At 45.3% G+C, this 121,896-nt stretch overlaps 6 protein-coding genes across 14 annotated transcripts in view; 3 read left to right on the forward strand and 3 right to left on the reverse strand.

Moving 5' to 3' along the window:
* abca2 (ATP binding cassette subfamily A member 2) overlaps positions 1-2,802 on the forward strand; it is a 110,138-nt gene extending 107,336 nt beyond the window's left edge. For all 3 annotated transcript variants that reach the window (XM_023958878.1, XM_023958876.1, XM_023958877.1), the window contains 3 exons: positions 411-548; positions 628-837; positions 1,791-2,802. In XM_023958878.1, the coding sequence (XP_023814646.1) occupies positions 411-548; positions 628-837; positions 1,791-1,826 (384 nt within the window). In that variant the 3' untranslated portion in view covers positions 1,827-2,802. The remainder of the gene's footprint in view (positions 1-410; positions 549-627; positions 838-1,790) is intronic.
* Positions 2,803-4,815: 2,013 nt separating this feature from the next.
* LOC101159753 (syntaxin-binding protein 1) lies at positions 4,816-25,313 on the forward strand. Its single transcript, XM_004072842.3, has 20 exons — positions 4,816-4,919; positions 9,691-9,740; positions 9,838-9,919; positions 10,969-11,045; positions 11,161-11,239; positions 12,043-12,146; positions 14,252-14,400; positions 14,695-14,779; positions 15,171-15,301; positions 15,379-15,486; positions 15,566-15,626; positions 16,633-16,698; positions 18,336-18,416; positions 18,885-19,023; positions 19,197-19,306; positions 20,973-21,074; positions 21,550-21,635; positions 21,756-21,910; positions 23,579-23,702; positions 24,520-25,313. Exons 1-19 carry the CDS (start codon positions 4,883-4,885, stop codon positions 23,686-23,688), a joined length of 1,812 nt encoding a protein of 603 aa, XP_004072890.1. The 5' UTR covers positions 4,816-4,882; the 3' UTR covers positions 23,689-23,702; positions 24,520-25,313.
* A 1,771-nt stretch (positions 25,314-27,084) lies between these two features.
* On the reverse strand, positions 27,085-69,498 carry LOC101156094 (whirlin). 2 transcript variants are annotated; one of them, XM_011479825.3, is made up of 11 exons: positions 68,323-69,498; positions 47,468-47,632; positions 45,494-45,619; positions 41,892-42,151; positions 40,771-40,807; positions 38,591-38,776; positions 38,348-38,515; positions 34,060-34,753; positions 29,940-30,190; positions 29,550-29,678; positions 27,085-27,593 (listed from the first exon to the last, which is right to left on the reverse strand). In XM_011479825.3, exons 1-11 carry the CDS (start codon positions 69,085-69,087, stop codon positions 27,408-27,410), a joined length of 2,967 nt encoding a protein of 988 aa, XP_011478127.1. In that variant the 5' UTR covers positions 69,088-69,498; the 3' UTR covers positions 27,085-27,407. The 2 variants fall into 2 exon arrangements, with proteins under 2 accessions (XP_011478127.1, XP_020562007.1); XM_020706348.2 differs by having other exon boundaries at positions 30,015-30,190; positions 68,323-69,497.
* Positions 69,499-86,037: 16,539 nt separating this feature from the next.
* Positions 86,038-100,423, reverse strand: LOC101156332 (NADPH oxidase activator 1). 3 transcript variants are annotated; one of them, XM_020706350.1, is made up of 16 exons: positions 100,277-100,384; positions 98,596-98,784; positions 98,279-98,361; positions 97,225-97,333; positions 96,382-96,498; positions 94,709-94,816; positions 94,284-94,343; positions 94,167-94,204; positions 93,935-94,073; positions 91,972-92,040; positions 91,726-91,813; positions 89,396-89,487; positions 88,379-88,530; positions 88,198-88,300; positions 86,558-86,681; positions 86,038-86,483 (listed from the first exon to the last, which is right to left on the reverse strand). In XM_020706350.1, exons 2-16 carry the CDS (start codon positions 98,767-98,769, stop codon positions 86,380-86,382), a joined length of 1,560 nt encoding a protein of 519 aa, XP_020562009.1. In that variant the 5' UTR covers positions 98,770-98,784; positions 100,277-100,384; the 3' UTR covers positions 86,038-86,379. The 3 variants fall into 3 exon arrangements, with proteins under 3 accessions (XP_020562009.1, XP_020562010.1, XP_011478057.2); XM_020706351.1 differs by lacking the exon at positions 96,382-96,498; XM_011479755.3 differs by lacking the exons at positions 98,279-98,361; positions 98,596-98,784 and having other exon boundaries at positions 100,277-100,423.
* A 1,190-nt stretch (positions 100,424-101,613) lies between these two features.
* dpp7 (dipeptidyl peptidase 7) lies at positions 101,614-109,097 on the forward strand. Its single transcript, XM_023958879.1, has 13 exons — positions 101,614-101,758; positions 103,144-103,258; positions 103,328-103,467; positions 103,535-103,698; positions 104,839-104,974; positions 106,548-106,629; positions 106,707-106,873; positions 107,159-107,219; positions 107,805-107,923; positions 108,301-108,457; positions 108,522-108,586; positions 108,656-108,726; positions 108,805-109,097. The coding sequence occupies exons 1-13, from the start codon at positions 101,681-101,683 to the stop codon at positions 108,914-108,916; spliced, it is 1,467 nt and encodes a 488-aa protein (XP_023814647.1). The 5' UTR covers positions 101,614-101,680; the 3' UTR covers positions 108,917-109,097.
* On the reverse strand, positions 108,994-121,315 carry man1b1 (mannosidase alpha class 1B member 1). Of its 4 annotated transcripts, none has more exons than XM_020706349.2 (15): positions 121,081-121,315; positions 120,504-120,626; positions 120,295-120,402; positions 119,614-119,722; positions 118,278-118,372; positions 117,930-118,048; positions 117,707-117,816; positions 117,458-117,634; positions 116,519-116,667; positions 114,694-114,882; positions 114,414-114,604; positions 114,128-114,248; positions 112,035-112,229; positions 111,081-111,212; positions 108,994-110,948 (listed from the first exon to the last, which is right to left on the reverse strand). In XM_020706349.2, the coding sequence occupies exons 2-15, from the start codon at positions 120,606-120,608 to the stop codon at positions 110,736-110,738; spliced, it is 2,013 nt and encodes a 670-aa protein (XP_020562008.1). In that variant the 5' UTR covers positions 120,609-120,626; positions 121,081-121,315; the 3' UTR covers positions 108,994-110,735. The 4 variants fall into 4 exon arrangements, with proteins under 4 accessions (XP_020562008.1, XP_011478059.1, XP_011478060.1 ...); XM_011479757.3 differs by having other exon boundaries at positions 120,504-120,646; XM_011479758.3 differs by having other exon boundaries at positions 120,504-120,711.
* Between the last annotated feature and the right edge of the window lie 581 nt (positions 121,316-121,896).

Below are 121,896 nucleotides of genomic sequence, written 5' to 3' on the forward strand. Positions count from 1 at the left end.
GCTGGGCAAAGACGTCGGCTCGAATGTGTAGAATTATTGATGAAAATGTGTAGTTAAAGTTTCCGTAAACAGTTTTTTGGATTCAGTTCAACTGAACGGCATTAAAAAATCAAACTCCATCAGGATCTGAATGTTGACTAGATCAGATCAGAACTTCCTCTCTTATCCATCGAAGGACCCATCAGATCTACTTTGATTGTCAGATCCACTCCATTAATTTGATCCACTTTGACTATTGGATCCACCTTATTAATTAGATCCACTTTGACTGCCGGATCCACTTTGACTGCCGGATCCACTGCACGCATCAGGACATCTCTAGTGGACAGCTGCCGCGGTCTTTGTGTACCACGGTTTATGAAGGGAGTTTGTGTAGACGTTCCTGCGTAAAGCCTGCCTCACATTTGCAGGAGCGCCACCACACCAAGGTCCAGTACCAGCTGAAGTCTGAACGGATCTCTCTGGCTCAAGTCTTCAGTAAGATGGAGCAGGTGATGGAGGTTTTGGGCATCGAGGACTACTCTGTCAGTCAGACCACTCTGGACAACGTGAGTCGGGTTTCAACTATGGTTCCGTGCAGAACTTCGTCAAAGGAACAGCTGAAACAGCCCACCTTCATCTGCCCAGGTTTTTGTCAACTTTGCCAAGAAACAGAGCGACAACCTGGAGCAGCAGGTGGTGTCGCTGCCTGGTGGGGGGCAGTCTCCCCTGCAGCGCATCCTGAGCCTCCTGAAGTCCAGGCCGGCTAACACGGAGCTCAGCGCGCTGATCAGCGAGGCGCCAGATGAGCTGGAGAGTGACGATGATGAAGGACTCATCAGCTTTGAGGAGGAACGGGTGAGCAGACTCCAGCAGCAGGTTTCCATTTTCAGAAGCTTTCCCTGAACGCAGCAGTGATGTTTTTAGAAGAGAATATGTATTGAAGGGCAGTCGCACTTCAGCCCCATCCTCCAGTTCCCTGGGTTGGTAACTTCCTTATATTGTCATGTTTTCCTTTGAAGTCTCCAAGACACAAAAACTATATTTAACAGAGCATCACAGTGTCTGTAATATCAGGTTTTTACTTTTCATCAACACAAAGTAATTATTCCTGATTAAAGAAATCAAACTTTTAAAATATAAATATTCTTCATTTTCTTTCCAATAGCAGTTTTCCCAGTTTTATTGAGTATATTTGACTATAACTACAGCAAGTACAACATACATTTAGAGCAGGAAGTATATAAACTCAATACTTCTTCAGACTAAACTGGAACATTTTAGGTTTATGATATATAGACAGTAAATGAAAAGTAAACTCCAAGTATTCTGCCTCACTTGTAGTATTGACTAAGTACGTTGGTAGTACACTTAAACTACATTTTGCTTGCGCCAGTGTTTGTGTTTGGGTGAAGATGTGTAAAATATCACAAATATTTAATGATAATAATAATCCATTGAATGTAAAAGCACCTCTTAAGAAACTCAAGGACACTGTACAAGAGCAGAAGTCAATAAAATCACAAGAAAATATACAATAAATAACAGGAAGTGAATGCTGAAATCAGAGAGAAATGCAGATTTAAACAGAGGACTTTACTAGCTAAACATGAGAATGTGTGGTTGAGAGTTTCTCTCACAGAAATGTGCTCTGCTTAAACAGTGTGAGCTTCACTGCTTCCGTCCGCTGGTTCCGCTCACTGCTCGGTTGGTGCCGTCTGTCAGATCCCCTCTGGAGGGCGGATCGAGTAAAAGAGCTTATGGCCCGGCCTCAAACCCGCGGTGTGACCCTGCATGTTTGTGTTTTTCAGGCGCAGCTCTCCTTCAGCACCGACACTCTCTGCTGAGAGCCGCACATGCCTGTCTGAGCTCCCAGGCTCCCAGGTCGACCACGCATGAGGAGGAGCACAGCGCAGAGGTGTCCATGGCGTCCGCTGAGGGTGTGGCGGCGACGCCGTGCTCCTGGACTTTGACATTTGTTTTGAGAATGTGCGAGGGGCCGCCGCAGCCGGTTCTCCGCTGGTCCACAGCTGGCTCTGGGTTTGGACCAGACTCGCCTTTAAGCATGCTGCAGTGATGGGATCTTTGAAGCCTGCCTTTCTGTGGCAACGAGGGCCCGTTCTAACGGAGGCGAGCTGGCGGCCGCTGCAGCAGAGAGCCTTTTAGCTGATGTCAGACGCAGCTTGGTTCCTGTCCTCGGGGTGCCTCCCCAGCCCAACTTTCTGTGATGATGTACTTTTTGGTTTCCTGAATGTTCATTTGTGCTTTTAAGTCATGGTGTAGGTGACCGTGTGTAAATAACTGCTCTGCTGTGCAGTTGACATTCCTGACAGCTCTGTGTCTCTTTTCAAGCGGTTTTTATCTCTGATCACTTCAGACTAACTACTATTGATGGGTGAAATATTTGTTGGCATGTGGTTTGAATGACGGCTTCTATGGTGGCTGAGTTGTTACCGTCCTGTCGACAATAATCCCCTTTTCCCTCCTTTCACAGCAGATTCCACTCCTTCCTTTGGTGATCCTTCATGTATTTGGTTTAAAATAAAACGTTATAGTTTGATCTCAGAATGAAAACCTGCTCAGACGTTGTTTGTGGATTCTAGCTTCAAAGCTCGCGGCAGCAAACGGAAACACTCGCCACTGACGGTGAAGACGAAAGAATCAGGGATTTAGGGAAAAACTCAAACCGACATGAATCTGTTTTTTATTATCACCAGCAGCTAATGCCTTCATGTGCAGTCACGAGTAAATGTAATTTGATTTTGCTCTAAGATTCAGATTGATTTCACTTCACCGATGATTAAATGTTGTTTCAGAGCATCAGACAGTCTGCTGTTGTTTTACTGAGGGACAGGGAGGGTTTGAATCTCTATTTATTATGTGTGTTTTTCTGTGTATCGGATTTTCATCATAGCCACTGATGAAGAATAAAAGGTTCCAGTCCCCCCTCCCTCCCTGCTGCTCCCCCACGATGCAGAAAGCACCAGGGTGGGGTTCAGCTTCCTGGATGGGGCTGAAAGTCTACAGAGGAACCTCTACCGGCAGACGAGCTGCTGAAGTCCTTTAGGCCGCTTCATCCAGCAGAATAACAACCCCCCCCCCACCCCCCCACCCGCCCGCACATTTATTAGGACTATTAATAAGTAAATTCCTCGAAGGTCAAAGTGAGGCAGAGGGCACAGGAGCCTCATCCGCCAGAAGGACCTCTGCAGTTTGGGACATCCTAGCTTCAGCTTCACTGAGGAGTGGGGGGGGGGGGCAGATCGGTCAGAATGCACATGATTCCAGGTAAGATCTCTCATTTTTCCTCTTTTAAAGTTCAAGTTTTCACATAAAAGCATGTTGATTCAACAGTTTGACATTGACAATGATCCGTAATTTTCAAGGTGAGAAAACTCCTGGTGTTGTTTCTTCAGACTTCTCTGATCCTCAGACTCCTGAAGACTCGTCCCCCCTCCCTCTGTCTAACTGTGTCTCCAGCGACCGACGGCTCATAGTTGCTTGAATGCTATAAAGCCTTCAGCTCATTGATTTCCTGTTTCTATTTATTATAATATCTTCCACCATTTTTTTTGCTGCTTAACTCCTTCTACAATTTTTCATCTATTTTAACCATCCAACTATTCAAATGTTCAGCTCTTTCAGTTTTTTCCAGCTTTGACGTTTGGTTCTTCAAATCCTTGAACTTTTCAAGATATTCCAGGATTTCTGCCTCCATTTAAATATATGGGGAATTCTTGGTGCAGAAGGTCGCTGGTTCGATACCCGGCTCAGGCATTTTTCACAAACATATCTTTTTAGTTATTGTGTTGTTTTCACTTATTTTATGGTCAACTTTGATCATTTCTTTCTTTCTTTCTTTTGGTGCCAATTATTACCCTTTAAGTTTCCTTTTCATTCAGCAATAAAGGATTCAACTCCGCAGTTTCTTCTAGAAATGCAGCTCCTTCTGGTTTGGCATTCATTTTCCTTTTCAGGGTGAATTTATGTTGAATGCCTTCAGATGTTAAAGATGTTTGAAGTGGCTCAGTGTCTGTGGACTGATACTTTAGCAGTTTAGTAACATTCTTTTTTTTTAACTTGTCCTGTCCAACAGCTGGGCCTCTTGTGTTGGACATATTTTATTTTACTTTAACAACAGGGGTTATGAATCTTCAGACACACCAGAGGTATTTCTGAGTTTAGTTACATTCTTGGATCACATGGGTCCCTTCACCAGTACAAACAGTGTTCAGTACAAAAGTGTAACAGCAAGCTTTTATGTATATGTTTGGTGAAAAGCTGCTGGTTCTGCAGAGTCTTTTGGAAAAAGGAGCAAATGTTCCAACTTTTTTTTTATTTTGCACTTTCGATTCATTCTCTTTAACAAACAAACCCAACAACCTCCAGAAGCTAATTAGGTTTAATACTTCATATAAAAATGTCTCACCCCCCATTGTTGACTACAGAAAATGCAAGAGTTGAAAGGAAAAACAGAAAGTTAACCAAATATTCAGATGTAAACTTCTGTAAAGATTTCAGGAAAAGAGGTTAAAAAAACCATCAGTTCTTTTCAAGACTGTAGTTTTGTTTACTTGTAAGTATTCTTTATATCTCATATAAAAAGTATAAAATATGAATGAATTGTTAAACTTATCCATTATCAAAAAAGATGAATTCTACTAAATCTTTTGGCGGAACAAAAAATTTGGCATGAAAGTTCAATACCCAAATAAGTTCGCCTCTTTTAAATTAGTTAGATTACTGCAGATTATTTTGCGATGATTTGAGGCTCTGGTGCTGTTTGTTATGTATTCATTTGCCTGAAAAGGCGCGGGCTTTTATTGTGGAGCCTGCTGGACCGGAAGCGCGCTTGTCCTCTTCTGCTCTGCGTGTCTGCGTGTGCATGTAGACGCGCGGCATCATGTCTCCTCTTGGACTGAAAGCCATTGTTGGGGAAAGTAAGTAGTATTTTTATGACAAGTGTCGTGACTTTGACTGTTTGATGGGAAATATGAAATGCGTGTGTGAAGCCTGTGTGCGCGCGCGCGCCGCTGGCCATCAGTATCCGTTTGCGCGCCGCAAAGACGCGCGTGTCTTTGCGTCCAGATAATTTGAGGCAATGTTGGATATAAATGCGCTCATCCACAGCTGTCTGGTCTATGTGTTTCATTTACGGATAAAGACAGAAGTGCGTGCGTCCGGGGGGACCACGCGCTTCTGGCTCTTGAAACAGATAGTAAATACAAGTTTAAATTTAAGTTGAGGAAACAGGACTGAAACGCGTGTTTCCACCGATTTCTAATGTTTTTTTGTTTTGTTTTTGGTCCGGAATAAGTGCAGAGTCCTTCTGCGCGTAAATCCTCTAATCTTTGTCTGCGCGGATTAACGGCTGTGACATCACGAACGCGCAGGAGCACGCGCTGTTTCTCAACAACATATGATCAGGGATGTCATTCACTCATGAAATTGTGGAAGTTGTAATGAAAAAAGTGACCTGTGACCTTCTGGCGCCTGCGCTCTTTGCGCTCACCTGCCTCCAAAGTGTCTGAGCGCAGTGCGAAGAGCGCGAAACACCTGCAGCGCCTCTGGTTTAGTAACTCTCCGTGGAGTTTCCTGTGCGCGGTGTAACTCTGACAGCGGGACGTGGCGGGGATTTAGATCCCTGCTTGTTGCATCTTTTATTTTTGGTGATTTGTTCTTCTGTCTCTCCGGATTTCTTCCAACAGCAGAGCCGAGCTGGAAGCTCTCTGATCTCTCCACGCCGCTATTTCTGTCCAGGTGCTTCGTTGAGCATCTTTAGTATGACACGTGGTGTGACTGTTTTTAAAACACTTTTGACATTTCAACATTTTTGACATTTATTTTTCTGCTGCTCCCTTTAGGGGTCACCACAGCAAACCCCCCACCTCCATACCCCACTCTTCTGCATCCTGCTCTTTCACAGCATCCACCCTCATGTCCTCCTTCTCTACACCCATGAACCTCCTCTTTGGTCTTCCTCTTAAATTCCTGATCCTCCTCATCTTCTTCCCCCCTTAAGAGAATCTCAACACTGTGAATTCGCTTGTGGTGCACTCATGAGGTTTCATCATTTCATAGTGATGATTGTCGTTCAGACGATTCCATTATTATAGTTTTAGTTTTGACTGCTCTGTTTCATGTCAGAAGGACCAAAAGTAGTTTAGTATCAGAAGAATGATGAGTCATATCCAAGTCATAACTGGCCATTCAAAATTTTCCTTTCAGCCAAACGTTTCCACTGACTTTAGCGTGTCCTGCACTGATCAAAGTGAAATCTGCTTCTTTGATCCAACGTCATCACATGAATGTCCACGTTTTGGGCTGTAAGGGGAGCTTTAGTTCCCGCAGAACCTCAGGCTGTGCCGCACAGCGGAGCGACAACGACATGCATGTGTGTGATGCGCCAGGCTGATGAATATGGATTAGAGAGCTCAGCCTGCTTCAGCAGCTGCAGTTCATGGCGTCCGTTAAAGCTGCTTGTTAGGCAGCTTCCTATTGGCTAACGCAATCTTTCACCTAATCCACACACCCAACCAGAAACAAACAACCATCCCACTATCCACTGACTGTGGGGGTATGGGGGGGTCAAATGTGCACCTCATGGAAAGTGACTGTGTGAAAGGGGCCGTTGACCCATGATGTCACATCCGCTGACATAGAAATGGCCCAGAAATAGTGGCGCAGAGCGGTGGAGGGGTAAGAGGATTTGGGGGCAGATTAGAGGCACTGATTGCTGTGCTGTCCCTCCCCCTCAGGCCCTCCTCTCTCTGTCAGATGCACGGGACAGACTCTTAAGCTGCACTGACGGGAAACCAGAACAGTCTGTGACTCACCTGGGGCTCAGGGGGCAGGTGGGGGGTGTACGGGGTTTGACAGCTCTGTGTTTGTCACCAACACAGAAGCAGCAGAGCACCTTGATGTGGTGCATTCCCCGTCACAAGGAAACCCGACTTTTATATTCAACCATTGCATGATGGCAGAGAATTCATGTCCCAAGATGCTCTCAACATCCATCCATCCAATAATAATAATAATTATTATTATTATAGAAATAATAATACATTACATTTGTTGGGCGCCTTCAAGAGACTTGAGGTCACCTTACAGCAGATGATGCATAAAGATGATCAGATTAGTAAAGATGCAACATAAAAATGGAAAAGCAATAAAAGATGAAAGAGCACATTTAAATTACAACATGATTATAATGATTACAATTCAAATCAAGATGAATAAGCCAGTTGAAATAGGTGGGTTTTAAGATTACAGATGAAATTGTGGAGTGAGTCCATATTCAGTTCCAGAGCGGGGGGGGCAGAGCGGCTAAAAACCCTGCTCCCCGTGGTGACAAGACGGCACGGAGGACAACCAGGTGGAGGAGGGAGGAGGATGTGAGGGAGTGGGCAGGAGTTTCAATTTGAAGGAGCTTTGAAAGTCAGGAGAAGGATCTTATAGATGATACGATGTGTGGAGCTGCTGAAGAACCGGTGAGATGTGAGGGAGGAGGGAGCTGCTGAGTTTTGGACCAACTGCAGTTTATGGAGAGTTTTTTGAGGTAGACCAAAGAGAAAGGAGTTCCAGTAATCTAAGCAGGAGGTGACGAGTCTATGGAAAAGGACGGCATCCATCATCATCAACGCCTGCTTCATCCTGACCAGGGTCACAGAGGTCACCAGAATCATAGGGTGGCGGGTGAGGGGGTGGAGGCAGGCCCAGGTCTGTGGTCCATGACAGAGCCACAGACAGTCGGTACACAAAGACCTTTGACATTTTTCAGTTTGTGTCGTTGCAGCCAAAATCAGCTAAGTTTGTTTGGTTTCTCAGTCACAGTCTTGACAGGAAAAACAGAGGTGTAGAAATTTCTGAAAATTTGCACAAAAAAACAAAAAACAGTGTGTGGGACACGTTTGTCCCACCTGGATTTGTGGATCTTTTGCCCAAATCCAGGATGGTAAACGTTGGTGCACAGCCATTCTCAGGTCTCTCCAGAGATGCTCAGTTGGGTTTAGGTCAGGGTTCAGGCCGGCTCAGTCAAGAGCGGCCCCAGAATTGTTCTGAAGTCACTGCTTCCTCATTTTAGGCGTGCTTTGGGTCGTTGTCTTGTTGGAAGTGGAACCTTCAGTCTGAGGTCCCGTTCACTCTGAAGGAGGTTATCTTCTCAGACATCTCTGTACTTATCTGCATTCATCTTTCCTTCTTTTGCATCCAGTCGTTTTGTCCGTTCTGCTGAAGAACACCCCAAACCATGATGCTGCCACCCCCATATTTCACTGTTGGGATTGCAATAGGCAGATGATGAGCAGTGTGTAGCTTTCTCCTCACAGACTGCTTAGAAATAGTTCAGTTTTGGTCTCATCAGACCAGAGAATCTTCTTTCTCATAGTCTGGGTGTCCTTCGTGTGTGTTTTATCAGTCTATGTGGGCTTTGAGATGTCTGGAACTGAGGAGATTGTCATTGGTCTGACCCCCACTGTGAGCTGGAAGGTCTTTTATAGACAGGTGTGTGTCTTTCCAGAGCAAATCCAATCAGTTTCATCAAACACAGCTGGACTCCAATGAAGAAGTAGATTCATCTTAAGGACGATCAGAAGAAATGGACAGCATGTCAATTCAATATGAGTCACAGCAAAGGCTCTGAATACTTAGGATCATGTGATCTTTTAGTTTTTAGTACATTTGCAGAATTGTCTACACTTTTGTTTATTTTTGGCAAGATGCTTCACTGAGTGACCCTGATTGAGAAACATAATGAACTTTCCTGATTTTGGCAAATGGCAGCAATGGCACAAAGAGGGAAAATGTCTGAATACTTTCTGTACCGACTGTGGACTCACTCTGCATCCACATCTAGGAAGGGTCCAGCTGAGTTTCAAACCGTTTTACTCAGAGATGACATTGCTAAACAGTTCATCTCATAACAGCAGATGTCACAGGAAAAAGAGGGGGGGGGGGGGGGGGGAGATGTAATGTGTGAAACACTTATTGCTGGCTCCAGTCGTGGGACCAGGATGGGAGGCTTGTGTGGGAGAGCGTGATCTGTGTGAGACTAAAGCACCTTCTGTTTGAGGGCTGATTGCTGGCTGGCTGTAGCACATGGCTCTACCCCTGTGCTATCTTACATGACCCCCCCCCTTCCATTGACGTGTTCTCCCTACCATGACAAAGGTGGATAAAGGTGGAAAGATTTCATGTAATCCATGGACACCAGTGAAGATCACAAATCATTGAAGAAAAAAGGTTCATAGCTCTGTCTAGTGGGTCTAGATGACCCAACTCCCAATGGTAAAGTGCCTAGGATAGCACAAGGGTTACAGGGACCACATCCAAGGACCCTCAATGAAAGAAGTTTGGATCAAGCAGAATTAAAGACAAAAGTGTTCATAACAGACGTGTCAAAAGTTTCCAGATCTGAATTCATGTCTGAGATTGGACCTCGGGAGGAGGAGGAGGAGGAGGAGGAGGAGGTGGTGGTGGTGTTATGGTCACATGTCAATAAAGCCCTCTCAATGAAAAGATGTGAACCTTTTTTAGACCGAATGTTCATGAAACATTTAACAAACTAAAAGCAAATCAAACCCGAAAGATTCTTCAGCTCACAGTAGGAGCTTCACACCAAAGCTCCTACATTCTCAGGCATCATATGGTTTTCATCCCAATGTTCTCACACTTTTGTATTTCTGACTTTCCTGATGTGCTCTTGACTTTCAGAGATCATGAACAATGTCATCAAGAAAGCCAGGGAGAAAGGAAAATGGAAGGTATCTCCTCTGCTCCTTCTCTGTAAAGTTGAGCGAGCTGTGGATCAGATGGAAACTGACAGAAAGTCTTTCTTCCTGCTGTGGCTGGCTCTTCCAGGTTCTGGTGGTGGACAAGCTGAGCATGAAGATGGTTTCCTCCTGCTGTAAGATGACAGACATCATGTCAGAGGGAATCACCAGTGAGTGTCCGTCACTTTGCATCGACAGGAGCCTGTTTTTTTTTTGTTTTTTTGGGACATTTGCAGTTGAATTGGCAATTTAACCGACAAAGATCACTGGCCTCTAACCTTTTGCAGGCCACAAACCGTTTTCATGTAAAAGAAAATATGTTGCTGGACTGGCCTGTAGCCGAACTGTCACAGAACAGGCAGCCGGCTGGTTCCAAGTGCAGCAGGTTTTATTAGCTCAGCTAAAAGTCCACTAAGCTGAATCAGGGTCAATAACGGTCATGAGAGCATCGGAGAAACAACGACAGAAGTCAGGATCCAGGCGAGATTCAGGGCAGACGGCAGGCAAACGGAGTCCGGGACTAAACAGGGTCAGGAAATCAGAAGATCAGGTCTGGATAAAACGCTCGGGAATGCAGGCAGAGGCACAAACTATACTTCACACTGAGTGAGGCTCAGTACAGTGCTTAAGTACAGTAGTCTGTGTGGTTGCACATGAGAGTTGGTGTGTGGCATCCAGGAAGTGTGCTCTGGGGTTGCTGGGAAATGTAGTGTGTTTAGAACTCTGGGCCGGCAGCCAGGCTTTCTTCAACTACCGCAGGACGTACATCCCCTGCTGCGCCTTTTTGAGCAAAGCATCGCATGTTTTCCTCATATCGTGCAGCCCTACTTCACTAAAACTGTGTTCAAAAACTCAAAAGAAAAACCAAAAAACGGATGAACCCCTTAACCCAGGAGAACCCATTCTGGACTTTTAAAATATTTGTGCTTTTTCCTTTCGTTTGTTAGTTCATTTTGGGCAGCAGCAATTAACGGCGGCCCAAAAGATACAGACAAAAAGTAACGTCTTGACACGAATGTTGGTTTCTTTGTCAACGTTTCAACTTCTTGTCAATGTTTCCTTTGTCAAAAAGAACATAGACGTATTTTTGGCCGTACACACATGAACCTGCCTAAAAAGAAAATGTTTTCTTGGATCTAATGAATTGACTTTTTTTAAGTGAAATGCATTTTGATGATTGGGTTTTTTAAAGCCAGTGCCGTGTACTTCTGCCCCTCAGTTGTGGAGGACATAACGAAGCGGCGTGAGCCTCTGCCCAGCATGGAGGCCATCTACCTGATCACACCGTCAGATGAGGTAAAAAAAAACACAACTTGTTGGAGGCAAATAGAGAAAAAGGCGTGAGCGTAGACGCGTCTGCCTTTGCTGCTGCTGGGTTTGGAAGGTAAAAGCTGCTTCTGCGTTCTCTCAGTCTGTTGAAGGTCTCATCGAGGACTTCAGAGACCCGCAGAATCCCAGGTACCGAGCAGCCCACGTCTTCTTCACTGACAGTGAGTGCTGGCACCAACACGAACGCCACCTTTCCCGCCCTCAGGCTCACCCATGCAGCAGCTGGTTGGAGGGGTCTGAGATGCGCTTCCGTACGGCAAAGCGCCGCGTGAACCCTGCGCTCACGGAAGGGCTGAAGGATCTCACCTGGCCACGCCTTCCAGAACTGTTTTTACCAAGCAAAGCTATTTCAAAGTCAGCTGACCTGATTCGGGGGGGGTCAACCATAGAGGCATCAACAGCATTAACATCACATTTGAAGACCTGCTTCCTTGAAAATGGTGTTTTTGGTGTTTTTAACATGTTTGGTGCCATTTTCCTGGTAACGAAGACATTTATTAAGAAAATTTAGCTTAAAACACCATTTCTGAGTATTTCTTCTTTTCAAATCATCATGAATCAGGAGCAGATGATAAAAAGCTTGTAGTTGTAACGTACAAACACTGTAGGCGGGCTAAAGTCTCCCTGCTCCGCTCCATTCTGATGCATCCAGTCACACAAACAGTTCCATGAACACCTTTGTTTTCTTTGTCTTAGCTGGAATCTAACAGTTATTTTTTTATTTTGGCCATCATCATAATTAAAAAGACACTATGAACGCTTTGAAAATGCATCAAAAGATGATGGGAGTGGGTTTGAAAAGGTCTTCTCTGAGCAACTGTAGATCTGTGGGACTTCAGTCGGATCCCTCCGTTAATAAACAATCTCAACAGTTCTGAAAAGCGACAAACTGCCAACAACACAGCTCTGCTGCCTTTCTCCTCCCAGAGCTTCACGTTCTCCATGTCTTCTGTGCTTCTTGCAGCAATACCAGACTCCTTGTTCGGACTGCTGACCAAATCCCGCGCCTCCAAAGCCATGAAGGCCTTGACTGAGATCCACATAGCCTTCCTACCATACGAGTCTCAGGTAAAAGAGGGTGGGGTCATGTGGTGCATTCATATTGCAGAAACCTCCTTCACCGTGTGTGATTGAGTGTCTTTGTCTCATAAAACCATCCAGGATTTTTGTCAGCCATAAAAGGAAAAGCCCCTGCAGACAAACGGAGTCGACCGGTTTTCTGTTCAGTCTGTTTGGACCCAAAAAATCGAATTTGGTAATCTTTGAATTGAACAAGAATAAAACAGAAGATCTTCTCAGCATGTCAAACCCAAGAACCGATAGAAGCCACAGATTCTCCATTAGCCCAAGCTTTAATAAACTCGAGGTCGTGACACCGACCACAATGTTTAAACCATCTTTACCATAATAACAACAACATGTTTTCCAGTCAAATCTTATTGGGGAGTCTTGGAGGGACATTCACTTCTTACTTTCCCTTTCCTGGAAGGAATGGTCAAAACAAAAATCAATCCTGAAGGTTACTTTGGGTTAGACCATCTAATCTGAACATGGACAGGTGAACCGTCCACAGTGAACCCCACCGTCACCCAGCAGTGGCTGGTAGAGGGCTGCATTGGGATTGGGTCCCGCCGGGTCCCGCGGGACCCAACCCAAATCTCGCGGGATTGGGCGGTTTCAATTGTGCTGCGGGCGGGAGCGGGCGGCGAAAAAAAAACCCCGCGGGATCAGTGCTGCCATGAAAATCTCATGAATATATATTAGCGGTCTACGTTAGGCTGTGCGGCTGTTGGATTCTTATGTACTGAAGCTCCGTGAAGGCACCAGGTAGAGACGCCCAATGGCCTCTGTCATCTAACCTGTTGTTGGGGGTGTGCAGCGCCCCGCCCCGCCTCTAGTGTGTTCTTTAAAGCCTGATACCGCGGTCCCGTGTGGGCGGAGCTACCAGCTAGAGGTCCTGGTCTGATCGCTGCATGGAGCGATGTGTTTATCAATGCATGATAGACACGGAGAATGTGGAGAGATCAGGTTTATAATTTTGAAGAGTTCTACTTGGTAATCATGTTTCCATGTTTGGGTTTATAAAATCATCCCAGAGAAAGTCTCTGCTTCAACTCCCGCAGGGAAAGCTGCGTCTGAATCTGACGCCCGTGTTTCCATCTCTCTGACAGAGTTTGAAGCCAAAGCCCCTCCTCCGCCTCTTTACCTGCTTTTCCTCTCTACCTGTTCACCTGTTCATATACTCTGTAGCTGACAGTTGTTTTTCCCCGCGCTCCCAGTGTATTCTACAGAGAGAGCGCAAAATACGGTCATCATAGGTTAACACGATAGTCAGGGCAGCGCAGCACACGGATGAAAGAGCTGTCAATCTATCCGGCATCACTGCGCGGATAAGGATGGAGCAGGTTACCTGGCAGGGACATGATGTCAGTGGATGAAGCAGAAAAGAACCTCAAACGAGGTTCATCGTGAGTCACGCATGGTTCTCAGATCTGCGAATCAGCAAAACTGGAAAAGGCTGAAGCTAAAAGTATTTTTCTGTCAGGAAAAAATTAATTCATAGATTTTCAGCTCTGTTGAACCATTAATGTTTTTTTCCTCCATAAATTCAAATGACTGACCTGCATCTTTACCGGCTGGTTCAGCGCGCTTCAGGCCGTCTGTCTGCGCGCGGACACACGCACACTTTTAACCGAACATGATTTGTAAAAATATATTTAATAATTAAGTTGAAAATTTCAAAAAAGAGGAATGCATGAAAATATGAGGCTGGAGGAGGGACACGAATCTCTTTAATATCATCAATACAAAATACGTGTTTTTTCCTGCGGGACGGGGGACGATACAAAATCAATGCATCTCTATTACTGTGCGGGACTTAATTCTATGAGTTTTGCGGGTGCGGGCGGGAGTGGACATACATATTGCGGGAGCGGGCGGGAGTGTAACGCATACCTTGCGGGAGCGGGCGGGATTGGTCAGAAATTCAGCGGGCGTGGGCGGGAGCGGGATGAAGAAAATAGTCCCGCGCAGGGCTCTAGTGGCTGGGACAGGCAACCAACATTTCCTACAGGGGATCCAGCCGGGTTAGAAAGTGGATGTTTGGGTGGACGTGTGACTGTCCATCACTGCAGACGGCGGTGTCTGGGCTCCAACCTCTCTTCTGCTGTCAGGTGTTTTCCCTGGACAAAGCTGAGGCCTTCCAGGATTTCTACAGCCCCTTCAAGGCCGACGTGAAGAGCAACATGCTGGAGCGCTGTGCCGAGCAGATCGCTACCATGTGTGCCACGCTGAAAGAGTATCCTGGAGTCCGGTACAGAGGGTGAGAGCGGCTTTGCCCTGCGTTCCTCTTCATCGACTCTAAATGCCTCTGTCAGTTTAACTGAGCGGGATTGTGCTTCTGTTGTGTTTCTGCTGGAAGCACAGTTTGTTTTTGTTTTCTTCCATTCTCAGCTGTTTTTGTCAAAACTTTGCTGGACTTTTGGAATCCTCATTTTGTTCCCTGTGGTCATGCTTCATTCATGTTTTTGACAGCAGCATCTGTTGAACAGTGCTGAGCCAGACACAGACGTTCCAAAGGCATTCTGGGTAAAAACCTGTCTGTGTGTCTGCTTAGGGACTACAAGGACTGTGCAGTTCTGGCCCAGATGCTGCAGGAGAAGCTAGACGGCTACAAGGCTGATGACCCCACCATGGGAGAGGTATGGCGGGGGGCTGAGCTCATGACCACCGAGCATCTGTGGCGGCAGACACGAGCCGGAGCACGCTCAGTGCACACGTTGTGCCCTGAACACAACAGAATGAGTAACATGGCCGACTATGCGTCTTTAGAGCTCGACTCATCTACTGTTGTTGAATCACAACACTTAGTCTCTGCTAATTCCTGAGCGTGGATTGACTTTTCTGGATGGATGGAAAGGGTTTGATTCTAGAACATCCTGGTCTCAGAGCAAACGCTCCACCGCTGATCATGTACACTTTTTTTCCCCACAGAGGTGTAAGAAAGGCTGTGATGCACTTATGTTAAATGGTCATCCATGCTAAGTAGTGTGTTTTCCTCAGTCCTCTATTGTGATGTTGTGACGCCTCCAGGGTCCAGACAAGTGCCGCACTCAGCTGCTCATTGTGGACCGCGGCTTTGACCCGGTGTCCCCCCTCCTGCATGAGCTGACTCTGCAGGCCATGGCCTATGACCTGCTGGGCATCGAAAATGACGTGTACAGGTGATGAGGCTCTGAGCAGTAGTTTCTGTGTTTGGAAAGGAAGCCTCGTCTGACTTTGCTGGTCTGCGTCTCCTCAGCTTTGAGACCAGTGGGATGGGGGAGACCAGGATGAAGGAGGTGGTGCTGGACGAGGACGACGACTTGTGGCTGAGTCTGAGACACAAACACATCGCTGAAGTGTCCACGTGGGTGTTTCTGCATGAACACAGACTGCCAGAGGGCTCTGCTCCTTTCACGTAGCCTCCTCTTCCTCCCTCTTTGCAGGGCTGTAACTCGCTCTCTGAAGGAGTTTTCTGCCAGCAAAAAGATGAACACTGGAGAAAAGGTAACGCCTTCATCACGGGGGTTGCCCCGTAGACCTGCAGCTTTTTGGGTGGTCCGAGCTGTAGAGGGTTGTGGAGAGGAAGGGTGTGTCTTGCAGCTTCCTTGAGGCTTGTGCGTCCACCTCATGAAAATGGAACGTACCATTGTAGTGCGTGTGATAACTTTATATCGGTAGGGAAGTTCTTCGCACTTTTGGCTTATGAGGATGCTGTCACACTGTGCGTTCATGCAGCGCTCCTGTCATGAATAAGGTGTGAATACTGGCTACCTACTGACCGCACGCACAGGGTGTGCACGTGACACGGAAGATTCCAGTAGGAGGCCGCTCCACACAAGTTCTGGTCTGATTGTCTGATTTCCTCATTTCTAACAGCCTGGCTGCATGTCAGGGACGCACAGCGAGTGTGCTCCAACGGGCTTCCTGCTCAGTGCACAGGATTCAGGAGGGTCAAAAAAAAATAAAATCTGGACGACACGCCTCCATCTCTCCCACTTCCCCCTCACTTCTTTACTGTGTTGCTAAAGTGGTCACCACAACCTGACGCCAGCGGCATGTTCGTTGCCCCACCTTCATGCCCCGCACAGGTTTGCCCACCCACAGACAGCCCGTATCCACCCATAAGGGCAGATATGACTCAGGCTTAAGACATGCTGCTCTCCGGTCTGCAAAGACTCCTCATCCCTTCTGAGCCACTCAGACGTTTGACATAAAAACCTCTGGTCTGCTCAGACATGAACTGTGACCAGTGCATGCTTCACAGAGACCCAGCACACATTCTCTATGCAGACTACTCTGAAACATCAGGGTTAGAGATGTTTTTAGCTCAAAACTATTCCTCATGTGTCTTTAGCATCCAGGTCACCAAATGTCTAAAATCAATCAAGGATTCAGATTATTTAAAAAGAGATTTTTTTCCAAGAAAAACAGGTGCAGGAAAAACACTCAGATAGCTTCAACAGTGATTGAGTTCCTAAAGTCTTGAGTAGACCTCGCTGCTGTGTTTCAGACCACCATGAAGGAGTTGTCTCAGATGCTAAAGAAGATGCCTCAGTATCAGAAAGAGCTCAGTAAGGTAAGAACTTTGTCATTTTGTACGTTTTTTCCCCCAACACTGCCTCCACAGGAATGAGATGGCGATCCAAATGCTCGGGGAAATGCGGAGGTTGTGTCAAGACGAAGCATTGCAGCATCTTCAGCTCCTGGTCAGAATGCCACAAAACAAATGCCACAAAAAACGTACGAGGACAGTGGACACTCCTCTGCCCAGAGAAATAAAAGGTTTGAAATGAGTTTGAGAGTTGTGAGGCACAGCAGGAGAGCTGTGATGGTCTGGGCTTCTTTCATTTCCACCGGACAGGAGGAGTCATTTATACAAATGTATGCTGCACCCCAAAGAGGGTTTGAAATGTAGAAATGCCCCCCTGCTGTAAAACAGAAGAGGTTCTGCTGGTGAACTTGTCGAGACTTGATGATAAAAAGTGAATGTGACACATCAGTAAAGATTGCTGAATGATTCTTATCAGAATTATCATCATTGTTGTTCAGAAGAGAGAAGACTGTGAATGTGACTTCTCGTTAAATAAATACGTTTTTGTGTACATAGAATATGTAAAAAATATGACAAACACCTGACTTTAATGTAAAATCTATGCAGTTATAAAAATAAAACCTACAGATTACCCCCCCCCCCCACACACACACACACAAACACTCCCATACTTTGAGTCCTGCATCAATGAAGAAGTTTGTAAACCGTAAAAACTGATCAGTAATGGTTTAGCTGCAGCGCTAGGTTGTATTTTATTTTTTATTTTTTTTTTTTTTTCATACAGATGAATTTATTGGCTCTTTATCCACAACTTCAACAACTCCACCGTCAAACTGACAGAACAAATACATACACATATAAATTGTATAGACATTTCACAGAAATATAAATAATACAAACAAACATACCTCGCTGGCCGCATATATAATGAGGGAGGGATGTCCGTGAAGGAACAACAAAATATTCAAAACACTTTAACAGCTCTTAACTTCACTTGAACTTCTTTTCCTTGCGATTCACACGTCTTTTCCAGCTCTCCTGTGTTCTCATTAGAATTGTCCGTGCACAACACATCACGCCACAAAGGTTCCGCTTTGGTTTTCCTATTTAACTAAACAAAAAAAACAACACAAAAAAAATACAACCTAGCGCTGCAGCTAAAAATGGGATCATGCATGTTTGCTCTGTCATAAAACACACAAAAGTGCCGTCTGTTTGTAGAAAGCTGCAGACACCTGCAGAAGTGTCTTTGGCCAAATCACAATTCCAGAGTCACCTGTGACCTCCGGCGACCCACGCTTCCACCAGGAGCGTGGTCCCAAACACTTTTCACAAGAACGCAAGGAATCCGAGGGACCCGGACCTCTGGTGGTCCTCCGGGATTCATAGAACCGTAGTTAAATATGTAACTTTGGTTCTCCTCCACGCCACAAGTGCGAGGCGGATCACCCTACCGACGGAGGGATACCCAGCCCTAAGTCACTAAGGCTCCCCCTTAAAAAAAACCTTTGGGACACCGCTACAGGTCCAAATGCCCCTACAATTGGAACAATAGGGTGGAGCCACATGGCAATAATTCTGCTTTGGCCTTAGTGTTGTCTCCAGCTCGCAGTTATCTGACTGTCAGCTGCACTAACAGCATCTGTCCTCTCACCTGACAGTATTCAACACACCTCCACCTGGCAGAGGACTGCATGAACCGCTACCAGGGCACCGTGGACAAACTGTGCCGCGTAGAGCAGGTGAATGCCGTCAGTCCCTCTGTGACCTTTCTGCTGCTTCTCATTTGCAGGCTTTACCACATGAAGGAATTCAGAGAGAGATTTGGAATTTGCTTTCATGTCTGTGATCAAACCGAGGGTCAAAGCTGCTGGTTTGAGTCCGGTACACTCAAGATTTTCACAACATTACTCTTGGAATAAAAATCAGTTTTAGTTAAGGTCAAAAATCTTCAAATCTGGAGTGTAAAGGTCTAAAGGAGAAGGTTTCCAACTGAATGGCCTCACTGCTGTGCCCCCACACCATCAGAAACCAGAGAGGATCCAGCTGAAGCCACAGCAGATTCTGAAATCATGAAACTAAAACTGACTAGATGTTTGTCTACGCTTCCTCTCTTCTGGTTCACAAACTTTCAGTCAAGTCTTCCTGGTGTGTGAATTCCTTGTTTAAATGCGAACATGTCTGCTCCTCCGCCCCCCGCTGTATCTCAGGATCTGGCCATGGGCACAGATGCAGAAGGCGAGAAAATTAAGGATCCCATGCGGCTCATCGTCCCCGTTCTGCTGGACGCCAATGTTAGCGTATTTGACAAGATCCGCATCATTTTGCTCTACATCTTCCTAAAAAACGGTAGGATGTCCTTTACGGATTTTCTAAAAAAATCAAAGGAGGACTCTTACCTGAGACCTTTTCGTTTTCGTTTCACTCTCACCTCATTTAATGTTGTGTGTAGTTTTTCTGCTGTTTGTGCACGCTCCCCTGCACGTTTGTGCGTGCGTTTAACTCGCATGTATGTGTGTCAGGTGTGACTGAAGAGAACCTGTGTAAGCTCCTTCAGCATGCCAGCATCCCGCCTGAAGACAGTGACATCATTTCCAACATGGCCCACATGGGTGTTCCCATCATCTCAGAGGTGAGTCGTGGGAAAATGCGACCATTTGAACGACTGTTCCCCAACAGGCTGTCAGACTGTCCTTCATGTTACTGTATGACAGCCAAGCCTTTTTCGGAGGCCATGACCCTTTTTTTCTAGAAACAAACAAAACAATGACTGAGGGGCCGCCTTGATTTGATTTGATTTGATTTGATTTGATTTATTGATTTATCTCAAGCATTGTAGTCAAAGCAATAAAGAATTTACACATATTTATCAAACTCATTACAGAAATGATGAAATGCATAAACAAAAACGTCACTTAAATCACATTTGCTTAATCAAATACAGTGATCATCATCTAAAGTATAAGTAGAGTTTGATTTATTGCCTGAAAAGGAGTGGGAAGAAGCAAGCTTATATGAAAACGCTTGTTCTTTTTATTTGACTGTAAATGTGTTTTTCCTTATCAACTGTATTTGTCTAATTGACACACAATCAGTGTTTTTCTTTACTTTATGTTTCCAAAATGTGTTTCAATGGTTGAAGTTACATCCTGACCAATGACTTATGAAGGCTGGAGACGCTGCACCAACCTGGTACCATTGTCCAATGTAGGCGAAGAGTGACGCCGTATTGGAAAGGGCATCAATGACACACAGCTCAGCAGACACAGTAAAATGACCATAAAATGCTTCATTTTGGTCCAATTTTAAAAAGAAAAAACTCTGATCGTCACAAAAAAAGAAAAAAAAAGACAGATTATGGTATTAATGTTTTTGTACAAGAGGTAACAGATGAACAACATTTCAGACTTTAATATTGGGGACGACAGTGGCACAGGTGGTTGAGCGGGTCGTCCAATGATCGAAGGGTTGGCGGTTCGATCCCCGCTCCCACCAGCCAAAATGTCGTTGTGTCCTTGGGCAAGACACTTCACCCTCCTTGGCTCCAGTGTGGCTCCACTGGCGTGTGAATGTGTATGAATGATCCCGGTGGTGGTCAGAGGGGCCGTAGGCGCAAACTGGCAGCCACGCCTCTGTCAGTCTGCCCCAGGGCAGCTGTGGCTACAACCATAGCTTACCATCACCAAGTATGAATGAGTAGTGAATGAATAATGGACACAATGTAAGCGCTTTGGGTGTCTTGAAAAGCGCAGATAAATCCAATCCATTATTATTATTATTATTATTATTAATATGAATAAAAGCAACATTCTATAGGAAACACAATGCATACCTGATACATGGTTGTGATCATATTCAAATCTACACACAGACTAAGGTTTACACAAACTGCTACACTCCTGCAGAACCCTTGTGCCTGTTGTATGTGGCCTGGGGCAGTGCACGCGATCTGGGGGCCCCCGTCCCTCCTGTGGACAGGAGAGGGAGGGTGAAGTGAGCATTTCAGTCCATGGCCCCAGCTCTCAGCCCAAACGTTCTCTAAGCTGAGGGTAAACTCGGATCTTCCTAACGTGTTTTCTCTAAGGTCCCCTGTACAGGATAGTAGTACTGCACAGTAGCACAGTAGTGAGCCAGTATCTCGCCCTTTAGCATCCAGCTTTGCACATGTCAACTCGCAGCGCAGCGTCTCCATCCTATATAACTCACTGGTCCTGTCCATCCCATAAACTTTTCACAAAGGTTCTGAACTCAGCAGAAATGCGGTAGAGACCCTACTTAACCACAGTGTTTTGTTTTAGGGGACTGTCAAGAAGGCCAAGAAAGCCGATCGTAAGGAGCGTGTCAGTGAACAGACCTACCAGCTCTCCAGATGGACCCCTCTCATCAAAGATCTCATCGAGGTTCTGTTGCCAGATTAAAATGCTTCTTTCTGTCATAAAAATGGGGTTCTAAGCATCTTAGTTCATCAGGATGAATGTTTTGGGAGTCCTCTCTGCACCGTGGGCTCCTCCAAACCATTGGAGTGAATGGAGCGATGTACAGCATTTCCTCGTTTATTGAGGGATACGTTCCAATAATATCCCGCAATGGGTGAAATCCCCCGAAATGACAGATGTCCAAGTTTAAAAAATGAAAACAAAGATCTGATCGAGATCAAACATTTATGTAGCAAACAGCAAAATCTGTACAGGAGACACGGCATGGAGGAGGTCAACAGCCAATCAGGACGCAGACCATAGTGTGCTGTAGAAAGACAGAGAAAAGTATGGTGCAATACTGCACTGAAGAATCTGAAATAGCGTGAACCGCAATAGTGGGGGAACACTGTAAATGTGCTTTTAACTGGGAGCTAATGACCTGCATGGTGTTCTTTAGGATGCAATTGAGGACAAACTTGATCCAAAGCAGTTCCCGTACATTTCCCAGCGACAGGTTTCTGCCAAAGCCAGCGCTCCATCCAGGTGAGTCTTTTTCCCCTTATGAATCCTCCTTCTAGTCGCCTCGGCCTCTGACCCCTCGATGCTCGTCTGACCCTAAACTCTACTCTAAATTTGAGGCTCATCTGACCTTTTGTCCCTCAGTGCTCGATATGGTAACTGGCACAAGAACAGGGGGCCCACAGAGATGAAGACTGGACCCAGGATCATCGTCTTCATCATTGGAGGCGTGACCTACAGCGAGATGCGTTGTGTGTATGAGGTCACACAGGCCAATGGCAAGTGGGAGGCGCTGGTTGGTGAGTTCTCTGAGGGGATGTGTGCTGACTATGGCTGGGTATGGGCAAGAGTCTGGGGAGACGATATGTATCGCCATGTATCCAAAGACTGTACCAGAAACATTATTCACAATTTTCTTTAATGAGTATGACTTAGAAACAGGGGTGGGCACTTCCAGGCCTCGAGGGCCGGTTTATCCCCAGGTTTTCCAGATATTCTTGCCCTACTCATGGCTGATTACCTGGTTCAGGTGTGTCCAGCCAATCAGAACATGCCAGAGCATGTTGGGAAACATGCAGGAATGTGGCTCTCAGTGCCCACCTCTACCTGGAAAACACAGCTGTTGACTCCTTTTTTCTCTCGTGACTTTAATTCTTCTAAACGGAAGTGTTCAGGTGAAACCTCTACACTGACTTTGTTTCTGTCCATAATGTCACAGTCTGGGACAAAGCTTGAAAGAATGATCTTCCTCATGTTGTTATGCATTACCAGCAGCTTCCTCTGCAGGGGGGTATTCCAGAAAGCAGGTTATGCTAGCTCCCACGGTAAGTTTGAGGCTAAGGAAGTTGATAACCTCAGCTTTCGGTTCCAGAAATGGAGGTGTGTTTCAGGGTATGCTTAGTTCCCCTGGCAACCCATGCTCTGAACATAACCTGGTCTGGAGCAGGTTTAGTTGAAGGTTAGTTTGTTTACAGAGAGGTGAAGCAGCATGGCGTGTCCATTTGAAGAGGATTTAGTGGATGAAGAAGCTCAGATAATACTTTTTCCACCATGAGAGGGTGATAAAACCACATATGGATGTTGGAAAGAGAAACTTTTTACTTTGATCTAACTTTTTTTTTGTTAAGTCAGTTTAAAAACAACACGTGGTTTTCAGACAGTTATTTTACTTTCATTCAAATTAATTCAATTAAGTAGGTGTAACTTTGGTAAGAAATTAGGTTGAATAAATTTAACTCAATTACCAATAGAAGTAATTCATTTAAGTTGGCAAAATTGGATACATTATATATATATATATATATATATATATATATATATATATATATATATATATATATATATATATATATATATATATATATGCGTCACATGAAAATAGAAATAAGATCAGAAACTCGTGCGTTTACTTTGTCTGTTCTTCTACTACAAATAGAAACTCTTTTCTTTTGCTGATGATGCAGCCGTGTTACTTTTTTGATGGACGTATAATCTTCATACGCCGTCATTAATCTCAGACTCCGTCTCACTGAAGTATAGCGCTCTCTGTTTTTCTCCATGCGTTTCAATGTTGACTCCAGAATTCGGCGATCCATTGAGAATGTCTTTATGTACTTGACGTGAACGTGCATTAACCCAGGGTTACCAAGTCCAGCGTAATTACACCAACTCATATCCGGTCTTTAGGAACAGACATACCCAGAGTAAACAAGTTCAGGCGGATTTCAGCCAGAGTTCAGGGTTAAAGTCAGGCTAGTTTAAACATGCTTCCTGGAATACCCCCCTGGTCTTTACCTGAAAGGACCAGCTCGCCCTTCTGATACTCCTTCCTGTTTTAGAGCAGGACTCCCCCCTGACACCCCTCAAATTCTCTCTGACAGCACATATGTTATTCCATGCATGCTTGCACAACAATCTCTTAAACAGGCTTAAAACATGGCTGAGCTCTTGGATTTTCTCCTCTCTAGGATCCACCCACATCCTCACACCCACCAAATACCTGAAGGAGCTGCAGCATCCAGACTTCCTGGACCCCAACACCCCACCAGAGGGCAGCGTGGAGCCACCTGCTGAATGACCAGATGCTTGGAGGTAAAGTGAACCCATGTTTCCTGATACCTGATCCAGCCTCGTCCTCCTCGTTTGATCATTCAAGTGTTGGCCTGATGATGCATGAAGTTTCTGCTCCGTGTTCTCACATCATTTCCTGTTGAGACGGCGACGACCGTCTGAACTGTTTACCTCAGAAGACCTGATCCTGACGTCCCAGGAAGTAGTTTTCTCACAAACAGATGAGTTTTTGTCACAAAGCAGATTCAAAGGGAGCAGTGATGGAAAGGTTTCATATTTGATGGGTGAGAGTAATGCTACGTCACGTTCACACCGGGCTCGGAAAACGGACGTTCCAGTGACTGCTTCCAATGAAAAAGTCTATGTAAACACACATATGCGTGTTTCAGGCGTCGCGTTCAAAAATTCAAGCGTTGCTACGCAAGTTTTTAAGTAAGTTTGTGAGCTCTTTGTACAAAATGTGCGGATTTTGAAACTTAAACAAGTCGTACTTTGGCCAAAGCTCAAAAATCTGTCTCCAATACGTTCTGGAAAAAGAAAAGGAAGAAGCTTTATAAATTCTGAAGGGAATTAAAAACTGAACGCACCACTTATGTGTACGTAGCTTCAACCGTTACACATTCCACCAATTTCTGCGCCTTTTAAACATTTCTGTATTCGTGGATTTTGATACTTTGATGTTTAGTGAATGCGTCTTTCCGTCAGATCGTTTTTTTCTTCTGCTGAGCTCTGATAGGTTGTTGGAGGTTGTCACCTGTCTGCAGTAACAGGAAGTTCACCTGAACCCCCAGCGGGACTAAAATGCTGTCCTCTGGTTTCTCTGGCTTCTTTCTTTCAGGACTAACGGGGATCTTGTCTCCTTCTCGCCTTCTGAAAGCCCTCAAAGACTTAGAGAAAGACCAGATAAGACGCTCTTCCCCAACCTTATCTAGCACCCCCCCCACCCCAAGAACCACCCACACTGAGTGTTGCTAAACGTCTTTCTGCTGTAAAACAAGGCTGTTGAACTAAAAATGTTGACTTTGATGAATGTGTTGATGCTTGTAAGAGCTTGTAAAGTTACTGAAGTTGTGTTAAGTTGTTGTTTCTTTGTGAAGTTGATGTGTGTGTCCTTGTTTAGATGAATGGAGGATTTCCAGCCGTTCAATTTGCCTCTTGAATCTCTGTAAAACCCAGCTATTCAAATGGTCTAAATGGAACAAACTCAAATCAGAACTCTTTCTTCTCATACCAAATGACTATAATCTAAACTAACCTAACAGTTATTCGTGTCACTCATGTCCTTGGACAAATGACACTATGTTTATTCTAAAATCTCCCTTTTCCCAATAGGTTTTTGTGTTTTCCATGTTAACAACATACAGTGAGGGGACGATGTTGATCTGATTTCACACAGAGGTGTAGCAGAAGCCTTTGAACATGGATGGACCGCGCCGTCTCCTGTCTGTGTGTCAGCAGTGTTTCTCAATCTTCGTCTTGATTTAGAGTAGTCCTGCTGGATCTTTGTGCTTCACCATGATGCTGTTGTTGTTAGTGATGCTTTCTATAGTTTTATTCAGTCAAAGACCAACAGGGCGTGGTTTAAGTCTTTTTCTGTGTTACGTACCATTAAAGTGGCTTCCAAAAAATCTGGCTGTTAGCTTTTGCTTTTATTTACGACTCCAGACAAAGTGTAGGCGTAGAACCTTTAAGAACCTCATCTGGTTGGGGTGGGTTACTGCAATATTCAGAAACAGAGGAAGAAGTCGAAGTAATCTCTAGGATTGTTGAACCAATCCACTCACAACAATACGGACTGACCAGATGCTTGAATGGTTATTGATCAGCTGCATAGACAAAGCTGTGTCACACATCTGCCTCATTTAGAAAGTTTAGTCCAAACTGGAGCGATCTGGATGAGAACAGTGAGCTTTGGGGATTCCACCTCTGGAAGAACTGAAACATGTTTATTTTTTTGCAAAAAACCTCAAAGTAAAAACGTTAACGCTAGATGACCCAACTCCCAACGTTCAAGTGCCTAGGATAGCACAAGGGTTACCATTGGGAGTTGGGTCATCTAGACCCGCTAGACAGTGCTCTGAACCTTTTTTCTTCAAAGATTTGTGATCTTCACTGGTGTCCATGGATTACATGAAATCTTTCCACCTTTATCCACCTTTGTCATGGTAGGGAGAACACCTCAATGGAAGGGGGGAGGGGGGGGTCATCTAAGATAGCACAAGGGTTAAATAGAGTCAGCGGAGCAGCTTCTTGAGGAAACAGTTGGTCAGATTTGAGCTGCCTCTGGGCTGTGATTGTTTCTGCGTCGCTGTTTTCACATTTCGCTTTAGATTTTAGTTTACAACAAAAAGCAAATCATGCTGTCCGTAAAGATAACCGTCTGGACGTTTCTGTCGGTCTGACTGATGTAACTAGCTGCAGTTTTCTGTCGGTTAAACCGAAGCCTCCATCTGTGAGAGTCGGAGTATAAAGACGAGGCAGATTGAAAACTCATTTTCTGATCAGTCCGTCATCGAGGCTTAAGTGCAGCTCATCCCACCTGCAAACCCTTCTTTTTTAAGCTGAAGTTATTTTAGTTATTCCTGTGTAGAAAGTGGAAATGCGGGTGGGCCGCCTCCTCCCCTGATGACAGCTCCTCTGTGACCCTGAACAGGATGAAGGGGTTCGCTCCGCTTTGTTCTCACAAACGTTTAGAAAGCATAAGTCTTACATTAATTGTTAGTTGATTTACATGAGCTCACTTTAGGAGTTATAGGAGCTACTGAAGGACTCACGACACGCTTTCATGCTGTTATCCAGCCACAGAAATTCAGTCTTATGAACTGTACAACTCTGCACTTTTTACGATTCACAAAGGTTTGTCACTACATTAGCAAACAGTAGTAATCCTTACCTACTTCTCCTAAAGTCTATTGAAGTCGCTGCTAATCAAGTAACAAAGGTGGGGGGAGCAAAGACGTAAAACAGACCTGTCAATCATTTTTGTGTCCTTGTGAGTCAATTAAAAGTCCAAATTATAGTTTGTGATTTTGAACAGCAATCAGTAATTTTCTGAAACCCTAGTGGGTGGGGTTTGGTCCCACACAACCTGAAGACCATTCCTCACAATAATCTGCCTCTCAAATGCACACAGAGGTTGGTGGCCTGAAGAGTTCATCACTTTTCAGAGCCGCTGAATTGAAACGATGTGGTACTCTGTGGTCTTCAGACCTAATGAGGAATGTTTCACCCCTTTCTTTTCTTCTAGTGATGGTTGCAGGAGAGATTACCGTTTGTGAAGCGCTGAAGCTGGTAAGTCATGCAGCTTTGTGCCTGAACTGTCACTGCTTGGCTTTTGATCGGGTCCTCGTTTTGCTTTGACACGTTTTCCATTTGAAGATAAACGACAGACAAAAAAAGCAGCTACAAGATCACAAAGTCTGCGTTTATTTGTATTCATCTCATCTTAAATATCACCTGCTGAATGAACACTGCTGTATTTCACTAACTGACCTCCTGGTTCTTCAGTTCAAAAGGAAAAACTAAAAAATGCAAACAGCAATTGATGCAGATACTGAGGAGGTCTCAGAAAGTATTCCTGGAATAGCCATTTTTAGTTTTCCATTGTGCAAATCTCTGCAGAGTCCAACCAGCAAACCGCCAGCTAATCTTTGGGCGGGGGATCAACCCTACTTGACCACAGACAGTGTTGATGTCGTACATCCCCTCCCGGCTGTGAAATCCACTCTAACCAGTCCAGGACCCTGAATCAACCACCAGGAAGTCAATGTGGTCCTTCTCTTTGGTCTTAAAGGCTTCTGCAATGATCCGCGCTGCATCCTTGTGCTCCCGACCCCTCATGGAAACACCGTTGACCTCCAGGATGACATGGCCCACCTTCAGCTGGCCACAGTTATAAGCGGAGCCTCCCTTCTGTCAACAGAACATTGGGGGAAACAATTAGGTGTATGTGGAGCGACAGGAGGATTCACACAGCAGCACAATGGATGCATTTTTTTCCAGCCGGAACATCAGAGATAGCTGCTGATCAAAATGAAGTTCTTCTGCCACAAATTCTGCTCAGTTCAGTTTATTTACCACCAAAGAGCTGCAACTGAGCTGGATTAACCCTTGTGCTATCCTAGGCACTTTAACGTTGGGAGTGGGGTCATCTAGACCCACTAGACAGTGCTCTGAACCTTTTTTCTTCTATGATTTGTGATCTTCACTGGTGTCCATGGATTACATGAAATCTTTCCACCTTTATCCACCTTTGTCATGGTAGGGAGAACACATTAATGGAAGGGGGGGGGGTCATCTGGACCCCACATGATAGCACAAGGGTTAACTATGGATGCTGGGAAGCGCTCCTTCCAAACATTTCAGATTACTGCAAACCAATTTAGCTCAGAACATTACTATAACAGCCAAACTGCCCTAAAGTCCGTTTTATTCAAGATTTAACTGTGTTTTAGCAAAAACCCATTGAAGACACGAGTAAAGAAGGTCTTTCCAAACCTTTGGTCTGTATTGTACATTTCCTGATGTTTGCTCTGCACTTTCTTAAAGTTGATTCATCAGCCACGACTTACATTTTCTGCATGCATGGATGAAAACTGGTCATACACGAGTATACGTGGAAGAAGTGAGAAAAGTTGAGGTTTTTATGTGAAATTTTCACAGAAGTGAGCTACAGTCCAATAATATTCATGGTCTCTGTATATACTATGTATTCATTATTTTTTTTTCCCATTCATTTTTAGTCCCTTCCAGGGTCACGGGGCTGCTGGAGCCTATCCCGGCTACTTATGGGTGAAGGCAGGGGACACCCTGGACAGGTCACCAGTCTGTCACAGGGCCACAATCACACACACCAATTCACACCTAGGGACAAGTTAGAGTCACCAATTTAGCATGTTTTTAGATGGTGGGAGGAAGCCGGAGTCCCTAGAGAGAACCCACACATGCAAGGGGGGAACATGCAAACTCCACACAGTTCTGGTTCAGGTCCCCCAGCTGGGACTTGAACCAGGGGCCTTCTTGCAGTGAGGCAAGAGCGCTGACCACTGCACCACCGTAAGATACGCATAAACTGTGTAATTCTCAACCGACCAAAAATGCTGAACAGCTAAAAGACAAATTCACACAAAGACCCGTCGGCTGAAACCCTCGACGGACAACTGCGTGCAAGAAACACGTATGAATGACGTTTGTCACGCATGGATCGTGAAAGACGGAAATTTCATACATGAAAATGCACAAAATGTAGGTAGTGGCTGTGGGACACAATTTGAGAGTCCAGTGCTGACAAGCGGACTCAGAGCGTCCCGATGACACCTTTTCCATGACTGCTTCTGAATTCTGGGTTTACTTCCAGACCTGGGGGCCGCTGTGGCCTGAAAAACTGAAAAGCTTGTTCCACAGAGTTACTGCTCAGGCAAACGGCCGACAGCACAGGGAATTCAACTTCTAAGATAAATACACATCTGAAATTCAAATAAGGATGACCTTTCCCTGCCGTTCAAGCAAATATTAGTCTGCATGAGAAGATACACAGATTCATGCAGTAAATATCAGTACTCAGACAAGAAGCCAGGCTGTTTGAATTCACGTGAAAGGGGAACATTTAACATTTTCAGTTAAAATAAAGTGTGATAGCATTAATCATTTGAACATACCATACAGGTACCTGTTATCTTAGCCACAAATCCAATGCTGAGTTTAGTGGTTAAAAGAGAAAAAAGTACAGCTAACATGTTTCTTTTTTTCTTCCTTTTCTCAGAAAGCTGCCCAACTTCAGAGTCATTCAAATGTTGATGAATACTTCATGAGTTTACCAACATAAATGGTCTCAAGCACAATGTCTTTTGGTCAAATTGCATATTTAACCTGAAGGGTGACGATGCGTGGCAATGGCTGACGCGTGTTAGCTCCTCCCTCTATGGCGATGCCCAGAGTGTCAGCGTTTTTCAGCACACGCACCAGGACGGCGGCGGGTCCCAGAACAGGTGAGGCTGTCTGTGAAGACACAGAGGAAAGAGAAAGACCTCAGTCACTGGACCTGCTCGTCGTGTTTGGATGCTAGATGGAACTAGATGGTTGCAGAGCTCTCAGGATCATCAGACTTGACGATTTCTCTCACTCTTTTCCGATTTACTGCCAGTGTTTAGTTAAGTTGAAGGATTCTACTTTGTGTTTGCATACAGATACAAATGAGAAAAAAGGTGAGTGTTGATTATGATTTGGCGTCAAAACAGATGTGTTGACATGGAAAGCCACCTCAGGACAGAACGAGCTGGTAGAGATGAGAGGCGAGCAGCATGGTGAGCAGTGACGGCAGCGGGAAAGCCTCACTTGTCTCGTGGCCCCTGAAAAGGATGCGAAGGTCCCTGACTGTTCCAGCTGGCCCTGCAGGTTCTTGCTGGGTCGAGGGCTCCCGTCCTTACTAAGAGCTCCTGCCTCTGCTATATCCACCCCACTGTCCTCACTCAGAGTCTGCCCGCTGTCTGACAGCTGAGACAAGGTGGCTTCTGGGGGGGGACAGACTCATGTTAGGATTCAGCAAAGCACACAAGGCTCGGATTTTACACATCCACACTGACGGAGATGATTTACTTAGTTGCTGTCATTTATCATCGCAAAGAAAATATTTCAAGATACATAACACAATTACACAATAACCAAATGATGGTAAAAACCGGAGGAGGACAATATTTACAGTGAATTCACAAAATTACTTTTTGAAAAATGAGTCACAGTTTGATGCTTTTGCTATTTCCTTACACCAGTTTCACTTTGCTTTACTACAATCTGCCACTTCCAGCCACATGAAATGATTTAAAAACTATTTCTGTCCGTTGTCATCTACGTGTTCTTCTTTAAAACAATATACAGACCCAAAAAAAACACAACTGCAAATCAGAGAAAGTTTGTGTGCTTTTGCAATACTCAGTTTCATGGTAAGTTTGAACTCAATCTTCTGAGGTCAGTAATATTATCCCTTGTGCTATCTTAGATGACCCCCCCCCCCCTTCCATTGAGGTGTTCTCCCTACCATGACAAAGGTGGATAAAGGTGGAAAGATTTCATGTAATCCATGGAGACCAGTGAAGATCACTAATCATTGAAGAAAAAAGGTTCAGAGCTCTGTCTAGTGGGTCTAGATCAGGGGTCACGACGGTATGAGTGGTTCGAGTGGCATGAAGGGCGCCACTAAAAACCTCCTACCCCCCCCCCCAAAAAAAAAAAAACAACAACAACAAAAACAAAAACAAAAAAACCCCATACAATTTGACGACATCTTTTTGTGTGCCCTATTTTTTTTGCTCATTTTAGACACAAAAACATGCACGAATCTTCTAGACTCGTATTACAGGGGGGGTCAAACTCAGTTGCAGAGGGGGCCTAAATACAAAACACACTTTAGGTTGCAGCCAAACAAGATAAACATTTATTGAACACACTAAAGCTAAACTTTTAAACCTTTAAAACTTTAACTTAACTTTTAAACATAAATGTGAATAAAAACAGACAGGAACATTAATCCAGAATAACTTTTTTTATCTTTTCTGGCCTGCGATCTACACTCATGTCCTTGAAGATCGACCGTAATGAGCACCCCTGATCTACACATTTTCGCAAAATATACGTTATTGAAAAAGGTGAAAAATATATTAACCGTTAGATATTTTAGGGGCCCGAGCGGACAAGTGAAAAATAAAGTCTTGTGGTCCGTACTGCTCGAGCGAGCTGGACCGGGGCCAGCGGACAAATGGACAATTGTCGAGCCCTGAGTGTGTGTCTTTAGTCCTGATTGTCTCTTTGGTCCTATGTGTGTCTCTGGTCCTGTGTGTGTCTTTGTGAAACGTATCAGAGGGATTTGATTATTTAAAAACCTGTTATTGTGAAAATCATGTTTAGGTCTCATAAAACATTAAAAACTAAATTACAGAACTCATCACTGGGATAACTCCTAAAATATTTGGCATTGTAGAACAATTTTGTGCAACACCAACATTAAAAATCCTCCAAAATCCTCTATACTTTTATAAACAAATGATCTATTGTCTATTTATGGTCTAAAAAAAGTGCAGCTGTTTTCCAGCCTGCATTACCTGCTGTCTTTATTTATACGTTACTATCACCAACAAACAACCGTAAAACAAGTGTTGAAAATGTCCGCAATAGTTAGTGAAGAATGACATTATTAGAATGAGCTGAGTACTTTAAGCCACCCATGATCCAGGTGTTGCGCAATGGTCTCCATGCGACGTTTCACCTCGCAACCTGCACCCACTACCCCTCCCCTTCTCCTCCTCTCACACACGTGACTCTTTCTCAAAGGTGGAAGCGCCGATTCGCAAGTTTCAGGCCGTTCCATATACATGCCATATATTTCACGATAGCAGAGCTAAAGTGCATCAATTACAAATGGCAAGCACTGAATCGGCACCCCCTACTATACTATACCGTTGCGCCCAAGTCTTAGTTCCCTGTAGTTCCCTTAGTAGCGGCCACACTTGACATGTCCAAACCTGCTACCCGTGCCCCATGCAAAGCCCCAGTTTGTCGAAAACGACACTCACATAAGTTAGCAGGCAATCATATCTGTCTGTTTATTTGACACCCCCACCAGCAGCCAAACAGCATTAACCTCACTTCTGCTCACAGCTCCCTCACTTATGGTGAGCGATTTAACACATCCGAGATTCCCACTTCCCATGAGTCTTAAAAGCTGAAGGTGGGGCTAACCCCCAGATCACCACAACATATTAATTTGATATATAAGCAGTGCTATTACCCTTCCAATCATTTTTTACATTCTCGCTTTAACTGGGATAGTGATCTTTGTGTCTTTTGTGGAAATGATGTAGAAACTGTGGAACATCTTTTCTTTGAATGTTTTTATGTAAAAAAGTTTTGGTCTTCTTTTCATAAATGGCTTAAACCCAAAAATATCATCATTAACCCTATAAATTGGAATACAATTAAAATTCAATTACAATTAATTGAAAAAAATCTGGACTTTCTGATTAATGCACTGAAAGCATTTTATTCATACTTGTAAATTATTCAAGGTGAAACCTCACATTAATAAATTACTCAACCGTCTTAACCTATTCTCTAAATCGTTACATTACATGAATCATAAGAATGTCCAAACATCGTGTAATTTATTTGATCTATTTAAACTTTTGTAATAGACCCTTATTTTTATTGATTCTTTTTTAAAGTTTTATTTGTTTTCATATTTGTTTTTTTGTCTACCTTTATCTCAGAATTGATATTGTTGTCATTGACAGACATGCCGTGGTTGTTTGTTGCATATTTGCTTCGATTAAAAAAAAGCAACAAAAAAAACATTTTTTTGGGTGCATTCCCTGCGGGCGCCAGGGTTGGTGACCCCTGGTCTAGATGACCCCACTCCCAACATTAAAGTGCCTAGGATAGGACAAGGGTTAAACCACAGTTCAAAGCCCCCCTCATTAGATAATGTACGTGTTCTCAAGGAAAACTGTCCAAAGCATGACTGACCGTTGATGCCATTGTGGGACAGAACAATTCACAGCTCCGTCAAGAGAAGTCAAAGAGCGGTGCCTCTGATCAACAGAGCCACCACATGCAGGTCCAACAGGTAGGTCTTCATCACAATCAATTGTATCATTATAACAATGTTCAAATCACTTCAGACCTGTTGGTCATTCTCATAGCCAGCCTTCCTGTGAGAGAAACAAGACGGACTTGTTTCCAGGTTTGAAAAATAAACTTGTGCCTGCAGGGATCACTTTTTTTTTTTAACTGCCAGGTCTTTTCAGTTATTTCCCCTCTCAGTCTGGTTAACCCTTGTGCTATCCTAGACCCACTAGACAGAGCTCTGAACCTTTTTTCTTGAATGATTTGTGATCTTCACTGGTGTCCATGGATTACATGAAATCTTTCCACCTTTATCCACCTTTGTCATGGTAGGGAGAACACCTCAATGTAAGGGGGGGGGGGGGGGGTCATCTAAGATAGCACAAGGGTTAAGCAAAACGACAGTGCAAAGGGAGGGCTGTAAGGAAGGTTCTGTGAGTGACGTACTGTACATGGGTGGCATAACCCAACAATTAGTATTTAAATCAATTTGTTTCATTTTTTTAATTACTGAAATACCTTTTGATCAAAGTGTTGGAACAACAGACTGGCTTCTGCTGTTCTACAGCAAAGTTTGGGGTGCAACGTCATTTTTGAAAGGCACGTTTTTAAAAGCATGTCATGAAAGAATCCCCCAACATGACATTCCCAAAATTCAAATGTTTATTGAAGGAGCACATCTTTCATGAATACCTGGAAAGCTGGAGGGGTGGATATGTTTGAAAGTTATTGCTTAGAACAGACAGGAGTGCACCGAGGGTTGTACCTCTCTGCTGTGGTCTGGAGTCTGCACACAGCCGGCTCATGCCCGTCACCGTGACCTTGTGGTTGAGGGCAGGAGAGCAGGGCGGCTCAGGACTGCGTGAAGGGGCAGCGGATGTGACAGATGGGCCGGGGGAGGGACATGGAGAAGGATGGGGTGATGGATGGGGGTATGGTACTGGAGATGCCGCTTTAGAAGAAGGAGCAGACTTTGACATACAGGAGGACTTTTCGCAGGAGCTGGATCTAGAGGAGAACTTGACAGATGCGGTTGGTTTAGCAGATGTGGAGGCATCGCGTTGGTGCTGGAAGTCTGAGCAGGTGTGGCGTCCTAAAGTGCGTGGGTTAAAGTAAGCAGCATGATGGTGAGTGTGTTTGGGGGCGTGAGAGTCAGAGAGCTGGGGGGAGCTCTGGCAGGCGTGATGGAGCGCGTTGAAGGAGTGGTGTCTGGTGCCGGAGCAGGTTTGGTGGACGGAGGATGAGGGAGGGTACTGGGTGGTGGGTAGGTGGTTTAGACTCTTGTGGAGGCAGTCCTGCAAAAGTCGTGGGGGGCCTGTGAAGACATGGCCCGGTTCAGGCTGCACCACGCGGGCTGACGGTGTCCGGCTCAGGTCCTGCTCTCTGCTGGGTCTGTTTTGGGCTTGAGGGGAAGCTGCTCTGCATGGTGTAGGACAGCCGCTTGAAGACTTGGATTCATCCTGTAAGCCAGAAAACACCAGTTCATCGTCAGCACAACAGAACACTGAAGATGGAGCGGTCATCTTTACACCATCCACCGTGAGAGGCCCTGCCTCCCATCGACCTATCGAAGTGAGGAAACTGAGGAACACTTCATGTGAAAAAAGAAAGAGGAGGACAGATAATGAACATCTCAGGTAACAACTTTAAAAGGCAACAATGTGTTGCCTTTTAACCATCACATGATGATTTCTGCCCCTCCTACTATGTCCAACCATTCCTGTCACTCTCATATTGTTACAGGCTAGACTTCAACAGATCATGCAGTTTAGTGCAGTTCTGATTGACTTGGAGTTAAAGCAGATTTTAAATAAAGCTGTTCTAAACACTGTTTGAGTTGACCTACTCTTTTAAGGTGAAGAACATGTAAACCAGCTGGATTTCATCCCGTCTGTTGCTCATGACTCTGTTCTTGGATAAACAATCACATCTTGAGTCTTTTGCTTCCTGCTTTGAACAGTATGCAAAGGCTGATCAAATGGTCTGATTGTTCAAATACTAAACAAACATTTGATTTGTCGATACCCCCGCCCCATAAAAATAAAGCTCTTGGTAATATGTGTTAAGGAATAGATATAAAGGTTATGCAACAAAAAGAGTTTTCTGTTGTTGTTATGAAAAAGAATCCTCCAGAAAACTGAGTGAATTCCTGTCTCATAACAAAGAAATGTCTAATTCTAGTGTTTTTGACATTCAGGGTGTTTTCAGACTGGAAAAGTCTGTCGGTCCGGACCGATTCCACCTAATTTGGTCCAGATAGAGTCCCAAACCTTGCAATTGGTCTGTATTCAGACTGCTGTCAACAGAGGATTTCTGTTCTGGACCAAAGCTTGTAAAGAAAACCACGTGACTAAAGACCTCTTCAGTCATTGGTCAGAATTTACGAGGGCGGGGCAAACGGGGGGCAGAAATTATGTTTCGCAGTCCTTGTCGGGATAATTCATCGATTCAAACTTTATATTTGACTGAGTAACCCTTGTTCTATCCTAGGCACTTTAACATTGTGAGTGGGGTCATCTAGACCCACTAGACAGTGCTCTGAACCTTTTTTCTTCAATGATTTGTGATCTTCACTGGTGTCCATGGATTACATGAAATCTTTCCACCTTTATCCACCTTTGTCATGGTAGGGAGAACACCTCAATGGAAGGGGGGGGGGGGGGGGGTCATAGGATAGCACCAGGGTTAATTCTGATTGTCTGTATCAACGTCAGCTAAAACCCTTTTTACTTTGGTACGGTAGTGGCGTGCTGCACAACGGTTACTCAGGAGATGACGGCTAAGAAGACGCGCTGATGAGTGTTTATGACAAACAGTCAGGACCATAAATATTTGGACAGAGACACATTCTCTCTCATTTAGTTTCTTTTTTTTTTTTTTTTTAAATAAGTATGACCTTTTATAAAAAACTTTGTCAGAATACAAACATGAAGATAATTGTATAAAATCTATTTGATTCACTACTGGAACATTGTTACTGTATATGACATACAGTTGCAGTGACCAGTTTTTGTCCAAGCAAATTCAAGGTGATTTTCTTTTAATAAATTCAGAAATATGTTTTCAACAAACAACGTTGTCTGCTTTCTACAAAAAAAGATTTTTCAGTATTTAAAAAAAATAAAGGTTAAATGAACTTTGATCAATAACGTTTTTAAAATATGATCAAGAAAATAAAGTGCTTTGTATTTCCAACACTGCTTAAATGTACTTTACTGGATTAAACAACCAAAACAAACAATGAACAATCTCCAAAACGTCAACCTGAAAATTTCAGCTGAGTCTATGTCACTGAGCTGTTTCTTTTTTTTTTTTTACTTGTTTTGTCCAACAGCTAGGCAGACAGATGAGAGCTGAAGACCTCTTGTGTTGGACATATTATACTTTAACAACAGGGGTTATTAATCTTCAGACAAACCAGAGGTATGACTGAATAAACCCCTTTTGTAATTGAGGCCAAACTTTATTAATTTCAACCATGTTTGAAAGTCTTTGGTGTTGGACCTGACGGAAAATGAATTTAGTTTCTGTACATTACCACAGTGAATGTTAAATAAAACAACTCAGATGCCATTGAAGTGCAGACTTTCAGCTTTTATTCAATGGGTTGAACCAAAAGATTGTATAAAAATGTGAAAAACTAAAGCATTTTTAAACACAATCCCTTCATTTCATGAGCTCCTAAGTAATTGGAACTTCAGACAGAAAGGCCCACAAACAAACAGCAACTGTTTGCCGCTGCAGTAAAGGCCTGGCAGAGCATTCAGAAGGAGAAAACCAGAATCTGGTGATGTCCATGAGTTCAAGACTTCAGGCTGTCATTGCCAACAACCAAATATTAGGAATGACCATTTTGTTTTCACTTATTTCATTTGTCCAATTACTGTCCAAATATTTATGGTCCTGGCTGTATAGATTTAAAATTGTTTCAATAAGCCTGCATTCATCCGACCCCAGTTCAATGAGTTGCTGGGCCTAATTTTTTCTCCGCTACTGTGTTTACATCCCACAAGGCCTGGAGATGGTGACCGTTTTGGTTCAGTTGTTCAGTTGTTCCGCTCAGCCTCTGAGCATGGAGCCTATTCAGACTGAGTAACTCAGAGTGAACCGGGGTTCAGTCCAATTAGAGACAAACCAAGACCACCTCCAAAGATGGGTCAGAGAGCTGTTCCTGGTCCCGGACCAGGGCCCCCTTGGGTGTATTCAGACCTTGTTCCAGATTACTGGAGAAAACGAGCTCTGGTTCACTTTAAGAGAACCAAGTGTGTCCAGTCTGATCACGCGCTCAGATTACGCTGCTAACTGAAGGGAATCCCAATCTGCACAAAAAAATTGTTGAAAGAGACCGCAGAAAGTTTGCCAAATGGTTTTCTTTAAATCATGACCTACAAAGATAAAATCAAAAGCTCTGCCCAGAACCTGTACTCATGTAGAACACAGATGATGTTTCAGCCCCTGTTCTCCTAGAAAACATATACATTTGTATTGGCCGGTGGTAATTACCTACATTTCTTCAGTTAAATGAGTGTTAAATCTGGTGTAATTATGACACCAAACCCTGTTGTGCAAAGAGCTTCAGACTGCAGAGATTGTGTTCCGGCCCTGACAGGAAAACAGGAAAACTACTCTGGGCACAAAGAGTTTGTCAAGCATGGGTCTCACATCCTGAAGCAAAGTGAAATGACCTAAAACCAAAAGAGATGAATTTGCTTTGCTGTCATTAAGGGGCCAGACTACACCCTGGCAGAATGAGGTCTCTGTGGAAGGATGGAGGATAAAGTGGGACATCAATCAAAACACGGCTGACCTGCCATGAAGACCACTGCATCACAGTCTGAAACCAAGATCGAGAGCTTTCTTCATCTTCCAGACTTAACCGTCACATTTCATTCAGTCACTTGTTTACTGTAAAGAGTACTTTTTCTCTGCTTCATTTGGCAAAAAGACTTTATAGCACAAACAAAAGAAAAGATGATGGCGGATCATGAACCCTCATGAACCGTCATGAACCCAGAGCAGCCAGGAGCAGTGAATGTAAGGAACTGTGGTCATACCGGAGCAATGACGGAGCCTGCAGGACTGCCCTGGCCGGAGGGGTGCAGTACCCCCAGGCCCCCCTGCCAGGCTTGGCGAGCCTCCTTCTCGCGGTGCTGCACCAGCCGGTCGTAAATCTCCAGATCATGAGGGGCCACCAGACTCCGAACTTCAGACAGCATTGATAACTGACAGCGGGGCGATCAAAAAACTGCATAAGCATGTGCGGGGGGAGGGGTTATGGTGAGTCGGATGCTGCGTACCTTGGCATGAGTGTTGAAAAGCTCAAACAGAGCCATGGCCAGCGGTTCCACTCGAATGTGCCCCTCCCGGTACTCTTGCAGGTAGTAGACCATGGTCTGCCTCTCCTGCTCTGTGAGCAGCATGAAGGCCTGCTGTTCCAGAGACACCTGAGCGCCAGGTGGACACACACCTCTGCATCCCGCTGACTACCAAGACAAACAACAATACTGATGAAAAGAGGAACACAGAGCCAAGAAAAAGCTCACACACAGTTGTCATAAAAGAACTAAATCTACACATTTCTGCCAATATAGATATACAAATGTGTGCTGGCCTCTTAAACCCCTCCTACTGCGGCACGCGCCACGGCTGAGCTTATCATGAGAAGACAAAGGCGCCTCTTCGGCGCTGCAGGCCTGACCCGCTCCGCAGTTTTATCTTTACAGACAGATTCTCTGCGACGCAGCTCGTCCTGTTCACTGAATGAACTCCACATTCTCCCGGTGACGTGATCGGTGTGGACGTTTAATAAGCTCGAATGCAGAGAACAAGACATTCATATCGGTTTGAGCTCGCAAGGAATGAGCTGTGAACAAAAAGCACAAACAACTCGGTCTATGATGAAATAATCAGCCTCAGACGAACATGCTTTCAGTTTGTTCAAACATGGCGTCACAAATGCTGCTAGAAAAAGCCATTAACGAAAGCGCTGCTATCTGTGCTCAAGGTTAATTTATGCAAAAACACAAGAGGAAGCCGAACAAAGAGGGAGAGAGGTCACAGAGAAACTTTTTGGTTTCTTCTGTGTTTGAAATCGATCAATTCTAAAGTGCACTAGTCCCTGAGTCAACGACAGACAAGCTGTGGAACAGACGTCACGCCTGAGGGCTCAATCTGAGGAAAAGAGAGCTTCCACAAGTTTTAAAAATGCCCCAACGCTGTAGTTCATACTTCCTCATGCAGAATGTGGGGCAACATTGATGTCTTTTGTTATTCAGTGTTTTAACAAAGAGACCCCGATGCAAACATTTAAACCTTTTTTTAAACCAACAGCTTTAAAAAACTCTAAAATATGATCATTTTTGTGTTCAGTCACTGGTGACCAAGTGCAAAAATGTTTGACCCTCAAGCCTAAAGCCACTGACTCTTGAACCAGACCCACATCTCTCCCAACTAAAGCTGGACACACAGAATGTCCTGTACGCTCTGGACACACCTGCACTTACACCTGATGAAGAGTGGGAACTTCCCTCTGTTGTTGCTGAAGCTCTTTCAATTCCAAACACGTTGCAGACAGACTGCAGACGACCTGGAGGCATTCCTGAGGCCCTCAGAATTTAATCACAATGACTTTTGCTGCCAAACTCAATTATTCTGTGACCAGCAGAAATGTTTTTAAAAGGCAAATGTCACAGGTCTGTAAAGAGACTAAAGAAAAGAGGAAGACCATGGCTGTGAGGAAGACTGCAATGCACAAGCTTTTCAGAGAGTCATAGCAAATCCAGCAAAATCCAGACAAACAGTGAGCCTACAAACCAGCAATTCCAAAAACATTCCGTTAAACCTTTCTGATTCCTTTTGGGTATTTTCATTTCAATGTAATACACTCTCTCACTCAGTGCCATCTTTTTTCTGTCTGTGTCTCTCACATGAACTGGAAGGAGTGTTCCTCAAATCAGTCCCTTCTCCACCAAAACAAGCGCTGAGAGTCTGCACAACAGCACTCGTGTTAAATATGGGCTGAAAGACCCACTGAGAGCCACTGTTACAGGAGCCTGATGAAAATAGCACAACAATCCCGTGGGACCTCAAGTTCTGTGCAGAAAAGCAGCTGCTGCTTAACCATCCAAACATGCTGCAGGCTGATGAAGAGCTAAATACAGCAGATGTGAGAGAAGAAGATACCCCTGCTATGAGCCACACCAGGAAAATGAACAGGAGATCTTCAGCAGACTGGAGGAGGGAAAATGGTCCACTTAAACAAGGCAAACCTGTGCTGGTCAGAGATCGCTGATAGGAGAAAGTGCAGTAAAGTTCCATGAAGGAACCTGCTGTCTGTGTCTAAATGTGAGCAGGAGATGTGAAGATCACAACCAGACACTGGAGATAATGCTGTGGAAGTGGGACTTTGCAGGTGGAAGCCCGACAGCCACATTGTGAGAACGCTGGCCTCTGGTCTTTAAGCAGCCGTCATTCTTACCTTTCCCGTCACGGGGGCGGTTCTGGCAGACGACGGCCTGCAACAAAAACAGGTGTTAGTCCATCAGTGTTTTGTTGATGTATTTCCTGGTAGAACACATAAAGAGAAAAAAAAAGGTCCAAAGCTAGAACCCTGTGGAACACCCTGACAAAGTAGATATTTAAGGCATCAATTTGCCAGTTGGTCATGAATTTTAGCCATCTAAAGCATTACATGACATCATCCGGATTAAGTTATGATTTTTTTGAGCTGCACTGTGTTAAGAATAGAACAGAATAGAATAGAATAAAATAGAACAGAACAGAATAGAACAGAATAAAATAGAATAGAATGTTAATTACTCCTGACAGATATTCAAAAGCGAACAGCTGCTTGCATTCACAACCACACCAGCACATCCTAAAAAGGCAATAAAGATTAACAATAACAAAAAATCAAATCATTTGTCATGTGAAGCTTCACTGCATCCATGCACCTCCTATTTGCTCTCCCAGTCCTCCATGCTGATCAACAAACAGACTGAGTCTTGACTGCATTACTTTGCCTCCAAACAGTGCGATACTCATTCCTGCTTGGTGTCTTACCGTCGGTGCTTCTGAAGGTCAGAGCGGCCTTCTTCGCCTTCCCTGTCACTCTGGATGAAACATTTCTGTGACACATTACTCCTGAGACTTTCTTAACCCTCCTCGTTTACATTTTTACTCGTGCTCTGGATGGTCATTCATAGGATTAATGACCTCAAGCCAGCAGCTCCAGCTTCAAATCAATAAGCTCCGGCTTTCTTTACATTTTTGTTTGGTTTGAGGAGTCAAACAGAATTTTACACAAACTATTTATAAAGTTGTTCCTGATGACAATCGATGAAGAATATTTAGCTGAACAGACTCTTGGGTGCTTTTGTTGTGTGTTAGTCATCATCATTTCCTTCCAGCATGATGCTTTTTCTGCTCATTTAACCATTTTTAACTGCTTCTCAAACTGAGCAAACAGTTTCAAACTCTAACTGTATTTTCAACTTAAAGAGCTGTTTCATTCTTTTTACAGTAACAAAGGCTTCCCAGGTTTAGGCAGAATCGTTTTAGCCCTGCCCCTTTCTCTGATGTTGGGGATGTTTGTCTTACCTGCTGCTGCAGCCACTGGCACCGGCGGCGGCGGCGGCGGCGGCGGCGGCGGTGGTGGGATAAGCTGTGGCGATGGTTTCAGCTATGACCGGATTGCAGATCCATTTGGTCTCATCCACAATGGTGCGAGCATGAGGCAGACGACCCACGTCCCTCACTTTCATCTGGAGGCTGAACCCTGACTTGAGGATGTTCACAGCCTCATCGTGCAAAATTGAGAGGAAGCTCTGATCGTTTACTTCCAGTATTTGGTCTCCCACCTGCAGTGAAATGAGACGCCTCTGTGTTTGTTCACTGTGTGAGACACCGACACGACTCAGACCGCCATGTGACGGAGAAAGGTTGGCAACAACAGAGACTAGCTAAACAGAATTCATTGAGCCTGAAAACTTCATAAAAAAACTAAGTCACGTTTTTTAACGTCTTCCATCATTTTTTACATCCAGTCATGCAAATGATTTGCGGTTCTGTTTCCACCGCTGCAGCTGCTGTAAAGGAAGGAACAACCTCCAGACTGTAGTAACGCCGTTTCACTAAAACTAAATCTTCCTCACAGAAGTCCAGGTAAAAACCAGTTTATCTTCTTCACCCATTCGTTGGAACAACTGATAAAAGTAGGCCCAGAGGGAGAAGGTGATCATCTACAGCGATTCCTCTCTTCACTTATAGTTGATCAATGTGTTGTTGTTTTTTTTGCATCCTGCAGATTTTAACCCCCCCCCCCCCCCCCCCCATCAGAAAGCAGCTGTTGCACAGGCGCACGGTGTGTCGCGATGACACACACATAAAAGAACACATCTCATGTTAGGCTCAGGTGGGATCATGGCGAGCTGGGATGCGTGGCGCCCTCACAGATGCAAACAGACGGCTCATCATGACTTTGGGGAATACAGGATGTTCTGACAGCTGGAAAACCACAATGGAGTCTCTGAAATGCTGTGAATCACTGTGCAACAATGCAACCATAGAACTCAGCTGAATCCCATTTCTCTCAATAACCATTTTCTAAATTTAGGACAATCTAGAAACAAACCGATGAGGCAGATGAATGATCCATCAGGTTATGGCACTGGCACGCATTTTCTTCTGCAGCTCACCTTGAAACGTGGAGCCATTACAGATCCCACAGTTTCCCCGCTCAGGAGCATCTGATGAGGTCTATCTGCCATTTCTAGCTTTACGTCCGCAGAAACTTTGCTTAAATTAAAAAACTTCACTCTGAAATCATCTATAATCTCACCACAAAAGAAAAACCATCCCATGTTTAAAGGATTTGAATGTTAAAGTCTTCAGGAACACTTTCATAAAAGCGAAGATGACTTTCTTTGGTGCACCTTTCTTTTTAGCAGCAGTTCTTTTGTTGTCATGTCAGCAATGTTTCAGTGTAAAATGTGAGATCAGCTGTTTTCAGATATTTATCATCAGAAATGCTTCTGGATTTAGAAGCATAGAAGCAGGGTTGGAGGAATCCAGAAAAGTCGGAGCAGTGAAATATTTTATCTAGAGATGAGTTGAGAGTTTCGCTTGGCATCTGCTCTGTTTATTTAATCGTTTTTTTGTTTTTTCTAGAAAACACATTGAAGCTGGGTATTCTTCCCGTCAGGTAAAACAAAGGTCGTCATCTTTCCCTTTTATGCTGACTTTGTATCTGGAGCTATTTCTCACAGCATGTGTTTGGAGTTTTTCATGTGAAGACTCGACTCAATGTTGTATTTTTATCTCTGACTGGAACAAAGTGCAGTGATAAAGAACTGCATTGTTCACAGGTAGGAATGGCTGGCTTCTGTTGCTCTTGCCTCTGGCAGGATGAAAAATAGCACAGAGGAAGAGTGGCCTGCTTGCTGAGGCAGAAGTTGACCTGAGAGCAGCCAGCAGACACTTTCCCGCGCCTTCACTGCATTCCTGCAGGCTGTCATAACAGCAACGTCAGCTCCCTGCTGAGGCCGAGACAGGCAGTGGAGTCACTAACAGGGTGGGCTACCTGACAGAGAATGGGAAGCAGGAATCCTGGCAGGTGCATCAGCCTCTGCAGTGCACAACAGCAATGACGGTTTATATGCAGACAGTAACCCCCCCACACACACACCACCACTAAAGTTTTATGTGACACTGTAAATTTAAGCCCCCTCGCTGTGTGCTGCAGGACGGATCAGCATGACCCCGTTTGGTTTTGAGGGCCAAGGACCATGAAGGGGATTTAGCTCTAACATTCTGGTTCTCCATACTGTGCAGAATCACAGCTTTGGAACTTCAGAGCCCCAATCGAGGATCAATGGAAGGAGAGATGTGACTCATGGAGCAGACTCCCACATGCATGGTCTCACAAATACAAAGCTTCCCACATTTCTGTTCAGTTTTCCACTCTGTCCATCGTTTCTGTGTTCATATGAAGCCGAAAGGACCTCGCAGACAATGTGAGGCCCGACGTCAGGCAGACGGCTTCTTACACGTTTCATGGTTGTGTTCAGGGTCAGCCCCTTTCTCAGATGTCCCAACGGAAGCTCGGTAGACAAATGATTTTTAGTCCGACCAACAAGCCTCCAACTGTAGAAACACAGTGAACAATAAAGCTTTGCTTTGGCAGATGAATTTGTTCTATTTTGCTTAATGCTGTTCACATTTCCTCCCACGACTTGTGAGGCCTGGAGCTCCAGAATGACATCAGGTGTTGCAAACAGTGGTTTGTTGGTGCGGATGACCTCCAAACTGAGCTACCCACAAGCCCACATTATAAATAAAAACACAAGGAAGCTCACTGTCATGTTGCTGCACAGCTAAAAACTCTCATGGAAAAGATTTTGGTGACGAACATCTCTGTTGATGTCAGAGCGTTTCCATTCCACCCACCTGCACGTCTTAAATATAACTGACTAACCTCTAAACTAGTCTGATGTCACGTAGATCAAGTCAATTCAATGGAGATGTTTGAAGCCACGTATTTTTAAATAGTCTGACTGATGAAGAAAAGGCTTTTTATGCTATTTTGTGCTTCTAATACTTTGTGTTTTTACAAAAATATGGAAAAAAATGTTAGAGGTCAAAATGTACATTTGCAATTCTGACTAAAGTGTAGCTACATTGGGTTAGAAAAAATTACAATTTTACGTTCCTACCAATCTGACTGAAGAGGCACACCTGTCCCCAACACCATGTGTCACCATGACAACCCACCTCATTAGCTGTGAAATGACATACACCCACGATCAGCTTATCCAAAAATAAAAACTTCTTTTAAAAATGTTTTGACTGTTCCAACTTTCCTTCTTCTTTCTTCTTTCCTCCTTGGCTTTTGGTTCTTCTGAGATACAAAGCATTTTATGTTGCTTAAGATTGCAGGCGGCGAAGACGAATACAGCTGCTTCCTTGGAGCTTTCTTTTGTCACAAAAACCTTCTGCCAATCAACGGGTTTCAACAGTAGATCCGCCCTAACCTGTACAATCCAATTTTTCTATAGACCAACAACCAACGTTGTGTGAGATTTGGTTCGGCTTAATGGGTCCATTTTATAATGGACGCGGTGAAAATACTGGACTGGACCTGAACGCTCGATGGAAACAAGGCATATGGGTTCATGTCAAAGGTCCTTGTTCACATCAGGTACCTTCAGTGCCCCAACATCAGCAGCAGATCCAGGATCCACCCCAGTGATGTAGATCCCAAGTCCATACTCAGCTCCACCTCTGATCATCAGACCCAGAGACAAACCGTCCTCCATATTAAGGGAGACCTGGGAAAAAAGGGTTAGAGTAGTAGTTAGAGTTTAGAGTAAATACTGACATGTATCTTTATCTCTATGATAGTTGTTCAAACTCAGCTTTATAAGAGGAACAACTTGCAGAATCTGTCACTGACTAAAACTGTTTTGCCCCGTTGTAAATGTAATCTGTTTGTGTCCTGAAATGAGTTATTCCTAAATATAACTTATTTCTGGAAAGAAATAGCTACTGAAGCAAGTATGATGGCACATGTGACATATCTTCATCTGTGTTGACAAATCACCTCTTCCTTTTTCTGTGAAGAGTTTTCTTGTCTCTGTAACGTTTCTCCCTGAAACGGCGGTTTTTGAGAGCAGTTTCCAGGTCAGTCGTTCTACCCGGAATCCAAATTGATGGATGTCTGTTCAGGTTTTGAAAGTCCTGAGTCCTCTCCTTCACTCCCCTCCTATGCTTGCCTCAGCTTCATTAATGATTGCTGAGCAGCTTTCAGACTTCAACAGTTTTGTCGTACTATCTTAGTTCACTGTATCTATTTTAAACATAAAATATTTGTGGTGGTTAACAAAAATAAGGTGTTCGTTTTTCTGATATAGATCTAAAGGCCGTGTCACACTGCTGCAATGTACAAAACTGTAAGAAAAGTTGTGGACTTTACATGACATTTTCACAGATGTATCACGGATGAACCACGTTAAAACCACAGACGATGTAGGCATAAACCATGCAAAGAAGACCTAAACCTCAGCTTCGTTGAATTTCTTCACTTTCACAGCACTGAGCAGAGATGACATCGCGTCAGCACCATGGTCAGCTCCTACTGCGGGTCTTCATCATCCAGTCGTTGACGTGGACCCGTGGTCCAAGCCAGTATTTAGTCCGGTGTTAGGTGCCAACCGAGGCAGCCCACCATACCCGGTCCCCTCCAGCGACCCGCTTTCTGCGTGACGCCGGACGCATGAACGCAAGAAACTAGGGCTGCACGATATGAGGAAAACTCGCGATATGCGATATTGGTGATTAATATTGCAATAACTATATAATTTGCGGTATATAAACAAATTTCAAACCAACCAAAAACATAATGTCCATTTCAATGCAACAGTATAAAAATTATACTCCAAATGACCCTCGTCGACGTAGGAGGCAAACATCAAACATAAAAGGGCTCATTTGATTGATCAACAACGTAAACGGGTCCTTCCGATTGGTTAAATGCATAAAGGGATTTATTTCATTTATTCAATATTTCAAGCTGCCATGAGATTGTTTTAGCACATTTAACCCGTGTGCTATATTAGATGACCCCACCTTCCATTGACGTGTTCTCCCTACCATGACAAAGGTGGATAAAGGTGGAAAGATTTCATGTAATCCATGGACACCAGTGAAGATCACAAATCATTGAAGAAAAAAGGTTCAGAGCACTGTCTAGTGGGTCTAGGTGACCCCACTCCCAACGTTAAAGTGCCTAGGATAGAACAAGAGTCAAGGTAACCATTTATTGCGATTTTCGCCGTCTTTTGCGGTATGTATATTGCACAGCTTGATGTCGCGATAACGATAAATTTGCGGTATATTGCGCAGGCCTACAAGAAACACTCATGAATTATCACGAAAGACCGAAATTTCATAAGTGGACAATGCCCCAATTGTATTTAGCGGCTGTGTGACACGGCCTTTAAAGTTGAACTAAATGTTTAAGCAGAAACAGGCAGAACAGACAGGTGAAGCTCTCAGCATCTTCAAACTCTGAGTTTAAGATCCTCAGAGATCCTAACTTGAACCGAGTCTGACTGATGCTGCATTTAGTGTCTTTATGACCCGTCAGCCCAACGCTCTCATCTGGCCACAGCTCTTACCATCCTCTCTGGCCCTCTCTGGTCGGCGTCCTGGCTGTCGGGTGGCGGGGAGACTCCTCGACCTTGAGGGTCCACCCAGCTGTACACATGGTTGGTGATGTGGTTTCCAGGAATGCGACCCATAGAGCACACAGACATGGTCAGTGTCCTGCATCCCTTCAGCACCTGCATCATAGGATGAGGCTGTGAGTTATTTTGTAACCACCACAGCATCCACAGAGGATGAGCACAGAAAAAGGTTTTGCTTAAAATCCTCTTTAAGAATTAAACCGAAGTCTTTAGAAACGCAACACTACAGCCTTTCCAGGAAAACCGATGAACTGCTGGCTCTGATGCATGATGTCCTGAGCAGCCCTTATCTGGGCATTGTGACGTTCTTTTGGCAGCAGCACCTTTGACGTTTCCCTCGGAGGAAGGTGAGGCATTAAGTAAAGTGAAACTGAATTTATTGCTTATAATTTACACAGAGGGCCGAACATCATGGAAATGAAAGGTATTTATGTGAAGATGGGCAAACATTTTATGAATCCAAGGTGACCGATTGCTGCTTTGGCGCTTCACATGAGGACACTGATTAAGGCTGAGGAGATTAAAGTTAAGCAGACAAAATCACTGCTGCCTCCTTTATTTCTGCCTCTACCACTTTGCTCAGATGAGTTTTGTCTCAAAATGACCCGCAGCCAAAATGACCACAAAAAAAGGCAGATATGTGACTCAAATATGGGGCAGCCTTGTGAGGACAGAGAGTATGTGAAGCTGTCATGTACACTTAAACCTGTGAAAAAAGAACCAAAACATCTGAGTTAAGTCCGTTCAAATGATGCCCGAAGATCCCTTCACAGAAACCGAGTGCCGCCTCAACGGTGCCTGCTGTAGAGACACCAACCAAAAGCCCAACGTTTCTCTTTCTATGACCGTTTCTTATGCAGTTTCACCGGCACATAGCCTGTCTCTGCCCTTTTTTACCGTAACTGAAGGCAGATTCTGCTCCTGCTTTTGTCATTTGTAAGCATTCAAGAGGAGAAAATTGACAAACGAAAAGCCATAACAAGAACCGATGACAAAAAAGCCTAAAGGACAAGATTCAAGCCCTTTCTTGATTGAATGGGTCATCCAAAGGTGACTTGTGTCCACATTTAGAACCCCAGGTGGAAATGTAAATTGATGTGGCCCACAGATATGTTCTCTGAGGATTACTTTGCCGGGTTTGTCATCCGTGTTTTCCTCTTTGCGTCAGTCATGTACGTTGTGTTTGGAGAAGTCCAGTCAGTGGAGATGTTCCTGAGAGCAATGCAGAGATTTGATTTCACACCGGTGTTATTTCCTAATGCAGCACATCACTGTCTTTTTTTACTAGGAGTCAACCCTCACCGTTGGCTGTTCTCCTCTCATGGGTGGGTTCATCTGATCTGGCAAACAGAAGGATCGTTTATTTGGGGTGGGGGGGTAAAAACAGTCCTGGGACTGACGCCAGACTACATTTGTCCCCTAATAGTACAAAGAATTGCTGATTCTTATACTTTTCATTGAAAAGATCATCACTCTCTGGTCTGTTAAACTATGCTAAATGAGGCACCACAGCTTCTCTGCACATTGCACTTAACTCTGAATATTTTATGGATGGCACAAAATGAAATCAGCTCTTTTAATTTTGTGCTTTTAAATCCAAGCCATTCTGAAGACAAATGTAAAGTTTTTAAATGTTTTTCTTCATTGGATGTAATCTCCCACCGAGCCGGTCTTTTAACTGCTTCCATTTGCTGCTGCCTCTTTGCCGGGTCTCCCCTGCTAAAGATGCTCTCGGGTGGCTTTTACTCTGGAAAATTCCTACAGACTCTGTATGAGATGGTAATGCTCATGATTTCAGATGCGTCTGGTTTGCTGCCTGCACAGTGGTGTAGCGGTTAGCACCCTCACCTCAAGGCAAGCAGGCCCAGCTGGGATCTTTCCGTTTGCATGTTCTCCTCATGCATGAGTGGGTTTTCTCCTACTTCCTCCCACAGTCCAAAAAGATGCTTCTTTGGTTCATTGGTTAATCCAAATCGACCCCATAGGTGTGGTTGTGTGGCCTTGTGACCGACTGACGTCTCTCTCAGGGTGAACGCTGCCTTTGTCCAACGGTAGCTGGCAGTGCTCCAGAAACCCCATAACCCCCAGAGGGATTCAGCAGCGTCTGAGGGTGGACGGATGGAAGTTGCTGGTGGAACTGGGTGGGTAGAGCTGTGACGGTGTGGGATTTTTGATCATCACGGCACTTTTCTTTTCTTTTTTAAAGCTTTTTGTTTTTTGAAGTTCAGCATATGGTTTGTGATTGGAACTATAATAAACACATTAAACACATTCATAATAGTAAATAAAAACATAAAACATGAATAAAATGAACAGAAAAGTCTGCAGTTTCTTCTTCCCCTATGAGATGCATCGGTGAACACCTGTGATGTAGAAACGTAAAGGTCAAGAGGCTTAATCAGCAGAGCTGCTGTTTTCTAAATCAGCTGCACACAGAGTCTTGTTTGCTGGTCACATCCACTGGGCTGAACTAACATTTTGGGGAAGATGTCACAGCTGATCCCGCTTTGAGCAGCTGTATAGTTTTTCTTTCTATTACAGCTATTTTTAAATAATAAAATGTCAGATTTAGATTTTCCATCAACAGAACCTAAGCTGATGGTACAGGTCAGCTCTGGTTGTCCAGCTCTGGTTGTCCAGCTCTGGTTGTCCAGCTCTGGTTGTCCAGCTCTGGTTGTCCAGCTCTGGTTGTCCAGCTCTGGTTGTCCAGCTCTGGTTGTCCAGCTCTGGTTGTCCAGCTCTGGTTGTCCAGCTCTGGTTGTCCTCTGTTTTCTGATGGAGTGCATGAGCATCATAGTGATGAAGGCTCTCTTTGAGCAGTGGGCGTGTCCTCTGAAAGTGACAGATAAGCTCAAATGTTCCTCATTAGTCGTCTTTACACCTCAAGTGGGCAGAGAGATTAATTTGAAGGAGAGATGAGCTCCAGACAACGTTGGACTAAAAAGCTGCAGATTAAGTCTGTGACTGAGCCTCTTACATCCCTGACAGCAGGAAGACGTGATAATTACACAAATAAAAGTGATTATCAGCGTCAACGGCAGAACTGAGCAGGATTAACAACGATGTCCAACAATCACAGCGCTGTAGGATTGTGCAGCAGTTTAGTTGCTTCTGCAGGACATTCATAACGTCCGGGTAAACGGCAGGTCACCAATAATCTGGAAGTCCAGATTATTGCTCCATCAGGAGCCGGAGGCGTTGATGTGAACAGAAAGACAAACCACAGCAGGTCGGCCCGTTTTCTCGCTGAGCCAAGAGGGAGAGGGGCTGACAGTCTGAAATTCTGCCCTCTGAGGCCGAATTAGGCAACTTATGAGTCCATAACACTTCCCTTCCCTTTGATTTAGTGACCTAAACCAAGAAACCTGAAAACAAATGAACTTCAAAACTGCTGATGCATGTTTCCATAGAAAAGACTGAAAAAAAGTTTAAACGTTTCCTTAAAAAATCAGAGCCTTGGAGGAATATTAGTTTTAGATCAACGCTGTGTCATTTCTATAATATTATTTAAAGTCAAAAAAGTTCACGATTTCATAGAAGGATTGAATGAATAAAGAATGTGGAGTTCAGGCAGCTTTTCAGACCCTTGAAGTCAAAAATAGTTTGCTACTTCTCAGGGCTGCACGACATGGGAAAAACTTGTGATTTGCGATATGAGTGATCAATTTTGCGATGACAATATAACTTGCGGTAAATGAACGAAGAGCAAAACAACCAAAAACACCATTTCTATTTCACTGCAACAGTTTAAAAGTCGTTCTCCAAATGACCCTGGTCTACATAGGAGGAGAACATCTCAAATAAAAGAGCTCCATCCTATTGGTCAATGATGCACAGCGCTCCATCTGATTGGTCAAATGCCTAAAGGGATGGATTTGATTCAATAAATACTTAGAGCTGCCATAAGATTATTTGAGCACATTTGAGGTAACTATTTATTGCAATTTTTTTGTCTTTTCCGATATTCTTATAGCAAAGCTTGATGTTGCAATAACGATAAATTTGTGATTTATTGTGCCGCCCTACTACTTAGACATTGCTGCACTGCAGTTTTATTCACTGTTTTACCCTAAATACCTCAAAGAATCTGTGTTTAGAGTTTTGTAAAAGCTTTAACCCTTTAAAATTGCATTGTACTGCAAATAGAAGCTCCAGCTGACGATAAAAAGAGCAGATAAATAAAAGTGATGGGTTTAAGCAGCAGATACTTTAAGGTCCATTCAGACGATGTGTGGCTGGAGGAGGAAGTCACGCTTCACAGAGCAAATAGCTTCTCTGAAAAATGATTCTCAGTCAAGTACAGCTTGACAGTCTGTCAAGGACTACAGCTCCATTTTCGCAGGCCTGCTTCTAAAAGAATTGTTTCTGATTTTAAGTCCATAGAACTTTTCCTCACTTATAAAATTAAAAAATCCACTAAGAAGTTCAAATGTGAAGATCATTTGCTGCTGTGACCCGTTTTCTGTCACCGAACTCCACGGATGTGAGCTGCTGCTTTGGTTCCATGAACATGTAAAGCCTCAGTCGTCTGCAGAGACGGAAATGTGTTCTCCAGCCATTCTGGGACTCTTCTGCATTTTGGCCACTCCTGTAAAGCACTTAGGGTGTGTTTTATTTATTACACTCATGCAGCGCTCCCTGAGAGCATGCACATGCACGGTTCCTCTGCTTTACAGTGCATTCAAAGATTAATGGACAAATGGGGCCAAAGGGAAATCAAGGTCTTGCCAAATAATCCATTTCATCAAATCACAGCACTGTGGATTCTGAACAGACACTGATGAAGTGATTTTAGTGGTTCCCATATTAATATTTCAGGAGGTAATATATGGCGCAGACATAAAAATAAGTTTAATCCTCATGGTATTTTTGTACCGCTGTGTTTTTTCTGATGAAAAAAGGATTTATAAAGAAAAGAATATTCATAAATGGACTGTTTTTATCCCTGAAGAAATAAAATCTTTGTGTTAAAGTCGTCAAAGTTCCACTCTGTTCAGCGTCTGATCTGTTTTCAAAGCGTTCCCAGTCATTTTTTAATGATGATGATGCTGTTTTTAGCCAAAATCCAAAAACCTGAGTCGCTTTCTAACACGGGTCCATTTGTCTGCAGGCGGATGACCAGAGTGGGGCGGGGTCTGGAGCTTGTGGCCCCGCCCATTGTAGCTTCTACCTAACAAATACAAGCTTTTGCAAACAGCATTTGTTTGTCTGCTCCTGATTAACAATTTGAATAAACAAATACTCAGAAACTGTGACAGATTGGCGACCTGTCCAGGAGTGGCCTGGATAGGCTCCAGCAGCCTCGTGACCCAGAAAGGAAAAACGGGGTTATTAGATGAAGGAAATACTCCGAGAAGCAATTTTGATCTCATTTTCCTCATAAATGTCCTCCACCATCAGAAAAAATCCACAAGAACGTGTTAAAAACAGCATATCATCTGAGTGGCTCTTTAAAGTGTTAGCAACAAAAAAACAATTCTAAATGGTGAAGAATCAGTGGTATAAGAGCCAAAAGGAGAGGCTGGATGACAGGAACCAGGACTTTAAGGCTTAAACTCAAAACATGACAAAACCCCAGAAAAAGGAGAAGCTAAAAGACTGATAAACACATCACAGAACAAAAATGCACTAAAAGCCAGACTCTTATACCCTGAACTGAAAACAACTGAGGATAATTATCCAGTGAATTTAGGAGAAGCTGGGACAAAAAAACACCAAACAGCACAACCCTCACAAAATTTACATTTTTGTATTTCACTAAAGGGATGTGTAAAGAGTCAGCGGCAGAATATAAAAGAAAATATAAAACATATTTTAGATTTTTTCTTGTTTTTGTTTTTCCTTCTAGAAATTTGAAGCGGACCTTCGTACGGGACTTTAATCAAAAGGTTTTAGTCTCTGATTTTATTCAGATGAAAATGTTTTTTTGTGAATAAAAGCAGTAAATTCTACAGTGAGAGTTGAGAACTCACACAAAAACACAGGAAGAGGACTGCAAACTGAAGACACGTGGACATAAACATGATGCATTCTAACTCATCCATGCATCACAGCACTGGACCTGGAAGAAAAGAATGACCCAAAAAGTGCAACGCTAATCTGGAAGTTGAGCTTCACTAAGGAATCACGGAGGAGAAGAAAGGAAAGCTGCAGGACAAAGGACGACTCCGCAGGCCAGTCCATTCAGCTTCTTCTGACCTGCTTTTTTTTGCAGTGAATTAGAGGCAGAAGTGGTTGTTTTCTATTCCCGGCTCAACGCTTCCACAGCCTCAGAGCCATCCGGATCTTGAGAGGCGTAACGGGCAGAGGCAAGGGACACTCCAGTGTGATTTGGGCTATATATGCTTCCCTGCAGTGCCTGCGCTGGTTGGAGTGGGTGGAAGAGGAGCTCTCAGCAGGTCTTGTGTAGGGCATGATGGGTGGGTGGATGAAGAGGGGGAGGGACGCAAATGTTTCTATAAAAGTGGATGGAAATGTTTTAAAGCTTGAGGAGAGGTAATGTTGAGGACGGGGGCAGAGCAGACGTCAGAGCTGGTCGCTCAGTGTCGGGCCTTTCTCTGCACATGCAGCCTCCTTCTCTTTTCACCGACCAAACAAAACCGCCTTCCTCGCCTCCTGCATTAACGCCCGCCAGAACCCCCCTCCCCAAGGAAACCCTCAATGCCACCAGCAAAAACCAAAGAAAGCCCTGTTTGTGCCGTTCACGCTGCTACCTGTCTGGGGCTGAGGTTGGGGGGGTTACAGTCCAACGATCTCTCTGACAAACTGTGAAAAACGCCTGAAACTCCCGATTATCAGCACTGAGTGGCTGGAGATGATGCAGCTTTGAATGACTTGATGAGTGAGAAAACGGAGAACAACAGCACACGCCAACATATACGAGCGTTCCAAAATGTTCTGCAAATTGAATTTAAGTTTCAACAAGATACGATTCTTTGCTTTTCAATGTAACTCATGGATGATGTTGTGTCTCTGGGTTCTCTGGATCACTGGCATCAATCTCAGACACCTGTGATCATTTGTTTACCAGGTGAGTTAAATTATTGACGATGGTTAAAATGATTGATTTCTAATTATTTCACTTCACTTGCTCCAAAAATTGATTCATGATTTTTCCTAATGAAACATATTTTTAACTTTTGATACTTGATCAATTTATGCTAAGAAGTTTTTTGAAACAGGGTTATGTCTATTTTACTGATGTAATTTTATTTTTTAATCATATACGTGATTTTTCTAACTAACATAATCTGCATATATTTGAAATAACTGATCTGCATCTGCTGTGCTGATTTCTAAAATAGTTATGTCTATTTTTACATAATAATTAAGTAATTCATCTTTGTCATTTGATTTATTGATACCTAAGGATTCTTAATTCTGTCTGATAAAAGTGATCAGATAATGATATTGATAAATCATGTGATAAAATGGTTACTGGGGTGAGATTATATAAGTTAATTTCCTTCCACTCCTTTCAAGCAATATTTATTTTATGTCTAATTATCTTAAGTTTAATACGTTGTTTGAATGTATAACTGATGATTGTTGTGTATTATTCTTATTTGATTGCTTGAAATAAACCATTTCAGATCAAATTAAAGTAGAAACTACTACAGAAGGACGCTCCACATTATTATGCAGACCAACATTTTCAAGCAGTGAGGGAGGAAAAAGGATCTCTGCTGCTGAAATCCTGAAATCCTGAAATACTTGGAAACTTTGGATAATTCAGGAAAACTTTAGCATGATCATCGTACTATTAGGAGATCTGTGGCTGATTCAGAGACACACGGTTGGTGCAGATGAAGGCAGAAAGAGGAAGAATTCAACTCCATCCCACTGAGACAGCAGCTGCTGCTGAAAGACCATCACAAAGCAGATTGGAAGCTGCTGGTGTCTCTGGAGTCCCACCAGCATCAAGGTGGAGGATCCTGTTGGATGGCCACCATGTCCCAACAAGCCTGAGACGTCAGCAAGGAGGTGGCAGAGTCATGGTTTGGGCCGGAATCAAGGGAAGAGAGCTGCTTGGCTTCTTTAGAACCCCTGAAGGTGTGGAAATGACCTCTGGAAAGTAGGAGGAGCTTCTGACTGACCACTTTCTTCCATGGTACATAAAGAAGAACCGTGCTTTCTGTAACAAAATCCTCTTCATGGTGTGGCCCCCGTCCTCCCTCTGGACCATCCTCTAGCCAAATATCTCTGAGGGTGGGGGGCAGTTCACATCCAAACAGGCTTTTCTGACGTCCTTCAAAGAAATTCAAGCAGAAAGTCTCCAAACATCAGAAGTTCACTGGAAGCCAGAATTGTGAAGCTGCTCCAAAATAAGAGGTCCTATGTTCAAATGGAACGTGACGAATGAAAATGTTTCTGATTGGAATAGATTTGGATTTCAGTCAATATGACCTCCTAATGCAGCAAATCGACTAATGATCATTTTCAAATGTGTGATAATGTGGAACTTTGAAGGTTTTTAGTTTAGAAAGAAATACTGTTGTCTTTAGGAGGTTTGTTTGATGACGTTCAATACAAACTCTGATGGTTAGTGACTCAAACATGATGCTGACTGTCATTTCCATGTCATTAGATTCAGAAAAATCACAGAAAAACAGCATTTGCAGAATAATTTGGAACAAGCTTTGTAATCATGTGTGATGACGTGTTCCAAAACTTCAGTCTGTAACCCTTCAAACATGAGCGAGCTGCCAGAAAAGTCTGAGCAGGAAGAGGCTCTCTGGAAAAACCAATGGTCTCTAAACATTTAGCAGGAAGTGGGTCAGCAGACCGTGCACACGCTCTGAGACAGCAGTTCCTCTCCCAGATGAAACACTGAGGTAACACCAGGCTGCCTGTCTGAAGACAAATCAGATGCTGACGCAGCAGTGAAAGGCTTTTTCCAAACAAATCCAGCTGTGACCAAGAAGGAAAAAAATGCTGCTTGGATGTCTGAGTCCCCACGGCTTTTCCTGAGCTGTAACAGACTGTGGATCAGAGACCCCCCCCCCCCCCCCACACACACACACACACACACACCGTCCCATCCAGACCCCCCTGCAGCCACACCCAAGGGGCCTGACGTTTACCTCACACAAGGACCTTGTTCTCTTTACATAAACTCACTTCCTTTTGCCTTTCTGACACTTTTAGGACACAAGAGAATATCACATAAATGTAAGAAAAGCAACAGAAAATAAGCAAACATAAATAAGATAAATAATGAAACAGTGTGGATGTTTTCATTCACTTTAATAAAAGAAAAACTGAAAAGTGTCAGGATAGCTAGAATGGATTCAATTGTAACTGAAGTCTGGTTTTTAGACTTTTGAAACTGAAGGAAGGATCATGTTGACCTTCTGACACAGCTGTCTTCTTCACAGCGATCTGCTTTTGTGTCTGCATGACTGCAGACGCCTCAGGCGTTCATCCTCATGATGCTCCACCCTGACCCCTGAACTCAGAGTTAGCTCACTTCCTTCCATTGTGTCTCAGTCCTGAGCCAGTGAGGCCATTGAACCTTTCTCTGGCAGAGGACTTGGAGGTCTTTTTCCTCATTTTACTTCACACACGGCTGAAAACCACGCCGGGAGTCAGTCGGCTTCAACTTAAATAGAAAATAAAAAATACAGGAAATCTGGAAAACCCCTATGAAGACTCATTCATTCAGGCTGGGCAGCACTCAGCCTGCTTTACTCAGAGGGGCTTCAGCGGACCTGTACATGCTGAGGCCACGCCTTCCAGCCCCTGCAGTTTTATACAGCACAACGTTATGCACTGGCTGAGAGAGGAAGCCGATTCCCATGAGCACCCCCCCCCCCCCCCCCCACACACACACACACACCGCTGCTTTGCTTTCCAAAACGCAAAGTGTGGTGTTGAGTTCAAAGACCACCTCGGCCTCCAACAGTGGAAGACTGCAGCAGCAAATCGAATAGTATTTTTCACAGTGACTGTAAAAGTTTCCACTATCATGAATGAATATGCAGGTTTTCTTATATTTTCATAAGTTACTGCCTGACACACGTGAAGGTCATTTCTGTCCTCACACTTATGGTTTCTGAACAGTTACAGTATCCATACTTAGGCTTACAGTTTGCAGCTCTCAAATAAAAAAGATGAGCTGAACTCCGGCTCTTTACTCTTGGCTCTGTCTTTCTTGAAGTGTCTGCTAAATGGTAAAATGTAAAAAATACGTATTCCTGCCGACTTCCATAAGGTGTGGTGAAGTTATAGGCAGACCGAGACTCCAGTCTTTTATTCTGCCAGTATTCCATGCATGTTGATAAAAGACACGCCTCTAATCAGTTGAGCCTGTGTCACACACCCACTACATACATTTTGCACGTTTCCCACATATGAATTTTCATTCTTTTGTGATTCATGCATGATCTACGTCATTCATAAGTGTTTCTTGCGTTCGTCGATGTCTGCAGATGTCCGTCGAGGGTTTCGGCCATCTGGTCTTTTGGTGGAAAATCGGTTTTGAGTTGTTCACAATTTTTGGTCGGTTAGGAATCACACAGTTTGTGTGCATTTGACATCATTTATACACAATTTTTACGTAAATCTTACGCAATTGTCCGTAATTTCTGCGCACATTTAGAAGATAGTTTCCTACAGCTTGGTGCTGATTTTGCTGTTGGAGGACAGCTGGAGCCCCATCAACAGCTACAGCAGATTTCACTATGCTAAACGTCTGCTGGTTGGACCAACACACACTCACACACTGACGTCATCCCCCCCCCCCCCCCCCCTCTGGAAATGCCAAGTGGAATTGAATTATGCGACAGTTTTGGCAGGGTGGATGTTAAAATGAAAATGCAATCCCTTCTTTGCGTTTTCGTTTTAATGACACAGAATAAGCGGTTTTTAAGTGGAAATGAAAAAGCATTTTGAAGGATTGATTTTTCATTTTTATTTTGAGTCATTTGATGCAGCTTCATTTTGAAAATTAAAAAGCATTTCTGTTAATTCATTTTAATTGTCAAATTAGACATTTCTAAATGAATTTTGCTACACATTTGGCAGATAACATTTTGAAAATGAAATGTCAAAAACCATTTTCTTTATCATTTAAATTAAGTGACAGAATAAGCAGCGTTGAAGAAGAAAATGAAAAAGCCTTTTGAAGGATTACTTTTTAATTTGAATTTGAGTCCAAAAATGCAGCTTCATTTTGAAAATGAAAAAGAATTTCTGGTTTTGACTTTTATTTTTAATAATGCTTCAGAATCGCTTCCATAATTTTCATCCGTGCCTTTGAGTTGCATTCACACAAACAGGTCTGATCACCTCTGGGCTTCAACCAACAGCAGGGGTCTCAGTTCCCCCAAGAATGGACAGAAATGTGGGAGGAAGTGGAGGAAGCACAGAGCGTTTGGAGTGCTGAAGGAAGAAGAGTGTGCCGTATCAAACTGTAGAAATGGAACTCACAGCTGATCTAACAGGGTAACCGTGGCACAGTGAGCAGGTCCACCCTTCAGCACAGATGTAGGCCACATTTAAAATCGATCGCCCCCCTATGGAGGCCTGCATAGGATCAACAGGTGTGTTTGGGACAGAAGTGAAGCTTAGGCACAATTTCAACAAGGAAGATATGCCTCATCTGCAGGTACGCTGGTTTGCTGATTCATCACTGATGCGTCTCATACCCCTTGTGCTGTCTTGTGGGTCCAGATGACCCCACTCCCAACATTACCATTGGGAGTGGGGTCATTTAGACCCACTAGACAGTGCTCTGAACCTTTTTTCTTCAATGATTTGTGATCTTCACTGGTGTCCATGGATTACATGAAATCTTTCCACCTTTATCCACCTTTGTCATGGTAGGGAGAACACGTCAACAGAAGGACCGGGTCATGTGGACCCCACAAGATAGCACAAGGGTTAATTGGTTTTCACTCTAAACCAATAGCTGAAGTGGTCACTTTCCTCAAAGCCAATCACAATCAAATTCCCGCTTTTAAAATCACTGGAGTTTGTTTTTCTGCATTCCAGACATTTCCCCGGTCCATTCGGCGAGGTCTGGCCTTCACCGCCATCAGCGTCTGGGGCCTCTTCATTTTGTCTGAGGTCTTCACAAAAATGCAAGATGAACCCAACCACCAAAGACTTCTGAGTGTTTGTACTTCACTATCCAATCTTTCAATCCCACTTTCAAGATCTCTCCTTATTGGAGCGTAAAAGGATCTAAGTGGGGCAGATGAGGACGGCAGTAGCACCCCAGGATCCCGGGACAATGCCACACTGGGACGGGGCCACCAGCAGACGGGTTGGAGATCCTTGCTCCGACCTAGTGGCTCTGTATAATTGGTGGAGGGGTGTGGTCCGACCCATCCCCTTACAGCCGAGTACTCTTTGCTTGTTCAACTGTCTATTCGTATTTTTTTCTAAACTGGACAAAAGAACCAAGACTCTGCTGTTTTCAGTCGCTGGAGGAACTCTGGATTTTTAACTGCAGAGCCCATTTTATTAGTGTTTCTTTTTATTGGGATTTTATTTACACATTATGGTGATTATCCAGGCTGGTAGATGATCTGATACTGGTGAACACATTCACTTCCACAGCCACTGCCAAAAATCACACTTCCTGTAATAATGCAGCTGACTGAGTATTGAGCCAAGAAGTAAACTGTCAGGAAAACTATTAGTGATCAATATTGTGATAACAATATAATTTGCGGTATATAAACAAATAACCAAAAACATCAATACCATTTCATTGTAACAGTTTAAAAATTCTACTCCAAATGAGCCTCGTCTACATAGAAAGCGAACATCTAACATAATAGGACTCCATCTGATTGGTCAACAACGTGAAGGGGTCCATCTGATTGGTCAATGCACTAAGAGATTTATTTGATTCGTTAAATGCTTCAAGCTGCCATAATATTGTTTTTTGCACATTTAAGGTAACCATTTATTGAAATTTTAGCCGTCTTTTGCGATACGCATCCTGCACAGCTTGATATCGCGATAACGATAAATTTGCGCTACATTGTGCAGGCCTACTGTCACCTTGGTGATTTTTCAAAATATGTGAATTTTTATCTTCAGTTTGTCCCAACATGAAAACAGAGCTCAACATTTTTCCATGACAGCACAAGTAAACTGTTGGTTCTGGTCTGAGTGGATGAAGCAGAACGCGCCACCTTCTGCTGTAACGGTTGGTCCCGTTCAAACGTCATACAGAGGAATCGTCACATAATCACACGTGGGTATGACAGAAACATGCATCACGCCATTTTAAACCATAATTCCCCCATTCCCCTCCCCCACTTCTTACTTCTTATAAAACATCTTCAGGAGCATTTCTGAAGCACCTTCCCACTCATGAAAGCTGTAGGGATTCATCAGGAACAGAGGAGTCCCACTGACGTCCAGAGGACCCCTGACGGCGTGACAGCAGTCCTTCAGCAAGTGCACGGCGGCGCTGCCGTGCTAGCATGTTCTGTGTGCTGCCGAGGCGGAGAGCCGTGTGGATCACAGGCCAGGCAGCCTGATCATCACCACCATCTGAACAGTGGCAGATGCAGTTGAGCGCCAACCCCCCCCCTCTCACTAAGCATGCAACACATCTTCAGAATGCGCTGAAACCCTTTTGGGGTCACGGGTTGCTGGAGTCAATCACAATCACATGCACACCTAGGGGCAATTTCGGGAATTACCTCATGTAGCATGTTTAGAGCCGCTCATGGATGGAACTACCCCCCATCCTCCCCCCACCAACAAACCAACCGTTTAATGTGTCAAGCAGGGAGGCATTGGGTCCAATTTAGTCTGACGCCACCATGGATGTCAACTCATGACCTTACAGTCTCAGGTAGGGACCATAAGGTCCAGAGACAACAGTTAGTAACCACAAACAATAGAGCTTCGATTCTGAACCCAGAAATAAATAAAATAAACCTAAAATTAAGTAAGTTGTTAACATTTTACGTCTCAATGATCGTCTCTGTTTAGCGGATAGAAAACAACGGTAAAACTTGGTAACCACAGGCAGATATGTCAGGAGTTTTTGTTTTCCCTATCTGTGCTCTAAACACCATATTCTGTATCACGGACTTGAACCTGTGACAGCTCCATACCACGCTCATCCCTTTAGTTCATCTTGATGTGACGTGTTGGACTCCGGTCTGCAATCACCAATGCTGCGCGTTTCCTCAATGTTGAAGGATTGGTTTTAGGGACCTCATTTATCAATGCGTTTCACGAAGCTGTGAAATCGATTAAAAAAAACTACTATTGGCTCACAAATATCCGCCAAGTCCACTCTACCTTGTTCTGAATCAAAATCAAAGTATGAGCTATCCCAGAATGCACTGTGACGCATGTTTTCACACTAAATTTTCCAATGTGAAAATCTAGTTCTTCAGTGGGACAGTGAACATGCAACATGATTCCACACACGTGGAGTCTTTCTTTGAGGACCAAAAGATGTCTTACTTCTGTTCTGCTTACCTACTTTCTCCTCAGGTCATGATTGGACAAATGTTTGTTCAGCTGCTTGGCAGCCATTTTGAACAATCAGATAGAACCATTTTGGTTGGTACGGGGGTTTTTCTGTCTTCTGGCTGTTTGGTGAAAGAGTGAAAACCCCAACACCCCTTCTGCGGTGGTTTGGACAAAACGAGGTGAGGCTATAAAAGTACAGGTTTTTGGACAGTGGAGAGAAGGTGAGCGTGAATGGAGATGAGTATTGGAAACGTTGGCTGGTGAAAATAAAACCTTTTCATTTCCTTTAGGACTCAGACTGGTCACTTTAGCACAGCCGCTTCGCACCACTCCATTACAGTGATTTAAAAAAATGATGACAATTGTATGTACGTTTATTTACTGGTACATGTGCCATACTACTTTTTTTATACATTTATAGTTGTGAATTAAGTTCAGCTTTCTTTATTGATGGATTTTTTCTTCTACTGAATTGTGAGGGGAAAAAAGGATAAAACAATGAGTTTGCTCTGCTCCCGTTAGTTCAGGATTGTTTACTTTGTCTTTAAGTAGTGACAAGTGTGTTTTTACTGAAGTCGTTCTTGTTGATTGTCTAAAGGTCGTGTCACACAGCCGCTACGTACATTTAACAGATTTTCCATGTATAAATGTCTGTCTTTCGTGATCCATGCCTGATATGTGTCAGTTATAAGTGTTTCTTACATTCGTCGATGTGCACAGATGTCTGTCGAGGGCTGTGAGAAACGACCTTGAGAGAAGTGCGTGCATCTGTCTGCATGGCGCTGTGGATGAAATTCTAAAATCCAAAATGTGTCTGTGCTTCCAGATAGAGGACGAAAACAGACCATCGCATTGATGTTAAACATTTTAGTTTGAAGGACCAAAGAGGATGTGTCAGAGTCAGAGAGGAGCTGAGACTGTCAGAGGTTTGCAAATGAGGGACGGGATCAAAGGGAACCACCAAAGAGCTGGAACTGGGGGGCTGCAGCGAGTCCCATGCAGACTGAAGGGACTTCACCAAACTCTGTGAGGACGGGAAAGCTGGAAATACCAGAGCAGCAGGTGTCCCAGCGTTTAACCACACATAGGTCAAAGGGACAGGCGGCTGATGCTTCCAGGCCTTCAGGAAACCTTTGGACACGATGGGTTTGAACATGTCTTCCTATGGACGACAGCCATGGGTGAACCAAAGCTCAGCTTTCTGTGTTCACAGAAACAAAGTCTTTAAAAGTGTGTGTGTGTGTGTGTGGGTGGGGGTGGGGGTGGGGGGGGGTTTGGGAATAAGGAAACATCTAAAAGAAAAGTTCATCTTCATGTCTTGATTTCCTTTTGTCTTTCTATGCATCAAATGTATTCCTTTATCAGCTACTTTTCCCTGCACTGTTATGAAGTGTGGCCTTTTGTTTATTTATTTATGTTTGTTCAAATAACACCAAACAGATATTAAAGGTTAATTTGAATTTTTTGTTTCTGCTTTTGAGCATTTCTGAACTCAACTCTCAAATGAATTTGAAACTGCTTTTTTTATCCCACAGGAATAATGGATCTAGGATTTTTTCTTTAGTCATTTCAAAACTTTGCACTGTTTTTCTTTTTGTTCACACTGGATCAATTTTTCTCATTTGACGCTATCCTGCAGAGTCAACATCTTTATTCGCTGCTGTCTTCCAAGAGTCTGCAGAATTACTGCCTTTAGCTGCCGTCGGTTTCCAGGATACAAACGATGGCTTAAGAAAAGAGAAGAAAGAACAAGTAAAATAACGATACTAAAAGAAAATAGAAATGTAGATTAATGTAAAAACAATAATAGTTTATAACATTGAGATCTATAAGGTAAAAGCCGTAAGCTGTGTATGGCAGCTGTTTTGATTAGGATGGATGCTGAACGTCAGTTTTCTAAGACATTCATGAACCTTCTGACACCATAACTCCCAGCATCACACAGCAGATGCTGATAAGTCCCGCTGTCACCTGCTTTCATCATAAAGAGCACCAAATGTCAGTATTTCTAAATGGGAAGCTTTGCATTCACTTGAGCAGAAACAGCAGAAAAATGCCTCTTCCTGCACATAATGAGCTGCTGTTTTCTGCATGGCACAAAAAAGAGAAGAGTTTATTTTTATTTTTACAAAATCTAACTGTTGGTTGGTGTTTTGTGCTTTTTCTATGATCAAGAGAAATGAAACATTTGTCATTTAAAATAATGATGTCCTTTTTGCTTCTCCAAACACAAAATTACTTCTAAAACCTGGTCCCAGCGTCAACATGGACTGACACATGCACATCAAGGCCGTGTCGCACCTCGTACATTTTTTGTATGTTACACGGATAAAAACTGTTGAAATTTTTCACAGATGAACCTCGAATGAACCACGTAAAACCACAGAAGTAGGAATAATCCACACAAAGATCACGTAAACTAACATGGAACATGAACCGTGTGGTTATTGTGCTGTTTATAGTGATTTGTGCATCAATTATGTCATTTGAACGTGATTTGTTCGTGGAAATCCAAACGAAAGATGCTCTCTGTGTCCATCCGATCTAAAGTGGAGAAAGGAGCTGTCAGCTGCTTTTGGTCAGAACAGACATTCATGTTTATTGCAGGGATCTTCTTGCTTGGCAGGAATCCATTGTAGTTTGCTGTGTAGCTGTTTAGTGTCTGAATGGTCAAATGTAACGTTTTTTCTTGCAGGTGCAGAGGAGTTCCTAGAAAGTTCCAATGAGACCGAGCTGGAGGCTTCTTCTCCTCTTTTTGCTGCTGATGTTCTTTAACTTTGATGCTTTTGTTTTATCTTTTTCACAAGGAGATTTTCGTTCAGTACTCTAATAAATAATTAGATCTGGGAGCACCAACTCCTGCTTTGTTTCTGTTTTTGAAGGTCAGTATTTTCCTCACTTATTCTTCTCTATCAGCCTCTGCATTAAATCCACCATATTCTCCCTCCATCAGTTGGTTTTTAATTAGTGACTGTGTTTCTCTGCTAACAGGAACGGCTATCTGAGCATCTTTTTCTGCTGTAGTTAGAACTGAAAAGCAAAACTTTTTGACATTTTTGTGGGATTCCTGAAACGTTGGCTCAGGAGAGCCTCTTTGCTCCTAAAGAAGGTAAGAGTGAAGGCCAGAGCCGACCAGCACGGACACGGATTTGGTTTGGAATAACGCTCAAGTGAAGTGAGCCGAGCGTAAACATGGAGATATTTTTAAATCCAGAACAGCTGACTTTCCTGCTTCAGACCTCACCCCTGTGTGAAGTGATGCTCCCCCCACCTTGTTTCCCTCCCTCGCACTTCATTTCTGTTGCATCAAACTGAGAATCAAAGTTATGCAGATGCGGGCGGATGTGCCGGAACACAAAGTGACTATTTCTGTGGTTTGTCTGCGTTCCTCTTGAGCTTTAGTGGTTAGTCATCTTTGTAGTTACATCATCTCGCTCACACGGCCCTCCAGACGAGCAGAGGAGGATGCTCTGCAGCCCACAGTCACACACACCAGGGGCCCACTCTGTGCCGGTCACTTCTACTGCTGCATCCCGGTCACAAGTGGAGGACTTTCAATGACCACAGAGGGGCAAAGGGCTGCCCAACGGTGACCACCACGCCGAAAACAGATCACATCATCCCGAGTGAGATCGAACGCTCATCATCAAACCAGAGCGGCTCAGAAGTTTGTGTTCTTCTTCCCGTTTGTCTGCTTGGAGCTGAGCGCTCAGGTTCTGCTGTAGAGGCTCCACACTCACATTTACTGATGGTGAGACGAAGCGTCATGCAGGACGGAGCAACTCTCAGCATGAGTGTCTCTAGCTGGCATGTAGAAAACACAAACACAAGATCAGAAGCTGAATGGAGCCATCAGCAGCATCACTGCCTCTGTTCTGTGTCTGTTCTTCAGACACAAAGGGAGGCATCCTCCTGAGGATGGATTCAAACCGGATCCATGCTGTGAGACTTGGGACTTTGACTGAGGGGGGGGTCAGGATTTGCTTCTGTCCTGTGGTCAATGCGGGACTCACACCTTTCCGGTGGACTTCTGAACCTCTCTTCCACATTTGAAGCTTTTCTTGCTTTCTCCTGAAATATGCTGGTGGTTGTTCTGTCCTCATATGTTTGGACCTTTCTATCGTCAGAAATGCTCAGACGGTTTATGGATGGCAGCAGCTAATAATGCTGCATTTATTGTTAGCTACTGCGATACAGAAGATGGACAGCGAGTGATCACAAATGATGTGGCAACTCAGCAGAGTGACCCCTATTTTATCAGTAAAATTCCTATTCAGCCTTTTGTCTTTGAATCTGTGAGATATAAAAGCAGGAGGTGTAAAGACGACACTGTTATGTCTTTTCAACAATTACAAACCACATTTCATGTTCCTCAAAAACATTTTTTTGCATATCTCCAACTGAGACATTTTATTTCTTCTCATGTTATTTCCACCTCCGCTGTTAATGATGTAGAAAAGTTCTTGGGGGATCGCAAAGACAGGAGGCACCTGATTGGATCATTTTATTCTCTCCTTAACTCTCTAGGCATATGCCTCCTTCCAGATATTTCCCGTAAATGAGAAATAGACTTAGACTCTCAATATATAGAAGATGATTGGCAAACAGCACTCCGCTTGATTAAATCTACGTTCACGTGCAACAGACTAAGAGAGACTCAGTATAGAATAATCCACAGACTCCACACAACTCCTGTTATTTTACACAAAATTAATCGTTCTCTGTCTCCTTTGTGCTTGAAATGTAATTTGGAGAGAGGAATATATTTTCACTGTTTTTGGGAATGTAGGAAAATTTCTAGATTCTGGAATCATATTTCATCTGTGATCAGTGAGATCTTGAAATTAAAAATCAAGAAGGATCCAGGTGTCTTCCTGTTGGGCCTTCCCTCGAGGAAATTACAGATTCCTACTGCACATTATAAGCTTCTTGAGAAACTGCTTTTAATCGCTCGGAAATGTATCTTGACACATTGGATAAAGGAGTCCCCTCCCACTGTCACTCTCTGGTACAGAGAGGTGTTCAGTACACTTCCTCATGAGAGGTTACATGCAGTTATGGAAGGAAGGGAGGAGATGTTTCTTACAACATGGTCTCCATTTTTAAACCATCTGCCTGCCGACTTAAAGGGTCTACTTTTACAGGGACAAAACATTAAGCAATCTTCTTTAATGCCTTCTTCATAAACAAACTGGTCAGTGGACTGAGACACCTGTGGAAAAAAAAAAAGTTCACATCCTTGTATTTATTATTACTGCCTGTATACCTTTTTATTTATTTTTTGTCTTTACTTGGTTTTTATCTTTTTCATAATTATTATTTGTTTTAATTATTTTACTTGTATGGCTGTCTTAAGTTGATGGGTGGGGGGGGGCTGACATATTTTTGATACTTGATGCTTAAACTGTTCAAATGTTTTTGTGTTCAAATTGTTCAAATTTTGAAAACAATAAAAATTAAAAATAAAAAAAATAAAAAAACATTCCATCCCAATTGATCAACCAAAAAAAAAAAAAAGCAGGAGGTGGGGGTGCAGTGGAGGGCAGCAGACCTCGGCTTCGCTCCAAACAAAGATTGGGTTGAGTGTTTGTGCTGAGACTGCTGCAGACAGCAGGGACGTCTGTCACCTTTACCACACAGGTGCTCTTTACCTGCACACACCAGTGAGTTCCACTCGAGACATCGAGAAGACAGAAACTCCAAATGTCTGCAGGACTTGGAAATTTTTTGTCCTCCAGCTTTCAGTGACATAGACTTCAGCACCTCCTGCAGCCAGAGGTGTGGAGCTCGGGTTAACAAACCCGCAGGACTCTGGGCTTCATGCCACAAAGTTGTGATCAATCTCTCTGTTTCTTCCACAGTGGATGTAAACCCAAACCTCATATGAGCAGAGACAGGTACTTCAGAGCTTGCAGCTTGAGGTCCAGAGTTTGGAAATGGATCTGTGACGAAAATGTTTGAGCATCGATTCAACTGCACCCTGCAACCTTCTCAACCTGAAGACTAAATTATGATCAATGCAGTCATTCTGCAGCACAAAAAACACTGACACTTTGAAGATCTCTTTCTACCTAAAAATGCTGGACAGACAGGAAGACAGACAGCCTGGTCTCCCTGACAACGGAGCACCATGGCTTCACCATATGTTATCATTTTTTCAAAAGCAGTCCCCTGAAGGCCGCTTTTGGACGCAGGAGCTCCAGAGGAGCTGCTCTGTGGGGCCTGCAGTCACGTGTTCTGCGTGCGCTGCCAGATGTTTTCATCCAAAGGCGCGCGCACACGCATCGTCAACCCCTGTCCTGTCCCGGCCGTTCACACGCGCGCTGGTGTCATACCTTGACTGCTTCTACGTGAGTGACGTTGTCAAACATCATGTCGTTGGCCGCCACGATCTGGTCCCCGATCCGGAGTCCTTCTCTCTGGGCGGACGAGCCCGGCTCCACCAGGGACACGTAGATCCCCACTCCGTGCTCCGAGCCCCCGCGGATGCTGAAGCCCAGGCCCTCGTGGCTCCTGGAGCGCTTCAGGGTGACTTTGCGCACCTCTCCAAAGAGACCCTCCCAGAAGAGCGCGGCCGTGGAGCCCGCAGCCCCGAATCCCTCCAGAGGAGCCGCCGTGACCGGCTGCTCCTGCAGGCAGCTGACTGCCGTGACCGGCTGCTCCTGCAGGCAGCTGACTGCCGTGACCGGCTGCTCCTGCAGGCAGCTGACATAGGTGTGCAGAGTCGGGTCCCCCTCGTCTCCGTAGATCTCCACGCTGCCGTTGCTGGGGAGCAGCTCCGTCTTCAGGTAGAGCCCCTCAGAGGTGTACTGGTCAAAGAGCAGCTGGTCGGACCTCGGGATGACCAGGCGCAGCATGGGCAGCAGCTGGCGCTTGCTGGGGGTGTTCAGGATCACTTTCAGAGTCTGGACCAGGTCGAAGACGTTGCGCTTGGCGTGGTAAACGTTCAGGCAGTGGATGAACTGCTTCCTCTCCACGTCACTCAGCAGCAGGTTCAGACCGTTGTGGAGCCTCCGGACGTTGGCCGATAGCGCACGGCCGCCCAGGCCGGCGTGGTTCAGCGGTGTGCCGGGGGGAACGCGCTCCAGATCAGCGCTCATGTCCGGGCACCGGCGCGGCGGGTTCAGACACGGAGGAGGGCGCGTGGAGCATCTGGCGGGGCGCGCTTCAGCCTGGTCCTCACATCGGAGAGCTGAGGAGGACCATGAAGCACTTTCAACAGGTGACCACTGATCCAAGCGCGCGCGACGCAGAGGAGCACCCCGTCCTCTGCGTATCAGCTCCAAACACCCCCCTCCCCCCGCCCGCTGCGTCCCTGCTCCGTGGAAAGAAGCGTCCCGCTGCTTTCTGATCCCACTGGGGACACCTGACGGTTCAAAGTCCTACGAAAGCGGACCTGTGCAGACCCGTGCCACTGAAAATGACAGGACAAGACCCCCTCCACCCCTGTTGCCCCTCAGAGCTGCCCTGTGCCAGACGCAGTCCCCAGCGAGCGCGTGGAGCCACGAACTGGACTGTCAGACCCTTCGTCGGAAATGACGCACTCGTGTGTATGTGCGCGCGCGTGTGCCCGCGCTGGTGTGTGTTGCTTGGAAACTGACAACCACTTCTTCCTTATTCAGTGACTATTTCTGGCGAATAAAAGCAGAAAACCACGAGCTTTGATTAGAAAGTTTCCAAACTGAAATCGTTGTTTTTCTTTTGTTTTTCCATGAATCCAGGTCATTTCAGGATTTGAACACCAATGATAACTCTACAGTTCAGGAGGTAAATGCCTGCAGCCTTCTGGCTGCTCCATCTGGATGCAGGTGGCAGTTTGTGCCTGTCAGCCTCTAAGCTCATCAAACTGCATTATAGCAAAAGCCGCTCTGAAGCTCCTTGTCATAACTGGAGCCTAAGGCTATTTTAAAACAGCTATAAATAGAGTCTCCGAGTTGTCTTCCTCCTCATGACACTTAAAAGATTCCTTTGTCCAGACTCCTCACTAATAACTTCCAAAGTTCTGCCTGGAGACCGGTTCCCTGCAGAAGGCAGCTCAGCTCTGCTGACAAAAAAAGCCTCCCGTTCTGTTAGGAAGGTCTTTATGTTCAGCAGAGGACACCACTGCATGCCATAAGCCAGGCTGCCCTGCGATGGAAACACCTTGAAAAACTAATACATGACAAAACACACTGTCCTCCAACTGATTTGGGGCGTTTGTAGGAAACAGCTGCCAAAAAATGCAAACGCAAAATAATCACAGATCCTGAAAAGACTGGTGACCGGTTGGATGAATGTGTTGGTGAGGAGAATTATGATGACTCATTCAGCTTTTTCCCCCTCAGCTTGTCACGGCTCTGCTTCTCAATGAACTCCAGGAGTCCCAAGGTCCACATAAGACCACAGAAATGATGAGCACTTCTTTGTTGTCCACTCCTAAGGCTGTGTCACTCACCCACTATACGTACAATTAGTGCACATTGCATGAATGAAAATTGGGCATACGTAAATATACATGCAAAGAGTGAGAGAAGTTGTGGATGTGTCACAAATGAACTACGTTAAAACCACGGAAGAAGTACAAATAAACTACACAAAGAACGCGTGAAGCTGCACTTCCATGAGCAGAAATCACATCCCGTCAGCACCACGGACAGTTCCCACTGCGTCCCTCGCAATGTTTTATTGTAGCCCTTGTGTTATCCTAGGCACTTTACATTGGGAGTTGGGTCATCTAGACCCACTAGACAGTGCTCTGAACCTTTTTTCTTCAATGATTTGTGATCTTCACTGGTGTCCATGGATTACATGAAATCTTTCCACCTTTATCCACCTTTGCCATGGTAGGGAGAACACCTCAATGGAAGGGGGGGTCATAGCACAAGGGTTAAGCATTATATCCCTGCAGTTGAAACTGAAGAAAATGTTTTTTTAGGTGCACTATAAATGTAAATTCAAGAAGCATATTCTGAAAACAAAGTTAGGACACCCTACTTTCCCTTGCTGGTGTTATCTTCTTGGCTGACACTTGTTGAAACCATTTCCTGGTCTCTGACTTCAAGTACGTTTATCCCACTCTTCCTTGTGTTCTAGCTGTAAGACTCCAGACTCTTCCGTTCTTAGTTGTCCTTGTCTTAAGTTATGGTCCAGTTCTCCTACAGCTGAACGTTCAAACAGAAGATCTCACATGTTTTTCAAGCATAATTCATATGGATCCCATGATGGTAAGTTGACCAGGACCTACTGCATTTCAGCAACCCTAAACCACGACACGTCCACCTCCGTGCTTCACAGACCTGGACATGAGGGTCCAAACGCTCTCTACCTGTGGATGATCTTCTGGACAAGGCAGATTTCAAAATCCTACAAGATTTGACAACATCCCTTGGCAGGCTCAAAGGCTGATTCTGTTTGGCTGTGGAGGTCTGTATGGCTCGTTTGCTACTCTCACTTCAACAGTCAGGAGCTCATCAGACAAATGTTCAGAGAGTTCAGAGAGGACAGGGCTCACTCACAAGGCTGACTTATCATTTGAAGGGATTTGAATTATTTTAGGTGCAGAGGAATTTGAGGATGTCCCTTGTTCATCAGTAAGAAGGATTTTTTGTTAAATTAATTTAAAGATGATCTTGAGTAGTATTTTCTTGAGTTCTTTGTTTGTAATAATCTTTCAGTAACAGTGAAATTCCTCATGCATACATTAAAAATATGACCAGACAGGTTTTCAAATGATGCCCATCAGTTGTCACAGCTGTATTTACACTCAGACAATGATCTCTGGCGCCCCCTACAGGACATTGACAGGTTTTCATCTGCCCACTTTACCAGCCGTCCACGAGTCCATCTGCCTGTCAATCAAAAATAAATAAATGAAATTAAATAAACAACTACCTTTCCATACGCAAAGTAAATCCTAAAGTGATGTAATGAAAATGGAGACACAGCATTAATAAAAGTTTTCAACAGGCTGTGTGTCAAATGTTGTGTTGATAACACAGACGGTCATCTGAACAGCAGCCAGGCGACAATGAAAAACCTTTTTTCCAGCCGGGGGTGTCTTCACATACTGCACAGAAGCGAGGCTGGACAAAGGCAGAAGGGGGGGGGGGGGGGGGTACTACCCCAAATACTGTAACTGCCCCCCTGAACCAAAATTTTAAAAATCCAAAATGACCTAAAATAAGTTACAGAGCAAAGAAAAGAAAAAAGTTTAAGCCCATAAAACAAACTTTGCCTGTCCAAAGTCCGGTAAATGCAGAGGGTCAGGAAGAACCTTCAACATAAACATTTATAGACATATTAAATAGTTCAGAGGAGAAGATAGATGAACTGATAGTACGGTTTTCTTTGTCTTTTAGGGGCTCAGAGAGATACCACACCCTAAACTCTCAGCACACATATCCTCCCCCCACTGATATTCTACTTGCACCCTATAGAGGGGGTGGCTAAATTTTGGCCTGCACAGAAGTTTGTAATTGTTTACTTTAACATAGGCGTCAACTGGAAAGTACTCAGTTCTCAGCCCCTCCAGCCCCTAGTGGTCATCTAAAGAAATGCAGGAGTGGGAGAAAGGCTATGAGTAGTGGGATTCTCAGTTTAAAAAGAACAGTAATGTTGAGCAGAGGAGAGCAGAGCAGAGGGAGAGAGGCGATCATTTTAAAGCAGCAGATCAAAGGCACAGCACCAAAGGAGAAACCACTGAAAGGACTCAGGAGAGCAAGTCGGGACAGGAGTTTGGCAAATTTATGACAATTAAAATACTAATCTTGTGAATTTCTTTCTGCTAAAAAGCATTGCCCAATAAGATCTTTACAGCCCTGCTCCAATGAAAATTGTGTTTGTAACATGTTCTTGTGGCATTATTCTCGTTATTGATGACATGTATAATGAAAATTAGGATTAAATATGCTATTCTGATTATTTCTTTATTTAAATTGTGGTGAATCAGGACTAGATGAAAAGATGCCAGTTGAAAAAGATCTTCCTTGTGATGTAGAAAATACGCTGGACGGGGCCGCAACCTCCCTGCTCCGCCCCTTTCTGATCATCCTCCTGCAGACAAATGGACCATGAACGTCTTTGTTTTCCTGGTCTGTGCTGGAATCTGGATCAGTACTGGACGGATGGATATAGCTCCCATATTGCTGCTTTTGCTGTTTTTCACTGCTATTGTTGGGCTGTAATGCTGTGAGGGGCTGTGAGCCAACGGAACAGCGTACAAACAGAGGGATGATGGGAAATGATCACAGGCTTACTCCGCACCAACAGTCCCGCCCACAACTCAGAGGTGAATTTCTAATGAACTCCTGGTGCTCTGTAAAAACGGTCCTAGAAAATACAGGTTTTTGGATTTTGTCTAAAAACATAGAACAATCATAATGATATACATAATTAGTTAAAAATGTAAAATAGATCAAAAGACAATCAGAGTGGGACCTTCAGCCAATGTCTCAACCAGCAGACTTCTCCAAGACAAGGAAGAGCATTTATGAATGTTTAATGCATCCATGCATCACAGAAAAGGTGAGCCTTCAAATGTACATTTAGCCCCAGAGCTCAGTCTGGACTCGGTCCATTTGCCTTCTGGACTGGGTCCAAAGTAAAATAGCATCAACTGCAGGGATCTTGTGTTAACCCGAGTAATAAATGTCCTCCAGTGAAAAGGCGTCCAGTGAAGGAGCAGAAGCTGCTGCTGCTTTGGAGGAGATAACTGCCTCAAACGGGCCCAGAGGAAGGACGTAATGAAGCGAGCGGTTTTATCTTAAGGCATCAATCCTCAGATAAAACAGCCTGATCTCCAAACTCCACGTGAAAGACCTTTAGAAACGCTGGAGAAAAGGGTCTTTTTTAGCTGTTAGTGGCAGTTAATGGAGGGAGGTTAAACATCTTTAACCTTTTCGATCTAAAACAAACAACAGCTCAGGAATCTTTGCAGAAACGTTGCCACTATTTGTCTGATTTTCTGAGCTGATGCAAACAATGAGATGGCAGGCGACGTGGTCTGTGAGGCGGGTAGAAGATCATCAGGACAGACGCTGCAGAACGCTCTGAGCTTTTCGTTTGGGGGAAAAATGCCTGTTTGCTAAATTCTTGGATGAAGTTAGATTTCAGAGACGTGGAAAGGTTATTGATCCAAAACCAAAAGAAAGAAATTCACTTCAGACTGTGATTGGAAGAGGTTCAGACCTGAATCGAGCTATTTCAGTCATGTCTAAAGTCTGGCCCGGGGGCCAAATGCAAACCTTTTTCTACTGCCACCCAGCATTGCTGGAGCAGCTTCTGTTTGTCTGGTGGTAACAGAAACATTATGTGGCTTTGGAAAGCCCCTCAGTTTCCCAAAAGAAGAAGTCACTGCTGTCTTTTAGTCAGCATGAAATCACCAAATAAACGTAAAATGTAATGATCTTAAATATGTTTGTGCTTTAAATCTTTGAGATAACAGTGAACAGTGTTCAGAAATTTACCAACACTGCATGCCGATCAAGATTACAATCCACCTCAAGAGTGGTTTGTCTGATTCTGTTTAATTCCAGTTTCTCTCAATTCATCTAAATTTGAGCTATTTATCTAGAAGTCAAGCACCTGTAAAAATCTGTCCTGTCGCCATGGTTACTCATCATAGAATGCACAGAAAAGGGCCACATGTTCCAGCAGAAACTCCCGGTCTTTACATTTCTATTCCCATCACTTTCCTGAATATGATGGCTGTAAACGTTTATGCTGCTGCATTCTTCTGGAAGCGCCAAGAGCAGACATTGGTGTCTTTAGAAAGAGAACGGCTGTTGATAACTTCAGCTTTCAGTCTGTTTGTAAAGGTGATAGAGCGGCGTCCTGCTCCTCTATTTACCGCTGCAGCAGGGAAACGTGGGCTGTGCTTCGCTGCTGGGATGCAGGCGGCGTTCTGCAGGACGTTTGAATGGATCTCTCTGTCCAGCTGACCTCTGCCATGTGTGACGACGGCTAAAAGCACCTCGGTTTGCTTTGTTAAGAAAAGCAGTGAGCGGATGTCCGCCATGACGGAAAGTGCACACTTCAACCCACAAAGCAGGTTTTTATGGAACACAGACTAAAACAAAAACGCTTATTGTGATGTTTTCCATAGGTGGCTGAGCAGTTCTAGCATTGAGCAAACGGCGAGAATCAGGAACAGCTTTATCTTGTCTTTGACCATTTCTTATGGAGTGATATTTATGCCTCCACGTTGCACACAAAACTTTCAAAGTTGCAAATGAAAATATAAAATATTTGCTTTCAAACACTTTTTTTTGCTTTCAATAAATATTTTTGCCTATGCAACTCATATGTTGTCTAATTTCTCACAACAGTATTAAAGTTTCACCACTGCCATGGCGTTCTTAAACCAGTGAATTTAAACTTCAAAACAATAACCTGCAAAAGTGAGTCACCTTCTCAAAATGAAGAGTCATTTGCACAAGAACAAGTCAGCAGATCAAAATGGGCAGTTCATGCTTTACAGGCCAGTTAAAAAGGTCCAAACGGGTCCTTTGATCTTTTCACGTCAGTGAAAGTGTCGGATGCTGGAAGTTCTGACTCCAGCATCTTTGAACAATCAAGTCAAAAAGATGTTTTCAAGTGAAGACAGTGTCATGTACCAAACACCATAACGTTTGGAAAACTACAACTCAAGAAAAATCAAGACTCTGCCAATAAATGTGCACTTTTTCTCTGCCACCTCTTCTAGGTAGTCTTTTCTGACATGCAGAAGAAAACAACCAAATGTGAACATTTTTACAGTAATGTAATATGATACTCGTTTCTTTGCTATGACACCACAGCAGTGGTCTCCAACCTTTACCTTTTACATGATCCACAAGTGTCATCCTGATTGCATCAGTAATCTGTCAATCTGGTCGTCTGTGCGGTTGGCGGTTTTGTCCCCTTGCCCCACCCACCCCTCTTAAAAACATGTTGCCGTTTTGTAGACATATGGATGCATGTCATGCCAATTCTGCTCCTGGTTTATGCACACTTGTGCAGTGGGGGTTCATGTGATTCAGCTGTGAGTGACTGGGAAGAAGAGGCTTATTGTTGGTTTCAACTAATAGTTCACACACTCCTAAACTTCAGTGTCTAAGGGGTTCACCTAAGAAACCTAATTTATGGAGATTTTTATGGAAACTCAAAGAAAATATGTTTGACATGCTCAACAAGTGTGTGTGCAATGATACAACCAAGCAAATGATTATGAAACGATAATAGTCTTTGTACAAGTACAGTTTATTTTGAAAAACAGGATAAAACCAAATAAATTGCTGCTGAAACCATGACCTTCCTGAGGTACGACTTATTTTTTATTTACTGTACATGCGCTTTTTTCTAACAGTAGGAACAGTAAAAGAAAAATATTCATTTGCATTCTGTTTCTTCCCTACAGGCACAAACAACAACAACACAAATTGATGAACTGTGCTCCTCAGTTTGTTTCTTTTCATCTTCACTGCTGTTTTCTGAACATGGAAATGGAAATCTGCTTAAAAACAACATCCAGAGTTAATTTATGTATGTTATCTGACTCTGCATTGCTGCAGGTTAGAAGAATGGAGTTCATGTTTATGCTAAATAAAATGTGAAGAAGGTCGTCTCTACTGCTCTCTGTTGTCGCTGTTTATGTTCTGTTTTCAGGTTTTCTTCAGAAGTGTTATTTTGATGATGTGCACAGATATCAGCCGAATTAATGATTTTATGATGATACTGCGTGTGTGATGGTACTGCGTGTGTGATGGTACTGCATGTGTAATGGTACTGCAGGAGTGATGGTACTGTGTTTGTGATGGTACTGCGCGAGTGATGGTACTGCGCGAGTGATGGTACCGAGTGTGTGATGGTACTGCATGAGTGATGGTACTGCGTGTGTAATGGTACTGCGTTTGTGATGGTCCTGCTTGAGTGATGGTACTGAGTGTGTGATGGTACTGCATGTGTGATGGTACTGAGTGTGTGATGGTACTGCATGAGTGATGGTACTGTGTGTGTAATGGTACTGCAGGAGTGATGGTACTGCGTTTGTGATGGTCCTGCTTGAGTGATGGTACTGAGTGTGTGATGGTACTGCGTGAGTGATGGTACTGCGTGTGAGATGGTACTGCGTGTATAATGGTACTGCAGGAGTGATGGTACTGCGTTTGTGATGGTACTGCGTGTGTGATGGTACTGCATGTGTAATGGTACTGCAGGAGTGATGGTACTGTGTTTGTGATGGTACTGCGCGAGTGATGGTACTGCGCGAGTGATGGTACCGAGTGTGTGATGGTACTGCATGAGTGATGGTACTGCGTGTGTAATGGTACTGCGTTTGTGATGGTCCTGCTTGAGTGATGGTACTGAGTGTGTGATGGTACTGCATGTGTGATGGTACTGAGTGTGTGATGGTACTGCATGAGTGATGGTACTGTGTGTGTAATGGTACTGCAGGAGTGATGGTACTGCGTTTGTGATGGTCCTGCTTGAGTGATGGTACTGAGTGTGTGATGGTACTGCGTGAGTGATGGTACTGCGTGTGAGATGGTACTGCGTGTATAATGGTACTGCAGGAGTGATGGTACTGCGTTTGTGATGGTCCTGCTTGAGTGATGGTACTGAGTGTGTGATGGTACTGCGTGAGTGATGGTACTGCGTGTGAGATGGTACTGCGTGTGTAATGGTACTGCATGAGTGATGGTACTGTGTTTGTGATGGTACTGCGCGAGTAATGGTACTGCGCGAGTGATGGTACTGCATGTGTGATGGTACCGAGTGTGTGATGGTACTGCATGAGTGATGGTACTGCGTGTGTAATGGTACTGCGTTTGTGATGGTCCTGCTTGAGTGATGGTACTGAGTGTGTGATGGTACTGCATGTGTGATGGTACTGAGTGTGTGATGGTACTGCATGAGTGATGGTACTGTGTGTGTGATGGTACTGCGTTTGTGATGGTACTGCGCGAGTGATGGTACTGCGCGAGTGATGGTACTGCGTGTGAGATGGTACTGCGTGTGAGATGGTACTGCGTGTGAGATGGCACTGAGTGTGAGATGGTACTGCGTGAGTGATGGTACTGCGTGTGTGATGGTACTGCATTTGTGATGGTCCTGCTTGAGTGATGGTACTGAGTGTGTGATGGTACTGCATGTGTGATGGTGCTGAGTGTGTGATGGTACTGCGTGTGTGATGGTACTGCATGTGTGATGGTACTGCGTGTGTGATGGTACTGCGTGTGTGATGGTACTGCGTTTGTGATGGTCCTGCTTGAGTGATGGTACTGAGTGTGTGATGGTACTGCGTGTGTGATGGTGCTGAGTGTGTGATGGTACTGCGTGTGTGATGGTACTGCATGTGTGATGGTACTGCGTGTGTGATGGTACTGAGTGTGTGATGGTACTGCGTGAGTGATGGTACTGCGTGTGTGATGGTACTGCGTGTGTGAGGGTCCTGCTTGAGTGATGGTACTGAGTGTGTGATGGTACTGCGTGAGTGATGGTACTGCAGGAGTGATGGTACTGCGTTTGTGATGGTCCTGCTTGAGTGATGGTACTGAGTGTGTGATGGTACTGCGTGAGTGATGGTACTGCGTGTGAGATGGTACTGTGTGTGTGATGGTACTGCGTGTGAGATGGCACTGAGTGTGAGATGGTACTGCGTGAGTGATGGTACTGCGTGTGTGATGGTACTGCGTTTGTGATGGTCCTGCTTGAGTGATGGTACTGAGTGTGTGATGGTACTGCGTGTGTGATGGTGCTGAGTGTGTGATGGTACTGCGTGTGTGATGGTACTGCGTGTGTGATGGTACTGCGTGTGTGATGGTACTGCATGTGTGATGGTACTGCGTTTGTGATGGTCCTGCTTGAGTGATGGTACTGAGTGTGTGATGGTACTGCGTGAGTGATGGTACTGCGTGTGTGATGGTACTGCGTGTGTGATGGTCCTGCTTGAGTGATGGTACTGAGTGTGTGATGGTACTGCGTGAGTGATGGTACTGTGTTTGTGATGGTACTGCGCGAGTGATGGTACTGCGCGAGTGATGGTACTGCATGTGTGATGGTACCGAGTGTGTGATGGTACTGCATGAGTGATGGTACTGCGTGTGTAATGGTACTGCGTTTGTGATGGTCCTGCTTGAGTGATGGTACTGAGTGTGTGATGGTACTGCATGTGTGATGGTACTGAGTGTGTGATGGTACTGCATGAGTGATGGTACTGTGTGTGTGATGGTACTGCGTTTGTGATGGTACTGCGCGAGTGATGGTACTGCGCGAGTGATGGTACTGCGTGTGAGATGGTACTGCGTGTGAGATGGTACTGCGTGTGAGATGGCACTGAGTGTGAGATGGTACTGCGTGAGTGATGGTACTGCGTGTGTGATGGTACTGCATTTGTGATGGTCCTGCTTGAGTGATGGTACTGAGTGTGTGATGGTACTGCATGTGTGATGGTGCTGAGTGTGTGATGGTACTGCGTGTGTGATGGTACTGCGTTTGTGATGGTACTGCGTGTGTGATGGTACTGCGTGTGTGATGGTACTGCGTTTGTGATGGTCCTGCTTGAGTGATGGTACTGAGTGTGTGATGGTACTGCGTGTGTGATGGTGCTGAGTGTGTGATGGTACTGCGTGTGTGATGGTACTGCATGTGTGATGGTACTGCGTGTGTGATGGTACTGAGTGTGTGATGGTACTGCGTGAGTGATGGTACTGCGTGTGTGATGGTACTGCGTGTGTGAGGGTCCTGCTTGAGTGATGGTACTGAGTGTGTGATGGTACTGCGTGAGTGATGGTACTGCAGGAGTGATGGTACTGCGTTTGTGATGGTCCTGCTTGAGTGATGGTACTGAGTGTGTGATGGTACTGCGTGAGTGATGGTACTGCGTGTGAGATGGTACTGTGTGTGTGATGGTACTGCGTGTGAGATGGCACTGAGTGTGAGATGGTACTGCGTGAGTGATGGTACTGCGTGTGTGATGGTACTGCGTTTGTGATGTTCCTGCTTGAGTGATGGTACTGAGTGTGTGATGGTACTGCGTGTGTGATGGTGCTGAGTGTGTGATGGTACTGCGTGTGTGATGGTACTGCATGTGTGATGGTACTGCGTGTGTGATGGTACTGCGTGTGTGATGGTACTGCGTGTGTGATGGTACTGCATGTGTGATGGTACTGCGTTTGTGATGGTCCTGCTTGAGTGATGGTACTGAGTGTGTGATGGTACTGCGTGAGTGATGGTACTGCGTGTGTGATGGTACTGCGTGTGTGATGGTCCTGCTTGAGTGATGGTACTGAGTGTGTGATGGTACTGCGTGAGTGATGGTACTGTGTTTGTGATGGTACTGCGCGAGTGATGGTACTGCGCGAGTGATGGTACTGCATGTGTGATGGTACCGAGTGTGTGATGGTACTGCATGAGTGATGGTACTGCGTGTGTAATGGTACTGCGTTTGTGATGGTCCTGCTTGAGTGATGGTACTGAGTGTGTGATGGTACTGCATGTGTGATGGTACTGAGTGTGTGATGGTACTGCATGAGTGATGGTACTGTGTGTGTGATGGTACTGCGTTTGTGATGGTCCTGCTTGAGTGATGGTACTGAGTGTGTGATGGTACTGCGTGTGTGATGGTGCTGAGTGTGTGATGGTACTGCGTGTGTGATGGTACTGCGCGTGTGATGGTACTGCGTGTGTGATGGTACTGCATGTGTGATGGTACTGCGTTTGTGATGGTCCTGCTTGAGTGATGGTACTGAGTGTGTGATGGTACTGCGTGAGTGATGGTACTGCGTGTGTGATGGTACTGCGTGTGTGATGGTCCTGCTTGAGTGATGGTACTGAGTGTGTGATGGTACTGCGTGAGTGATGGTACTGTGTTTGTGATGGTACTGCGCGAGTGATGGTACTGCGCGAGTGATGGTACTGCATGTGTGATGGTACCGAGTGTGTGATGGTACTGCATGAGTGATGGTACTGCGTGTGTAATGGTACTGCGTTTGTGATGGTCCTGCTTGAGTGATGGTACTGAGTGTGTGATGGTACTGCATGTGTGATGGTACTGAGTGTGTGATGGTACTGCATGAGTGATGGTACTGTGTGTGTGATGGTACTGCGTTTTTGATGGTACTGCGCGAGTGATGGTACTGCGCGAGTGATGGTACTGCGTGTGAGATGGTACTGCGTGTGAGATGGTACTGCGTGTGAGATGGCACTGAGTGTGAGATGGTACTGCGTGAGTGATGGTACTGCGTGTGTGATGGTACTGCATTTGTGATGGTCCTGCTTGAGTGATGGTACTGAGTGTGTGATGGTACTGCATGTGTGATGGTGCTGAGTGTGTGATGGTACTGCGTGTGTGATGGTACTGCATGTGTGATGGTACTGCGTGTGTGATGGTACTGCGTGTGTGATGGTACTGCGTTTGTGATGGTCCTGCTTGAGTGATGGTACTGAGTGTGTGATGGTACTGCGTGTGTGATGGTGCTGAGTGTGTGATGGTACTGCGTGTGTGATGGTACTGCATGTGTGATGGTACTGCGTGTGTGATGGTACTGAGTGTGTGATGGTACTGCGTGAGTGATGGTACTGCGTGTGTGATGGTACTGCGTGTGTGAGGGTCCTGCTTGAGTGATGGTACTGAGTGTGTGATGGTACTGCGTGAGTGATGGTACTGCAGGAGTGATGGTACTGCGTTTGTGATGGTCCTGCTTGAGTGATGGTACTGAGTGTGTGATGGTACTGCGTGAGTGATGGTACTGCGTGTGAGATGGTACTGTGTGTGTGATGGTACTGCGTGTGAGATGGCACTGAGTGTGAGATGGTACTGCGTGAGTGATGGTACTGCGTGTGTGATGGTACTGCGTTTGTGATGGTCCTGCTTGAGTGATGGTACTGAGTGTGTGATGGTACTGCGTGTGTGATGGTGCTGAGTGTGTGATGGTACTGCGTGTGTGATGGTACTGCGTGTGTGATGGTACTGCGTGTGTGATGGTACTGCATGTGTGATGGTACTGCGTTTGTGATGGTCCTGCTTGAGTGATGGTACTGAGTGTGTGATGGTACTGCGTGAGTGATGGTACTGCGTGTGTGATGGTACTGCGTGTGTGATGGTCCTGCTTGAGTGATGGTACTGAGTGTGTGATGGTACTGCGTGAGTGATGGTACTGTGTTTGTGATGGTACTGCGCGAGTGATGGTACTGCGCGAGTGATGGTACTGCATGTGTGATGGTACCGAGTGTGTGATGGTACTGCATGAGTGATGGTACTGCGTGTGTAATGGTACTGCGTTTGTGATGGTCCTGCTTGAGTGATGGTACTGAGTGTGTGATGGTACTGCATGTGTGATGGTACTGAGTGTGTGATGGTACTGCATGAGTGATGGTACTGTGTGTGTGATGGTACTGCGTTTGTGATGGTACTGCGCGAGTGATGGTACTGCGCGAGTGATGGTACTGCGTGTGAGATGGTACTGCGTGTGAGATGGTACTGCGTGTGAGATGGCACTGAGTGTGAGATGGTACTGCGTGAGTGATGGTACTGCGTGTGTGATGGTACTGCATTTGTGATGGTCCTGCTTGAGTGATGGTACTGAGTGTGTGATGGTACTGCATGTGTGATGGTGCTGAGTGTGTGATGGTACTGCGTGTGTGATGGTACTGCATGTGTGATGGTACTGCGTGTGTGATGGTACTGCGTGTGTGATGGTACTGCGTTTGTGATGGTCCTGCTTGAGTGATGGTACTGAGTGTGTGATGGTACTGCGTGTGTGATGGTGCTGAGTGTGTGATGGTACTGCGTGTGTGATGGTACTGCATGTGTGATGGTACTGCGTGTGTGATGGTACTGAGTGTGCGATGGTACTGCGTGAGTGATGGTACTGCGTGTGTGATGGTACTGCGTGAGTGATGGTACTGCAGGAGTGATGGTACTGCGTTTGTGATGGTCCTGCTTGAGTGATGGTACTGAGTGTGTGATGGTACTGCGTGAGTGATGGTACTGCGTGTGAGATGGTACTGTGTGTGTGATGGTACTGCGTGTGAGATGGCACTGAGTGTGAGATGGTACTGCGTGAGTGATGGTACTGCGTGTGTGATGGTACTGCGTTTGTGATGGTCCTGCTTGAGTGATGGTACTGAGTGTGTGATGGTACTGCGTGTGTGATGGTGCTGAGTGTGTGATGGTACTGCGTGTGTGATGGTACTGCGTGTGTGATGGTACTGCGTGTGTGATGGTACTGCATGTGTGATGGTACTGCGTTTGTGATGGTCCTGCTTGAGTGATGGTACTGAGTGTGTGATGGTACTGCGTGAGTGATGGTACTGCGTGTGTGATGGTACTGCGTGTGTGATGGTCCTGCTTGAGTGATGGTACTGAGTGTGTGATGGTACTGCGTGAGTGATGGTACTGCGTGTGAAATGGTACTGCGTGTGAGATGGTACTGCGTGAGAGATGGTACTGAGTGTGTGATGGTACTGCTTGTGTGATGGTCCTGCTTGAGTGATGGTACTGAGTGTGTGATGGTACTGCGTGTGTGATGGTGCTGAGTGTGTGATGGTACTGCGTGTGTGATGGTACTGCGTGTGTGATGGTACTGCATGTGTGATGGTACTGCGTTTGTGATGGTCCTGCTTGAGTGATGGTACTGAGTGTGTGATGGTACTGCGTGAGTGATGGTACTGCGTGTGTGAGGGTCCTGCTTGAGTGATGGTACTGAGTGTGTGATGGTACTGCGTGTGAGATGGCACTGAGTGTGAGATGGTACTACGTGAGTGATGGTACTGCGTGTGTGATGGTACTGCGTGTGTGATGGTGCTGAGTGTGTGATGGTACTGCGTGTGTGATGGTACTGCGTGTGTGATGGTACTGCGTGTGTGATGGTACTGCATGTGTGATGGTACTGCGTTTGTGATGGTCCTGCTTGAGTGATGGTACTGAGTGTGTGATGGTACTGCGTGAGTGATGGTACTGCGTGTGTGATGGTACTGCGTGTGTGATGGTCCTGCTTGAGTGATGGTACTGAGTGTGTGATGGTACTGCGTGAGTGATGGTACTGCGTGTGAAATGGTACTGCGTGTGAGATGGTACTGCGTGAGAAATGGTACTGAGTGTGTGATGGTACTGCTTGTGTGATGGTCCTGCTTGAGTGATGGTACTGAGTGTGTGATGGTACTGCGTGTGTGATGGTGCTGAGTGTGTGATGGTACTGCGTGTGTGATGGTACTGCGTGTGTGATGGTACTGCATGTGTGATGGTACTGCGTTTGTGATGGTCCTGCTTGAGTGATGGTACTGAGTGTGTGATGGTACTGCGTGAGTGATGGTACTGCGTGTGTGAGGGTCCTGCTTGAGTGATGGTACTGAGTGTGTGATGGTACTGCGTGAGTGATGGTACTGCGTGTGAGATGGTACTGCGTGTGAGATGGTACTGCGTGAGAGATGGTACTGCAGGAGTGATGGTACTGCGTTTGTGATGGTCCTGCTTGAGTGATGGTACTGAGTGTGTGATGGTACTGCGTGAGTGATGGTACTGCGTGTGAGATGGTACTGCGTGTGAGATGGTACTGCGTGTGAGATGGCACTGAGTGTGAGATGGTACTACGTGAGTGATGGTACTGCGTGTGTGATGGTACTGCGTTTGTGATGGTCCTGCTTGAGTGATGGTACTGAGTGTGTGAGGGTAGTGCGTGTGTGATGGTGCTGAGTGTGTGATGGTACTGCGTGTGTGATGGTACTGCGTGTGTGATGGTACTGCGTGTGTGATGGTACTGCATGTGTGATGGTACTGCATGTGTGATGGTACTGCGTTTGTGATGGTCCTGCTTGAGTGATGGTACTGAGTGTGTGATGGTACTGCGTGAGTGATGGTACTGCGTGTGTGATGGTACTGCGTGTGTGATGGTCCTGCTTGAGTGATGGTACTGAGTGTGTGATGGTACTGCGTGAGTGATGGTACTGCGTGTGAAATGGTACTGCGTGTGAGATGGTACTGCGTGAGAGATGGTACTGAGTGTGTGATGGTACTGAGTGTGTGATGGTCCTGCTTGAGTGTTGGTACTGAGTGTGTGATGGTACTGCGTGAGTGATGGTACTGCGTGTGTGATGGTACTGCGTTTGTGATGGTCCTGCTTGAGTGATGGTACTGAGTGTGTGATGGTACTGCGTGTGTGATGGTGCTGAGTGTGTGATGGTACTGCGTGTGTGATGGTACTGCGTGTGTGATGGTACTGCGTGTGTGATGGTACTGCATGTGTGATGGTACTGCGTTTGTGATGGTCCTGCTTGAGTGATGGTACTGAGTGTGTGATGGTACTGCGTGAGTGATGGTACTGCGTGTGTGATGGTACTGCGTGTGTGATGGTCCTGCTTGAGTGATGGTACTGAGTGTGTGATGGTACTGCGTGAGTGATGGTACTGCGTGTGAAATGGTACTGCGTGTGAGATGGTACTGCGTGAGTGATGGTACTGCGTGTGTGATGGTACTGCGTGTGTGATGAAAATCCTGCCACGCCTCCACTACCTCCGCCATGACGCCCAGAAAGAACAAATTCACTGCTTTGGCACCAAGATTTTATTGTGATGAAGTTTCAGAACAGACGGTTTAAAAAGAACCCTTCACTTCAGCATCATGGTCACTGTACTTTAGGGCTTTTTTTGACCCACAACGGCCTCCGTGAATGCTCACAGGAATGAAACTCTAGACGGCGTTTGGTAAATCAGCCACAGACATCCAGAGTGTCACCGAATGTTCACTACCTCCCCCTGTTCATAACACTCCCCCACCAGTCCTCCCAAACACCCTGTTTTTAATGCCTAAAAACCACAATGGAGTCAACAATAAGAACATTTTGTGTGTGTTGCCCATTGACTGTTTATGATAAATGGACTAAGTGACCCCTCCCCCCCTTGTATTCCAAACAGGAAGTACCTGCTGGCTAAATGCCTGCTGGCCAAAATCCCATAGACGTCTATAGAGACATAAACAGCTGTTACTCCGTCATTCTATTGGTCAGAATAATCTTTTTAAACATGTTCTTCACAATCCTCTTTTTTTCTCATGATTTTATTTTTTATTCAAGTTATAAACTGACCCATCAGATGCCTCAGTAAAAGCATGTGGTGCCCACTGGCCCCCACCTCCATCATGGTTTGACAGATTCTCCAGAGCTGCCTTCAGTGGAAGGGGTGTGGACTTTCAACAAGCTAACTTATGACTGGAGACAGTGGTCGCCATAGAAACGGTGCCTCAGACAGACTCAGACCAATCACTGCCTACTAACCTTGTCTGGCTCCAACATGGCGGCGTCGGTATGGCAGAAAAATGCCTACTGGATTTGCTTGATTTGGTTGGAGCTGGAAGTAAACAGTTTTCTATTGTTGAGGTCACACTCGCTCATTCCAGTTCCATGTACAGTCAATGATGTTGCCACAGGATCGCTCAGACTTTAAATGTGAGAGGGGTAAAGGCTGCTGTTTTCCCTGTAGGCAAAGCAGCTGGGGAAGATGCCGACGTTTCCAGCACAATGTCCCTCCAGCCATTCTTCATTAACTGCAAGCATGAGAAGAAAGCACCAGTGAACACAAAACAGAGACAAAGACGGCGTCCATGTGGCAGAGCCTCACCTTCACTCAGAATGTCAATGGTGTCTCCCTCACTGAACTCCAGGTCTTCTGGACCCTGAGCGTCATAGTTGTACAGCGCCACCATCTGGTAGAGGATGTGTCGGTTGACCAAGGGGTCATCTTTCTACGGAGCAATTAAAAAAAGGAAAAGATAAGACTTTATCCATACCACTGGGGAAAATGCGATGCCATATGCAGAATTTTATTCAACACAAGTGAAGGAAACTGAGCAAAGAATTATTCCCAGAGAATAGTGGGAATTGTCTGGAAAACAGCTCAACAAAGTGGACCTCATGTCAGGTATTGAATCAGCTGGAACCAAAAGCAGACACAGACTTGGTTTGAAGTTATGCAGTTTATTAAACCTGGAAATGAAGGACTGCCTGGCAATGTTCTTGGATTGAAGATCAGGTGGAGCAGCGAACAGGCAGGAGGGCAGTTAGTCCAGAGAGTATTTCCTGGGGAGGATGATGGCAAGGAGGAGATAAATCCAGAAGGTCTTGACGTGGCTAGCCTTGGTTTGGTTTGAGGAGACTGGAGTAGACTTGACTTGGCTTGGCTTGGCTTAATGAGGTTTGGCTTGGCTTGGTTTGACTCAGCTGGGCTTAGCTTAGCTTGGCTTAGCTTCAGCAAGGCTTCAGTAGTGATCGGTGAATTCTTCCATTGGGAAGCAGACGAACCAACAATGGCTGGAGGGTGTGATGGACTAATAAAGGTTGTCTAATTGGATGCAGAACAGGTGCGAGTGACCTGTTCCTCAAGACACCTGACACCTTAAATACCAGCAGCTGGGTTTGGCAGCTGGCTGGAGCCAAATCCAGATGCTACCAGAGGAGAGGAGCTGCTCAAACCCACAGAGACCATCACCCATCATCAGGAAGCGGATACCAACACTGCTTGCATGTTCATGGACTTCAGGAGGAAGCTGGTGAACACAGACCTCACTGCTGTGGGGACAAGCTGAACCACGGCAGCCGCCTTCTCACCGGAAAGTGACAGAGCAGCCGGCGATCAGAGGAAAACAGGAGGAAGTCCTTTGCTAGTGGGGCAAACTGTACTTTCTTTGGGTGTCAGAACAAAAGCACCAAATCTTGGCTGTGGGTCAGTAATGGAATGGAAGAAGGCGTGTTGAAATATTTACGCTTGTAAAACATTTATGACTGTAAACAAGGAATGTGTCTTTTGCATGGACGGCAAAAGACAGGAGGGCAGCTGCAGAACCATGTTGGTGCTGGAGAACAGACTTATAGAGTGAAGCAGCTGAGAAGGTTAACTGTGACTGTGTCCCTTCAACAAACCACCAAACTGCACACAAACTGTGGTCCTAATTTCATTCAATTTGCACAAAGAAATGTAGTTTTTTTCTCCCTGCAGCTCCAGCGTGTGACATCCTTGGACTCATTAGTAGCCGCTCACTTGAAGGTCAGGCGTATTAGATCATCCCTCAAGTTAGCTGACATGAGGGACAGGACCAACATTTGAAAACGCTGGCAATTGGAATTCATTTCATGAAAGCTGGAGCTGGTGACGTTCAGGCAACTCACTGCCTGCATTTGCATTCAGTAACTAAGTCTGACCTGAACGACGTTGTGGAGTGGGTCTTACGTTGGGATTCAGGGTCTTAGTGTGGTGAAACTCACCTGGCACCACAGGGTGGCTCTGCCGGCCACAGCCAGGTCCTGCACGGTGCCGCCAGGCTCCCCGCTCAGAGGGCTCAGCAGGTGGGAGCCCTGCTGTTTGTGTCTGAGGACAGAGAGAGGCCGCTTCAGGGAGACGCTGGAGGCATGCATCTGCACGTGTTGGTGATCTTCACATGCAAACCTGAGGCACAGCTCAGACGCTGGATGGCCCAGTTTCTGAGCAATGCGCTGCTTCAGCTCGTGGTAAGGAGTGTTCAGGGGGACGGTCACAGCCACCGTGTACGTGTAGTGGACCTTCACCACCACAGATCCCTCCTCCGGTGGGCCTGAATGCTGGGAGGAGCAGGTAGAAGAATATGTGAAGCATCCGCCTGTCACTCACGCCTTAACTGTGTCTAAGCTAAAACGTGGGCTTGTTCTTATATTTAACCTCTACAGAGCTGGCGTCCATATGTGTGGACATCCTATTTTGGGACATACGACCACAGAAGTTCATTCTGCTCAACATATAGTGAGTGGTCTGTGAGGACATGTTTAGAGGGTCAGCTCAAACTTTAGCTTGGGTCTAAAGAGGTTAAAATGTGTTTGTTTGATATGAAGTCTGGTCTTTGTCTTTTTCAACCACAAATACCAAGACGTTCATGGATGCTGCGTAAGCCTGCAGTACTCATGGTCAGCTCTGAATCTCTGTCAAAAGAACTGAATATCGTTGGGGGCCTGGCATCTTCTGATGCCATGAAAAGTAGTTGCAGTTTAAGAAAACAGTTTAAAAAGACGAGCTGGACACTGAGCACAGAACTTATTTTTGGTTTGATCGTCTGAACCTTTTTGGACATCAGTCAGGACTTTCTTGGCAAACATGCATCCAAAGTGCCTTTCATCTGTAACTGACCTGCTGTTTGCAGAAACAGGTACAAACTGGAAGTCCAGTTATTGACTCGTTAAAACTAACTCATTCCTTGTCACAGACAAGAACAGAATTATCATCCCACAGAGAAGCTCTTCCCTCCCTGCGTGTCACTTAACGGGGACACATCAGCTCCCACTGCTAGGTTCAATGCCAGGAAAAGGGTTATTCTTCACGAGTCAGCAAAAAGATTTGGATCAGCTGGGGAGTGAAGAATGACGGGTGTGTGTTTGAGGGGACAACCGTTGTGCACAGATGCAGTTGGAGTCGGAGTCGGAGGGATGATGGTACCTGGACTCGTCCTGTGCTGGCCGCAGGCTTCAGAGGCAAGGTGGAGGAGGGCGGGGCGTGGGGTGAAGTGATGGGGGATGGAGGTGGAGTTTCTGCGGGAAAAACAAAATCAAAGTCAAAGTCAGCTTTATTGTCAATTCTTCACATGTGCATCACATACAATGAATCGAAATTCCGTTTCTTACTCTACTACTAAAAAATAAATAAATACATAAAAAGAAAAGACAAGAAAGACAATTTACAATATTAACCCATAAAGTGTGAGTGCACTTTTGGCAATATATCAAGGCAACGGGGGGGGGGGTTCGTTTGAGCACTGTTCATGGGGGAGATGGGTGGAGAGGGGAGGGGTGTTTAGCATCCTGATGGCCTGGTGTGTGAAGCTGTTTCTGAACACACCCTGTGACAGTACTGCGTCAGAAACACGCTTATGTCTTACAGTAAATGTTTTGATGCAGCAGAGCAGCATAAAGCAGTACTAGTACGTTTTAGTGCTTTAGTCCAGACCAAGTCCTGAACCTTGCGTTTGGTCTGTATTCAGACTGCCATCAACGAGACTTTGCTGTTTTGAACCAAAGCTTTGTCTCAGCGTCAGGTATAAATAACACTTTGGTACGGTGGAGGCGAGCTGCAAGGCGGTTACTGAGGAGACAACGTATAGGAAGGTACTGTGATGAGTTTCTTTGACACATGGTCAGGAAAACAGTTGTTTTAATGAACCTGCATTCATCCAACATAGTTTCGACTTGCTGTGTCTTCTTGTTGCTCCGCTACTCTGTTTACATCCCATAATACCCAGTTACGGTGGCCGTTATGGTCCAGTTGTTCTGCTCAAACAACAGAGTCTTTTCAGACTGAGGAAAGTCGGACTGAACCGAAGCTCAGTCCGATTGGAAATGAACCGAGACCACTTCCAAAGATGGGTCCAGAAGCGGTTCCCGGTTCCAGGGTCCACTTGGGTGTATCCAGACTGAAAATTTGTTCCAGATTGAAACAAACTGTGGTTCACCAAATGTGTCCAGTCTAAATACAGCCTCATTCAGTAACATTGATGTTAAAACAGACTAAAGTGTGATTGTTTAAAGCAGTGACAGATGAAGAAACTACATCAGTCCCATTTATTCTGTGTTTTACAAGTTTCAACCATTTCATCTTTCTGAGACGCACAGGCCTCAGGTTCATCCTCTACTTTTGCTTGATAACTTTTTTTAGTAATTAAATATTGATAAACCCCATAAATAATCTTTAAGCCTCTTACCTAAATGCTAAATGTTTTAGAACATTCGTCACTTCAGATCTCAAGTTCTCTTTCTGCAGTTCTGAAAGTAATTTAAGTCATGTGACCTAATATGTTTTTGAGACAGTGAGAATAATATTCAGCATTACTTTAAAATAACTTTAAAAACTAATCTGTAATTTATCACAGCTTGACAGTAACTCACTGTCACAACACTGAAACTGTAATGTTAAGATCCATCACTTGTTTCCTGACATGAGTTCTGGAATAATAATAATACACAGAAGGAATGACTACAAGGTTCTTCATCATCATCATCATCATCATCATCATCATCATCAAACAGCCTCAGGGAGGTCTCACAGTTAGAATCATCCTGTTTTTTCTACGGTTGACAGACTCGTGGAGGAAGAGACTTTGACATGCGAACTCTGAGCTAAACATTTGTTTTAACTTAATAGAAGCATAAGGGCATTTTAATAATAAATATGTTTTAAGGGTTCAACAGTTAATGACTTAATTCATCGATTTCTATTCCTACGATCCAACCAGATCGATCTGTCTTAGGCAAGTTGTTAGTCAAATCGACCAACAACATTATGAAATCATTTCAACCTGAAATAAACAGATTCTATTGATATTGGAAAATATCATTTGGATTGAGGTACAGTAGGTTTATTTTACTGTAACCCAAAAATGACCAAGTGGCAGCATATTCAAATGATGTGAAATCCAAGAAAAGCAGCAGGTGGCACTGAACTTTCCTCACATCCAGTTGCCTTTACCGGCATAAGCACCAGTTCCTGCTGCGGCAGAGGGGAGGAGCCTCAAACCCAACCATGCCACTGCTTGTTGAAGCTATTGGTGAAAGCTGAAAACTTTATTGGGGTCAAAGACATTTATTGAAACGAACATAAAGGCAAAGGGGCAGAGAGATCTGCAGATGGAGACGCTGAAATCAGAAGGGACTGTCTGCTAAAGGCGACAGCTCTGTGCCTCTGCTGTGGAAAGAATAAGCAGAGCGTTACAGACAGAGGTCCTCTCCCACAGAGGCAGGCAGGTGTCAGGGACACCGCAGGGTTCTCGCCTTTACCTCGAGAAGGAGCGGCAGGGCCAAGCTTGGCCTGAGGCCGACCGGGTGGTTGGAGTCCGGGTGGGAGGGGGATTCCACTGGGAACTCTCTGCAGGAAAATACAGGACAAGGAAATCAGGGAACCAATCTTTATGAACTGAAAGCCCCCAGTTCTGAAGGAGCTGGGTCACCAGCTAAGATCCAAACCAAACAGCAAATGTGATCACCAAAAAATCTGGGGCTAGATTTTGACATGGAGATAATTACATTGTCATTTTTGGCTTTGGGGGCGTTGACTTCAGCAGGTTCCAGCAGGAAGACAGGCAGCAGACCTCTCTGAAAGAGAATTTGTTGTTTCACTTTGTCATCAGTCTTTATGATTACGTTCCTGACTTTACTGAACTTTAAATCTGAGCGCTCTAAAAGGAGTTTGTGACAGAGTTTGGACAAAGAACAGAGGTCACGTTTCTTCTGAGCTTACAAAAACCTTTGATACATAATATTTCAATGAATTTTTTTTTCATTTGGATGCATAACTTTAGTGCCGATGCAAGCACAGGAAACCAACTTTTTAACGTTTGACCAGCGTATTTTTGAACCATTAAACTAACAAACTATTTCTACTCCTGTTTCCTGCTAAATGAACATAGATTGGTTTTGGTTGTGCGCTGCTGTGTAGCTCTTTGCTCAGTGAGACAGTTGTTTTAAATGTATTTAACAGATAAGATCAGATATTTTTCTCTTTGAGGAATTTTCAAACTCACACAACATTTTGAATCCATGTTTTTGAAACTGGCTGCCCACATCATTGCTGCCCCATCACACGTTTATTTCATCTGTCTTTCCTTCTGATTGGAAATCGGCTATTATTCTATTCCTTAAAGGAGGTTCCAGCTCTGACCCCAACTGCTACAGGCCTGTGTCCATCCTGCCATGCCTGGCTAAAGGTTGGTCCTCAAACAGCTAACCCATCTATTGACTCTAACCACATCCTGTCAGATCAGCAGTCAGGGTTCAGAAATGGGCAGGGTTGCATCACGGGAACCCTGGAAGTTTTTAATGACCTCATAACGTCCACGGACAATGAAAAGGTCTGCATGGCTGAATTCTTAGATCTGGCTGAGGGATTTTACTCGGTAAGCCATTCAGTTCTCTTGGAGAGGCCCTCCAGCGTTGGTGTCAGAAGTCAGAACTCTGCCTCTGCCTCTGGTCACCAGCGGGAGCAACCCTAGCGCACGGTTCCTGGATGCCGCACACCTGACTCTCATTTATTCATCAACCACAGCACTGCACGGAGTTAAGCTGATTGTGTCACTCTCCCTTCATCACTGACCATTATATATTTGGACCTGATCTTCTGTCTCCTGATCCTGTGTCTGACTCTGTTTGCCTGCCCCGACTCTCACCTGGATCCCTGACTACCCCGTCTCTACTCTGATTATCTCATGCCTGTTATGGATCCCTGCCTGCCTGACCCTGATTTAGCTTTGAGGACCTTTAGCTGAGCTAATAAACCTGCTGTGTTTGGAGCAGGCCGTCTGCCTTTTCTTCTGACAATTGGCCTGTCTAGAAGTTGCATCAAAATGTTACCTAGCTACCTTAATAACCATGCACAACGAGTGAAGTCAGAAAACTTCATGTCAGACCCTCTCGTCACCTTACAAGGTGTGCCTCAAGGTTCCATGTTGGGCCCAACCTTGTTCTCCATTTACATAATTGATGTGGCCAAAGCTACAGGGGCGTTTCTACAGCATACAGATTCATCTCTGTTGGAGGTATCATCAGCGTAGAGATGTATCTCTACGCTGATGATACCATCCTTTACTCTTCTGGCCCTTCACTTCACTCTGCTGCATCTACCTTCCAACTCCAGCCTCACCTCTGTCGAGACATATTTTTACGACCTTCATCTGCGTCTCAACTTCAAGAAGACTAAATGCATGTTATTTAACCGGAAAAGAAGTGTTACCTGTCCCTACAAGATCACCAGCACGGACGTCTCAGAACTGAAGTTTGTCAATAATAACAGTGACATTATTGTTTGATTTTGAGTGTCATGGATAATTGTGTATTGTTTCTTTTTGTCTACTTTTGTATTCCTGGTTTCACTTTTGCTGGGCCTTCCTGCCAGGTCATCATTGTAAATGAGAATTTTTCTCAACTGATCCTCCTGATAAAATAAAGGATAAGATAAAAATGTTATAATGGCTTATTAAAAACGTGCTCTTACCTGTCCATCATAAATGACATTTATCATTCCATCTCGGTCCTCCTCCCCAAATAAAAACACCACCACCCCCCCTGGTACAGTCAGCTGCTCTGGTGCCCGGGCCATGTATGGGGTCCGCACTCGCATGTATCGAGATTCTCTGAGGTTCAGAGAACAGACAGAATCATTTCCAAATTCTGTTGCTCACAGCAGGATGTTGCTAGTGATGCAGGGTGTTTGCAGGGAAACATACTGAGCTCTGTCGGCCTTCGGCTCATAGAAACCCGGCCTCTGTGGAGAGAACAGAGAGACGGCTCAGACCTGGACGCAGTGAAAGCAGGTTCATCACCGTCGCTGAGCTCACGCTCACCTGCTGCCTCAGAGGTTCAAAGCCTCCAAAATCATCGTTAGGAATCAGCGAAGAGATCACCTGCAGAAGCATCAGAGATCAGCGGGATTCTGTGGACAAGAACTCCGAGAACAAAAGCCCATTTTTAACCCTTGTATTATCATCAGATTTTACTAACACATTTTACCCTTGGGGTCAATTTGACCCCAGGGATATTTGCCTTCAGAAAATGATTGACATATAATTGTTAACCAAGTTTTTGTGTCAGGCACATTGTACATAAATAACCCCTTAAACATGAAACAGATGTGGGTTGACCTGTTCTGTAGCGCTACCCTCAGAAAAAAACGTTTAAATTAGAATGACTAAGGAACGGATGAAGCGTTTGTGAGTGAGAGTGTGTTCATGGTTCTGCACGAATATAGAGACAACAAAAGAGACTTTACCTTTGCTTTTCCCAGGAAGTCTTTCTTTTGAAGCTGCTCCACTTCCTGTTTCCTGGGACGAAACACCAGACTCTCGGGGACCGTCAGAGGGGTGGGGAGCTCCCTCCTCTGTGTCAGATCACACTGAGTTTAGCTGCTTTCTGTCTGAGTCAGCGGCAACAAACCTGGTCTGATCCACTCTCTACGTCTATGCAGGGACAACACTTTTTTCTGTTCTCACCTGCAATAACTTAACTAAACGTACAAAGACGGTTCAATAGAGTAGAGTGATTGATCAGATTGAAAAAACTTTATTCATTCCATGGGGGGGCATTATTTACAGAAGATAAGAAGGTAAGACATAAAACCACAAGGCACAAGTACTAAAACGGGCAAAATGTGCTAAATAACAGCTAAATATTTACAGGGTCTTATTTTGAAATAGGAAACTTTCAAAGGATTATAAAAATGAAAACTGGAATTGAGCAAAACTAGCAGAAGCTGCTGGTTGTTGGTAGATCCTTATAGCTTAGGGGAGAGCGGTCACGAACACTGGTTTACAGTGTGGCGCTCACTCGGATGAAAAGTCACAGAAAACTTTTGTTCCGTGGCCGAGATCTGCCATCGCAGCAAAAAACAAAAAACTGCAAATAAAAGAAAGTGAAAAAAAGGGAAAAACTGCTGCAACAAAAACAAAAAGAAAAAAAAACTTGCAGCTAATAAAAAATGATGTTGTATAAAAACACTGCAAATAAAAAAAGCCACAATGGAAGCGGATTATAGAGGGCTGTTTGTGCCGATGCATTGCTGTGAGAAGAAGGAGAAAAAGAAACAGGAGTTCAGATAGCAAAAGGATTGAGAAAGTTAGTGAAAATGTAAGTGTTCAATGTCACCATGAGGACTTTTCAAAGTGTCCTTTGGTCAGGACATGTAGCCCCAGGTTTGAAGGTCAGCTGGAGGATGGTGGTTTATCGTTAGCTTCGGCTCACCCAGAGTGCAGAAAGACACTAACGAGAGCAGAACGGAGTTCTGCAGCTTTGCTCCAACATGCAGCAAACCACAGTTCCATGCACCACCGCACGGTCCGACTCCAGAGCAGAGTCTACCGCAGACAAACGCCTAACAACAGCTACTGAGTCTGGAACCAGAACACATCCCAGTGGAAACAACTGATGGCTAAACGCTTCCAGGAGCCCATTATTATCTTGAACAATAGAAATCTAAGATATTCCTTTATTAGTCCCACGATGGGGAAATTTCCTAAGGCCTGGGTAACTAAAGTTATTTGGATTACTCTTGTTGAAGTGGGCTTTTTTATTTGCATCGTTTCTTTTGTTTGCACAGTTCCTTATTTTGCTGCGATGGCGAGTCTCGGCCAGCTCATGTTTGCTCTGCAGGACAGATCAGAATCTTCTGAGGTTCAACAAAAAAAAAGGAAAGAGCTTTCTGTGGAGGTGAGCCCAGGTAGGGCCAGCAAAACAAACGTTAAACATCGTTATAAAATGACATGATCCAGTGGGAGGAGGGAGGAATGACTGAGGTCACACTCAGGGGGGGGGGGGGGGGGGGGCACGATGGTGAGGCGATTCTCCCACCTTCTTCTGTCAGCCCAAAGAATGCGATTGGACTTGGCAGAAACGTGTGCCGTCAGTCTCTTACAGGTGTTCTTAGTGCCTCACCAGGTGGACACTCACCTCAATGCTGTCCAGAGCAGCCTCCAGGTGCCCCGCCCCTCCTCCCTGCAGCAGGACCTCCGTGGCCTGCTCCCATTGGCCCATCCGACAGTACGCAGCTGCTGCATTGTGCAACACCTGGGAGACAACATCTGTTAACTAAACAGGGAACCACAGCAGTGTGATTGATCACGTGGTCAATCACATGATTGATCATGTGATTGACCACACTGAGGTGGCAAACAGACGGTGCAGTGAGAATGTCCTCAGCAAGTTAACTTTGAACAGAAAGGGCCTAAAAACATCCTAATTAAATCAGTCTGTACACACGGTAAAAAAAAAATGAAAATGTTTGGAAATCTGAGAAAACAACTGAAATATTGATCCAAAAATGATGAATCAGTGACCATCAGACAGACTGAGGGACTTTTCAGACTCTTGACTCAGATGCTAATATGGGTTTTATCAGAATCTGCTGATCTTCATCGTGGTTGAACCTCTTCCAGTTCACTAATGTTCCTTATTTACTCTTCTTTTCTTGTGATAAACATAATAACTTTTTCCAACGTGAAAACAGAGTTAATGAAGGAGAACAGGACAGTCTATGCTGAAGCTAAACATCAAAGCTCTTTTCTTCCTTTTATTTCTGGACCCTGTATGGAGAAGCTCAAAGGCATCTTTCAGTCCGGCCGCACAGACCAGCCTCTGTGTTTGTCCTCCATGAAGGAGGCGGCTTATCTTCCAGGTGTGAGCCGCTCATCTGTCAGCATGAGCCCAGCGGCTCTGAAACCCCTCCGGGCTTGAGGCTCCTGCCTCCGTTATGTTTGGAATCAAAAGGCAGATGTGAGTGAGCGGATGACAGACCTGCCAGCTGTAGAGTTTGAACCGCAGTCCCAGCTGCTTGTAGTCGATGACTGTGTTCTTTCTCATGTGCTTCTGGGCCCAGATGCAGTCTGACAGAGCGTCCTCCAACCTGGCAACAGCAGACCAACAGGTGAGCAGAGGAAGGTGAAGAAGATGAGAAGCACCGCAAACAGCTCATGTGACCTGCCGTTGTCCAGAACAGGAACCGGTTTCAGTGACAGTCTGGACTCTGCAGTGAGAGCGGTTTAATGTTCCCCCACCCTCAGACGAAGGAACGAGTGGAAAGGAGAAGTTTACTCCTCCACTGATCTGAAACTGTTAGCAGTTCTGCCGTCACGTAATGTCACTTCAAGATCGATTCTTGACCGAATCATTTAGGATGAAGAAGTATTTGAAGCCCGTCCGTTTAGCCATCTTTCTCATTTCCACCTGAGAGCCATCAGACCAGCAAAGCAGTGGCTGTTCCTCAGCACTGCTGAAGCAAGCCCTGATCATAATACTGCCGCCACATTCTGCTCCGGTTCTCAGGAAGCTTTAGTCGGTTTCTGTCCTCTCTTCAGATGCTTTGCTGCTCGATGCAGAGCGAACCTCCAGCCATGAGCAGACGTCAAATAGGATTTCAGTTACTGATTATTTCAGTATTTTCCCAGGAGGGGTCCTGACGTGTCCAGATCAAGGGGTGGGGGAGTCATTAGGCTGTGCAGCTTTTTAGCCTTAGTTGATTCCATTGATTGATTTCTTGTTTGTTTTTTTCTGCATCGGGTTTTCAGACAGTCAGCATAAACACCATTCTCCGTTTTACTATCATTTGCACTGATGGGCTGTGAAAACAGATTTATTCCAGAATAAAATCATTAAGCAGCACATTAAGAGCATATTTGCTGCGGTAAAGTAGCTTCTCTGTACTTCTGGGTCATTTCAGTGGAATGTGCTTTGCTGTAGCTTTAGTCTGTCTTTGTCACAGATCTATCCAGAGTGCCCTTGAGCCAGGCTCAAATGCATGTTGTTTGCTGAAGAGATGGTTGAGGGTTGGATGGTGTGTGGTGGGACGGACCTCTCCAGCTGCATGTTCACCGCCGCTCTCTGGAAGAAGCCAACGGCTAAGTGCTCGTCCTTGGAGATGGTGAGATCTAAACACTGGACATCACAGCAGAGAGTCGGGATCAGCTTCAAAATAAAACGCTTCCACTTCCAGGTTTCTTTACGGACCCAAAGTTCAAATGAAAATGAAATAACAGAAAGAACAACAGTTTATCTCTACTTTTCACAGAGCATAACAACTGGCAAATTATTTCTCTGTGAATTCAGGGAAGCATCTCATCTTGTTCTGGTTTTTGCTGGTCTGATTGGGAGGATTCTTAAGGTTCAGACCTTCAGAGCCATGTCCAGGTGTCCCAGGGCCAGGTGAGCGGTGGCGGCATTGAACAGAATGCGGGAGGTGGGCTCCTGGATTTGCTGGAGTTTCTCCAGAGCTCCTTGCCAGTCCCGGCTGTCCATGGCCTGCACGGACTCGTCCCACAGCTTCAGTAACTCGGCGTAAAGCATTTTGGCGATCGGGAACTGGAGCACGGAGGAAAAAATGGACAGAAAGGATCAACATGATGGTCTGGACCCACTTTTGTGTTTTCCTTTCTGTGAAAGAAAATTTCCAAACTGTTACTTTGCTCATCTTTCAGTTGGAATCTTTTCTCTGAATCGACTGAGTTTTTGTTGTTGCTGCTTTTTGACTTCCAGCTTCTGATGTAAACATTTTGTATCTCATTTGAGATTAAATGTTGTTTTCATTTCTCTATTGATGAACTTGTTTCTAAAACTGCTAAACTGTTCAGACTAAAATGGTTTGAATACAGCATTTTACTACCCATAAAACTCAGAAAGCATGTAGGAAATAGCATTTTAAATTGGATGACGTTGGAAAAAAACTGGGACAGCAAACCCGCCTCCACTTTGCCGTTTTTGTACGCGAGTATGACAGAGTAAAAGACTCGAGGCGGCAGCTCTGAACATTGGCTTCAAAATAGTGTGGAAAAAAAATGCTGAGCTCACAAATGTCTGGTTGACAAAACGGGGATGTTTTGTTCACACGCCCTTCATCAGATACGTGACCTAAAGCACAGTGGCTTAAGGGAACACAAAGGAACGTCGGCTTGTTTCTAACTTGGAAGGAATGCACAACAAGAAACCTTCACGCATGAACGCTAATGAGAACACAGATTTTAGAACTCCACCATCAGCTGTTATTACCACACTTTAGTTTAACACAAGGAGGTATTTGTACATGTAACAAATGAGAGTGTATGGGCAAATGTTGAATGACTGAATGAAGCTTTACTTATTTAGCACTCCTTTAGGAATACCAAAGTGCTTCACAATAAAAGAAAGACAGAAAAATATGAATCTAATTTAGGTTTAACAGAACTGCTGAAAATATTCCAGTTTATTATGAAGCAGTTCACCAAAGCAAAAAGTAAAAAGCATCAGACAGAGCTCCAGACTATTTTACAGTTTAATAGCAGACTAAATGAGTCACTGACAGATGATGGAAGAGCTTTCTGTCTGATCCTGTACTGAGACAGGAAAAGGTGGCGTTGGGGATGAAAACTCTCACTGTCAGGGGGATTCAAATAAAAAAACTGTAAAAGAGCTAAGATGCAGAATATTTGGAAAACAATGAAAACAAGAAAACAGCACAAAAAAAGGTTTGAGTGGAGTAATTAAAAAATGGTGTCAAGTAGAAAGAAAAAAATCTTATTCTCAAATGATCACCACCTTTTTTTCATAATCAGAAGTTAGGGGCCAACAGTCAAAGGCTGATTTAAACTGGGATGGTTGGAGAATAATGATAAGAAGAAAAACAAATATTCTGGACTTTTAACAAAGTGAGCTTCAGTGTAGAAACCACAGCACACTCCACCAAACCAAATGCAACAACACCAACTGAAAAGACAAACACAAGTTCGGACAGTAATCCTCAGCCTAAATGAATTCAGAATGATTCACAGAACCGGACTCCAGATACTCGTCCTCAACCCAGAATCTGATGGGCTCTTACCGCTGTCTCCCGGGTGTCCGGCTGCTGAGCGTCCTGCCAGTCTCCGTGTGAGCCGTGCTCAACTCTGTCTGATCATTAAGAAGCCTCCACCCACCTGCTACCAGGAAGTTATGCCTCCACATTCCTCACCCACAGAGACATGCTGGCAGAGGAGGAGACTGCAGGGCAACCAGCACCCAGCTCCCATCAGAACCTCTCAGTCGACTTTACAACTGTTTTTAAACATAAACCCTTGAACCCAGACAGGTCACACGTTACACCAAAGTGCCAGAGAGGTAGAAGTTTGAGGATTTCTTCTGTTTTTAAGGTTCTGAGTCACTGGGTTCAGATTTCCTCCTTGCAGGTGAGGAAAGTTTGTTCTAAACCTGTCATAGAAACTCTGGGGAATCCTGAAAGCAGTCTATTGAGAGTGACCTTTGACCCTTACAGGGATTATCTTCAACCAGGAAAACAGGAGAAAATACCAAAGTCCTTCCAGGAAGCTTTGAGTTAAAGCTGGCATTGTGTTCAGGTGTAAGGAAAAAAGGTTTGATTTTTCTGAAGCTTATCTCGCCGGGTCAACCTGCTAAACGACATACGTCATCCTGTGCTGGCCACACCCACTTTGGAAACTCCAGGAAACGGTGACAGAGCTTTGACATGTGATCATGCTTAATGTGGGAATTAATCCTAAACGTCTTTGTACACTTGCAGAGCAGCAAACCAGGGAAACCAACACGCTTGATTTCAACATTTCAGCACAAAACTCTTTGGTTTTTACAGCTTTAGAAAACAGCAAAAAAAACCAGCAAAAATATTAATGCAGGTATTCCTTTGTAGAAGCATCAAGTCACTATAGTATCAGTTTCCTATTTGACTAGGTTATGTTTCAGAAATATAATAAATGCAACGAAAAAGTCATTCTGTTTAGATACATAAAAGGTCAGGATGGTAGGTGAAAGTTTATTTAATTTGTGCGTGTGTGTGTGTGTGTGTGGGGGGGGGGGGGGGGTCTGTTAACTTTTCCCAGAAATAATAATAGTTATAGAACCATCTTAATGTTATGTATGACTTTACAACTTCTATTAGCTACCTAAAAAGCACAACAAAGTTTAAAAAGACGTCGTGTGGCCGTTTAAATATATATATTTTTTTGTATTTATTTATTTAATAAAATAATATTTTTGCTGACAAAACAATGGTTGAAAAACGACGCCATAATAGCTCCCCGTTATTCAAAGCGACCGTAACGTTTACTCCCAGCGTGTTTTCAGGAATCTCGTTTCCTCTTTACCACGCTTCCTTTTTTAACGGAGGACAGTAAACGCAACACCAGTCACAACACAGTCATGTGATTCCAGGCCTGCGCGCATGCGTGTTTTGCACAGCAGAGGAGAGCGGGACGCCGGGGAGGTCTAGTGAAAAATGAGTCCGATATTAGCCGTTTTGTCGTTGACAGCAGCTCTGTTTCCCGCCCACGGGCTGCCCAGCGCCTTCTTCCAGGTAAACCTTTGACCCTGCGGGGTTTGGCCGGTTTACGGCCGTCTGGAAATCCCAGTTCCTCATAGAAACACGTTTCCTTTCGGTTATCTCTGCTTATTTCAAGGTAAAAATAAATAAAAGCTTGGTTTATATTTACAATGTACGGAAATGCTCTGATATAATGTTAATTTTATATTCTATAAACTTGCTTACAGAAAACATAATATATTTCGGAATGTTCGGATCTCAGTCACAGAGTTACTAGTAACTTAGTCACTAAGTCTGTCGTTTAGTTTAGAGGAAAAAAAGAAGAAAAAAACTATTTCTATTTTCCTCATTTAACTTGGGAGGGGGGAAAAACTTCCTCATTTTTTTGCTGACAAAAATGTAAAGTCCTTTGCTCCATGGTGGGCGGGGCTTTCCTATTGGCTATGTTCCCTTTTTAAAATAATACCAACAACAACAATTGTAATAATAAATAGTAATAATAATAATAGCAACAATTATAATAACTAGAAGGACATTTCCAGAAGAAAATGCATTAAAAAGTTAAACAAAGAAATGATCAAAGTTGATTATAAAGTGAAAACAGCACGATGACAAAAATTATATTTTTGTGAAAAATGCCAGTGTCGGGTATCGAACCAGCGAGCTTCTGCACCAAGGATTCCCCATGTATTTCAATGGAGGCAGAAATCCTGGAATATCTGGAAAAGTTCAAGGATTTGAAGAACCAGAAGTCAAAGCTGGAAAAAGCTGAAAGAGCTGAACATTTGAACAATTGAATGATTGAAATAGATGAAACATTGTAGGAGTGAGAAAGGAGTTAGAATAATGAAGGAGAAACAGGAAAACAATGGGTTGAAGGCTTTATAGCATTCAACCAATAATAATATGTCACTGTTTTTGGGGTTTCTGCACTTGGGACACAAAACCAAAGTGCAGAACAGAAACTGGAATCCTTCAACACCTCCGTTTGTTTCTGACGCCTTCGGTTTGAAGGAAGAATGTTGGATCTGAAAGAAGAAACCGATTAGTGTTTTAGTTCAATACAGTTTCTAGTGTCGGTGTTATTGACTGACTTCTTAGGTTCTAGGTACTGTGTTTCTAACAGAAGAACCGAAGAAAAATCGCTCTGTGTTTTCCTTTAAAAACCTGCATGAGGCTCCAGAGGCTTTGAGGGCCTTCGGTGCTTGTCGAGTGACGCACCTGAGCAGGAGCTTGGAGGATCATCCACAGTTCAGTCTGTCGTGAAAACAGTCAGAGGAGAAACCTAAAATGTAACTTTAAACGGGCATAAACCAGGTTTTTTTTAAGGTCTTTCATCTTCATAATATTCCTGAACATCCACAGAAACCAGGTCAGGATCTTCATCATCAGAGTTGACTTTGATGTTCTTGTTCTAGTCGAGAACCGATGGAGAGCCTCAGTTCACAGAGAAGTACTTCAGTCAGGTTGTGGACCACTTCAACTTTAACAGCCTGGGCAACAGGACCTTCAACCAGCGTTACCTGATCACAGGTGGGGGCGGTCTGCACTCCTCAGAGCAGAGCACACGTCCCCCTAACCCCAGCCCGTCCTTCTCTGCAGACCGGTTCTGGAGGAGGAGCTCCGGCCCCGTCTTCTTCTACACCGGGAATGAAGGCGACATCTGGGAGTTCGCCCTGAACTCGGGGTTCATCATGGAGTTGGCTGCTCAGCAGGAGGCGCTGGTCATTTTTGCCGAACACGTAAGGAAGCTGAGACGGGTCATGGATTTGAATGCTGGGGGGTCAACGCCGTTGTTTCCCCTCACAGAGGTATTACGGCCGCTCGCTGCCGTTTGGCAACAACTCCTTCAGCATCCCGGAGGTGGGCCTGCTGACGGTGGAGCAGGCCCTCGCCGACTACGCCCTGATGATCACGGAGCTGAAGCTGCAGCTGGGGGCCGCCCAGAGCCCCGTCATCGCGTTCGGGGGCAGGTAGGACCCACCTGACCTATGACCTCTGCAGCTTTGACACAAGGTCCTTCCTTCGCCGTGACAGAAAAGACGACGCCCACGTTTACAACCCCATAGTAACGAAAGAGACACTTAAAATTCGCTGCTCTGCAAATGTTTAGTGAAAGTGCTGCTGCAGCGACCCTCAGAGGGAGTTTCATGCTCACGTCCTGACTGAGTCGCTTTAACAGAAACGTCCAGCCGCTGTGTATTTATGCCGTTTGGTGGTTGAAACCTGCAAGTTTTTCATAAAAATCTAAATTAAACAGCCTATATCAGGCAAAATCCACTTTTTGAGCCTTTAAGTTTGTTATTTTGTTCATTCCTCACAAAAAAAACTACCCAAAGGGGTCTTTTGATCCATTTCTGAGCACCAGCCCTCCCAACCCCCCAAAACGAGCGGGTCCTCACATTGTGACATCACACAGTGATGTCACCCCTTCCAGGAAGAGTCTGTGCTGCCAGCCCCGCCCCCAGGCTAACAGACACGCCCACTTTCTCTGTGGAGCTAGCGGCGATCGACTAAACGCTTTCATTTCCTATGAACATCCATCTCTGGAAAAGCTCAGATGTTGTTTGTTTCCGTGGGAAAACGCAGACACGCTCTAGGATGATGTCATGAAATGGGCGGCACCCACAAGGAGAGAAAGGCGGGGCCTCAGAGATCGAGTTGACTTTCTTCTGGGTACAAATTGAGCTGCGAAAATAACACAGATGTCATTAAAAAATGGTTCTTTAGTGTGCCAAAGGTGATCACGGTTATAGAGCCTTTTATCAGGGGTTTAGTGTCACTTCAGAAAATGTTGGAGCATCTAAAGTAGGCGTGTCCGTGAAACGACTCTCCATCCCTCATCATTTGACAGGTTTTTTTATTAACATCTAATCTGGGTCGGGCAGAATCAACATGAATGAAGCCAGTTGTTACATGTAACCTTAAAGCCAGCAGAGACAAACCCGCATCACTGTGTCCCAAAGTCTGAGTCTCTGTGGTGCAGTTCAGGGACCGCCGTCACGGCTGCAGGGCGTTGACCCCTCACAGCTTCCTCTGCTGATCAGCTCTCAGATCAAACTGTTTCCATGAGGCTGAGGACGTCACCGTGCCCTTTGACCTTTCCTCTGCAGCTACGGCGGGATGCTGTCCGTCTACATGAGGCTCAAGTATCCCAACATCGTAGCTGGAGCTCTGGCGGCCAGCGCCCCCATCCTGTCCACTGCTGGCTTAGGAGACCCGAGGCAGTTCTTCAGAGACGTGACGGCTGTGAGTCAACAGATTCGACGGAAACTCTGGTTCCTGAAACGTCCTGCTCTGACCATAGAACAGAGCCTGAAACGTTCAAAGGGGAGGGGCTCGAAGGACTGGCAATGGTGGGGGGGACTGGTTAGAAGTGAGGTAACCGGACAGACGTTTCTAACCCGACCTATAATTAAGATCCTTTTGACCACTAGGGGGCGTAGTTGATCTATCTAGAACACTGTTTTTCAACCGGTGTGCCGTGGGAAATGACTCATTCACGGATCTAAAAACATTCAGCATCTCCAGGATATCGGCTCTGTGTTCATCCAAACAGGCCCTGATAAAACACTGAGTAGTTAGGGATACGAAAGATCGTAAAATACTTTTTTCTTTGTGTTTATTTGATTCTATTTAAGATATTTTGATTAGAACGACGGTACCGCAAGTTAGCTGCAACTAAAGCTGTTTGCGGAAAAGTCCCGCCCCTTTAACTGTCTCCACCAATCATTCTTGGAGGCTTAATCACACTTCATCAGTCTGACCAATCAGAGGTGGTTAAAGTCTTCACTTCCTTGTTCTGATTCTGCTCCTAAAGTCTCTCAGTTCCAACAGAAACACCAGCTAAAGTTCGTCTTTAGCGGTGTAGCTTTCCACAGAATCCGGTGTCAGACCGTGGAACAAGAGAACAAAACAATGAAGCTCAGAGAAGAGAGTCTGTCTGCCATCACTACATCTCCCATGATGCATTGGGTTAAAGTGACAGCGTCTCAGCGTACAATGAGTCTTCCTGTTAAACGTCTTAAACCACAACGAACACAAATCAACCAGTTTTGAAATCTTCTTGATGAAATCAGAGGTCAGAGGTCAACAGTTTAGTTCTCCTTCCAGGTTTGTGTTTCTTAACAGCCAAACATCCCAGAGTTTGGTCCAAGTCATCTTTCTAACTGAAACACTTTTCTAAGAACGTCTGGATTATTTTAGATGTTAAACTTAAGAAGAAGTAAGAACAACATTTAAGAAACAGGATGAAGGTGAAACAGACACAATTAAACTAAATTGAAACAATTTAATCATTTAAAGAGAAATAAAAAAAGCGATTGCCTTTGCACCAACATTGAAGAAAGAAATCACTATTTAGGAAGAATATATTTGTTTTTTTGTGAGGTTACATAAAATTACATGTTAATAAACTGAAGGGAAAAAACAACTACTAGAGTAAAATTACAAATAATTTAGTTGAAAATGATTACTGACTAAAACTAACTTAATTTTGATTGCAACTTGCAACTTCCAGCTTTTTCTGCCACAATTATCAGAAAAAGTTTCTCCTTTTTTCATTTTTGGATGCTGGGGTCAAGGATAAGGTCAAGGGTCAAGGATAAAGTGTGGTTTGGCTCAGAAAAGGTAGAAAACACTGATCTAGATCAATCCTGTCACAGGGAGCTTTAAAGAGCCTCTAGTGAGGACCTCCTGTTTAATAAGGAAGGGAGGAACGACATGTTTCTGTCTGATGACCAGGGGGAACCCGGGCCAGCATGGGGGGGGCTTTGGATGACTGAGGAGCGACTTTTAGGAGTGAAAGCTCTGATCTTTCCAGGACTTTGAGCGCGTTTCTCCGGCCTGCAGAGGCGCAGTGACCGCCGCTTTCCAGCAGCTGAGGGAGGCAGCGGAGCGCCGAGGTGACTGTCGGCTCCTGCTTTCCTGCTGGGGGGGTTTGGGGGGGCAGTAATGCATGTTCATGCTCTGCTGTGGTCAGATTACAGCCACATCCAGGCAGAGCTGTCTCTGTGTCAGCCTCCATCATCCGCTCAGGACGTCCACCAGCTCTACGGCCTCCTGAGGAACGCCTTCACCCTCATGGCCATGCTGGATTACCCCTACAGCACCCACTTCATGGGCAGCCTGCCCGCCAACCCCGTCAAGGTAAAAACACAGGGGGGGGGGGGGGGGGGGCACGAGGGCTGCGCAGGTTTAATCAACCTGCAGCCAAACGCTCACGCATGGCTGCAGCCCGTCTGCAGGGTCAGGCGTGCGTCCTTTGCTCGTCTAGAGGACTTCATCTGATCAGAACGGGTGGGTAAAAGCTCAGAGCTTCACATCTGCAGACAAACACTGTTTGTTCTGCAGCGGACGTCCAGGACCGGAGGAAGCGTCCCTCCTCTGCTCTCTGAAGGCTGCTGATTCTGCTGCTCTGGGTTTGTCCTGCAGGTAGCCTGTGACACCATGCTGGGGGGGCCGGACCTGCTGACCAACCTCCGGGACACTGCAGGTAACTCAAGCCGCTCCGGATCGCAAGCTTTTCCTCTCGGCTGCTTCCTCCCACAGAAACGAAGCTGGTTTGATTCCCGCAGGAGCTCATCTAGGAGCAGACGCTGCTGCAGAGCTCAGAGCACAAACAGACACATGGAAGGGGAATAGAAGACAAACGGGATGGGGGGGCAGAGAGGCTCTGAGAGGGACAGAACCAAACCCTCCAACTGTGAAGGTTTGGCATGGATGATGTTTGTGCCGTTACTCCAAGAGCAACACTCACTGTTTTAAAAAAAAAAGGTGCTCCAAAAACTATTTCACACTTCAAACTAACCTGGAGAGAAATTCTCTCTCTCTTCTGCCCTGAAAACAGAGCAAGGCACCTCTAACAAATGTCAATCAGCCAATCAGGACACGAAGGTTGATGCTGATTGGTCAGAAATTCTTCCATCGTAGACTGGATCAGGTCTGTGTGTGATGAGCACAAAGGAGTGTGAGCGCCACTGGAATAATGGCACAAAAAGGCCTCCATACTCGGCCTCCAGAGCAGAAGGACATGAAGGGATGCTGTGGTACAGCGGCTGACCATGCTGTGTCCCTGCAGGGATGGTGTACAACTCCTCCGGGCTGCTGCCCTGCTTCGACCTGTACAGTCTGTATGTGGAGTGTGCGGATCCCACGGGCTGCGGTCTGGGCTTCAACAGCCTGGCCTGGGACTACCAGGTACCCCCCCACCCCCACCCCCCGTCAGCATGCGAGGCTCAGTCACAGTCAGTGAGTCGACCGTGGTCACACGCCGGACACAGTGAAGCCCTTCTGCCGGCTGTAGCTGGATTAGATGCAGTGACCCCACCCCTGATGAAGCCAGTACCGTGTATCCAAACCCATCAGGGACGCTGATGCACAGCAGCCCTGTGGACGCTCTCGGCCTCTGACTCCGCCCCTCTCCCTTGTGATCTCCTAAAGCTTTGGAAGTTGTTGTTTTTAACCTATTTTGAGCACGACAGTAAAAGTCTGACCCTTCTGGGCGTGAATGAAGTTGGGTGTGGTCCCCATGGTTGTCATGACGACCACATTTCTTCCCGCCGCCGTGGCTGCAGGCCTGCACGGAGATCGAGATGTGCTACGAGAGCAACAACGTGACGGACATGTTCCCCGCCATGACCTTCACCGAGGACGCCCGCCAGCTGTACTGCTCCAAGCGCTGGGGGGTGCAGCCCAGGCCGGGCTGGCTCCGGCTCCAGTTCTGGGGAGACGGTAAGTCTGGAGCAAACCACCCGAACTGAGATGTTCTGACGTCTGATTGGCCGCCTGTGTTCAGATCTGTCCGCCGCCAGCAACATCATCTTCTCCAACGGAGACCTGGACCCGTGGGCCAACGGGGGGGTGAGTGTTGAGACGGAGGCCGCCATGGTGGTTCTGTCTGTCCCGCTTCACCTCCTCTCTGCTCTGCAGGTGCGGACGTCCCTCAGCCCGTCCCTGATCGCCATCAACATTTCCGGCGGCGCCCATCACCTGGACCTCAGGTAGAGCCGTCCTTCCTGCGTGGAGCACGCCGCCCACAACCACAACCTGAACGCATTTCTTTCTGCCGTGTCACGCAGAGGCTCCAACGCCGCCGATCCAGAGTCCGTCATCAAGGCCAGAAAGATGGAGGCGGAGCTTATCGCAGCGTGGGTGAAGATGGAAAGGGTTCGATTCCGGCAGTCGCATTGAAAGCTTCTGATGGATTTCAGTTCGGGGTCACTCCGGGACGTTATCACCGTGAAACCGACCAATCAGACACAGGAGCGTTTGAATCAGAAAACTTTATTACACGCCACAAATCAACACCCAAACAGACCAACTTCTCATTTTTCTGCTCAAATTTCATCAATAAAAATGATTTCTCCAACCATATTTTTGGGTTCTAACTGGAAAGCCACTCCCACATCAAAAGCACCTTTATACGGAAAAGATGACCATAAAAGAAGCTCCTCCCACCTAAAATAAACTGCTCAGCTCACATTTCAAAGTTTCAGAGGATTGATGAACACGAGCACACGTGTGTGTGAGTGCGTGCACGTGAGTGTGCGCTTCACAGCGGTTCGTTTGAACAATCCCTTTAAAAATGTTTCACATCACGCTTTACATTAACATTAGTAAAAACCGCTTTACAAGTGTCGGCGTCACAGGAATGGCTTCTTTTTGAAATAAAATGATCTTCAGGTCAAGAGTTAAAGACGGAGCCCAGGAAATAGTCAGAGCCCTTAGATGCAGCAGTGAAGACAGGAAAAGCAGAAGCCGTCACAATGATGACCAAAACGCCACCCGTTTGACCTTAACGCCAGCGCACGCCGTCTGAAGGCACACGTGGGACAGACGTGCAGCCGAGCCACAGACAGGAGTTCATGTGTTCCTGAAATCCTGAAGAGGAGAACCTGCAGGAACAGGCGGCGTATTATCCATATATTATTCTCCCCCCCCCCCTAAAAAACAAACAATGGTCTTCAAAAGCTTCTCAGAAACTGAGACAAACCTCTGGAAACGACCACAAGAACGGCGTTTCCTTCTGTTTAGCCGAGTCCTCAGGAGGAACCAACCCTCCCCCCCCGGACATGAGTGAGGTGACGGCAGCAGAGGCGTGTCACAGCCTGAGGCGCATCAGAACTGCAGAGGCACTTTGAGGCTCAGGTTACTGCAGCGTCAGAATCCTGACTGGTTCTGATCCGGGTCACTTCTGCAGGACGTCTGTGGGTTGAAATGCTGTCCTGGATTCGGTTGGACACACAACGTCCCTCCAGTTCCACCAGAAAAAGGCTTTTGGTGTGAGATCACAAACCGCTTTGCCAAAAGAGCAGCGGTACAAATGTGGCGTCGGTAGAAAAACAAGCGTCTTCACAGTGTTTCAGTCTCGGCAGTAGAGGTTGACGCCTCACGTCGGTTCTGTTGAAGGCGCCGCCATGTGACGGTCACGGCCAGTCTTTGTGGAGTCCCCCCCCCCAAAAAGAGACCTACAGGATGTCACTTCCTTCTCCTCAGAGCTCCACATTTCTCAGAGGTGGGGAGTAACCGTCAGCTTTCCTGAGCCTCCTCATAGACCCCCCCCCCCGCCCCAGAGGACAGGTAAATGACTTTAGAGCTCAATGATTGCTTTGCATTTGGAGTTGGTGCGTCTAAAAAAAGAAACCAGAAACGTCCAGTTTGCCCCCCCCCCCCCCCCCCCCGTGGTGGTGATGAGTACAGCGTCCCGACAGGTGAGGCTGCACACCTGGACGCCCACACCTGCCCCGCAGAGTCAAAGTCAGTGTGGCAGCAAACATGGAGTGTGTGCGGGACGGGGCAGAGAACGGCGGGAAGGGGCAGAGAACGGCGTCCCGTCATGACGGATGAAACGCCGTTTCACAGTTTCCTACTTCAAAAACCTTCAACAAGCTCTTCTGAGCATCATCACTTCTTATTCCTTCTTTGAAAAAAATAACAGGCTTCAAGTAAATAAATAAGGTTTCTCCCCGAGAGCAGAGGTCGGAGCGAGTCTGTGCACGGACGCTGCAGCTCAGGCTGAACCGGAGGGGGGCCACACGGGGAGGGGGTGAGCTTCAGTGTTGAAGACGTACTCGTCCAGGCTGATCAGGCTGCTGTCGTCAGAGAAGAGCAGGTAGAAATATTTCAGCGTCTCCCCCAGGAAGAAGCTCTCCATCTTGTCTCTGGGACTGGGATATTCAGGGTCACGCACGTTGTTGATGGAGGTGTAGCCTCCAGAGGGAACCTGAGGAAGACGACACATTGATTGATTGATTTTTGGGATGAGGAACCCTTCAGTGTCCGATGGGTTTGCTGTAAACGCCACAGAACCAACGTCTGACCCTCATGTCTGACTCAGAGATGCTCAGTCACAGACCTTGGTGTGTTTGTTGAAGCTCTGGAGGATCTCCCAGCCCCAGTCCCGGTACTTCTGCTCCTTTGTCAGCCTGTGGAGGTAGAAGAGACTCTCCACCGTCTCTGGGCGCAGCAGGTTGTGTCTGTCTGCCAGCTGTCACAACACAGACAGAAGAACATCTCATCACAACCTCTGATGGGTGCAGCAGCGTAGCAGAACCGTCTCCAGCAGGGGGAGGCTGGGCCTCTGCAGGCCTCTTCCAGTCAGTGTGGGGATGCTGAATGAGCGAGCTCATGCTGTCAGCACCAAACCCACGTTAACTGGAGCTGCTGGGGTGGAGAGGAAACACAGAGAGGAGGAGCAACTGCAACCGTTTGTCCTCCACACAAACTCTGAGTTCTACAGCCACAACATGGAAAAGAATCTGTTCCACTGAAGAAAGAAAAGATGGTCAGGCATTTCTCATGTAGTGTCTTTTTAGACACGTGCGGCTAACGGTTAGCGCTCTTGGCTCACAGCAAGAAGGCCCCCGGTTCAAGTCCCAGCTGGGGGACCTGAAACAGAACATCAATGGGGGCCTTTCTGTGTGGAGTTTGCATGTTCTCCCTGCACATGCGTGGGTTTTCTCCGGCTTCCTCCCACCGTCCAAAAACATGCTTCACAGGTTCACTGGAAACTCTAAGTTGACCCTAGGTGTGATTGTGACCCTGCGACAGACCTGGATGTCCCCGCCTTCGCCCATAAGTGGCCGGGATAGGCTCCAGCAGCCCTGTGACCCCGAAATGGACAGACGGAAGAAGATGAACGAATGAATGAACAAATGAATGAATGTCTTTTAGTTTTAGACACCTGAAGGTGACAGTGTGGGAACGTAGTGAGATCTGATTTGAAAAGCTGTGGGAGTTTTAGTCATTCAGCCCAAAATGTTTTCCTTTGACTCTCCCAAACATTGAGCCTTCTCTCTGTTGCACATACCTTCACATCGATGTCTCTGGTGCTGCCCTGATGCGTGTTGAAATAGACGATCTCTGGACTGAGGCCCGTTTCCATCTGGGCGTACATCTGGTAGCAGGTCTCCATCAGCTCTTTGGCCAAATCCATGTGCTCAGGAGGAAGGCCGTTGTGAGCGCCGAGGGCCAAAGTGCCAGGCAGGAAGCACACCAGATGGTCCTGAAAAGGATCTGACCCGGGTCAGTGACAGCCCCACCAAGCAAACATCCTTGGCCATAAGAGATGGATGCTGCTGTTTTTCTAGCATTCCATGTTCCGTTTTTAACTTTAGGTTCGGGTTTCATCATGCTGGACGTCCAAAGGCACAGCTTTGGAGCATTGACTGTATCAGAGAACTAGACTGAGTGGCTCCTCCCCCCTCACACTCCAAACAGGAAGTACCAAGAAGTCAGCAGGTTTGACGGATTCTCCCTCAAGCCTGCATCAAGGCCGTGTCACACATTTTCCACACATGGACTTTCAGTCTTTGGTGATGCGTGATCTACGTCATCCAGAAGTGTTTGTTGCGTTTGTCTTTGGTTGACGTGCTCAGATGTCCGTCGAGAGTTTTGGCTAACGGGTCTTAAGAGGAATTTAGCCTTGAGCTGTTTAACATTTTGGGTATTTTAAATATTTTAAACGCAATTATTACGTAAATCGTACACATTTGTGTGTGATTTTTGTGAGATGCAAACACTAATGTGTGTCTTTCCACGATCGTTCCACGTTTGTCTAACAGACTTTCATGCATGAACCACTGATTCATAACTTTTAGATCACCTATACGGCGCATGTATCACGTTACGATTATATAATTGATGCATGAGTCACTAATGAATTACAGATAAACATCACTATAATCACACGGTTCATGTTCTATGTTGTTTACATGTTCTTTGTGTGTTTATTCCTACTTCTTCTGTGGTTTTAACGTGGTTCATTCCTGATACATCTGTGGAAATTCCATGTAAAGAACTCTTCTCCCTTTTTCCACGTAGATTCACGTCTGACCGGTTTACATCCGTGCACGTAGTGGCTGTGAGACACGGTCTAAAGGCCCGTACACACCGGGACGAATATTCGCCAGCGTTTTTCGCCACGTTTTTTGTGTTCACACCCAGGCGATTTTCGCTGACGATGAGCCGAGCGAACATGAAATTTCATTCCCTGACATTAGATGGCGCTTAATGTAAACAGAAAAACTCCTGTACACAAGGTGGCGCTGCGCAACTTTAGGCTTCTTAAAGTCGCTTTTCACTCAGAAGAAGAGAGCAAGTACTTACGCGCTTGTCAGAATAATACAAAGAAAACATGAATATTTCAAGCACCAGTAGCTCCAACTGGTGCTTGGTTCGGGGATGTTTTAGAATGTCCGTCATTATTTCTTCGCGGCAGTGTAGATGCAACTCGGCGTCTATCTTCTTCGCTGGTATGTGTGCTCAGCAAGGCAGTTTTGTGTTTGAGCGCCCCCAAGTTGTGTTTTACTGTAACTTCAGAAGCTCCAGACACGTGTGCAAAAGCGCCATTTTCATTGGTCGAATAGATTTCGACGCGACGCGTCAAAAAACAAAAACAAACCCGAGGCGTTTTTTTTTTTTTTGACGCTTTGACGCGTGGCGTTTTTTCGCGTCGGTGTGCACACTCACATTGGTGCCCTTTGTTTAGTCAGGAGGCGTCAAACGTCGGCGAAAACCGCGCGCGTAATTCGTCCCGGTGTGTACGGGCCTTTAAGGTTGTAAGGGTGTGCACTTCCAGCAAGCTCACTCCTGATTGGCCAGAGTGATTGCCATAGAAATGATGTCACTGCTCACTGACGTCGTCTGGTTCCAACATGGCTTCATTTTGTTGGGTGACCTCACAGTCGCTCAGTCCAGTTCTCACATACAGTCTTTTATTCGTGATCAGGTGAGGCACAGCCGTTAGCCTGCTAGCACGCTTTAGCCGTTACATTCCGTTTCTAAACAAACCTCTGCAGGAGATTTGTGTTTGGATGTTCAGCCGGAAACTTCCAGCGAAAGCCTACAAACAGGAAAACGAGAACTGAGCTTTAATGGAATTCCTTCCGATTTGCTACTGACCATTTTCGGGCTGAACTGCCCGTTGGAAAGCTCCCCAACAAAGGTCAGGCCTGTGGGTGAAGATTTCTGCAGCAGGTTCTTCTTCACTCCTTCTATGGCCTGCAGATAATCCTCAAGGAACCTAGAATGATTGCAGACAGATGAGATAAAACATTCACGCGGAGGGGGGCAGAATTTCACGTCTGCCCCCCTCCCCAGAAGTTGGACGCTTCGCTCCACACGTTCAAGTCCGGAGCGGCGTTCACAGCAAACCACAGCTTCCTTCCTTCAGGTTGATGGGACTTACTGGGGCTCCTTCTTGCCTCCTTGGAGCCACTGCTTCAGCAGGTATTCGTAGTAGCTGTCGGCTCTGGCCCCCAGCGTGAAGACCCCCAGATGCGTGAACTGTCCGCTGTTGGTGTTGATGAACATGGGCACCAGGCCGTCCAGCTTTCCACTCAGCTTGTTGACCTGCTTCATGACCTCACCCACGGCGTTCTGAACACGGAAGCGGAGAGTTCAAAGAGCAGAAAACTGGCAGTGGTGTGAGCAGAACCAGGGTTCTGTTCTGCTGTCGGCTCGGTCACCTGGTACTGAGGATCCTGTGTGAGGCGGGACAGCTCCCTGAACTCCAGCTGGATGCTGGTAACCTCGGCAACGGTGCTGTCAGAGGTCCACCGGGGGGGGTGCGCTGTGCCTTTCCCTATGTTGACATCGGAGTAGGGGATCTTGGAGGGGGTGTTGAAGGCTGGCATCAGCCTGGAGCCGATGTCTTTCTGTGAAAAAGAACAAACGGCACAGGATGACTGAGTTCTTTGTCTTCACTCATCACTTCATGTAGGTTTTATTGAACTCTTGACGTTGGTCTTTCCTACATGGGGTTCTGCTCATTTCCTGTATCTGGTAGTAGATTTCCTGTTTGTCAATGGAAATGCTCAGCAGACTCCAAGCAGCCCAGAAACATCTTTATATTCTAACTTTAAAGTTTTGCTTCCGTCTCACGTTCTAGTCACACAAGCTTTCTTTTTACATCTTTCTGGAAATATTGTAAAGCAGCAATGGTTGTGTGAGCTGTAATGAGGATTTCTGCTGCTCGCTTTCTTCTTATCCATTATTTCAGAGGAGTGTTTGGTTGTTTGCTCTCAGGGTTACAGCTCAAAAACAGGCACAGACTGCAAACCTGCAGAGAAACGAATCCTTTTCCTTTCAGCTGTAAACCCAAACTGTCAAAATGTTCTTAAACTAGGGCTGCACCATAGGAGGGAAAACTGGATTTGCATCAATAGTGATCAATATTGTGATGACGATAGATTCAAGAACAAATAGCAAAAGAACCAAAACCATCATTTCCTTTTCCCTGCAATGGTTTCATTTAAATAAGACTCAACAAAACATAAATTATGGTCCAAATGAGCCTCGTCTACATAGGAGGCAAACAGCTAACATGAAAGGACTGCATCTGATTGGTCAACAACGTGAAGTCGTCCATCTGATTGGACAAATGCAGACATGGATTTATTTGATTTGTTGAATACTTCAAGCTGCCATAATATTGTTTTAGCACATTTAAAGTAACCATTTATTTCAATGTTCGCCGTCTTTTGCGTATTGCTCAGCCTGATATTGCGATAACGATCCCTTTGCGGTTTATTGTTCGGGCCTGGAGGAAACCAAACTGTCTGGCGTAGAGCAGGAGACTCATCTGAACTGCAGCTCACAGCAGCTGATCTCATTTAAGGCCCTGAAAGCAGCATTAGCCTGTTGTGCTCATCCACATCAGGGGGGCCGTTTGAGCAGCTTGGAGCCACATTCACCTTTCAGACCCCTGCAGTCATTTCCATCCTTGTTTTTTTTTAAAAAGGTGACAAAAACAAACAACCTTTTCAGAATCATTGGAGAATTTTAGGAGACTCCGGTGTGAAGGGTGTTGCTATCAGCCCCCCCACATCCTACACACACTTATCCATCTTTTTGAATAATTATTGATATATTGAATTGAATGGATTCTTAATTTTGATTGACAGAAAACAGTGAAGTGAAGATATCTGGGCCTGGCTTCATAGATTTTCAGCGGATTTCTGTTCTGCAGAACCTAAAGATCCAAACATTAAGGCTGCACTGCATGTGTGGTGACCGTTTAGTGGGATCTTTGCTGTTTTTGTGTGCAGTCTAGCTTCCTGCAGTTCAGGACTCAGCTGGGTTCTCCTGAACATCCTCAGACAGGCTCCATGACTTTCTAACAAGAACATAAACCCCAGTCTCAGTTTTAGCGTCTACAGCAGAGACATGAAGGTCATGGAGACAAAGACGCTCTGAAGACAGAAGCAGGAGATCCTCCTCTCCCAGCAGTAAGTATTCAATCAACAGATAGCTGCAGCTGCTTTGTGGAAGTGAGTGCACGTGTGGACTCACGGCTTTGTCCAGAAACAGAGCATCTCCAGTCAGGTGGTAGGTACTCAGCAGGCCCCCCAGGATGCGGATGGTGCTTTCAAACAGGTTGACGTCCACGTTCTTGTTGAATGTCAGCTCTGTGGCCACCCAGGCCTTTGCTTCTTCAAATTCTGAAAAGTGTATTCAAAAAAGTGGGTATAAATGTGCTGAGTCCATCCAGAGACGCCGCTGACGCTCGATCCCTACGAGGAACAAATTCATCAACAAATCTGTTCCAAACACAAGTCACCTTTCCAGGGTTTGCCCTTCAGCCACAGAGACTTTCCTCTGGAACTCCATCTTGGTTCAGAGAAGAGCCAGTGAGCCAAGAGGACGGGACAAACCACTAGACACAGGGGTGGCAGGTCAAACCACTCCTACGGGACCCAGAGGCGAGGGAGACGACGCAAACTAACTAACGGCCGTGAGACGAAGTCTCCACGCAACGCAACCGAGTTGCACCGCAGGCGGACCAGTGGAAATTCTGGATAATCCTGGTTCCGTAAGTACTGGTCACCTGGATCAGTTGTGTTCGGTCGATCAGAAACTGGGCTCACTAAACCGAAGGGGGGTTAGCCGCAAACCAAGCAGGGCAGTAGCTCCCAGGGCTGGACTGTTGGGTATAAAGCATTTAGAGCAGCATTCCCACTCATGACGCCCACGTTCTTGTCTGACGCTGCCGTTTTCTCTGTTCACACCGTCTCAGCCCTCAGATTTCTCTGTTTTTTCTGTTCCTCAATCTCACAGTGCAAGTTCAGATACGTCAAATGATCTTCTGTTCTTTACTTTCAGTTTAAATTCTATGTTCATAATAAAGAGGACACGTTTTTCGGTTAGCTTCTCTTTTGTGTTACATCATAACAGCAGAAAATATGAAAAACTGAAGACCAGTCCAGTGTAAAGCAGACGTGAGCGCCTTACCGTCCTTAAGCCCCAGAATCCACATGGTATCCAGGGCGTCGATGAGCGTCAGACCCAGACCGAACCACTCGCTGTAGGACTTGGAGATGGGCCGCAGCTCATCGTGACCCCAAGCATAGTCCTTGTAGCCTTTCCACGCGTGTCTGAAGGCGTCTCGAACGGCCTCCAGTCGGGCTCCTGTAACAGCGTCAGCATGAACGTCTGCATCAAATCACGTGACCCACTCTAAACGAGAACAGGAGCACGAACCGGAGCCTTTGGCGAGCTTGACTTCCTGATTGGAGAGCGAGTCCTCCTCGTTTCGTCCAGCCTTTGTGTCCTCAGTGTCCAGCTCGGTGTCGATAACGGCGCCATGCCAGCTGACCGCCACCAGGTCAACAAACACAACGGCAGTCAGGTGAAGTGATCTGGCACACAGGCTCACCAAAGCCCTGTGGTCTTCCGTTTCCACACGCATGTCCTCAAACCTCACCTGATGACCTTTGGCCTGTCCTTGTCAGCTGGCGTGTCCTCAGAGACGGTCTCTGAAGTGTTTCCCTTCCGCTGAGAACGGTTCTGCAGAGCAGGAGGTCCTCTCTTGTTGGGTATTTTCTGTGAATTTGGCAGAAACCATCAGTTTACATCCAGATATTAACGTCAGTGTGGAGGACGCCAACGACGCCAACGACTGCATCGCCTTCCAGCTGGAAGAACAGCTGATGCACACCTGGTTTTGGTAAACCTGTACGGTTTGTGTTGTGAGCTTTTCACAGCTCAGCCGGATGAGAGTAAATCGCTTACTGTGAAAGAGCACAAAACTGTCTTTCATGATCCAACCCACCTTCAGCTGCACTGGAGGGGGATGATGCACAGGTTGAAACGGCGGCAACTCCGGCCCCACAGGTCCGGGGTTTGTGGCTCGGTCCTCTGAAAGGCCTCGACACACAAACACACCAAAGATGACTCAGGACTTCCCCAGCTCACTGTCCCTTTCCTGTCTCATCTTTGCTGTATTGTCATTCGATTTATGTTTGTTATTGATAAAGATATGGCAACAATATCAGAGGAAAACGATTTCACAGCAAAGTGCTGCCTCAAAGGGTCCAAACCTTTCTGAGCTTTTCTAATGTTCATTCCTCACAACAACAACCCCAAAGTGATACTTGGATCCATCCACGCATTATTCCTCTAAAAACCTGCTCTCTGAGCACCAGCCCCTCCCAATCCACGTAAAAGAAGTGGTTCCTCACATTGTGACATCACAAAGTGAGGAACCGCCCCTTTCAGGAAGAGTCTGTGCTGCTAAACGCCTTCCTTGGCTATGAACGATACGCACATCCATCTATGCAAAAGTTCAATTGTTTGTTTCCGTGCGAGAAATGCAGACAAGCTGCTGAGGGGATGATGTAATGAAATGGGCGGCACCCACAAGGAGAGAGAGGCGGAGCCTCAGAGATCGAGTCGTCTTACTTCCGGGTAGAAAGATGACTCCAGTTTGATTTTAAAAATGGTTCTTTAGTGTGCCAAAGGTAACATCCCATCATGGGTATAGCTTAGCGTGAAAGGCTTAAGAAAAGCAGGACATAAGTTTGATTCCACTGTGGACCATTTCACTTTTCACTTCCAAGTTCCTCTTTCAATCCTTTCCAGCAGCTGCAGCTGTTACTCCCACTTTTATTAACAGTTTCTTTTCTTGCATTAAAATGTGCTTTTGGTTTGTCAGAAACCAAACCCGCGTCCAGCATCAGAAGCTTTAGCCAACTTTGTTTTGTCATTTAAACCCATTTCAAAAACATCATCCAAAGACCTAAAAAAGCAGCTTTAAAATTCAAACGTATTTATATAAGTGCTGCAGCAGAATGGCAGCTCTGTTCACACGGGGGGGTAAACAGAGATTTGCTGAACATTTCTATGAATCCATGCTTTCTCAGCAAGCGTGGCTGAGAAACATCTGAACCAATAGAATCTAAGGATCATTGAAGCTAAATTCTTTCCTTTCTGGGTCTAAATGTGAAAATCAGCAGATTGATCTTCATATCTTTGAGGTCACGACCCTGAAGTCCTGGGAGGTACAACATGAATTTAGTGGGAGACAACCATGACAAAAAAAACTCTCTTCTATCGCGGCCAAAGACTAAACCTGCAGCTTGGGCTGTGGCACAGCAAAGGAGTCTTACCTCTGAGGTGTTCATTAAAAGTAGGAAATGAGGCTATTCCACAAATAAAGAGGAGAGCGAGGATGAAGAGGATGAGGCTTCGCTGTAATTGGGACAGCTGCTTCCATTTCTGAAGCACACAAAACAGAGGCAGATGAGGAGGAGGAGGAGGAGGAGTGACTTTCTCTTCTGAGCATCTTCAGCAAACTGAACCGAGCAACGGGAAACTACATTTGAAGCTGCTCCTGTGTGACGCCTGAGCATCCAACTACAGTACTATGACAGCACTAACATCTGCTCAACATTAGCCTAGCAGTGGAGCTGCACTGTGAACCCTTGAACATTTCCAGGAGCTGTTCATGGATTTTCCTGCTATCGGCAGCTTGACGCTGACCTGTGACCCCTGGAAGTACAAACAGGGAAACCTCACAGAAACTGTTGTAAACCTTCCAACCACCACACCAGAACCAGACTGAGTGAGCTGCGACTGAGGAGAGACAGAGGACAGAGGCAGACTGCAGACATGGATGCTGATGGAGCCGGAGAGGACGGAGCTCCAGGAAGTGTTCCTGACTGTGGCATGGATGCAGAGGGTCAGACGGAACGGGTCAGTCAAGACGCCGATGGGAATGAGGATTCCATCAGATGGGAGGAAGCAAAAGAAGAGCACCGGACAGAAACCGCTAATGAGGGGGGAGCTACCAAGAGGAGGCTGATGGATGTGGCGTTAAAGGACTTGAAGGTGGGCTGGCGTGTCAGGAGAGGAAGCAGAGAGGAGAAGATGGGCACAGATGACCCGCTGAGGTGACCCTAAACCCAGAAGCAGAAACAACAAGAAGAAGAAGCCTAGAGTGAGGCAGGTGGAGACCAACTCCAGCCCAGGAAAAGCCAGATTTCATGGAGCCACTCACCCTCCAGCAGGACTGCCTCCTCCAGTGCTTGTTGTTGTTGTAACTTCCGCCGCCCGCTCCTGGAAAGTCCACCGACACATAGTCCTGGTAGGAGGGGGGCTGCATCTCCGGGGGCGGGGAACCCTGTGTGGAAGCCGGACCGGCTGGCCAACAGACCCAAACAGCAGCTCAGAACCGGAGTTTGGACTTTTCCCGCCGTGACACTGCGCTAAAAACAAAGTGTGAACCCACAGCGACGCTAACATGCTAGCTGCAGGTTAGCATGTTAGCATAGCAGGCTAACACCAAAGCAGCGAGCAGGCTGCCGTCACCCACCGTCACCCACCGCCTTCCCACCGTCACCCACCGCCTTCCCACCGTCACCCACCGCCTTCCCACCGCCCAGGGCCTGCTGGCTACTCATTTCGAGCCGCAAACCAAAGAAAGACATATTCCTGTTCTGAACGTTTATCTACGCTTCAAGAAAAACACTTTAGCCCCGTTAGCGGCCTGCAAACGGTGAGAAATCTAGAACCGATTTAGCTACCTGAGAGTAACAGAAATAACCAAATTAAAGAAAAGGAATAAAAAAACTCACCCTTAAATTTAGAGGAAGAATGAAGTGATGAGACTGGCGCCAAACCGCCGTCCCGGTCCTCGGCCGTCGGTCGGTGTGTCAGCAGCGGGGAGTCCGGTGATGATCGATCCGGTCAGGAGGTCTCCTCATGATCGGTCACTGACGGCATCAACAGCCCAGCGACACGGGTTTGTCCTGAAACATCTGGGAAATGACACGTACGTTCACGCAGGGGGGTGGCAGCATGCCGCCTTCAGGGACGGCCGGGAAAAAGGAGCTTCGCATCCAACAGAGGAGATTGTTGGTCTATCTGTACGCTATTTATTTGGATTCATAAAATGTAGCTTTATAATAATAACTTTGTACGTCATACAACTTATTTTTAACTCTTGTGTTTATTTTCTATTTGGTGTTTAAAATAAATGAACCAACAAATTCTTCATTGTACTGTGGAGTTGGATAAAACACACAGGCATGAGGAAGACGCTGATTTATGAACTCAGTTTCAGCATACAGTGTTCACATCATTGACTGTATATGAGAACTGGACTGAGTCCTCCGGCGTTCCAAACAGGAAGTATCCACCAACCAAAACCCCACAGACTTCTATAGAGAAATAAACAGCTGTTACTCAGTCATTCTATTGGTCAGAAGAACCAATTTTTGCTCTCATACCTTTTTCTTCTTCATGTTCTCGATAATCCTCCTTTGTTTTCATTAAACCATTCATTATTACAAGTTATTCAAGTTATAAACAGACCAATCAAAGCCTGATAAAAAAGCATGTGGTTCCCGCTGGCTCCACCTCAATGTTTGATTGACACATTCCCCCGACCC

The sequence above is a fragment of the Oryzias latipes genome, chromosome 9 (assembly GCF_002234675.1).
Source record: "Oryzias latipes chromosome 9, ASM223467v1".
NCBI lineage: Eukaryota > Metazoa > Chordata > Actinopteri > Beloniformes > Adrianichthyidae > Oryzias > Oryzias latipes.

Coding starts and splice junctions, on each gene's coding strand:
- LOC101156094 (XM_011479825.3), bottom strand. CDS start 69,087: ATGAGCGCTGATCTGGAGCGCGTTCCCCCCGGCACACCGCTGAACCAC. Junction 40,808..41,891: donor GCCAGTGGCTGCAGCAGCAG/GTAAGACAAACA, acceptor TTTTTGTTGCAG/GCCGTCGTCTGCCAGAACCG. Junction 38,777..40,770: donor CCGCCCCCGTGACGGGAAAG/GTAAGAATGACG, acceptor TTGTCTTGGTAG/TCAGCGGGATGCAGAGGTGT.
- LOC101159753 (XM_004072842.3), top strand. CDS start 4,883: ATGTCTCCTCTTGGACTGAAAGCCATTGTTGGGGAAA. Junction 14,780..15,170: donor ATGACCCCACCATGGGAGAG/GTATGGCGGGGG, acceptor TGACGCCTCCAG/GGTCCAGACAAGTGCCGCAC. Junction 19,024..19,196: donor CTACATCTTCCTAAAAAACG/GTAGGATGTCCT, acceptor TATGTGTGTCAG/GTGTGACTGAAGAGAACCTG.
- man1b1 (XM_020706349.2), bottom strand. CDS start 120,608: ATGCAGCCCCCCTCCTACCAGGACTATGTGTCGGTGGACTTTCCAGGA. Junction 118,373..119,613: donor TTTTAATGAACACCTCAGAG/GTAAGACTCCTT, acceptor TTGTGTGTCGAG/GCCTTTCAGAGGACCGAGCC. Junction 117,635..117,706: donor CAAGCTCGCCAAAGGCTCCG/GTTCGTGCTCCT, acceptor ACGCTGTTACAG/GAGCCCGACTGGAGGCCGTT.
- dpp7 (XM_023958879.1), top strand. CDS start 101,681: ATGAGTCCGATATTAGCCGTTTTGTCGTTGACAGCAGCTCTGTTTCCC. Junction 103,259..103,327: donor CCAGCGTTACCTGATCACAG/GTGGGGGCGGTC, acceptor CCTTCTCTGCAG/ACCGGTTCTGGAGGAGGAGC. Junction 106,874..107,158: donor TGCCCGCCAACCCCGTCAAG/GTAAAAACACAG, acceptor TTTGTCCTGCAG/GTAGCCTGTGACACCATGCT.
- LOC101156332 (XM_020706350.1), bottom strand. CDS start 98,769: ATGCTTTACGCCGAGTTACTGAAGCTGTGGGACGAGTCCGTGCAGGCC. Junction 98,362..98,595: donor ACCTGGACATGGCTCTGAAG/GTCTGAACCTTA, acceptor TGTGATGTCCAG/TGTTTAGATCTCACCATCTC. Junction 94,344..94,708: donor ACTTCCTGGGAAAAGCAAAG/GTAAAGTCTCTT, acceptor ATGCTTCTGCAG/GTGATCTCTTCGCTGATTCC.